The sequence below is a fragment of the Sceloporus undulatus genome, chromosome 2 (assembly GCF_019175285.1).
Source record: "Sceloporus undulatus isolate JIND9_A2432 ecotype Alabama chromosome 2, SceUnd_v1.1, whole genome shotgun sequence".
NCBI classification, from domain to species: Eukaryota; Metazoa; Chordata; class Lepidosauria; order Squamata; family Phrynosomatidae; genus Sceloporus; species Sceloporus undulatus.
The window spans coordinates 160755308-160886341 of record NC_056523.1 but is presented as its reverse complement, the minus strand read 5'-3'; the positions used below and the strand labels follow the sequence as shown (position 1 = coordinate 160886341).

Below are 131034 nucleotides of genomic sequence, written 5' to 3'. Positions count from 1 at the left end.
CAGGGAGCACACAACTTCCCTGTTGCAAGAGCTCCATTGGCTGCTAGTCTTTCTGGGCACACAGAACACTTCAGCCTACTAATAATGGGAAACACAAGGCGGGGAGAGTATAATCGTACAAGACCTATTCCCTAATCATGATTTCTCAACACCTGTTCATTTGTCTTCATGGTTTTCATTATGCACTGCTTCCATATTTACAAACATTTCTCCAATTTGAGACATTAACTTTTTCAAATCTGGTTCTCTGCAAGTGCAGCACAATTTTTTAAGCATTTACTTAGAAATAAATCATACTGCATTCAATGGGGCTTACTGCCTAGAAAGTGTGTTTAGGATTAAAGATTTAAATCAAAAAATGCAACCAGCTTTAAGTAGTAATGACATTTTAAGTTCCAATTCATTTACTAAATTATACAAACAAGCAATTCGAATTTTGTTAGAAACTGGCTCAAATGTGTATGTACTGTACACAGAGAATAGTCGGTACAATAAATGGGAACGGCTGCAACACAACTTCATAATTACAATGGAAGTTGTAAGTTCTGAATGCGTGCTGCAAACCTCATGGTTTTCCCAATTCAATTCCTCTTCGCTCTAAGGAATTTTGTGGTTCTAGTCTACAATTAGACTTTGTCCAAGTCAAAGGGAATAACTGTCAAGGTAGGATTTTGGAAAAAATTCAGTGGGCAGTCTTGATAAGCTAATTAACTTTGGGGCCATCAGTTATGAGCAAGGCAAGTGAAAGCAAGTGCTGGATAGATGCCCCCTTCATGCATCACAGTGAGACAAATGAGCCCATACAGACAGGCCAAAATAAAGCTGCTTCGGATCATTTTGGAGGTATGCTGTTTAAATGCTGCATACATCCTAAGAGGCCAGAAGCCACGCCAAAGCTATGCTCAAGTCCTAAGAACCCTATGGGCAAGTATTCCCCAATGATTCCCTATGGGGAAGTATTCCCCAATGTTTCCCTATGGGCAAGTACTGTTACATGGATTTGTAACTAGTTGACTGGCCGAACCCAAAGGGTGCTCAACAATGGCACCTTTTCATCCTGGAGAGAAGTGACCAGTGGGGTCCCACAAGGTTTTGTCCTGGGCCCAGTGCTTTTCAACATCTTTATCATTGACTTGGAGGACAGAATTGGGGGCATACTTATCAAATTTGCAGATGACACCAAACTAGGAATAGTAGTTAATACCCCAGAGGACAGGATCAAAATTCAAGATGACCTGAATAGACTAGAAAGCTGGGCCAAAGCTAACAATGGCGCTTGACAGATGGGCCCTATGGGGCGCCGTCGTCACATGTGAGGGTGGCGCTTTCAGACGCCACTTGCCCCTGATGAGGGCGTCAAAATCGTGGTGCCATGTACATATGGGTGCTGCCATTTTGATGTGATGGATGCCTAGAGTCCGCATGTCTCGGCACCTTTATGATGCTGCAAATGCGCCATTGGTGCCTTGTGGCATCACAACGGTGCTGCAAAAAGAACCTACTTTTTGCAGATTCTTTTTGCTGCGCGAGGGAGCCGCATGGTTTGTCCGCTGCGGCTCTCTTGCCCGGCAAACTAGGGCAGCGACAGACTAACCTTTTAGGCGGTCTGTATCCTGTCAAAATGAACTTCAACAGGGAGAAATGTAAGGTACTGCACTTAGGGCAGAAAAATTAAACGCACAGATATAGGATGGGGGACACCTGGCTGAACGAGACTACATGTGAAAGTGATCTGGGAGTCCAAGTAGACCACAAGTTGAATGTGAGTCAGCAGTGCGATCTGGCAGCTAAAAAGGCCAATGCGATTTTAGGTTGCATCAATAGAAGTATAGTGTCTAGATCAAGAGAAGTAATAGTGCCACTGTATTCTGCTCTGGTCAGGCCCCACCTGGAATATTGTGTCCAGTTCTGGGCACCACAATTCAAAAAGGACATTGAGAAACTGGAGCGTGTCCAAAGGAGGGCGACAAAAATGGTGAAGGGTCTGGAAACCTTGCCCTATGAGGAACGACTTAGGGAGCTGGGGATGTTTAGCCTGGAGAAGCTAAGGTTAAGAGGTGATATGATAGCCCTGTTTAAATATTTGAAAGGATGTCATATTGAAGAGGGAGCAAGCTTGTTTTCTGCTGCTCCAGAGAACAGGGCCTGGAACAATGGATGCAAGCTACAGGAAAAGAGATTCCACCTGAACATTAGGAGGAACTTCCTGACAGTAAGGGCTGTTCGACAGTGGAACAAACTCCCCCGGAGTGTAGTGGAGTCTCCTTCCTTGGAGGTCTTCAAACGGAGGCTGGACGGTCATCTATTGGGGATGCTTTGACTGGATTTCCTGCATGGCGGGGGGGGGGTGGTTCTATATTTCTGTAAGTACTGCCATTTGTTTTAGTACATCCCGCGTCAAGCTGCATCATCCCCACAGTACCGATGCGCCCTTGGAGGCAGAGGGATGGCCATTCCGGTTTCATTCAGAGGCAACTCCAGGGGATGGAGGAGCTCTGTTTTTGTGTGTTTTGTATTTGTGTGTCTTGGGCCCAAACACACTGCAGAAGTAATCCAACTTGAGACCGCTTGAACTGCCCTGGCTCAGTGCTAGGGAACCCTGGGAATTGTAGTTTATTGTGGCTCCAGAGCTCTCTCTGACAGGGAAAGCTCAATGTCTCACAAAACTACACTTCCCAGAATTCCCTAGCGTTGAGCCAGGGCAGTCCAAGCGGTCCCGAAGTGGATTATTTCCGCAGTGTGTTTGAGACTTTAATGAAACTGAACCAGAAGCGCGTGGCGTGTTCCGAAAGACCAATGGACAATGTCCCTATCCCCTCCACTCCCTTCCCAGCCTTCTCTCACCGGATCTCTTTGCGGGTGAAGAGCCCGACCCGCTCCAGCTGCTCGAGCTCCGGGATCCGGTCCTCGATGCGCTGCTCGATCCGCTCCGCCATGCCCGCCGAAAGGGGCCCTTGTCACCGGAAACACCAGGCGCACGCCAGCCCCCAACTTCCGGTTACGCCTCCCTCTTCTCGTTGGTTTCCCCGTCTCCCTAGAAGGGCCACTGCGTCCCGCTGCTGCCCCCCTGCGCCTCCCAGAGCAACTGCAACCTCCTGGAATGGAACCATTATAGCGCTGCTATTCCACTAATTGCTCTGGCTGCCTCCTCCCGTTGCATTGTGGGATTTGCTGTTTAAGGAGGGGCATTTAGAATCCTCAGCCAGAGAGCTCTTAGGCCTCACTGGACTACAAGCCCCAGAATGCAACAGGAGGCAGCCAGGGCAGTAAAAGCGGAATAGCAGCACTATAAGAGTATAATATAATATTTTAGATTGTAAGCCTGAGGGCAGGGAACCATCTAATTAAACATAATAATAAGTAAGCCACTCTGAGAGCCTTTAGGGCTGAAGGGCGGGTATAAATACCCTAAATAGCAGCACTATAAGAGGGCAGTGTGATAAAGCAGTGCTCCCCAAACTGCGCCCTTACTGAAAGATTTTGGACTTCGGCTCCCAGAAGCCTCAGCCATGTTGGCCAATAGTCTGGGATTCGGATGGCCCTCTGTCAAAGGAGGTGCTTTGAGTGAGAGTTCCTGCATGGCAGAATGGGGTTGGGCTGGAGGGCCCTTCCGGTCTCTTCCAACTCTGGGATTCCATTAAGTTGCAACTTGGCATGCATTTGCTTAGGAATAATAGGAATAATAATAGGAACTTACTTATGAGTAAACATATCTAAAAATGAGCTGTATAATTTAATTGGAAGCAGTAGAGAACACATAAAGTTGCCTAGTAATAATAAGTAAATAATAATAACAATAACAATAATAATAATAATTTAGTTAGCTTCAGTGGAGATATATTTGCAAAGCCAAAATGAAGACAATCAAAAGAGCCTTCAAAAAGAGGCTGGGGCTGCTCCAGCTGGAGATCCTACACTTAGCAGGAGGTTGGACTCAGTGGCCTTTGAAGCCCTTTTCATCTCTACAGTTCTGAAACACACTGCAGAAATAATCCAGTTTGAGACCTCTTTAACTGCCCTGGTTCCACACTAGGGAATCCTGGGAATTGTAGTTTATTGTGGCAACACAGAGAAGGCTAAATGCCTCACAAAACTACAGATCCCAGAATTCCATAACTTTGAGCTGGGGCAGTTAAAGCAGTCTCAAACTGGATTATTTCTGCAGTGTGTTTTGGACCAGTGTTAGCAGTGTGCAGACTGCATACTTTGCCAGTGTCAGTGAACACAAACAAACATCTGGGCATCTGATGGTCACCCTGTGAACAGAATGCTGGGCCAGAGAGGCCTTTGAATTGATCTAGTATGGCATCATCTGTTCTAAAATCATAGTACAGATTTGAACAACCTCAGTATCTCTTTTTGTGTTAATATGCCAAATACAACACATTTCAATTTTGCCTTTAGCTTGAAGTGAAGTAGGACGCAGATTGTTTGACTCATTTTCCTCAGAAATATGGGTATGGGTTCTGAAAGCAGGAATAGGAAAATAATTTATCATCTTCACTTGTTTCAATTTCTCTACTCTTTAATCAAAACAGCTAATCATAGACTTTTAACATGAAAGTTGTTAATACTTTGTCCACATATGAGTAAGACTGTATGGCAAAGATGGTCAATTGGCCATTAAAAGCCCTTGTTAAAAGTTATAAGGGCTTTCCAGTCTCACAACTGATACAATCATATTTCCAAAGCTGAAACCAGACCAGTCTGTATGACCCATAGCTGCTAGGCTTAACCCAGAACAAAAAGAAAGACAGCAGTGTGCAACAGAACAATGTGATTCCAAAGGTTTTCGATTTTGGATTGCTTAAAGCCATGTTGCTAAAAACGCAAGCACTGCGTAACAACCAAGATATTGAAAATGCTGAGGCAAACTCATCTGTGATGTTACGTGAGTAAAGTACAACTGTATTGTTTCTGAAAAATAGCCCCAAACAACAGCCAACAAAGTGATCCTTAGAACAATTAACATTATGGACTGTCAAAACTATTCAGACCAAAGTAATGCACGCAGCACATGGCAGGGAAGCAAAGACTGAATCTACGAGAACACTGCACAGTAGATTTGGAACGCAAATCAAAATGCAACCTGACGTTTCCTTTGTTCTTTCCTCCCTTCAGAAAATCTACTTTCAATGCTTCCCATGTGCCCCTTTTTATAAGCTCATCATCTGAGCAGATCACAGAAAAATAAGTGGGGGGAAGGATCCATTACAAATTGCTAAGATTGGGGGATTGAGGTCTCCAAAATATTACAGGGAAGTAACTAGAAGGAGACTCATAATTGTCTCTCCTGTTCTCCTGCCGCCAATTGTTTGTTCATGTTTTCATAAAAATAATTTGCTCTTGAGCAAATATATGAAGTACCATACGTGACAAGAACTTGTGCCCTGAAGATTAAAGTAAGTCACCTCAAACTATGCCGCTAGCTCCTATAAAAACATTAAACTATCATCAGAATGATCACTTTGACTAATTTAAATTCCATTTTAAACAATTTAGGACAAGGTACACTTCCTATTTTAAACAGTATTAAGCACTGAAATCTCTTTTATGAGAGCAGTGGCCATTTATTCTAAAAAATAACTATACTTACTGAAAGTGGCCTATTTTCTTTCTATTAGTGCCCCTTATTTTCCTTCTTAAAATGGGATGGGGATAGCATTAACCCCAACCATTTTTCAAAGAAAACTATATACTAATGTCTATTCAAGCAGATATATTTCTTATACTACAGTTCTTTTGCTTCTATAAAAGGAGACTGCAAAAATGTTCTGAATCACTTACCAGAGAAAACAGTGTTAGTATGTTAAAATGTCTCATATGTGAAGGAAGCTAAACTTATATTTTTGCTATCAATAGCAAAAATGCTGCAATGGGCATACATTTTATTTGCATTTGTGTATGAATGCACAACCACCAAGTTCAAACGTTGTAATGTATTCTCCATTTTGAACAGTAAAGATTTGGGAACTTCTTACCTACAACTGAATCATAATTTGAAGCTTTAACTTTTATGAGTCATAACATGATTGCCTATTACTCATTTTCAGAACAACGCTTCTTGGTTGCCTTTGGATTTGCTAATCTGTAGGAAGGCCATTTTCTGTAAGTGATGGGGTTGCCATGACTTCAGTTTTCCCCCATAAATATTAGTCAGCTATATTAAATGAATAGCTTAAATCCAGGATGCAGTCCTATGCTCACTCACCTAGGACACCACACTGAATTCAGAAGGAAGTATGAGTAGCCATGGATAGAGTTATGCTTTCAGTAGCTTACTAGCTATTACGGAATTTATTGAGGCATGTTATGCAGTCTGAAACTACTGTACTACCACCTGACAAAAGTTGCATACACATTCAGTAATTTAAATGTTGCTCCCATGTCTTTTAGTAAGGCAACCTGATTATTTAAGAGCTGCTTGCCAGCACTACACCTGTAAGTAACCAAGTCTCCAGTTTAGCACTTCCCGTTTGTCCCCAACCTCTGTCAGTAAAGAAGAAGTCACAGTCAGTTCAGAACTGCTGCTTGGTTCTGGCCAATATTTGGAAAGACCCATCACAGAGGCATATACAAGAGTCCCATATAGATGAATGAATTAAATACTGTAGTTCCTTAAGATCATATACAAATAAAAGCTACACAACATAAAGCCAAACTGGCTTCCAGAGTAAGCTATATATCTATTTATCCATGTTTATTCATCCTTTTACATCCATTAAAGACCCACAAAACACGTGCATAAATGGACCCAGTAGAGTAGAAAAATATGGCTCCCAGGATGATCTTTCCAAGGGGTGCGTCCCAACATTTTGTTTAAAATCATGCAACCACACTGCCTTGTTTATAGAATTTTATGAACAATTCAGCCTTCCCTTTGCAAATCTTCATCGCCATCTTTCTTCTTAGCCATAACATATTGGTTAAGGCCAGAAAAACAGAACAGCTGCATAATGCTTTTGGATTGGTAGCAAAAAGCATGAATGTATTTTAAAAATATTTTTATTATTATTATAAATATACAATTATGTACAAAATGTAACAACAATCAAGGAAAATAAAACAATCTCCCAACTTTGAATCATCTTCTTTTGGGGTTCTGTTCAGTGTAAGCAGTCATTTTAAAGTTCAGTGCTGTTTCTGTATAAATCTAGTCCAGAATGACTGACCAAAGGTTCAGGTGAGACAGAGGTTGTCTTCTCTCGTTTCTGTCTTTGTCCACAAAGGCAATGGGTGGGAACCATTGGATCAGGGTGACCTCCTTTTCTAGGGCATGTCCTACATTTCAACCTTGAAATTCCAGGAGGAATGTCCCCCAAAATGGGAGGACATGACCCAAGAGAAAAACTCAGCACACTCCAGGACTCATGAAAGGTCCTGATTTTGGTTGTCCTGCGTTACTTGCCATTCTGTCAGTTTGTCAAGTAACCATAGGCCCTGTACCTTTTTCCATCATGTATCTAAAGACACCTCCAGCGTGAGTGTATTTTAATAGTTTTATAGTATTGTATCTTAACTGTGGGTTTATACGTTCTTGAGTTTTGTATTTTAACGTGTCGTATCCCACCTGAGCCTTGAGGAGAAGTGAGAAAGAAATTAAAATTCATTGTTGTTGCTACTGCTGTTCTTGTTATTACTATTATCCAGATTCCTTAGCAATTCTGAAATATACCAAGCCAATTGTTTGATTTAATGCATGTTACGGAGAGCCAACGTGGCACAGTGGTTTGAGTGTGGAACTATATACAACTCTGGAGACAGGGTTCGATCCCCAATTTGGCCATGGAAACCCACTGGGGGTCTTTGGGCAAGTCACACTCTCTCAGCTTCAGGAGAAGGCTAGGACAAACCTCTCTGAACAAGTCTTGCCAAGAAAACCCCATGATAGGGTCGCCTTATGGTTGCCATGAGTCAGAAACAACTCATTACTTATTTAGTTATTGAAGGGATTTATATTCCAGCTTTCTCCCAAAAGATGTAACTAAAACACAGATTACAAAAGCTGAGTCCTGCCCAGAAGGGATCCCAAAACGCCCTTCATTGTGAGCATAACTGTAAAGCACGGATTTATATTTCTATCAGCACTTTTAGCTTTTCGTGGGCCATGTCCCCAGATTATTGTTGTTGTTGTTATTAAGCTTTACTTACAAAGCGCTGTAAATTCACACAGCAGTGTACATATACAACCGACTGAAAAAGAATAAAACCAAACCTGCCATTGGGGTACATCCTAGGCAAAACACTTAGAAGTTAGTAATATTAATACGTATAAAATTCAATATAATAAAATATAGCACATAAACAGGTTGAAATAAGAATTTCACAATTTTAATGCCCTCCGTTGTGTTGTCTTAACTCGGTTTTAAATTACGTTAGCCGCCTTGGGTCCCTATACGAGGAGGAAGGCGGGATATGAATAAAATGAAATAAACATTATATCTATTATATTATATATAGATATAAAATATGTGTACATATATTTTATATATATCTGAAATATACACTTTGATTTAATCATTGTTTAACGAATGTTAAATGTGTGACCTGACATAACGATGGTTATAATGTAATTTGAGAACATTTTAATAATGATAATAATAATAATAATAATAATAATAATAATAATAATAATTAAAAAGTAAAAGATGCGTATATGCAGAATATCCGGTGAACAAAATTATAGATGAAGAAGGCGTAGGAATAAGGAGTTGTGCTTTGTGTAAAAATAATACAAACCGCTATTAAACCAGCTTAATTGTGAATGTTGAATGCGTGAGACATATCATGACGGTGATACTACGTGAATTTGATAAGGTTTTAATAGCAATAGTAATAGTAATAATAATAATAGTAAATAATAAATCTAGAGAATATGATATCTCTGGAGAACAAAGTAATAGAGGTTTGTGACTTTGGGCATCTGTATGACCCTTAATGGACCATGGCCATGGAACGTGACACAGGGAAGGAGGGAGGGAGGGAGACCACTGCGGATGCTCTTTATTGTTATGCTTTTAATAACGCGCGCGCCAACCGCCAGTGCCTCACAAGCGCCGCCTCCCTTCAACGAAATGGGCGCGAATCTGAGGCGGCGGCGGCGTCGGCGTCGAGGGCGAGCGAGCCCCGCTCCCATCATGCACCGCGGCGTGGAGGGGGAGGGGAGGAAGGAGCCTCTCTCTCTCTCTCTCTCTCTCTCTCTTTCCCGCGAATTCAGTTCAAAGGCGAAGGGAGGGGGAGGGGGCCGCGGCGGGGGAAAGCTCCCAGAGGTGAATCGCGCGGCCCAACCAAACTCGCGCAGGGCCATTCTGACGTCACGCCGGGGCGTGGCCTCTCTCGACCAATGAGACTCCGCGGCGCCACCGCCTTAGCCAATGAGCGCTCGGTTTAGGGGGCGGGAGCCGCGGCCCTGGCGCCGTCCGGTTTGGCTGGGCCGAGAGGGCGCTTGAGGAGAAGCGAGAGGAAGAGGAGGACGCCGCCACTTCCTCCTCGCCTCTCCCCGGGTGGCTGCTCCCCTCCCCGGCTCCGTCCTTCTTCCTCTCCCGCTCCGGAAAGGCCCTCATGGCTCCTCAGAAGCACGGAGGAGGAGGAGGCGGCAGCGGCGCGGGGCCCAGCTCTGGCGCCCCGAATGGCGGCGCGGGAGGAGGCGCCGTCGCGGCCGCCAATGCCACCGCCATCGCCGCCACTGGAGGGGGGTTCGGCGGATCCACCTCTGCAGCGGCGCCGGGCGGGAAGTCTGGGGGCGCCGCCGCCGTCGCCGGAGGAGGAGGAGGAGGAGGAGGAAGCGGAGGCGGCGGCTATTCTGGCGGCGGCGGAGGAGGAGGAGGAGGGGGCTCCTCGGCGTCTTCTGCCGCTGCCGCCTCGGCCGCGGCCCTGCCTCCGGTGAAGAGGCCGAAGATGGAGCAGATCCAGGCCGACCACGAGCTCTTCCTGCAGGCCTTCGAGAGTGAGCGCGGGACCAGGGAGGGAGGGAGGGAGGGAGGCGGCGGAAACCCCAGATATACATGCACACATACAACATACATGCATATGTACACACACAGAGACAACCGACGTCTATACATATACATACAATATATATGTATGTGCACACACACACACACACACTCACAGGGCAACCGACATATATAGATACAACACACACACATAGATATGTAGGTATGAATATGTGTATGTATAAATACACAGTATGTGTGTGTGTGTATATATATATATACACACACATTTATATGTATGAATATACACGCATATATATATATATATGCGCGCACACAGGGCAACCGACATTTATACATGTACATACAACGTGAATATGCACACGTATACATGTATATGTTGGTAAGAATGAATATATAGACACACAGAGGGCAACCGACCCTCCCGCAGCCTGGTCCCCTGTTGTGGCCCTCTACCTCCGCCGGTGTCTGTGTGTGTTTGTGTGTCTTGGCGCGGAGAGAGCGGGCCTGGGGCCCTCTGGGCGGGAGGGTTGTGTTTGTGTCTGTGTGTGTGTGTGTGTGTGTGTGGCCCTTGGGAGAAGAGCGTGGCGGGAGGTCCGTGGGGTTGTGCCTGTGGCCCTGGGGAGCGGGGTGCCTCTGCCCTGGTTTTCCCTGCGTCTTTTGCGGGGAGTTGTGTGTCTGTGTCCCTGGGGAGACTAGGCTTCTGGGTCAGAAAGTCTTTGTGTTTGTGGCCCTGGAGAGGGTTCTTTCTCCCTTTGCTTTGGTTGTGTGTTTTGTGTTGTGTGTGTCGCTCTGGGAAGTGCCCTCTTATTTCTTTGGTCCTTTGGAGGAGGGGTATTCATCCCGCTTTTGTGGGGGAGGCTGTGTTTCTCCCCTTGCTCCTGGGCCCTTGGAGGGGGCTGTGGGTGTGTGTGTGTGTGTGGCCCTGGGGAGAGGGGGATGTTTCTCCCCTTTCTGGGCTCCCTAGGGAAATCCGTGCCTGGCTAATGGTTTGGTTAATGAGGTGTTGCCACATAGTGCCCACCCCAGAGAGTTTGGAGATCCTTATTGGTTCCAAGGGGCAAGGAGATTGCACACCTCTTTGGGGAGGGGAAGGTGTCTTCTTCCCACCCTTGAGAAGTCCTTCAGGGACAAAATTAAATGTCTGATTGGAAAGTTGGGTTTCATAAATGGCTTAATAATTCTGAGTGCCTTGCTCTGGAAAGCGTGACTTTAGAAATCCAGATTTTACGCACTGTAACAAAACTACTTCCTTGCTGTTTGAGGCACAGAAGGTTAAACTTATTGGCCCCAGTTTAGAGATTGAACATATTGATTAAGGTTAATAATTGTCCTTGCCTTCATGGGATTTTCAGGATCACCAAAAAGTTTTAGCTGTTTTGGTCTGGTTTGATTGACCAGTTTTTAGATTCGAAGGTCGATTCAAGCGTATTGATCAAATAAGGAAACTTGAAAGATCATCAGAGTGGTTGGCTTTACAACATTTCAATGTCCCTTGTCTGATTCACATGACAAGAACTTTCTTGTAAGATAAGGTTGTGAATGTTTGATACACCAATCAGGCAGGAGCAGAAGGAAATGGATGTCGGTTGTTTCTTGGAGGTTAGTTTTGCAAAACCTATATTGTGATGAGACTTTTTTCCAGTCACTTTGTACAGATACCATTTATGGCGGGAGGTTGGATCGATGGCCCTTGTGGCCTCTTCCAGCTCTATGATTCTATGTTTGCTGAAGCTTCCGGAACAAATGTCTGCTTTCTTTATGTTCATTCTCTCCTGCGGAGGATTGCTGGTTTGTTCTGTGTAAATACAGTATTTTGCAGAAGTAAACAATGTTGTTAATTTAAAACCTAAATAGAACATTCTGTGTGTTAGCACACAATAATGGTTTTACTAGCACCAGTAACACAAAATTAGGTTGTGACAATATTAATATTGGCTTAGGTATGTTTTTATAAAGGTATTTTAGATCCAAGTTATTTGCTTTACCCCTGTATGTTACCAGTGTTTATTTGTACTTGATAAATAGTGCCATATTTACAAATAGCATTGATGTCATGTGGTTGCACTGGTGTGTGTGGTAGTTATTATTTTATCCCCAGAAGCACCACCCGTCTCACTATGATCAAGGTTTTGTTACATTATGCAGGTGTGATAGAGTGGAGAATGTTGTATATGCAAAAGCCTATTGTATTAGTAAAAAGGCTTAGTTGAGTGTCATGATCTGCTTTGTAAAATAGTGTTCTACTTTCTCTCACAGAGCCAACACAAATATATAGATTTCTACGTACCCGCAATCTTATAGCTGTGAGTAACTATTAATTATTGCCTTGAATTTCATACGATCTTTCATGGCAACCTTCAGTTGACCTTTTTCCTTTCTATTGCAGCCAATATTCTTGCACAGAACTCTCACTTACATGTCCCACAGAAACTCCCGAACAAATATCAAAAGGTAAACTCACTCTTTAGAAAAGGCACTTTGTTTAATATGTTAAAGTCCCTTCCCCTTCCAATAAATGAGCTGATTATTATAGTAGACTGAATAGTGTGAAATTAAAATACAGTATGAATTGTATCTATCTCTGAAACTGGGAGTAAAAGTCTTGTGATGGATGTTCAGCTGGAAATATACATGACAACACAACATGCAATTATGTAAGACACTGTCCTTTTATTTGTCTTTAATTGCCACTTGGTTTGGTCTTCAGTGTGAGGTTCTTTGAAGATCTGCTTTCTTGTTTAGGAATGAACAGCACTGTGATGATAAAAAATGTTAAAAGATCACATTAGACAAATAAAAATTAACCATAGAACTGGTACAATGTGGAAGTAATTCAGTGTTTGCTAGTTACCATCATTTAATGCTTGTTTAACTTGTTGTATGTGATACTATATGATGTCATAATGCCGTTCCTCAGCTAAGTGTGGCTGATGCCTTTTAATTCTAGCTTCTCAGTATAAAACATGTATTGATAACATCTGGTAAGTTAAACAAAAGATCTGGTATTGCTAGCCCTGAACTGTTCCTGTTTGAGCAATCAGTTACTCAAAATACTAATACACTCTAAAATAATTAAAACTGCCTGTAGCTTTGCTTCCTTGTAGCTTGGCGTTATCTGAAACGATATAAAGATGAATTTTGCAACTGAACTTGAATGGAATTAGAGGTGCAAAACATTATTTAAGTCAACAAGATCCAAAATGTATGTACAGAGCAGAAAGAGCACAGAAGTAGTAAAATGTGAAACCCTGAGGGAATGGTGTATGTTTGTACAAACAGATACTGTGCAGATTTGTTCCTGAAACATATAAAGAGCTGCTGTCAACCATTAATCACAGTTTTTAAAATAAAGCAAAAGTCAACACATTTTAGTTATATATGTTATTATAGAGGTATATTAAGTTAAAATTTGTTTAGTTGTTAGACCTGGCAATAAAATAAAGTTTAGCAGGCATCTTGCTAAATCCATCATTGGATAGGTGGATTAATTAGATGGATGTGAATGTGTCATCTATTAGTAAGAAGGAATGGATCATATTCTGGTTCTGAGGTAATTTATTGAGGAAATTGTAATGATATGGTTTATTAGATGACAAAAAGTATTCCTGCCACATGTAGCTTTATTTTTCTCTTGTGCTTTTCTGTTTCCATGTATGTATATACTCGTCTATACGTCTAAACGTTTATGCCCAAACATTGACCCCAAAATCCCAGGTCGACTAATTTACTTGTCATTATGGTAATGTGATAGCAACTCTTTCAGATTTCCCCATGCAATGTGGAGAGGAGTTTATTTCTCTGGAGCCAAGCAGAAAAAGTCCTGAGTGATTGATTGATATTGCTGTTTGAGTCCCTCACTTTCCCATACATCTGGCTGAAATGAAAGCTGAAAATGAAGCAGAAAGCCTCAATGAGAGTCTCTCTTGCCATGCTCACAGATACATACACTGAAGGAGCTTCTACATTTTACCCTCGACCTATCCATGGGTCATGGCAAAATCCATAATTTTGGCCTCAAAACCTGATCTTGACTTAGACATGAGGTTGATTTGTAGTTGAGTACAGTTGGCCCTTTTTATACATGGATTCAAGCATCCACCGTTTGAAAATGTTAAAAAAAAGTATAAATTTCAAATGTCAACCTTTGATTTTCCATTTTGCATAAGGGACACCATTTTGCTATGTCATTTGTCATATGCATTCTGGTTGCAGGATGGGCTGAACAGAGGGATCGGGAGGAAGAGAGGGGAATTCTTCAGCAGCTGGCCTGCTGTTTCAATGCAAACTGCCTCTTCTCCTCTTTTCTTGGCTTTTAAATATTTATCTCCTGAAAAAACTGGTCTGTACAGCAGATTGTCTAAATGTAGTGACGAAAGATGGCATGGACATAAGTATTTTAAATTGTAGCTAACTGATAGGGAAATGGTATATTTCGTATTCCACTTTATAAAATGGCCTCAGTTCTCAGCTGTAATCTGTAAAATGTGTTTGAAAATAGTCACTCGGTTGGTACACTTGTTTGTGGTGAAGAAGAATAATGTGACATAATATGTTCTTCATGTGCTATGAACTTAAAGCTTCTGTAAATTTAGAACAATTTATTTCTTCAGTTTGTGTGCTGCAAATGATTTAGCATAGATAGGCTGTAGATTATTGGTAATTTTTTTTACAGCTCTTAACTACCTGAGATACTCATAGACTATAATACCATTAGTTCTTAAACAGTGGCTGAGATCCAGTTGCTAATCACTGCTAGATAGACCAATTAATTCATTCAGTGAGATTTATATAAGTGTTGATTTAATGTTCAATAATTGATTCACTGAGTCTCTTCTGGTTGGAACTAGCAATTTGATTTAGGCTGTAGTCATGGAAATGGAAGATTAGGTGTTACAGGGAGTACTTATGTTGCTGATGACCTGTGGCTGGTTATTTCTGTAAACTGTATTCTATAAGGAGTTAAATTACACAGTTGGTTTTCATTTGTAGTTATTTAAACTTTTTTACTCCACTGGAACATGCTCAGGATGCTTCACAATAAAATTCCAAATCATGAAATGCAAGCAAAAACCAAAATAGTAAAAAATCAACATGCAAAATCTGAACTATATTTGTATTCACCATTCAGCAGGAAATGGGAAGAGGGGGCACACACACTATAGACACACTGTTCAGCAGTTTGGACACTAGTTCAGAAGGTTCACACCCATGAGCTTTCTAACTATGCTAGATGGGAAGAAAACATAAAGGAGGCTCTCCATTGTAGAATATAGTTCCCAGGCAGGTTGATATGGGAGGAGAATATCCCTAGCTCCATACTAATTAGAACTTTGAAGATAAAGTCTAATGTTGTGAGCTGATCCCAGAAGTATGCTGTTAGCTACAGTAGATGGAAGATCTGATCTGCCCTGTGACCAGACATCCTCCTTCTCCAGGTCCTACATTTCAGCCTGCTGTCCAGGAGGAATTGTGAAATGTCTTCTATTTTGAGCATGACTAAGAATCATGAATTTACATTTATATTAGTGTTTTTAGCCTTTATTTTACAGTGCCTGACATCTTCCTTGAATGTCCTACATGTTGAAGTGCCTTGTCCTCCTTTGCAGATATGACATTTGGTCACTTTGCCTCCACCAGAGTACAGTCACCCCTCTGTTTTCGTGGGGATCCATTCCGGACACACACACCCCCATGAAAATGGAAAATAGCTGATGTTGGAGTCCCTGTTGACTTTAATGGTGGCGTGCGGCATTTTTGTGTCACTCCATTTGCCCCTCGTGTATTTTCAAGGGTCGCGGAGTCTTAAGTCCATGAAAACGGAGGGGTGACTGTGTTCTGGACTTACAGTTTCTGAACTGTCTGGAAGGGCAGCCCTACATGCTCATTCTTCAATCTAACTTGGTGGTGATCTGATCTGGGATTAAGTACCACTTCTTTGGGTACATCTGCAACTCCCCCTGTACAGTGAGGATGAATACTAGATACAGGAGCATTCCCAGGTTGCAGGTCTGTCTGGGTGGAATTGTAGTGCCGACCAAAACAGTCTATACTTTTCTTGCAGCATTGCTAGATTCCCTGACTAGCAGTAACTTTATTTTATCTAGACAAGACTTCAGTTTTTTTCACCCACTTCTAATCCAGAACTAGTTCCACAATCTCAAGAGAATGAAGGAAAAGGTGCCTTTCACATGGATAATTATTGTGCCAGAGCCTCCAGATGGTCTCCCCAGCAGTTTCATGTAGATTTTACAGTATAGGCAACAAACCTGAATTCTGTAGCACTATATAACCAAAAGCTTGAGGAATAATGGCCCAATGTCACCTGGGACCTATCCTTAGAAACACAGACAACCATAAACCTGTGTTTTAGCCAATAAGGCAGTCTGTAACTATACCTTGTTGCTAATATTGAAAGCTTCTGAGAGTATACGAGGACCAGCTGGATTGTATTTTCTCTCTTTGGCCCTATACAGACAGACCAAAATAAAGCTGCTTCAGGTCACTTTGGAGGTATGGTGTTTCAATGATACATGCATCCTAAGAGTCTGGAAGCTGCACCAAAGCTGCACTCCAGTCCTTAGGACTGGAGCATGGCTTTGGTGCAGCTTCTGGACTCTTAGGATGCGTGTATCATTTAGAGAGCATACCTCCAAAGTGACTCGAAGCAGCTTTACTTTGGCCTGTGTATCAGGCCACAGTATCCCAGCATGGACCATCTGTGGGGATTACCTTTGTAGCTTTCGTTCCAAGTCAGGCTGCAGGCCAGCCTTTCCAATAATTGCTGCTATCCAAGAAAACTTGGACCTAGTACACTACCACTTAAGTACAGTGTGCCTTCATCATACTCTGGAAGCCACACTGGAAGAAGTGGTGCTGTGCCCCAGAAAGAGTAATGGGACGCATTTGGCACCGCAAGCACAAGCCCCATTGGCTTTAATGGAGCTCCAATCAGGTAGTGACAAGGAAGCCACATCTCAGCTTCATCACTCAAATATCTCTCTTGGCTTTCAAGTCAACATCACACATATGACTTGCTATATACGAAATACAGTCCAGAGGACCTGAAACAGAGGACTGTTTGCAGTGGTTACCATGAATTCCTGATCTGTATCTTATAAGTCTGCCATTGTATGGGTGCTGAAGTTTTTAAAGGTGACAGGTTAAAGCGCTCTTCCCAGCATTACTTGTGAAATCACGTCTGTTTTTCAGGCAGGGAGAGTGTTGTGTGATAGGGTGGATAAACCTTTCAGGTATTAGTTATAGGTTAGTGTCAGGTTGTGGTTAGAGCCCCCTGGAAAGGGAGAGGAAATTCTAATAGACCAGAATGACTCCCCTTCTAAATCCCTAATTTAGATGGTTGGGATGCGGTTGGAGCTAGGCAAGGAGGGCCAGCTCCTTGCATCCAAAAACCCAACAAGGACTGCAAATCCCATCTCTGTGTGAGTAGCTTAGGAAATGTGATAGGTAGTGCATCTAGGCTTTTGTTATGTTTATCTTTTGGCTTGCCTGAAATTAACATCTTGTAACTATGCATTCTGTACCTGCAAGGCAAGGAGGCCTCGCATGAATGATACCTTATTGCTCTATTCTGTCTACTTAGAATAAATACCTTTCTTTAAAAGTATCTGCCATCGCTGTGCTCCTATGCACGTGTCTTAGCTTGGTTACTGCTTGTTCAGGTTAGCAAGGGAAGGAACGTAAGTCCTTAGCAAGTCCCAGTGTGTGCTAAGGGGAGTTCGTTGGAGATTCACTGGGTGGTGGCAGCTTGACTAGAGGATCTCAAGGGGTCTCATTCAGCTCAGCAGGGAGTGGGAACAGAGACCCAGGAGACTCTAGGGGAAATTAAAGGGATCCACTGGGTCTAAAGGCCAAGAACAGGGTGGCTGTTTGGCCACTTGGACCCCAGGGATGTCACACATTTATTCCCCAGATCCAGGCCACCGCCAAGACCTGTAGATTCTTTCTCCACAACATTGCCAAGATCCGTCCATTCCTCTCAGCCTCTACTGCCAAGACTCTGGTCCATGCCCTAGTGGTATCGCGACTAGATTATTGTAACCTTCTTGTGACAGGGCTTCCTCTTTCACTACTCCACCCTTTAATCTCTGTCCAGCATTCAGCTGCCCGTATTGTCACATCCGCTCGCCACTTTTACCATGTTTCTCCTCTCTTCTCCTCCCTTCATTGGCTTCCCTTCCGCATCCAGTACAATCTTTTTCTGCTACGGCTCCAAAAGCTTGGAATGACCTGCCAGAAGAGATTTGCCAATTATCCTCATTGGAGGCTTTTTAAAAAGCGACAAAAACCCTTCTCTTCTGGCAGGCCTTCCCTGAGTGATAACTGCCCAGAACCGATTCTACCCGTCCTTCCTACTATATCTCCTTGTCATTCACGAATTGTAAAATAAACTTGTGATATTGTACTGCATTGTTATATATTTTAATCATGTTTTATGTTAATTTTATAGTTTGGGAGGGAGGGTTAGGTCAGGGTTTTGTGAGTTTAATTGTTTTTATATTGTGTATCATAAACTCTGTTGTTACCCGCCTCAATCCCCAAACGGAAGAGGCGGGATATAAATAAATATTTTATTATTATTTATTTTATTATTGTTGTTGTTGTTGTTGCCTTTCAAAGCCCTCCATGGACTGGCTCCTCCTTACTTATCTGACCTTCTTTCTCCTTACATTCCTACTCGTACCCTCCGCTCTGGTAGTCAAGGTCTCCTGTCCCAGCGTAGGATTGCCACTGCCCCCTCCCGGATTCGTCCCTTCTCACTTGCTGCCCCTTACTCCTGGAACTTTCTTTCACCACGTGCACACCTCATCACTTCTCTACCCAGTTTTAAAATTGAGTTAGACTATATTGTTTAGCGAAGCGTTCCCAGGGGTGAGCCCCTCTCTGCCCCAGGATGCCTCGTTTTAACTATCCATTAAGAAGCCAAGCCCTCCCTCCAGTCCATCTGCCTTGGTCCAGGCATCGGAGGTAGGGAAGAACTGCTGGACCTGATCCCCTTCCCCACCACGACTCCCGTCTCCCTTTGTGCCGTGTCTTTTTAGATTGTAAGCCTGAGGGCAGGGAACTGCCTAATTAAAAGATTGTATGTACAGCGCTGTGTAAATTTACAGCGCTTTATAAATAAAGGTTAATAATAATAATAATAATAATAATAATAATAATAATAATAGAGAGCGCCCGTACAGACAGGCCAAAATAAAGCTGCTTCGGGTCACTTTGGAGATATGCTTTTTAAATTATGCATATGTCCTAAGAGGCCAGAAGCCATGCCAAAGCCACACTCCAGTCCTAAGGTCTGGACCACAGCTTCTGGCCTCTTAGGATGCATGCATCATTTAAACAGCATACCTCCAAAGTGACCCGAAGCAGCTTTATTTTGGCCTGTCTGAATGGGCCCTTAGTTGCTAGCAAAGCTACCTGATTTCCCAAGAGAAATGAGAAAAGGTCAGTGGGGGGGGGGGGGGGACTTGTCCTGGATCACTTTTACCTTACTTAGCTTGACATTTTTAGAGGGGGGGGGGAATGACTATAAAGTGTTGAAATTTCATTATATGTATTAAAAGTCTTGTACACTCTTGTGGAGGCTGAATTCCAGTGCATTTTAAAAATTCGCCATGGTCTTTCAGAAAGAAAGATTTTAATTTTTGAGTATGCTGTTCTGTATAGTTATTTTCATCTACAGTGCTATTAAAACCTTTAAGAACCTTGTGGTTTTTTTTACTTTTGTTCTTCATTTTGTAGATTGTACTTTAGCTTTATTTGAAAATACTTCTTGCTGTTTTTTTTTAAAAAACAGGTTGACAGCAGCTCCCTGAGTGTAAATAATATAAATATACCCAGATTAGAAAATATTCATATTGCTACCATCTGAGATTGAAATATTTTAACATTTTTCAAAGTGTCTAGTATGTTATGATTTCTCAGTATGTAAGAGTGAAGGTACTAATGTTCTGAAGCTTAAAAAACCTAAGTAATCTAAATCGTAAGAAACTAATTCTTACCATTCCTCATTTTTCATTGTTTTTATCAGGCCAATGCCAATTTTCTCACCTATTTCTAAATGTTTGAACCACCTACTGATGCTGGATTTTGATGCTTCTGAAGATTTTGTTCTGAACCACCAAACCTGAATGTTAATTTTAATATGAAGAATTTTTGTTGCTAATGTTCACATGAGCTCTCAAAACAAAATAATGCTGAATTCAAATTATAGAAACCTAAAACGGAGATCATAATTCACAATCTTCAAATCCATGGAATATTTATCCATGGCTTCAACCACCCACATCTTGAAAATATTCAAACAAATAACAATTCCAAAAAGTAAACGTAGATTTTGCCATTTTGTAGCAATTTTACTACCGCATTGTATATAGTGGGACTTGAGCATCAACGGATTTTGGTATCCATGGGGGGGCCTGGAACCAAACCCCAGTGGATACCAAGAGCCCACTTTACCCTTTTGTGTTTTCATGTTTTTGATGTGGGTGACAATAAAGTGCAGATAGGTACATTTTAATTATGTGTGTTCTTAAACCAAGAGTATAAATATTTAAAAACTAAATAGTTTTTTTTTAAAAATTTAAATGTTAAGGGTTGACTATTTCATAGTTAAAAACTAGGAATTCTTGTAAAATTTTGAAAGATCCCACTTTTTTGATGCCAGCGACTTTTCTAGATCTGCAAGAAAGTGTTGTTGGAAGAAATCTTTATGAAGCACAATTGTACTACATAGTGGAAATCAATGAAATTTCAGAAACCAACTTTTATTACAGGAAAACTTTCAGAGTAGACGGGATGCTGACGAAAGTAGAGAAAACAAAGGGAGAACACGACTTGCAAAGGTAACATTCATTTTGTCAAGTAATATGTTTCAGTGTTTCAGTAACAATGTTTCAACTGCAGTTGATGCATAATGGGATTAAATATATCCATGTCGATAGAATTCTTACAGAAGTGTGACAAAATAAATGTTAGGCTGAAGATAATTTATATCTGCTATAATAAAACAAACTGAATTTTCCTAGAGGGGAATGTGTGTTTCTGTTTGTTCATTCTCTGGTGAACTTATGCTTTAGCAGATTTTAACTTAATGAAACACGTTAGCGTTATCTGTAGGCAAGATGCCTACACATAAGCAGGTTTCTGAGTGTACAGTATTCACTTTCTGAATAGGAAGTAAACATTCAGATTGGAACCAATGGTTGATTTGTTTATTTTCATTTTTTTATTTTTGGAATTTCATTGATTTCCATTATATAGTCCAATCACCCTTTACTTTTAATTCTATTGAAATGAGCTTTTACTCTGCTGTTGTACTGTATTGCAAATGGGAGTGTGATTCCTCATTTACCATTTTAGGTTATGTGTTGCCACATTATATTGTTGGAAGAAGGCATTGTTGTATTGTCATGCTAGTTACTGAATGTTACAAGTTTGATGTAGTCTTTGAAATCACAGACTTTTATTTCAGGATTGCTTCTGGATCTGGTCTTAATCCTGGTTGCTCAGGTGACAGCAGAAGGGACAGTTGACTATGCTAAACCTTTGTCAGAAAGTCTTCACAGAGTTCCTGGTATCGACAGGAATATATATTTGTTGCAAAATGTCTCCGTGTATTTGAGATTCTGCAGGGGAAAATCACTGCCTGCTTTATCTCTAAGTAGTTTACAAATAGGTAACAAAACCACTAAAGCAAAATGCAGAATTATTTGAGAAACTGGTGCCTGTCTTTGGTTATCAGAGCACTTTTTTACCATACGTTTGAAGTGAAAAATTTGGTTGTTTTCACCCATAACCCCTTATTAGACAGGCATACAAAACAGAATGCTTTTAAAGAATGGCTTGGGGTACTGTATTGTTTTAATTGTATTTTAAGCATTTTTATCTTTTTAAAGTATTTGATATTTTAGCATTGGTTTTAATTATTGTAGTAGTTTAATCCTATTTTAATGTACAATTTTTGTATGTTTTTAACTATGGTGGGTTTTTTTTTAATGCTGTAAGCTGCCCTTAGTCCCAGTCCTGGGAGAAGGGCAGGATATAAATAAAACAATAATGATGACGATGACGATGATGAAGTTAGGAGGTAACTAGTACTACATTGCTTTTGTATCAACAGCTGACAGCTGTTGAAATCACAGTCTTTCGGGAGTGTTTGTGGATCTGGGATAGGTCTTGCATGCCCATGTTGGAGGTTTGCAGCAGCTACACCCAGCTCTTTAGAAGGCAGATTGGACTGTGGTGATGCTTGGTTTAGTTACATCATATTTTCAGTATGTTCACTGTGGATCTGCCTTTGAAAAGTGTTCTGAAACTTGTAAAAAAAAGGTAGTGGAGCTGTTTGTTAACTGGATTTTTGGAAGCTTATGTTACACCATTGCTGAAGCAGGTGCATTGACTCCCATTTTGGACCCAATTCAAAGTGCTAATGGTGACCCTGAAAGTACATACACAGTTTGTGGCAATGAGGTGACATGAAGCACCAGCTTTTCCAGTTTGAGCCTAGTTTGACTAAATTGATTTGGCTCTGTAACTTATACTTTGTGTTTGTGCCTGGGAAGCAAGTTGGTCTTTCATGTCATGATCTCCTTTTGCTCTAGAATTTCCTTACTTAAAATAAAGCTTTTCTTTAAGATCCTCTGCCTCTTGCACTCCTTTTTCACATTCCTTAGCTTGGCCCAGTTCTTCCTTATAATTGGCAAGGAAAGTACCAGTGCAATTCCCCAGCAACACCCTGATGTGTTGATAAGGTGGGTTAATTGAGTCGTCAAGTGGCGATAGTGAATTCTTTAGATAAAAGGTGGACTCAAGGGGTCCCATCCAGCTCAGCAAAAGAACGGCATCAGTAGAGATCCTCATGGTTAAGTAAGGCCAAAGAGAATCTTTCAGTGACTCCTTCTAGACTCAGGAATTTACTGTACCCAGGTTCTTTTCAATATTCCATGATTTTAATTTAATTTTTTTGGCCATGAAGATCTTGCTTTTAAGGACGGCTGCCATTCGTTAGTGATTTTAGTGATCTCATGTGTAACAGATTTTTACTGCTGTTATTGTGAGCTGTTTTGGGTCTCATACTGGGAGAAAAGTGAGATATGCATTAAATAAATAACAGTATATAATAATAATCGTTCCGGTTTTCTGAATATTTTTTTACTCTGCTTCATCTTTAAAATAATGTGTTACAGTTTTATTTTATCTTTATGTGCTTTTCATTCCAATTTCCTTTTCCTTGTTAGCAAGTATAATCTTTTCATAAAAGTCTAATATAAACCAGTGTTGGTCAGAGTGGTGTTCTACAGACTGGACTGCTCTATGAGCCCTCAGCTGTTGATCTATTAAGATATTTTCCAGGAAACAAACAAACCCAGTTAAGGTGCTGTCCCCCTACATCAGGTAGCTTAAAAACCCTGATACAAAGGTTTTTAACAAACTGGTTTATTTTATTTTTTTAAAAATGTTTGTTTAAAATTCTTAGCTTAACATTATCACTTTGCTGCTCTTCAATTGAATTCGTGATTTTTTTTAAAAATCGGACATGTTGCGTGAAGGTTTCTTTTACATCAAAATAAAACACTATGAATCAATGGCTATGTGCTATACTGCTTAAAGTCAAATACCTAAACATAGCACAATAGAAGTCTATTGTATAGTGTACATGATAAGTCGTGAAATTTTCTCATCATAGATATTAGTAGATTGCCAAAACCTCAGGATGAAATATGTACAGGTTGAGTCTCTCTTGTCTAAAATTAATTTGTGTTTTGTCTACACCTTGTACTCATAGCCTGAAGGTAATTTTATAAATAATACTTTTAATAATTTTGTGCATGAAACAAACCGTCAGAAAGGTTCTCAGCCACTCATGGGGATAATTTTGATTTTGGAGTACTGGTATTTTGAATTTTGGAATTCTGGATAAGGGATATTCCAGTATCTCAATACTATTACACACTTCACTTGCTTGATTTTAGGGGGAAAAAACTTTGATTAGCTTTCTGATAATGACTAAATGTCTTCACCTGCCAAATAAAGCAGGGACAGATTTCATTCAAGATCACTTAACAAAACCAACCAACCATTTGGCTAATAAGTATTATTCTTTACTTTGGAATTTACTGGGCCTGTTCAAGCAGTAGTTTGTCCCACCATAGTCTCACAGGGAGGAACAGATTATGGGTTAAGGAAAGCTTTCCTGATTCTGACTATAGGCCTCTCATAGCAGCCAGGTGGATGCTTCTAGTAAGCTACTAGATAGGTGTAAAAGCAATTACTTCTTCTTTCTCCCTCCTGCCCCAATTATGGATGCACTAGCATGCCACCTTAGAAGAGAAACTTCATGTAGCCATGGTGGCTAGTAACAATTGCTCTAACCGTGTGTCTAATTTGCCCTTTAAACTTTATCTAAAGGTTAAACTGCATCTTTACGCAAGTTATGATCCTTTAAATTAGTATCCATCGTGTCATAGGAAGATGGGAGAAACGTGTTACCACTTTTGTAGCAGTTTATAAAATGATGCATGCTATGAAAGTTGAAACAGATTTTTCCCATCTTATATGCCTGACACCAGGTTAGACAATTTATGTTGCATAAATGTTAGTGCATATGATAGCTGTTTATAAAATTAGAATGCTTTTAAAGATTTGCATGAGTATGGAAAACAGAATATTAATTTCAATAAATTCTTATTTCTAATTAAAATTCTGTGATGCAAAAATGTTGGATTACCCTACCAGATTGTGTGACAGCTGAAGTAACCCAAAGCAGCTTTATTTTCGCCTTGACCTGTCTGTTTGGGCCCTAACTTAAAACACTTCAACCAGTAAAGTAATAAATATATCTGTTTGTCTTGCTTTATTTTTAAAATGTGTCTTGTTAGCTTTTAGGAGGGAAACTGGAAAAACATTTCACAGTCAGTTGGAAGACAACATGAAATGAAATCAAGCCACTTGTAGGGAAGGGAGAACATAACATAATTTTGGTTTTCCTACAGAAAAAGCTCTGCCCTCCCTTAGAACTTACACCAAGATTATGGCTCTTTGTACCCCATTAGTAATTTTTTTTACTAATTGTTGAATTTTTGCATTACAGCATGTTTCATTGGTATTTGGAAGATTATGTGCTTAAGTCTAGCCTTTCTTCTTGGAAGATTTTTTTACACATTTGTAATTTTTAAATGCTGCAAATTGACCTTGGTACTTTTACATTGGAATGGTACAGTGTAAATAGCACTTGCTGTTATATTTCTGTTGAGGAAGGGATTCAAAGAACTCTCCACTACTGATCCAAATGTTTAAACAGATTCCTATCAAATGATCTCATACCGGGAAGGACTGCCTTTTTTAAGATGGTGTTTTCCAAGTGTCTCTTACTGTAAACGCCACAATCCTCAGGCACCATTGACTGTTGACACCTGTAAAAGGACTTGTAGCTGTCATTTCTCTTTCCGTCAAGAACTAGTGCCTGGTCTAGGAAAACCCCAAGGACTCTTAGGTCACCTTATTCTTCAGCCAGCAACATTCACTTTTTGTGTAAATTAAGCTAACAAGGAGTAATTATAGGATAAAGGTGAGGAACTGGTCAGTTATACTTCAGTTATACTTGCTGACTGTGTTAAGGACAGGAATTTAATAATTTTGCTTATTGTATTACTGTAGCAGTTAAGATGTAACTGTTTTTATTGCTGGCCCCTTCTCATTGATGTTATGTTTTTATGATGTTTTTGAGTGCTCTGTTTGTAGATGCACATAGACTCTTTTAGAAATTATTAATAAAATGTCACATACAAAATGTCATATATACAAAAAATAAATACATGTTTTATTTTGTTTCTTTAGTTTGTCTGCTCATCTACAACTCACCTTTACTGGTTTCTTCCATAAAAATGGTATGTATAGCATCCACTTTTTTTTGCAGTGCCAATTACTGACAAATGTCATTAGTTTCATAGTTAAAGTATGAGGCTAAAACAGTGTAAAAGGCAAACTTGGGTCCTATATCAGGAAACAATGATATATAAATCAAATAAATAAATAAATGAGAAAAAATTGCCTTGCCTTTTTGCTCATTACACTGGCCTGTAATAGGCAAAAAATCAAGGCAATTTTGCTCATTTATTATCTTTAGTGTTTGAAGTTAAGATGAAAGTTGATTAAATAACATATAAAATGATTTGCTTTTCTCCCAATAAATTGCATGGATCTTAGTAGTTGTTACTGGTTCAAAATCCTGTAAACACATTTAGAAAATATGGTGGCATTTTTACGGAATTAGTGGCAATCTTGTACATTCTTTTTGCATACATATGGAACATTCAGAGTTATAAGTCATAGAACATGTCCCAACTGAAGTACTAAGACAGTGATGGATTAATATGATGTTATAGAGGCGTTACAAACCGCCGCTTTGAGGCGGTTTCCCGGCGCTGCTGTTTGCTCCGTGAGGGAGTCGCCACAGCCAAACTGCACGGCTCCCTTACGGAGCAAAAAAGAAGCTCCAAAATGGAGCTTCTTCTGGCAGCGCGTCCATGACACCGCGAGGCGCCAATGGTGCACTCTTGACGTCATTAGTGCCGTGCGACGTACGGACGCACAGCGTCCGTTACGTCAAGATGGCGGCGGCCGTGTGGAATGGCTGCCGCCATTTGTTACGGACAGAGTCCATAACAGGAATAGGGGCATCTGGAAGAGATGCCCCCTTTTTAAACTGGGACGTCCTGAGGACGTCCCAAGTGGCGGTTTGTAACCCGCCATAACTGTGTCATGAAAAAAAATGTGTTCTACAGAGTGTGAGTATTCCCTCTTCATGGGAAGCTTCTAATGTCAAAACTTCTTGGGTGATGTCATTTTGAGTGCAAAGAATGTTTCAGCTACTTTGCCTTCAGTGCCTTTGCCATTTCTCCAATTACTAATTTTAGCAAGACCATCTTATCATCTGGTACCATGAAGTTTTTCTAGTTTGCAAGCAGAGGAATGCTTTCATTTTCTGTCACAGAACAACATGTCCAATTATTGTTCATTGGCTGCAATTTTGTACCAATGAAATACAACATCCTTCATAAGCTCATTTTCCATTGGACAATGATGTCATCAGGGTCAGGTTTCCAAAAGGTCTTTGTGCCCTGAGGGAATGCAATGGACACTAATAATGCTGGATCATCAATAATTAGACCTGTCTTCTTGCATGTCAGATTAGTGCTTTTTGAGCGGTTAACACCAGAAGTTAAGACTTCTGACACCACAGGTTTCTGTTGACTTTTGCTTATTTTTTCAGTCCTTTGCTGTGTCAGGTTAATCCAGTGCTTCTCAATTATTTTCTGTCATGCCCCCCCCCCCCAAAAAAGAAAACATTTTGCCCCCCCCGTGCAACTGTAAATAGTATTTGCTGAGGTCAAACGAGCCCCCCCCCTTTACTGAGCCTCGCGCCCCCCTTTACGGAGGCGCGCCCCACTATTTGAGAAGTACTGGGTTAATCTGTGCCTCCTTTGTTGCATCTTTTTTAGGAATATTGTGTATTCCTCTGGTTTATGTCACCATTGTATACAGATAGTTCAAGGTTTAGTGATTGCTTCTGGTCATTTTAGCATAAAATTTCTTGTCAGAGGTTGCACTGCCGTGAATGAATCCTGAACTGGTGAAAAGGCATGATATAAAATATAATAATAATAACAAGCCTTTTCTTTATGAAGTATATAGTAGGTTATTTTCTATGTTGGAAGTATCAAGTAGAAAGTAATGAACATAAAGTGAAGCCAGACCTTTGTTGGCAGTGTTATGCAGGCGGAGCTCATCGAGACTGAAAGATAATGAAACAGCAATGAGTGCTGTATAGTGAATGTACATCTGTTATGCCATTAAAAAAATATCCAGTTAGGTGCAATGCAGGAAACGTGTACAGAATGTAGGTGTTGTCATCTTACTTAAAGTCAGTAGCATCATTGGGGATGCGGACCACACCGGGTGACACCCCAGATAGTGGTGACACCCAGTCACCCTGGTGCTTCTTGCCACAGCCCGGTTTTCATCAGAGGAGAACTGGATCATGGCAAGGAGCCAGACGGAGAGTGTGGCAAGCAGAATGGGCAGTACATCTTCAAGGAGGTGTGGAGAGGCCAGGCTCAGCCTTGCCAAGCGCAAGCACATCCCTCCCCCTCTCCTTGCTGTGGCCTGGTTTCCCTCTGAGAAAAACCAAGCTGTGGCAAGAAGGGTCGGGGGTCCTCCCCACACCTCCTTCCAGAAGTTCCTCCCCTTCCACTTTGGAAAGCCCACCTCTTCCTCTTTGAAAACCTTGCCCTCTGCACCGGGTGACACTAGAGAAAGGTACGCCTCTGCTTATAGTGGAGATATGAAAGAAGTGTGGCTTGTCTCAAAGTTGTTGATGTCCTTACAATTCCACCTCATCTCTTTTCAGTTCCATTAGGCCATTCCTGGGCTGCCCTTATGAGATTGTAAAATAAATGTCATAGAAACATTTCTGTAACTTTGGTTTATCAGCCTATTTTGGTACTGTAAAGCTAATGGTAATTTTTGTGAAGCTGCCTACAAATATCATATAAAAACATAATTTTAATTGTACACAATAACAGTAAATGTGAACGTGAGTGGCTATTTTTCACGTTGGTACACTACTGTGTAATGTTCTGAGACCTAGGTTTTTAAATTCAGAACACATTTACATAAAGAAACATTTCACTGCACTGTTTCCTCAGTTTTAGAAGAATGATCTAGTGTCCCATTCAAATGGTACAAAGGATATGGAAGTGCCATATGTGAGGGACATCAGTAGTCCAGATACTTAACATATTTTATCTTTATCTATAAACTGGCTTTCCTTTTGTTGAGAGAAAGGGAGGAGATTATTTTGGAGAGCAGCTAGTGGAGGTCTGTTTTTCTGTTGCTTAACTACAACAGCACCAAATGGCTATTGTAGTTTGCTTATGGGCTGTACGGTCAGCACCTGTAAATTCTTTTAATTAGGACTTAGCTGAATGGTACTCCCTTTCAAAGTTTTTGTCATGTACTCTTAACTACCAATGACAGAAACTTTGTACTAGTTTATTTATACAACATTTTCTGTTATACAAAAATAAAACGAAATATATTTATTCTCTTTTTATAAGGACTTGGAAATGAGGCAGATTTAAAATTTAGAAACAAGCCTAGGTATTCTGTCCTGGTAACTGAATGTTTTTGTCAGCAGAAGTGGTGAATTGCAGGGGGCCTGGCACTAAAATCTGATCTGGGTGAAATAAAATATATAAAAGATTTTGATGAAAGATTTCACCGTTAGTGATCTAACCCCTCTAATTCAATCGGGACATCTCCAGACAGGCACCACTGCCTCTCCACTCTGTTAAATGTTATTGTACGTACATAGATGCTGTGACCACAATGAATAAATACTTATGCACAAGTGAACATATGCTGTGCGTCCTTGCTATCTGCAGAGGATCTGTTCCAGATCCCCCCGTGGATACTAAAAAATGTGGGACGTTCTTCTCAATGGGCATGAGCTCCTGCTTGCGCCACCGCATGCACATGCGCCCATTCAGAAAGCCAGTGCTTGCTGTCCACGGAAGCAAGCTCACGCTTGGTGCGGATGCAATGTAATTGCACTAGTGCACTTGCCTCTTGCTCATAAATGGAAACTGCAAGTGTGGTGCCTGGTTTGAGCAGGTCTGGGACAAGATGCCAGGACAAGAGGGATCTTTGGCCAGTTCACAAAGACTGGAAGAGCATCCCAGATCATAGTATTTCATTGTTCTCCCAGTCACAATTAATAAAATTGCTGCTTTCCTCAGTATTTTAAACCATTCCTCCCTTTTGGGGTTCTTTCAGATAAGCCATTGCAAAATTCAGAAAATGAACAAAGTTCTGTAAACCTGGAAGTACTGCTTGTAAAAGTCTGCCACAAGAAACGAAAGGTAAGTTAAATCCTAGCAAAATACAACAATTTGTGCCAAGCAAAGTTGTGATGTTAAAGAAATGTGTAGTTGAAACTGAAATGCTCTTCCATGGTAAGCTGATAACTAGTGCTATATTCTTAAGCTTTCTGTCTTTTATCTTTTGTTTAGAATTTCTTATTTAAAAGTAATCCAGAGCTGATGGTTTTGATGAAACCCAATTACCTATAAATTACAGCCTGTTACAGCTGTTCTCTTTTCATTTTGCTTTAAGAGTTTGCTCAAATTTGGCAGATTTTGGCTGAAACCCTAAAAGATGAGGGGCCACTAAAGGTGGGAGGAATGCAGGGATTCTTGCATCTTTTGGTTTTTATCCCCCCCCCATGTTCCCCCCACTTTCAAAACTGCTCTTTGTTCACAGAAGGCAGAAGTGGTGTATTTCAAGGTTTAGTATTTTTAAAGTGGTTTTTCTTTAAGGCCAAAAATTGGAAGAAGTATAACTTCAGGCAACAGTGTTCCTTGTAAGGCCAGGGATCTTCAGACACCTTCACTATGCAGCTGCCAAATTGTATTCAGTCTTCCTCCAACTTTGGAGCTGAGTTTGATGGTGGAGTTGCTTGAAAACTGCTTGGCGATCCCCACCCATCTCTGCAGAATGGAGAGGAAAGCATGATACTCAGCATATTTGACTCAGACTTGTTATAGCTTGGTTATACACCAGTTTCATTTCTAAATCAAAATTATTATTTTTTAGAAAGCAAAAGCAGATTAAATTAGTTGGGTGTATACACACACACACACACACACACACAGACACACACACCCTGTATATATTATATGTCTGTGTGTTTCCAAATGCACACATATAAATAAATGCCTTTTATTCAATAGTCATTCATCAAATAGTATTGCAGTTCTTGTTACCAATTTATGTATTGTAAAATATTTATTTAAAATATTTACAGTATGTACAACTTTTATATACATCACAAGCTTATAAATAAAATAAATTAAAAACATTTGAAAAATTAAAAACAGTACAAAATCATTTAAAACAGTTTAAAAGTATTTTTATTTATTTATTTACTGTATTTAAACCCCCGCTTTTCAGCCAATGAGGCCAAATGAGCAGCTTGCAGATAGTTAGACATTTCCCTGCCCTTCGGCTTACAATCTAAAAAAGACATGACACAAAAGGAGAAGGGAACGGCAGTGGGGAAGGGGAATATGTGCAGTGGTTCTTCTCTCCCTCCGAGGCCGGATGATGTCAGATGGCAAATAAGACCTGATGGAGGTGGCTGTCCTTTCTCTCCCTCTGAGGCTGGATGATGTCAGATGGCAAAAAAGTACATTAAAAAAGTATTTTAAACAACAACAATTTAAACAAATCCAAGCAGTTTAAAATAATGCAACGGTAATTTTTGGCAAAAGTGGTATGCCCTAAAGGCTTTTATAGCAGTTCATGCTTTAACCTGGCATCAGAATCTTGTGAGAACTGTGGGGCCGAGTTCTGAGTGGATAGATGATAGATTCTGAAAGATGATAAGAGTGGTGTGTATTATGAAGACCCAGATAAATGAGCTAGGAGGGAAGACCCGTCATAACTTTGTCCATAGAACTCTCAGTGCAGCACCAAGCTAACATTAGTTAGGTACTCTGTGTGGGAACAAGTAAGACGTTCTTGGCCCTCATAGAGTACCTACAGTAACTAATGTTAGCTTGGTGCTGCACTGAGAGTTCTGTGGACAAAGTTAAAACAGGTCTTCCCTCCTAGCTCATATATGTGGGTCTCCATAATACACACCACTCTTATCATCCATCACCATTGTCTGTGTTGGCTAAAGCTGATGAGAGTTGGAGTGAGTCATTCGGAAAATTCCATGTCCCCTACCTATTTGAAGCAGTTGGTCATTAACAGGACAGAATTCACAAGTGAGTCATGTCTCATTTCGATCTCAGATGGCACTGACATTTTCTTTGAGAGGAGGAGGGTCATCTCCCCCTTCTAGTTTGAATATAGAGTATACAATCCTAGAATTAAAGAACTGTACTGTTGCAAGACACTCAAAAGGTAATTTAGTCCTGTCACCTGACGAAAATGCTGTTACAAGGCTGGTCCCATTCTAGTATGATGTTAAGTTCCAATTTTGAGAGAAAGGCAGGATATAAATATTGGATGAATGGAACAGTTGATGAGTTGCTAATTATGTTATTCTCAAAAAAGAAAGTAGGGGAAATTCTATTATGTACTATACCAAGCTTGACTTATTTGAGTATAACTGAAAGAAATTGGCAGCATAAGCTTTTGTAGACTTCAATCTACTTCCTCAGATGCATTTAGGAAGTAGACTGAAGTCTACTAAAGGTCATCCTGCCAATTTCTTTCTTTAAGTTAGTCTCAAAAGTACTATAAGATCTTTCTACATAATTTATTCTAAAGACTAACATGGCTATATCTTTGAATTCTACCCTTATTTGAGTAGGCTACAGCTTCTAAATTCCAGTTATAACATGTTCATTATGTTTATTTTTATATTTGAAAATCATTTGGCTCTCCAGTCTCCATATATGGGGATGGACATTTTATGTGGTTTAATTACCATTGCTGCCCAGACTGTGCAGATGTCACCCAGTTAAAGAGCTGATTTAATACCTAGACCCTGGTTCTTCCCCTAGCTTTTGCCTTTGTCTAGCTCCTTGTGGTATCAGTTATCTTTCTGTTTCAGTTTATATCTATTATTTCACCTTAACTTTATTATCTTTTGGACTTTATTTAGTCTTTCTCACCATCTTATTCTAAAAAAAAACCTTTGTTTCTTCCTTTTGCTTGTTTTCAGTCTTTTGCCTTTACTTGCTCTCTTTTGGAGTTTTTTCTTGGCATGGCTTCAGTAGGAAGGTTGACCTCCAGATTGTCTTCCAAGAGGCTTTAGAACAGGGGTAGGCAACCCTTTTGAGCCGGGGGCTGGGTTGCTGTCCCTCAGACAACGGGGGGGCCGAAGCCCAAAAATAAATAATTAAATAATTTTTAAAAAAAATTAATTAAATAAATCAACCGGGACAAATGTAGGACAAAATTTTCAAATGGAGGGCGCTTTTTTAAATAAAAAATGGAGGACATGCGAAAAAATTTGCTGATTTTTAAAAAAACGTTAAGATAAATGCATGTTTCTGAGGCTTCTATAGACAATTGCCCCACCATGCCCCTTGCACAAGACGCCAAAGGTCCTGGTGGCAATCGGCGGCAGGACCGGGCTGGGGCCGGTCTCAAGGCCTCGCCGGGCCGCATCCGGCCCGCGGGCCGCAGGTTGCCTACCCCTGCTTTAGAAGATACCAGTTCATCATATTAAAATTGTAAAAGACACCTGCACAATCCTTTGAAAGCCATTTGGATCATCATAAAACCATTTCTCATTCCTCAGCAGGGAGCACCCTACTATCCCTTGAATTAGAGGTTCCAAGTAGTTAGAGGAAATTATTAATCTCAGTGCTTCTATACTCAGTTAAACCAGCATCTCTGTGGTGTTTGAGACAAATTTTGGAGATTATAGAGAAGCAGAAGGATTAGCAAAATTTGGCAGATGGAAGCATGGAGAATAAGGGGTGTGGGAGTCAGCATTGACAGTGGTGCCACAGATGCTCTGAAAACAGAGTAGTCAGGCTTCTTCCCACCTTTAAGAAAATTAATTTTAATCCATGAGGCATCTTAACACAGAGCACCAGTAGATGGATCTGTTTTTGTGTTCTCTTAGTACTGTGAAGAGGAAGATCAGCTTTCCCCCTAAGGTCTCATACCTTAATGGAAGTGAATAAAGGGAATGAGGGCAATGGGTTGCAGATATGTGTCTGTATATGCTAATGGACCTGTCTGTGAAAGAAGAGGAAGAGTGGCCGAGCTGACCTCATGAGGAAGAATCAAGCAGAAACTGCATATTCTAGTTAAATTTCACAAATATCTTCCATGTATTTCAGATGCCACCAGGGATTCCTTCACTATGGCAGTGGTAGTGGCAAGGGGATCAGTTTGGTTAGAGCAGGGGATTGGTCATATGCATTCTTGACAAAAGTTAGCCATAGTTCCCTTTTACGAATTCTTGTCTCTTTGGTGAAGGTGTTGTCAAGGTTATATAAATTGAAAAAAAGATGAAAAGAAGATCATGCTTTTGTTGTAGAGGTGGGAAGACAACCACAGCAATGTTCTTTGATTCATTCTTCCCTACAGAGGATTTTTATGTTCTCAAGACTGAAGAATTTTAAAGCCTGTTTTGTCCCATTCCCAGTTCCAATCTAGGTCTCAGGGTGGGTCATCTTATAATTCTGGTTCTGGGTCCAGTCTTCCAGAACCAAAACAAATAACTTCTGAGTAATGTGCCCTGGTGGTGCAGCAGTGGTTAAATGCCTGTATTGCAGCCACTCACTCACAAACCATAAGATTGTGAGTAATACCAGCCAGGGCTCAAACTTGACTCAGGCTTGCATCCTTCCAAGGTCGCTAAAATGAGTACCCAGCTTGTTGGTAGCAATTAACTTACGGTTGTAAACCACTTAGAAACTGCTTAGGTGGTATGAAGCGGCATATAAATGAAGCTGCTATTGCTATTCCCCTCCAGTGAGAAGCTTGACAAAAGTCTTCAATAAGTCTGTGGTTCCTAAAAGTCCAAAGTAGTGCTCCAAAGGATTCAGTCATTTCCTCAGAAAGGAGAATAATTTCATCATCCATCTCAGTGTCCTCCATAAAAAAAGGCAAATAGTTCATCAAGCCATGCAGCATCTCATAGACATGGGGTCAGTTAATCTGTTCCCCATTGACTCAGTCCATTTCTGGAGACCTACATTTACTACCAAGTGTTTTTTTGAGAGGAGCGTTCGCTTCTTATTCCTTTAGTGGTTTGCCATTTTCCAGATCAGGCAGGGTTGCATCCTTTCACCCTATCTGTTCAACTTGTATACCGAAAACATATTGCGAAGAGCAGGCTTCGACCTGGAGCAACTACTAAGAAAGATCAAAGAAGGAAGGGCAGAGGGAGGCTTACTGCTCAACATAAAGAAAACAAAAGTAATGACCATGGAAGATCTACACAGATTCAACCTAGACAATGAAGAAATTGAAATAGTAAAAGAGTTCCCTTACCTTGGTCAAAAATTGATCAGAATTAGGACTGCAGTCAAAAAATAAGAAGAAGACTAGGAATGCAGAAGGCAGTTACGAAAGAATTAGAAAATATTTGTTTTATTGTAGTCTCTGTTTTGATTAATGACCAAGCCAAGGTATGGAAATCTTTTACTATCTCATTGGCTTCATTGTCTACTTTAAAGTTATATAAATAATCTGTGATCATTATTTTTGTTAATGTTCATCTGTAACCCTGCCTTTGTACTTTCTTTCTTGACTTTCTTCCATAGCTGTTCCAAGTCTTTGCTGTTTTCTACTAGTAATATGATGTCATATGCATATATTAAATTAATGTTCTTTCCACCAATTATTTTCTTTGCGTCTAACCCAGTAAGCCTAGTCAAGTTTGACAGCATTGTCTGTTAGTATTTCCCTGGAAACCATCTTCGTGGACAACTACCTGTTTTGATCTATCAGCACTTCCTAGATGCTATTAATTGGATAAATGTGTTTCTCTGGAAGTGGCTTTCAAGAAAGGAACATTTCAGCAAGTTCTTTCAGTCGTCCCATGCAGGCTTGCGTCAGTCGGCACCCTTCTGGTGCCATATTCTAGCGTGGGTTTATCCAGTATCCTGGATGTCTCCTTTGCCTTGTTCAGAAGATGGTATGTTGAGAACTTACCATGAGTGTTCAGTCCTGTATGTCTCCACACGCACCCTCTTCAGTGGCATCTACTCAGTTATCTAGTTTGTGCCAACACTTTTGAAATCTTAGGATACCCCTTTTTTGTTCTGTTCATGTTTTCTTTAGTTTGGCTACAAGAAGTGGAAAAGTGTCAGAGTTCTAGATATTAAATCAAGCCTTTTTCAGTCATGTGTCGTTAGCCTAGCAGTGGCAGGATTTAACCCATGGGTAAATATTAACAACCAAGAAAGTGCATTCATTGTAAATTCCCAATATGAAAGTTGCATAGACAGTGCTGCTTTGATTTCATTCCAGTGTTGAAAATATTAAACATGTGTTTATTTTTTGTTTGTAGGATGTTAGTTGTCCCATAAGGCAAGTACCCACTGGTAAAAAGCAAGTACCTTTGAATCCAGATCTCAACCAAATGAAACCAGGCAACTTTCCATCACTTGCAGTTTCCAGCAATGAATTTGAACCTAGTAACAGCCATATGGTGAAGTCCTACTCATTATTATTCAGAGTAACTCGTCCAGGAAGAAGAGAATTTAATGGGATGATAAATGGTGAAACAAATGAAAACATTGGTAAGTAGTCATGAAGGCTATTCATTTACTCATTTCAAATTACAAGGAAAATCAGGATGCTGTTGGAAGAAAGACAGAAAACAAATAACTTAATGTATCACTGTCCGTTGCGTAAAAATATTAATTTACAGATTTGTTCATTCTTTTAGGGTTTGCTACCATTGTCATCAGTCAGTATGGTTTCAGAACTTACATGAAAACACTCAGGACTGAGTAACACAGAATGTCAGATTTGGGGGCTTCTATCTGGACTAGAAACCATATAGACTATAAATTTTTGCCTAAGATCCCGGGGTTAAGCAGATGGGCAGCTTGGAGCAGCCTCTGGCCCCTCCAGCTGCAATTGCCCTGCAATCTGCCGGAGACCACAACAACTGAAAACTGGCCACCAGTAAGGAGTGGACTTTCATCGCTCCTTTGTATGTGATTGCAGAATGTAATCTGAATGAAGTAGTCCAGTATTGCTGGCCTTCAACTCCCAGAATCACTGATCAGTATTGTTATGGGTATTGAGAATTTAGTCCAACAACATCTGAGGAGCCAGGACCATCTGCATTTTGTGAAGTTGAAGTCTTTCATGGCCACATACCCCGAAAAACGCACAAAAAAGGACCATCTGCATTTGTTGCTTTGACTTTTGCGGATTTCATTATTCATGGATTTGACTGATATGTGTTCTCTAGATCCTCCAACATGACTAGTATTGTCAACACCCACCAGACTTTGCACTGGAAGACCTAGAGATTGGTAGAGAAAACTTCTCTAGGCATTTGTAAGCTCTCCATCACAATTCTGTAGTCAGCCTCTTGGCAATGTTGACTATAGAGTTGCACTGGAGGGCTTAGAGAAATTTCTCAGATACAGAAATAGTGGGATTTTTGTTTGCTGGTTTTCTATTTTCATGGGGGTCCAATGTTCTTAACTCCAGGGAATGTGGAGGGCCCGCTGTACTAGAGTACATTAAAAAGCCAGTTCATGGCTCTACTCCTACAAATCTTTGTTTTGTCCCTTGGTGTTTTTTTTTATTTAGAGAGTATATCTATGCTTCTGTTGGAAGAATGGGAAAATAAAGTATGCTTTTCTCATCTTGGGTGGCATCAGTAGTGTCACTGGGGGGTGCACACTGCACTGGGTCACACCCAGAAGGGGGGTGACACCTGTTTGGCCCCCTCCCCCTTCGAGGCAGCAGGGGTACAGCTGCACCCTTGCTGCCTGCTGTGTCCAGAGCTTCCTCTCTAGGGCGAAAGCCCAGGATGGAGGAGGACCAGCCCTGGTGGACTTGGAAGGCATGGAGTGGCGGGGAGAGCCTGCCTCCCAGTCCAGCGGGGACTTGGGAGGGCATGGGGTGAGGGTGAGGGGAACCTGCCTCCGAGTCCCTGCTGGATTTGGAAGGCATGGGAGGGGGAGCCTGCCCTTTTGGTCCCCCCCCTCAACCTACACCACCAGAAGCCCTGCTCCTGCACCGAGTAAGACCTGGGCTGAGAACATCACACGGTGGCATATTACCACCTGGTTACCTAGTGTACATTTCTCTCACATTCCTCCTAAGTTTTTATTTGATAAGGGCACTTGGGTAGCTCATATCATTCTTTTGTCCCGTTTAGACAAAGTGGCCATTCATTTTGTATTTGAAATAATCACCTTTATGTTTCTGTCCCAATTTCTTGCTCTTCCCCCACCTTCTGAAACTTACATTTCCACAAGTTATTAGTGGAGTAAAAGAAGATGGTAGTACATCCCTGTGTCCTACCTGTAACATTTGCTTGATTGTTACCTGCTGGTCAGTAGTGTTATGCTTGTGAAGCCCCTGAAAAGGGTTGGCTGACCTAATAAAGTAAAGTAAAGTAGCATATTTGGTTATTGAAAGAACTAAATAGTTAATACTCCATTCAATCCTGATTTTACAAGGTGCCGGGGGTGTGTGTGTCAATGTAGCTGGTATTAAAATTTCATAACTGCTAAGAATTAGAAAGGTGTCTATGGGCCTAAGAGAAACAATGGGACAAAGAGTCATGGTAATCAGTGCACCAGGAAAGGAACTTGAGGGAATAGTAGATAGTGAAGAGCCTTGAGAAAAGAGGCAGAGGAGGTAGGAAACCAAACAAAAAGAGGATAATTGGAAAAGAGGAAAAGAACTATGTATAAATGGCATACTGTATATACTCATGTATAAGTCTAGAAATTTAGGTCAAAAAATTGACCCCAAAAACCTGAGGCAACTTATCCACGGGTCAGTGTAAGTACTGTACTTTAACTCTTATTTAAAAGAAGGAACCATCTCCTGATGAAAAGCAAAATTATAATATGTTAAATTCTGACCCCCCTCTACTCTCTCATCCATCCAGTCTTAAGAACAAGCACATAGAGTTATGTCTGCTGGAATTTTGTAAGTTCTTTGACATTATTTTGCCTTGTTTCACCCTTTAGATCCTTTGTTATATGCCCCTAAATTTTACCCTCAACTTATCCATGGATCATAGCAAAATCCATAATTTTGGCCCCAAAACTTGCCCTCGACTTATACATGAGGTCGAGTTATAGTCGAGTATATATGGGCAGTTCTTATGAGGATTGCATTTTATATGTTGGGTGATGAAGGGAGGAGTTGTCTATGACTGACGTGAAGTACACTGGCTCAGAAAGCAGGAGCTGAAGGAATTGAGTGGTGAAGACAGTAAATGGAAGAAGAGAGGAACCAAAGAGGGTAGCAAGAACATAGGGGGAAACTACATTTTGATCTTGAGTTAGGAGGGACCGAATACTAAAGGAAGTCGGCAGTCAAAGGCAAGATCAAATGCAGTGATAATCATTCTGTCTGTTGTAGCTTTTGTTTTTGCAGCTCTATCCTGGTCTGGCACTGGAGAATCAAAAAGAAGAGTGGTGTCAAAAATACTCATGTTGATTAAAAGTAGCCTTCCTGTTTTCTGGCTTTAGGATTTTAAGTGGCTTTCTATGAACTGCCTTGGGTCCCACTCCAGGATAAAGGCCTCATAATTAAATATAAATAAGCAAACAGCAGGCAAAATGTGGCCCCCAAGCTTCCCACCCACTGGAATTTGCCAAAAGGGACACAAGAAGAGCTGAGATGGAGAAGTAGAATTAGTGCTGATGTACTCTATGAGAAGGCTGTAGCATAAAACAATAAACAGCAGAGAAAATTTGACTACATACTACATTAGCAGTATGCGTCCAGTCAGCCACCTGCTTCTTGAAGTGTTTTCCCCTCTTCATCTCTATCCAGTCCCAGGCACTTCAAGTTAATGTTAGAGTGTAATAATAATAAAAACTCATGCCAAACTATGACATAAATTGAAGTTGTGGAATGGAGGAAAGACTGCATGCTGCTGGATATTCTTATTGCTTGGGGATTCATATGTTTTATCTGGTTGTAAGTGCAATGATTAACAATTAATTAGCTTTGTGTGCGTGCACATATACATGCATACGTATATTTTGTTAAGCTGGGGTAGAGAAGTCCTCCAGTCCTGATATGGACAGTTCTGGTTGGAATTGCTAACAAGGGATCAGTAAGGGACCAAGAATCAATTAAAATTATCTTTCTTGTTCAGCTATAAAATTAACAAAGAATGAAACATAAATTTCCTGTGTTGAAGCTAAAACTAACTAGTGTGAACTCATCCTAGATGGCCATTAAAAACTGGACTCATTAAATCAATTTTAGCTGCTTTTTTACTGAATTGGGGCAAGAAATTTGTGAATTTATCCCTAACAACTTGAATTTTTGATGTGTTTATATGCAGATGTTAATGAGGAGCTTCCAGCTAGACGAAAACGCAATTCTTCCAACCGTGAAGATGGAGAAAAGACTTTTGTAGCACAGATGACTGTGTTTGATAAAAACAGGTAATACGTTTTCAAGCAGGGGATTTTATGTGGGCAAAATAATAATCTTTATTTGGATTTAATTTTAATCTTTTAAATACTCTTTCATACAATTATTATTGGAGACCTATATTTCCCAAAATAAAATTCAGATGTTCTTTATCATGACAGTTTATAAGAACTGCTTGACACAGGCTTATTTCATCTTCAGTATGTTAATCATGCATGTATGTTGGCTTCAGAAAAAATCTGATTGCTTTTAGAATATAAAGGCAAGCGTTTTTATTATTTAACATTGTGACTGAATCTTGTTTCTTGTGGTGGAGCCCCTTTGTGTTCACATGTTTACTAATTTATTTTGGTTTGGAGTTGTGTTTGGTATGGTTTGGCTTTTGGCTTCTTCAGTCTTCTGTGCAGTGGGATTATAGTAATCCGATCAGATATTGTGAAGAAGTAAAGCAAAATGCATATTAGATTTCTTTGCTCCATTTAAAAGTTGTACCTGCTAGGATCCTTCCACTTCATTAAAATTTTCAAAAGAATGGAGCTCAGGCTGAGAATATGGGGAAATAATACAGAAACAGCAACAAGGTAATCTTTGGTAACGAATTGAAAGATGGCACTGGACCAGATGGAATAGAGGGCTTAAAGCAGCAGAGAGGAAGAACTTCATCTTTTCACAAGGTCCTATAATGGACCTACAATCATTTATAAGCATCCAACAATACAGTGTATCAATCTCTTGGCAACTATTTCTTATGTTTGAATTGCAACACAGAAAAATTCAACCAGAGTGCTGAAGAGTTTTTTCTCTTGAGAAAAAGAAGCTGTGGAGCTCTCACACTCTCTAGAGTGCAGATTGCCTTTCAGAACTTTTATCACACTAGTCTTCTGTCCTGCCACAATCGTGCTAGTTTAAGAATGGAAGAATACTGGTTTGACATCATTTCTTATCGCACTTTTCCGCATGATAGCATTTGGGCAATCCATGGTCGTGTGATCTGTTTTCTGCATTGCCTTACAAGAGGAAGGGGGACTACACGATCATGGCTACCACCCACCTCCCAAAGCCAGCTACCATGTGAATGTGCACATAGCAGCCAGCTTCAGGAAGGTGTTGGCTGCTGCGATTGGTGCTCCACCCTCCCCCATGAAAAGATACCTCAGAAATAGGATGTAGGAGAGAAATGTCCAGTTCATCTGGAAAAGGAAATAAGACTAGTCACTTGGCATATATCCCTGGCTGTTAATTAATTGAAGTGAAAAGTATATGTCTTACAGTGGGTTACCTTGCTAGCATAAAAAAAGAATATGTGACTTTTAAAACATTTGGATGTAGCCATCCCTTATCTACAAAATGTGTATGGCAGAGGAGCAGAAATAGGAAATTCACAGCATGTATATTAGAATTGGCAGATAAAACTGTATCTTGAACCATATTAAAATTGTCCTCTGTGTAAAGCAGAATTTTCCAGTGTGTTTTGTAGTTAGACACTGAGGGCACTCGTTGAACATCTGCTCAGAACAGATGTTCTGGTACTACAGTTTCTGGAGTGTGTCTGGCACTTAAATCTGAAAATACCTGCACACACTATATTTGGTCTGAGCTTCATGCCAAGCTGAAACAGTTGGAATGAACACTTGGGTAAGAAAAGGGAGGGGGGTTGTCAGTTGGCACTTTTGTGCATCATATACATACTACAAAAATGTAGATGAGAATTAACAGCATTCCTGAAATCAAAATATGATGCTTTGTTGAATTGGTTGATGATGCTTTTGTTATCAGCCACTTTAATACTTGAATGCTATGTTTTCTGCAAATTTGTATCAGGATCCAGTTGGATTCTTGCCCTGAGAAAAGAGGTCCATTAGTGGAACACAGGAAGTCCTCCCCCTGGAACATATATTTGGGGAGATGAAAGGCTTCCATCAGCACAGTGTCCTCATATTCATAATGGTAGAATTCAAAGATAGCCATGTTAGTCGGTAGAATCAGTACGTAGAGAGATCTTGTAACACTTTGTGACTAACTGAAAGAAAGAAATTAGCAGCATGAGCATTTGTAGACTTCAGTCTACTTCCTCAGATGCATATTCATAATGTTAGATTTTCAGAATATAAATGGTGTTTGTGTGTGTATATGTGTTTCCAAATCTAGAGATGTTGGCAGTTCACTGTCATTTAAAGTGAACCACATTTAAAATTTAACTTAAAATATTTAAGGCAGCCCTCACAGTAATTGTGAAAGAAAGCAAATGCAGATCTGAATCAGTTTATCTTCAAGATTTAAAGTTAGGAGTAAGAAAGTCATCTATTTTTCCAGTGGTCGGGGGCCCAGAACTCTGGGGCCACCATGGAGAAAGCCCCATTTCTCAGACTTGAAGGCTTAATGTCTCCTGTGTTTGGGCTGAAACATAAAAAGCCTCAAGTGCTGATCATTTAGAGATAACGGCTTGGCATTCATTGTCATCTGTATTTGTGCAAAGCATTCCTGCATAAGGAGGGGTGTATCTATTATGGTACCCAAATGTTACTGCAGACTGCCCCATAACAATCTGCATTGGCTTCAGGGGGAAGGTGTCAAAGCAGTCTGAAGTAGAACTGTGCACAGGCAGTCATCTAGATGTTGGCTATAAAATATGTAAAAAAATTCATGCAGATTATTTTGTATTAAAGTGGTATGCTTATTATACCAACTATACAACTCTCAGTAAATAAAATACTTAACTTTTTTGTCAAACAGACGACTACAGCTTCTTGATGGGGAATATGAAGTAGCCATGCAGGAGATGGACGAGTGTCCAATCAGCAAGAAAAGAGCTACATGGGAGACAATACTTGATGGGAAGGTATGAGTCACTGTTGTTTGCCAAAAGGTTCTTGAAAGGAGTGTATAAAATGATAAATTAGTTTTGTTTGCTTTGGAAGTTTAGAACACTTAGTCACTTGAACATATCAAATAAGAGATACTTCGAGGTTTTCTGAAGTGGCAGGCAACATTTTCCACTCAGTTTCTACATGAGCCAAAATGTACATTACCATCTAAACCCTTTGAAACTACCACAGTGGATTGGGTTTACCATTGGAGGATGGAACAAATAATGTGAAGAGAATTGATCTTCACAGTATTTTGTTTGAACTATCCTTTGGATCTCTTCTGGTGATAAAGATCTCTGATGTGCCTGAGTGTATGCCCCCTGAATGTTATTTCATATGAACTCTAAATATATATTAAGGCTGCAAGACACACTGCCACAAATGAGGCTATACAGCTGGGGAAGCCTTCATTTTTAATAGCTGGGCTAACTGGGAACAGGACTCATGCTTAACCTCTGCCACAGCAGTATGCTTGAGTTCATCTTTCTATTTCCCATATAATGCAATAGCAATTAGTACCTTATAAAATCAGCAACAACCTGCTGCAGTAAGGGCAAAAATCTCCTCTGTGGTCTGCACTCTGCCTGGCCTAGCTACCATAGAGATAGGTCCCACATGATCCATTTAGAAGGGAAATGTACTGTACTCCTATAGATCTTTGATGTACAAAAACAGTCTCCATACCCTTAATGCCAGGCATTTTGGTAGTGATACAGTTAACAGTGATTTATTTTTTCTATTATATTTTATTACCATTATTTAAGTCCTGTTTAGTACTTGGGTGGTTGACAGCTAATGAACACCAAGTGTTGTAGGTTATACTTAAGAGGAAGGAACTGGCAAAATCACCTCTGAGTATTACTTGTCTACGAAAGCTGTATGAAATTTGTGAGGCACCATAGGTCAACCTGAAGATACAAGGTACACACATACACCATATCTCAAAACTCATAGGTTGTTTAAAACTCCTCTTTGAAACTATCACCAAGCAACATGTTTGTTGATTTTTATTTATTTATTTCAGAGGCTGCCTCCATTTGAAACATTTTCTCAGGGACCCACGCTGCAGTTTACTCTTCGCTGGTCAGGAGAGGCAAATGATAAACCTGCAGCTCCTACTGCCAAGCCTCTTTCAACACGCAATTCAGAAAGCCTCCCTCAAGAAAACAAACCCAGTTCTGTCAAACCTACACAGACTATAGGTATGGGAATATTTGCCATGGAATAGGTTCTGCCTCACATAAGCATTGCTTCTTGTTTACTTGCCTCAGTTCTGTTCAGAAGTCTCAGATAATTACTAGGTTAAAATCAGAACAAAATATATGCATGGTATATGCCAGTTTGTAGGACTACATGTACAATACTGAAATGAATTACTCTGATGAACTATTTGTAGAGAGGTTTTGTAGCACTTTTGAGATCTCTGCAAGCAATTCTACAGATTTAACACGGCTATATCTTTGAATTTTACCTCTGAAGAACTATGTTTGGAATTCAGAATAAAAATGTGGCCTTGTGCAGGAAAGCAGATTCTCTTGAAGAGTTTCTGTTGCTCTAGTGCTGGTCTTACCTTTAAATTTATGCTTTATATTTGTTTCTTATGATTTAGATTTGTTCTTAAAACCAGCTTGAGATGCTAGTGTTTTATTGCCTTTACTTAGAGGTGGAGCCATGTTCTTGTCAAGCTCTATTCTTGTCCCATTAGTGAAGTCCATATAAATATGGGGCTGAGCTTTTTCCATTGCCTCTCCAACTTCTCTTTCTCTCTCTCCCTCATTCTCTCTCCACATATATATACTTGCCCATGATTTTTTACAACTTTCCCTGTAGTACCTTCTTCTACAATAAAATGCCCTGGTGTTGTGGCTTTTTTGTTTGTTTTTTGTTACTTTTTCTGCTGGTAATTTCACTTCAGTTTTCTATTCAGCAGCCTTAAACTTTATATATTTAATTTTTTTGCTACTTTTCTTTGCTGCCTGAAATGTTTTACATACGTTAGAAACAGTGATGTACACCTTAAAAACAAAGTTGATGGAATTCATAGATAAGTATATTAAACATCCATCATTTGAAAATATTCCAAAAAAGCAAATATTTATTTTGCCATTTTATATAAGGGATACCAGTTTACTATGCCATTGTATTTAATGGGAGTTGAGCATCCATGGATTTTGGTATCTACAGGGGTTCTGGAACCAAACCCCAACAGATACCAAGGGCCCACTGTATGTAACAGCTGCTAGCTTGTAAGTAATTGCCTATATGGTCTATTACTGTATTAAGCAACTAAGTGCGTGCTAGTATAATGTAGACGGGTTATTTTTTAAAAAGTGTAATTCTGTGTCCATATTCACTCCACTGCGTTTTGGCTCGTAGTTATCCCAGGGTACCTGATGTTCAGCTGTCAAAAATCACATAGCTTGTTGATAGGCATAAAAAAATAGATATAGAGTAGTTGTGGATGTCAAGTTTGATTCTTGGAAAAGATGTAGAAAAAGAAGCATTGTGTCTTGTAACTTCTTCTAGGAAGTAGATGCTCCTTGCTCTAGAGTAGTAATACTTACTAACGCTGCCATTGCATCTACGTAGCAGTGTTATAAGGGCTGAGAGTCACACTTTTTCTACTTCATTTGGGAAAACAGTAGAGATAATCCACAAATGGACAAAAATGGCTTGCTAAGGATGAGGAAGAATCCCAATAGTGTCTTGAAATGTTATCTCAAATACTTACTAGTCACCATTGTTTGTTTTGAGCATTAAACACTGTACACTTCTTCCTAGTCACACAAAATTTACCTAACCAAACTCACTTTTATCTTTCCAAAAAGTTGGTGGAGGTGAAATCGTCAGAATCCTATGTGTTTAATCACAGTGACAGACATATTAAAGTGTCTGAAGGATCCTTTTAAATTTTATTTTCTTCTCAGTGGACTAAAATGTTAGTTCTAGTTACAATGGATGCACTGAATCAATGAGAACAGTTATGTAACTTCCATTGATGTATTAGGCCTACTGTAGTTGAAATGAATGATTGGATTTGGATCTTTAATCCAATTATTATTGTGTCATACATATTTGTGGAAAGGAATGCTTTTCTGTTTGGAATACAGCAGTGGATTATTTCCTCTTAGGGCCAGTTGTCCATTGTACTTGCTGAGTAGCTGTGGGCAAGCCACAGTCTTTTAAACAAATTAACTTGAGATAAAAATCTCCATATAGGAAGAGCTGAATGCAAGTATAAGTGAGCCAGCATGGTATAGTGACTTGAATACTGGACTAGGACTCCAGGATTGGAATCACCAGTCAGCCACAAAAAGACATGGGCAAGCCACACGTTCTCAACCTCAGATAAGAGCAATGTCAAATCACTCCTGAAAAAATCTTGCCAAGAAATCCCAATGAGAGGGGTCACCATAAGTCAGAAATGACTTCTAGGCACACAGTAGCAATGTATGTATAAGTGTGTGTCTGCAGTATTAGCACAACTGATCACTATACCTTCAGGAGCAAATCTGTAGAGTCTGGATCAATATGGACACTTCTAAATCTAACGTTAATTGTATGATCTGTTGTCCTGTAAGTTATCTTAATTGGGGCACCTGTCTTGTGTTCTAAATATGTCAGTTCACTCTGTTGCTGCTCATTATGTGAAAGATAAATCATTATGCTCTGTTCAGTGTCATGTACAAATATTATTAAACATGTAAAGTTACTAACTTGTATGTTCACTTTCAGCTGTGAAAGAAACGTTGCCATCAGACCTACAAACAAGAAAAGACAGAGATGTTTCAAATGAGCCTCGACAAAAGCTAAGAATATTTTATCAGGTACTAGCACTTATATCCTGCTTTACAAGTGTGAGAAACACTTGTTGCTCCCCCTCCCTACTATCCTGGTGCTCTTTCTGTTCACCACTCCTCATTTCTTCTTCACCTTCTGCTCTTTTATTTTCCTGTTGGTCTTTTTTTTCCTCCTCACTGGTTTTCTCTGATATTTGTGAAACCCTTCTCTTTGCTTGAGTTCTTTCTTCAGTTCAACAGACAAGACCATTTTCTCACTCTTGATTTTAACTGTTAGAAGAAGAGTTCAGGGGTCGTACATAAGGAAGTAGCCTTGGAGCTGACTAGAGGTCATCTGAAGAAATGACTATCCTAGGCCTGACTGCAGGTTCTTTTGTATTCGTTGGGGAAGTCTAGGGATTCAAAACAGTTCTTAAGTAAAGTCGAAGGCTTTCATGGCCGGCATCCATAGTTTTTTGTGGGTTTTTTGGGCTATGTGGCCTTGTTCTAGAAGAGTTTCTTCCTGACATTTAGCCAGCATCTGTGGCTGGCATCTTCAGAGAATGCTTGCCTGGGAAGGAGTTGGGTGTGTGTGTGTGTGTGTGTGTGTGTGTGTGTGTGTGTGTGTGTGTACTGTGTGAACCTAGGAAGGCAGGAGCAACAGAACAATACACATGCAAATCACTCCTGCCTTCCCAGGTTCACACTATATATATATATATATCTCCATCCATCCATCCATCCATCCATCCTTTCCAGGCAAGCATTCTCTGAAGATGCCAGCCACAGATACTGGTGAAATGTCAGGAATAAACACTTGTAGAATATGGCCACATAGCCCAAAAAACCCATAAAAAACTATAGTTCCTAAGTAGTTTCAGTTAGCCTTTAGTTAACTAAAATTAATCCATTAAAATGTAGCTCTAAGACACACATCCTTAACATGAACTTGGTATGCCAAGTTTAGGTTTCTCTGTTTCACCATTTTGTAGTTGTGCTCAGACACATATTTTCTTTCATTAGTAAATATCTAACAGTCTAAATATTTGGTGTTTATACCAGCCTTTGGTTAATCCTGATGCTTGCAAGTATTTTTGTTTTGTTTTGTTTTTGTTTTGTATTCATATTGCAAGAAAAAGAGGAGACAATCTTTATACACATAACTTCAGGTCCATTTTCACCAAGTAGACAGTGTTGCTGCACATTAAGTGGACTGCTTCTGAAAAGTAAAATTATTTGCAATGCTATCTATGCTATAAATACTATGCTATGTATAAATTCTCTAAAAGTAACTGAGGCGAGGGGCAGACTGCCCAAACAGGGTGGCCTGCCGGCAGCCTAATTTCCTCTGGAGGGAAGCCGCAGCCGCCAAATCGTGCGGCTTTCCTACGGAGGAACAAGAACCCAGATAAAACAGGTTTTTTTGAGCTGCAGGGGTGGCATAACAAGTCAGGTCACCCAGGAGCAGAATTAAAATGGCTTCTTTTTGCAGTGGTTTTGGGCTGTGTTTCACGGCCTTAGAGCAGCTTCCGCACACTTTGGATGGGTGTGTCATATAAATGCCCACCACCAAAGTGGCCAGAAGCCGCTTCTTTTGGCCCCTGCATTTTGGGCCTGAGTGAAAGAAGTTGTAGCATAAGCTTTTGTAGATTTGGTCTTCTTCCTCAGATGGATGGAGTTGGCATTTACATGACCCCCCCCCCCCCCAAAGTGTCCGGAAGCTGCTCTGAAGCCAGGAAACACAGCCCAAAACCACTGCAAAAAGGAGCCATTTTAATCCTGCTCCTGGGCGACCTGACTTGAGACAGCAGGTGGCAGCCCATTTTGAGAATGGGCTGTGAGATTGCTGCAGTCCTGGCCCGATTGTGATTTGACTGCAGTTGCAGGCCGTTATTTGCCACACGTTTGCTTTGCCCTATAATCTCAAAGGTGCTACAAGATCCCTTTGCGTGCTGATAATTCCATACTAATACTTATCTCTCTATATAATTATCTGCTCCTAATGCTTGAGTCTTGGAGGAACATACATGCATTTGTGAAATATTTATTGGAAAAATGTTATATAGATTTCAGAAATAACTTCTAAGCCTGTATGCTTTGCATTGATACAAATTGTTTTTACCAGTTCCTTTATAACAATAACACAAGGCAGCAGACGGAAGCTAGAGATGACTTGCATTGTCCATGGTGCACACTGAATTGCCGCAAGCTTTACAGCTTACTCAAACATCTCAAGCTTTGTCACAGCCGGTTCATTTTCAATTATGTGGTAAGAATTCTTCCTTGTTAAATTTCTTGGTATAAAACTACATATTATAATGGCATTGACTAAATACAAGACTATTCTTGGTAGTATACATTTTTATGGTGAATCTAAGAGGTAAAAATGGAATAATTTTGTACATTCAAGTTAGAAGAAAGTGCAGAGTGATCATGAATAGTAATGTCTTTCATCTTTTTTAAATGTGTCTCTTTTTTCAAAATAAAATAATGGTAGTTGAAAGATGTTCTGTAATGTTTGGTTGATATTATTAGCAGTGCTTAGTTGTTTCCTTAGACTTATGCTTACGTCGCAACTTCAGTGTCCCTGGGTTTTGCTATAATGAATGATGATAATGTTTGTATTTCAGAAGCTGGGATTAGGAGGAACCCTGATTGCACTTAATATACTTTCTATGTTAAATATTTGTATATTTTTATTACAGTATCATCCAAAAGGTGCTAGGATAGATGTTTCGATCAATGAGTGTTATGATGGCTCCTATGCAGGAAATCCTCAGGATATTCATCGTCAGCCTGGGTTTGCCTTCAGTCGTAATGGACCAGTCAAAAGAACTCCAATTACTCACATCCTTGTATGCAGGTCAGTGAAAGGATTGTATTGCTCCCTAAATATATGCAAATAAAGATGGTTTTTTCCAAACCAAGTTGGTATGGTTATTCCACTAATCTCCTGATCTTCATGTTTTCTTCCATTGTAGAATTAAAAATGAAAATTAACTTCTCACTTGTTGTACAAACATGCAAATTGAAGTGAAGCCAATTATGATGATTTATATGAACACTATGTTCAGCTTTCTCGAATTAACTTAACAATCACCTCCAGGTACTCTTTTCGTACAGTATTTTGGTTAAATTGAAAGTAGAGCCTGGGCATGTCCTCCGGCATGGACACACCTAAATAAATCAGACACATAAGCCTTAGCAAAACTTGAAACTATTAACTGAAGAACTTTAATGTGATTTTCGCCTTTTAAAAACATCCCTATATTGTTAAAACATCGATAAACATATCTTTTGATCAGGAGCCCACAACATTTGGCTAAACTTGGTAGCCAAATCCAAAATTGTCCTTGCTTCACATTTGCTGCTTTGACTTCTACGCTTTCCCAAATAGTGGCTAGAGAAGGCATTAAGTTGTCTAGCTGACTGCTGTGCTTCAGGTGCCTCAGTTAAGTGGGAATCAGTGAAGCCCCCTGTGAAAAATGGCATGGAGCTTTCCTGCTTAGCCTTTGTACAGCAATGCAATAAACAAATGATGGAGAGTTTACCTTTTTTCCTTGGAATTTGGAAGGAGATAGGAATTAATGTAGCTGGGACAATCCCTGCCCATCTTAAACCTGTTCAGCCTCAAGTGACTCTGATGAAGATGAAATTAAGCTGCATGTCAGCAGCATGCTGATAGCAACCAGCTGGAAATGCATATTGCGGATTCCTGCTAGAATGTGTACACACCTACTAGAAATAATGTGTATTTCCTTTTTCAGACCAAAGCGTACAAAAGCAAGCATGTCTGAATTTCTTGAATCTGAAGATGGAGAAGTAGAACAGCAACGGACATATAGCAGTGGTCATAATCGGTTATACTTTCACAGTGATACCTGCCTACCTCTCCGCCCACAAGAAATGGAAGTTGATAGTGAAGATGAAAAGGATCCTGAATGGCTAAGGGAGAAAACTATAACGGTAACTTTGTCAGATCTTTAGAGTCTACCTGTTTTGCAATTAAGTCCTTTTGTTTCATTGAATAATATTTCTGCTTCCTGTTGGACAAAACCAAATAGCCTACCTTCTACTCAGCTGCAAGAATCTTGGTGATGTAAAATAAGGTATATTTTGGCATTGTCTTAATTGTTTAACAGAACAAGTAGATGAGAGGTGTTGAAATCTGATGTAGAGAACAGCAGCAATAATCTTGGTGATGTAAGGGATGTAAGCTTGTGGTGGTTGACATGTGGTTACAATAACATTCTCAAATATTAGAAATCATCGTATTTCATAATGATTGTTCTCTTTCACAAACATTTCACTGCCTAATTCAGGAATGGACAACTTTGCCAGGTTCAAGGGTATATATTGCTTTCCTTCAGACTTTGGTGGACTGGTGGATTTCAACACTGACCATTCAGCATTGAAAAAAATATGTGTGAAAATAGACAGTTGGACCTTGAGAAGGCTGGGGAGAGCAGTTGGCTGTTTAAATGATGCCCTCTCTCCTTTCAGGACCAGAATGTGATTGATCAGTCACAAGTTTTTAAAGGCTGCCATCAGCCTGTACATGTATTATGCTATGATTCCATTTTAACTGTCATGGTTCTGTCCTAGGGAATCCTGGGGTTTATAGGTTAGCTCATTTACAATTCTCAGCCAGAGAAATTCTCTAGTGCCTCACCAAACTACATTCCCTTGGATTCCATACAGTAGAGTCGTGGAGTCACAGTGCTATAATTGAGTGGTGTGAAAGGGCCCCTGCTTACTACTATTACAGCAAAGAAAATGTAATTTGTGTGATTAATATTAATACAGTGGTGCCTCGGGTTACGAAAGTAATTCGTTCCGCGGCCGCTTTCGTAACCCGAAAAGCCTTCGTAAGCCGAATTGCCATAGGCGCTAATGGGGAAAAGCCGCGATTCCGTGCGAAAAAGCCGAAAAAAGCACCAAAAGTTTTTTCGTAACCCGAAAAAACATTCGTAACCCGAAACAATAATTCCCTATGGGATTTTTTCGTATCCCGAAAATTTCGTAACCTGGGTATTTCGTATCCCGAGGTACCACTGTACTGGTAATGGGCTAGTGTGACAGAGCATACTGAAAGTAGGCAAGTTAAGCCTCATAGCAGTTAGCCTAAGATACATTGTTCCAACTGTGGTATTAGATTTATTGTGCAGAACAATTATGGTACAGTATCACAAAAAGAAGCCATCCCCGAATCCCACCTTTTTGGATAATTATCAGCCAGTCTCTAACATTTCATTTTTAGGCAAGGTTCTGGAGCGCTTGGTGGCCTCCTAGTTCCTGTGGTTTCTGGATTAAATCTAGGTCCATTTCAATTTGTTACAAGCCTGGTTATAGGACAGAGACAGTTTGGTTGCCTTAGTGGGATGATCTATGCTGGAACCTAAATGGGGGAGTGGGTTGCTGTTGTTTCTGCTGGATCTCTCAGCAGCTTTCAGTACCATTGACCATGGTATACACCCAGGTCATCTTGCTGGGATGGGACTTGGAGGCATATTTTTGTAGTGGCTCCGTTCCTTCTTGGAGGGGCAAGCCCAGAAGGTGGTGCTGGGGGACTCCTGTTTGACTGCTTGGCTGTTGGCTTGTGGAGTCCCTCTGGATTCAGTCGTCCATACTAAGCAACACATACGTGAAATTGCTGAGAGACATGTTTTGGGGTTGGTTCCATCAGGATGGTGATGACACCCAGCTCTATTATTTCTTTCCAAAGCCAAGGAAACTGCTTTGGTCTTAAACTGGTGCCTATTATGAGTAATGAACTGGATGAATGTGAACAAATTGAAAATTAATCCAGAGAGGTGCTTCTGGTCCATCAAAAGGCAGATCAGGGAATAGTGCTTCCCCTGATGACACAGGTTTGCAGCTTGGATTCAACTCTGAGCCTGGAAATCCTGGTCTCAGCGGTGACTAGGAGTGCATTTGAGGTTGCGCACCAGCTATGCCTTTTCCTTGAGACATCTCGAGACATCAGATCTGGTCACAGTGACCCATTACAGTAATCCTGGTTGGATTGCTGTAATGCGCTCTATAGGGGGCTGCATTTGATGAGTGTTCAGAAACTTCAATTGGTCCAAAGAGCTGCAGCCAGATTACTAATGGGTGCTGGATACAAGGAGCACACACAATTTCCTTGGTGCAACAGCTCCACTGGCTGCTGATCTGTATCTGGGCACAATTTAAATGGTTATGACATTTAAAGCCGTACATGTTTCAGGTCCAGCTTATTTGAAGGACCAGATTCTCCCTTATGAACCAGTCTGTGCTCTGAGATCTGCTAGGGAGGCCCCTCTCTCTGTAGCACCACCCTCACAGATACATCTGGTAGAAACATGGGAGAGGACCTTTTCAGTAGCTGCCCCCAAGCTCTGGAACTCACCAGCAGTTAGACTGGTACCCTTCCTGCTTTCTTTTCACAGACAAAGACTTTTCTATTCCAACTGACTTTTGATGAGTGATGATGTAAGGCTCATCTTACACAATAAACTGGATATTGCTAATTGCCATGCACATGTGTGGTTATGTATGTTTCAATATATGTTTAACTTGGTTTTAACTTTTTCTGATTATTTAATTGTTTTAACTATTGTATTTGTGGATTGCATTTTTTTAGTGGTTGTAAACTGCTTTGACTCCCAATCTGGGGAAAAGGCAGGACAGAAGAGATGATGATAATGATGACGATGGATGAGGAACTGATGGTTTACTGCATGAATAGATTGTTTAATAATAATTTTTTAATGGTTTGGTTGCAGCAAATTGAAGAGTTTTCTGATGTTAATGAAGGAGAAAAAGAAGTGATGAAATTATGGAATCTACATGTCATGAAGCATGGGTATGTTCTTGAAACTTCTTTTTGAATCAAATAAAGGGGATCAGATTATAGGTACCCTAAGATGTTTTCACAGTTTGCATTTCCTACTATTTTGATGTTCCCATTCACCATGTGAAATATTGAGCATATTTTGCAAATGCACTAATTGTAGAGTAGCAGGTAACACATGGCAGCTCATCTGAAAAAGGATATTGAAACAAACTTGCATTTTTTTCAGAATGTCTGAAATCCACACTTTGACCTTGCAGGCATGGAATAATGACTTGCTCTTTCTTCCCCTTCCCCTGCTTTATGTTTAACAGGTTTATTGCTGACAATCAAATGAATCATGCCTGTATGTTGTTTGTAGAAAATTATGGACACAAAATAATTAAGAAGAACTTGTGTCGAAACTTCATGCTCCATCTGGTCAGCATGCATGACTTTAATCTTATAAGCATAATGTCAATTGACAAAGCTGTTACTAAGCTCCGAGAAATGCAACAGAAGTTAGAAAAGGGGGAGTCCCCTACTACCACATCAGTTGAGGAGTTTTCTGAAGAACAAACTGAGACAGCTAATGGCTGCAGTGAAGCTAACACTAGGGAAAGATCTTCAGAAATGGATAGTACCTCATGCTTGACAAAACAGAATAGAAAACAGAAGATTTGAAAAGGAAGAGCAAAGGTTATTGTTTGGCCAGATACTGAAGTGACATTCAAAGAAGCATGAACTCTAAAAGGAATGGAATAAGATACACAGGTTCCTAATGGGCACTGCTGGAAACAAAGGATTTCAACAAGCATAGTGTTAATGTGGTTCCTATTGAGTTAATTATGCAAGTACTACATGTATATCAGTTCTAGTGATGTAATGACAATACTCAAAGTTTGAGCATGAAGAGCAATACAATTTTTGGGAATTTTAATTATGAATTGTACTGAATTTACATAACTTGAGTATATGTAAACCAGTTTTTATATAAAGATTTTTTGCATCTGTACTGGCTGTCTTTCCTACTGTGGAGTTAAAAATTAGGGAAGGATATGGGGACAGTTTATGCTTTGTATTTAGAAATTCTTTAGGTTAACTTTTTGTGGGAAATAATGTACCATTTAAAGCTTAACTTTATCTTCTTTTCTTTTTTTTTTAATTTGTATTAATAACAGTCAAACTACCAATTGAAATTTTTAAACACATTTTTAAACCTTCAGCTGTAACATAGCACTTCTTTGTCTCGTGCCTGTTTGGGGGGAATCGGTTGCTTTTCTCATTAAAAACTTAGGGAAGTTCTATCTTCATTGTTATAGTGACCTAGTAGAACATGTAGATAACTGATCAGCTGGTGTACTAGATCAAACCTTTAACCTTCTTAAGCAGAACTGTCTAGGGTTATATAAATGGCATACTGTGTTAACATCTACAGGCTGTGATAAGCAGTGCCTGGATCTGTGCCTATTTTTGCTTATGTACAGATTGCAAGATCAAAGCATCGACTTGGGATTTGGATGCTACTGTTGAGGGGGAAATGCACTGTAAAATTGGGCCCAAAAATGTGTTGCACTTCTTATGCAAGTATTCTGTGATGTATTGCATTCAATACAGATGCTAACTAAATAGTCTTGTGCAGTCTTGCACTGCTGTTAACACATTTAAGCATATGTTTACAGATTTTCTTTTTTCCCATGGAAAGTAGTTTCACTACTGGTACAATATCAGCACCAAGGGTTTATTTCAGCAAGCACTGTGGTTGAGTTACATCACCTCATTTTTTTATTCTTAAATAGTTCATTTTTCATATTCTTTATTTATAAAGGATCAATTCTGTAAATACCAGTATTTCTAATTTTTTATTTCATTCCAGCACCATAAGAAGGCAGTTCCTTTTTGGGGCGGGGTGTAGGAGGGGGAGAAGCTTTCTAATGGGGATGCTCAGAAATTTATAAAACTGTAAATATGACTTTGGTCCCTAAAGATGTGTTTAACTGTGAGACTATTTAACTAATTGTGTGGATGTGATTTGTCATCCAGTATTAAGTTCTTAGTCACGGATTTGTGTCAATAGGAAAGAGGGAAACTACAGCTTTCATTAGACTGCCTAATTTGCCTGCTCTGAGTTATAGCAAACTCTGAACACACCTTTGATAGCTGGTCAAGCATTTCTCTTGGGCTTTAATTTGCTAAAACTGTGCACATATGTAAAGAATATATTTTAGGAGAGACATAATAGAACTATTGCTTATGTCACTTCTTAAGCAGTTACACTCTTAATGCTTAAAAGGAGGCTAGCATTGTTTGCACAAAAAGTTGGTGACCCCCCCCCCCCAAAATAGTAATGAAATTACTTCTGTCAAGTAAACTTTGTATGTCACGTCCATTTATAATAAGAGCAGAGAATCCCTTTGTTTCTATTTATAATAAAGATGGATTTTCTATATGTACCCTTAAGACTTTGAAGAAATCATGTAAACTGGTTGAACATTTGAATGGTACAGTAGATATAAAAAGACAATTGTTTAATGGATCTTTTTGTTTTTACATTAAATGTTTATTTGAAATTGGATTTTGTACATAAAGTTCAGTAATATAAAATTTGCCAAGGTGGTGGTTATTCTTCTCTTGTACATATTGTGTAAGGTATGACTCACAGCCAGGCAGACATCAGTCTGGAAAGACTTCGTAGATGGTCTGAATTTGGACAGTCTGTTTAATCTGCAGTGACACAAAATGGATAGTCTCTACCTTCATTTCAACAGTTTCTGCTTATTTATTTGGGCTTCTTGTTTTTAATGAAAGCTAGGCTGTTAACACCCATTTTATGTAGTATCTCATATGTTCTACTCATCCAACATAGCTGCATCATCATCCAAGAACTCTAAATTTGTTCCTGGATTTGCAAACAAAGGTAATGGAATCTTTAGAAATTGAGGGAAAGTTGCTTGCTGATGGCAACAATGTTTTTAAGATCTTTGTAGTCATTTATAACTCATTAAATCTTGCTGACCTCCCACAATTCTTTAGCTGCCATCTTTTGGGGGTGCACTCTGAATAATAATAATAATAATAATAAAATTTTTATTTTTATCCCGCCTTTCCAGGGATCAGGGCGGCTTACAACAAGATTAAAATACATACAATGCAAGACAGATTAAAAAATCCATAAAATACAATAACAAATAAAAAGCCCCTATAGCCCAACCTCATGGCCACGGAAGAGGAGGGAGGCCCACAGGATATTTATTCGGGGAATGCCTGCTGGAATAGGAAGGTTTTGAGATCCTTCCTAAATTGGGCCAGGGTGGTAGATGAGCGGAGCTCAGTGGGCAGCTTATTCCAAAGGGCTGGGGCAGCTGTGGAAAATGTCCTCCGCGAGGTGGAGACTAATCTGGCCCCAGGCACCTTCAGTAATTGCTGCCCAGACGTTCTGAGGGTGCGAGGCGGAATGTACGGGGAGAGACGGTCCCTTAGGTATCCTGGGCCCAAGCCATTTAGGGCTTTATAGGTAATAACCAACGCCTTATATTGGGCTCGGAAGCGAATGGGCAGCCAATGGAGGTCCCTAAGAACAGGTGTTATATGGCTGGTCCTGAATAACAGCAAGCATTACTGCAACAGTACTTAGTGGTTAAGATGCTAGTTCTAAAGATCGGAAGGTTGGCAGTTCGAGGCCCGGGTGCTGCATTATGGGATGATGGGCACAGTGGGTGGGGAGAGGAATCTCACAAAATCAAAGTACTGCAGTCTATCATATATTGGTGGGTTTGGTGTAAAATTTGCCATGGTTGTATTCTTTTTCTACAGTCATTGTAAAGCCAGCCACAATGAAATAATTTGGCTCCTTTTGGCAAGATGTCAAACCAGTGTACGTACTGTATCCTGCTTTTTGTGGACCTCTGGTGGCACAGTGGTTAAATGCCTGTACTGCAGCCATTCACTCAAAACCACAAGGTTGCGAGTTCAAGACCAGCAAAAAGGGCCCAAGCTCAACTCAGGCTTGCATCCTTCCAAGGTCGCTAAAATGAGTACCCAGACTGTTGGGGGCAAATTAGCTTACTTGCTAATTAGCTTACTTGCTGTTCACCGCTATGATCTTTGGAATAGCGGTATATAAATAAAACAAATTAATAATTAATTAATTTATTGTTTTTCTGTTGGAAAGCTCTTTTCAAAGTGTGTTTGAAGACAATTTTTGTCTACTGTTAATCAGTTTTCCTGCAAGAAATAAGCATGTTATCCTGAAATTTAAAGAGTAAAACAGTCTCCTCTAAAGTCATGTCACTCTACAGCAGTTGTTGTTAAGAGGGACTCAGACTTCACATAATCTTCCAGTCTGGTTTCCTAGAACAAAATGGGATTTTGACTTCAAATCCACAACACTGAAACATCCTTTGTTATTCTACTCCTGCAGTAATACACAGCTCAGTTCCTAAAGGTAAGTGCTGGTGTAGCCTGAAGGAATGCATAGTAAAATTCACTCTTGAAGAATACAAGAAGGGAAGTGTACAGCAAAATGTTTGTGGACTCCAGTTCCATATAATCTTGAAGAGAACCATGTAGCGGTAAGCCTGTGTGTTTCCTTAGTAGATAAATGGGGGTGAGAGGTGTATATCACTGTTTGCTATGCTACAGTCTGGAAATAGGTTAATATAGAAACAGCACACATACTATGTTTCCCTTGGCTTAATGGCCATCACCTTAAGGATATGGCATGCTGTCAGGGGTTCAAGCAGGCTGACATTTCCCCTTGTTGCCTCCTTTCATCCAGCTGGCATTTTCAACAGGTCAAAGATCTTGAACATCCCATGCTAGGCCCATCTTGTTCTTAATGGAGCCCCTTAAAAGGTGCACGAGGAAGCTCTAATACAATCAGTATGAATAAGCAGCAGAGTAAATGGCAGATCAAATGCTTGTTTATTCCTTGAAAGTTTTTACAAATAGGTATGTTTTAACCGGTGCCTGAAAGAAATGTGTGGAGAATTAAATTTCTAACAGAAGAAAGTTCAAAAACAGGTGCCACATGGAGTAGCCCCTGGGCCTTGCTACTGTAGATAATTGCAAGAAGGGTCTCTATGGCCTGTTACAGACTGCCAAAATAAAGCTGCTTGGGGTCTCTTTGGAGGTATGCTGTTTAAATGATGCATGCATCCTAAGAATCCAGAAGCTGCACCAAAGCTGCACTCCAGTGTTTAGGACTGGAGTGTGGCTTTGGCGCGATCTCCGGACTCTTAGGACCCATGCATCATTTAAACAGCATACCTCCAAAGAGACCCGAAGCAGCTTTATTTTGGCAGTCTGTAACAGGCCCTTGTGTGGTTTTAAATCCCAGGTAGGTTGATACTGGAGGATCCTATGCTGTTAAGCATTCAGAGCCGTGTGAGGCTTCACTTTGAATCTTCAATAATAATGGTAATGGAGAAAGCTATTAGGAAGGAGATGTGTGCTGAAATTGATTCATCAGCAATGTTGCCAACCAACCTCAAAGGAAATCCCCCTGGAAATCCCCAAAACTCCTCCAAATTCCCTGGGGCATCTGGGTCAGGGGTAGGATATTGAGGTCAAGGGGCTGCAAAGCACTATGGGAAGGCAAAAGGGGGCGGGGACTTCCGGTTTGGCCAATGTTTTGGGCGGAAAAGGCATTTTCAGCTATGGGGGGGGGGGGGGGAGTGAATTCCCCATAAATTTTTTATACCCAGAAACCGGGGAATTCCCCAGAAATTGGGGACACTGTTCATCAGCCACCTGCAGCTGAAAGACTTAACTGGCAATTAATTCAGGGCCAGATTTCCATATGTTTACAGCATAGACCTTGAATATTTTTCAGAATTATTAACAAGATCCTATTTTTTGTTACCTTCCTGAATGAAAGCAGTTCTATGAATGAGGGACCTCCGAATGCCCCAGTCATCAACTGCCCTGCGCAGGTCTTTCAAGCTCAAAGCTGGAGCTTCATTAAGTCAATCCACTTATACTGCATCCTTCCTCTTTTCCTACTTCTTTCTACTTTGCCAAACATTATTGTCTTTTCTGGCGAGTCACATCTCATGTTAAGTCCAAAACAAGACAGCCTCAGGCCCGGTACAAACAGGTGATGAAATGCTGCTCCTCTACTGCACAGATGCACACTAAAAAAGGAGCCACTAACAGCTGAGACGCAGCCCTATGGCACCACTTCTGCCAAGAGGTGTCAATGCAGTGCTACAGCTGCTCAGCTGTGGCGCCCACCGTGTGGACTGGTGCACACACCTATAATGTCACTAGGGCTGGGTGCCCAGTCCTATCAAGCCCTAATATTGCTGCAATGTGCCTGTCTGTACTGGGCCTCAGTTTAGTTATTTTCACTTCGAGGGAGAGTACAGGTTTTTATCAGCTTTCTTCACTGTCTCTCTTTGACAACCATACACGGAAACTGGCCTAGATAATTTTTTATTTTCCTGCCTCTCCCAGGAAATATATAATATAAAATACAAATACAAGCATATCAATAAAAATACATAAAATTAACAATTAAAAATAGATGATTGTTGGGCCACCATATCCACTGACTGATTCAATCATCCAGGGCTTGGAAATATTTTTTAAAAACTAAATTCCTAAAAGCAAAGCTGGATTTTGCCATTTTATGCAAGGACATCATTTTACTATGCCATTGTTTTTAATGGAATATCAGCATCCATGGATTTTGGTATCCATGGGGAGGGGGTGGTCTTGGAACCAAACTCCACCCGACAAAAGGGGCCCCACTGTATGTCTTTACACTTGATCTAATCTAGTTCTTTCATGACTGTAGTCTCCATTTTAATGACTAAGTTGAAGTATAGGAAAGCTTAACTTTCAATGTTTTTATTACCTGCTTTATTATTACATTTATTTGTATCCTGCTCTTTTCCCAGGACTGGGACCAAGAGCAGCTTTAAAGTTATGTAAATAATCTTTGGTCATTATTTCTGTCTTACAATATCACTGTAACTGCTTTTAATTAATCGTTCAGAGTCTTAATCATTCCAGGTCTTTCCTATTTCTACAAGTCCTGTGGTGTCATCTGCATATCTTGTTAATGTTACTTCCCCATTTTTGCACTTGCTTCCTTGGAGTCTAATCCTTCTTTCAGATAAGGTGATAAAATGCAGTCTTGTCTGACGCCATTGCTAGTTGTAAATCACTCTGTTCATCGATACTCTCATAACTGTGGTCTCTTGTCCAGAGTATAGGTTAGGCATCAGGGCTGTCGAAATGTGACACTTTACTTTCTTTTATAGTGAACCATAATGATCTACAAAATCAAAGGCTTTGCTGTAATCTATAACACAGGTTGGTTTTCTTCTGGAATTTAGTGCATTTCCTAGAGTCTTTTAACTTTTCTGAATTCATACATTTTTTTAGTGTAAAATAAATATGCCAGTATGCAAAAGGATCTTGCAGCACCTTCAAGAATAACAAAGAAGCTGGTAGCATGAGCTTTCATAGACATGCACCTACTTCCTCAGGTGGAGTGGAAAGTCCAGAGACAAACCTATATAAGCCAGTTGTTTGTGAGAATGTCAAATGAAATACAAAACCATGTGGGTATGGAGATGAGGTAGCAAATCAATGGTGTTGGGGGACAAAGGCAGGAGGAAGGATGTTGCCCAAAGCCAAGGAGAGTGGATAATCATATGAATGAGTATTGGAATGCAAAGTGTGAACCAGAGAGGTGATGAAATGGTCAAGGGCACCCTCATGAGGCTGAGAAGGTTAAGTGTTGAAATGTGTGTAGTCTAAGCTCTTGACCATTTCATCACATCTCCTGCAACCATCTCTCCACTCCACCCCATGAATCTGAGGATGTAGGCTCAAGTTTACAAAAGCTCATACTACTAGCTTTCTTTCAATTACTCTCAAAGGTGTACAAGATTCCTTTCTACACTGAGGGCCAAAACAGATGGCTGTAAAGGGGCAGCTTAACACACACCGTGGCCCCAATCCGGTGTTTTTCTGCTCCTTTTTGGGGTGGGAAAAAGATGACCTTTCTGCTGCCGCAGCGTTTTTTCCACATTTCTGCGGTGCATGTAAATGCTGTGATGCCGCCAGCAGAGCCAGAAGCTCATGTGTTTTGCCGGTCTGCTTTGCCCCTAAGTTTCCAAACTAACATGGCTATGTCTTTGTATAAAAATGCCAGTGTGGTTATGCTGGATCCATCAGTTGTGCAAAAGGTGCCAGGGCCCTGAGTAGAATCATCAAGTAGCTCACCACCCAGGCAGTCAAAAGTGAGGTGGGATGTACCTGGATAATGACTGACTTCACTAGAAACTGCACTTACACAACCTCTGAAAAAGCATAGGAAGTTGTGCAACAATTTTTGTGTTAGTGTAGTGCTTCGTCACTATTCTGGAATTAAGGAACTAATTGATACCCAGAGAATAAGGACTCAAGGCAGGAAAATATGAAGTCTTAAATAAAATATTGCCATTATGAGGCTGGCTTGTGTAACGTTCAAATGGCTGCTTTATGATCCATGCCTCTCTATGGGTTAAAATGCAGTAAAAACAATTTTTAGAGAACTACCTCACACCTCATAAAGTCATAGAAGACTGAGGTTACAATACAGAATCTTGCCAAAGTTTTGGGTTTTGGTGGCTAATTATTTATTTCTCTAACACTATTAAGTACTACTTGGAATATACACAAAGCTTTCAACATCGTGAGGTTAAGAATAAAACAAAGTCACAAATAGGGGAAAGAAAACAGTCTCAATCTCTATCTTTACACACACATCAAACTGCAACATTAGAAAAAGATACCATAATGATCTGCATCCCCAAAGTCTTGCAGCATTGTGCCAGGACCAGGTGAATCCAAATTGAAAGACCTGCTAAGCGAGTGAACAAGTCACATTTTGGATAACCCACCATTTTGTGGAGAAGAAAGTAACAAAGTAATTATGTCACTCCAAGATCTGTGTGGGAGGATGAGATGATTTCCATGTAATAATACTAGTCAAACGGTTTAACAAATTTTATTATTAAAGTCGTGATATAAAAAGTATCTTGAGGTAAATACATACGTGGTTCATAAACATACTTCTATTTCAGCTTTGGTTTCTAATACGGACACCTCCATAACACTATGGGTAGGGTGTGAGAAAGGAGCAAGCCAGACATTTTATCAGTGGCACACTTCATGACTGGTGCCTCTGAATTTTGGTCCTTGTATCAACAGCCAGCTAAGGTTCTGAACAGCTCCTAAATTATGGTCCTTAGGTCAACTTGCTCCAACAAGCTTTTTCCTTCTCAGATGGATCAGACACCATATCAATTTTCAGTGGCATAGAATCAGAAAATACTGTCTTTTTTATGAGGGGGGGAGGGAGAAATGTCCTGTATCTCTTATTAGAAAACTACTCATGCTAAATGGGAGTAACCAAATATTTGTTACAGACCATTGACTAAGAATGGATTTTTAATGAAGTCTTTGTATTCCTTCCTCATTCAGGAAGGGGTGCTGGGCTGAGAAGTTAAGGCCCTGATTGAACTCTTTATTGGTTTCATTTAGCCCTACATACTGTACACTTGACACACAGGAGTCTACTGCATGTACAATTTTGGTTTCTCCCATTTGCCACAGGTAGAAAGCAAGGAATGAAACAAGGACTTTGCATATATACATCTGTGAGTAGCCTCTACCCATTCCTTTGGAGGTGGAGCTGCTAAGTCATTCAACAGGTGTATTCATATTCAGGAGTACAGATATATAAGCTCTGATTTACATAAACAAACTGGGAGGGCAATCCACTCTTTGCCAAAAAGCAAGGCACACCCCAGCACTAAATGTGAATTGGCCCCATTCTTACACTATTACAATTTAAACACTGGTTTTGTTTATTCTATTTCAAGTATGTAGCCACAAAGATCAATACTGAGACATAGAAAGCCCATGGGTGGGGTGGCTTGCTTTACACATTTTTATAGAGGAAACCAAACACTACCATCCACATCCTACACTAGCATAAAAATAAGGCAAATGGATGATTGCTTGGATGCAAGGGCAATCTTTTGGTATGGCTTAACGACTGGGAGAAAAATTGGTTCTGTATGGCTCAGGAAAAAAAAACATGAAGAAACCACAGTTTAAAAAACAAACCAAAAAAAAAAAAAACAGCAATTGGGCCTCAGTATACTAAGAATCACTATCCTATGTTCTGCTCTATAGATACATTCCATGACAAAATTATCTCCAGGGTTCCCAGCTGTGCTTGCCTGGAGGAAAGTTGCTTAACGCTATTGACAGGTTTCAGTACAAAGAAGAAACTAGTCCTTGCTGCAGAAACTGGGTTATCCCCTTGCACCTCCAAACCCAGAGCCCACTGGAGAAATTGCCTGGGGTGGCCAATTTCTAGTCTAGGTTAAGAGCCGCAGATAATATTCAATGGTATAGTATAGCTGCCATCAAAACTGGAAAACACGCTAGTTATTGCAATGGGCCATTTGTACAGAATGTGCTATTTTAACCAGATGCTAGATCTCTTTGATAACTGCTAAAATTACTTGTTTCCTTTGCATAGTCACATGTGCCTGAACCATGTGGGCAAGCATGTAAGCAAGGCCTTCACTGCATATGGTGTGCAAGCCCAGTTTATTATTTTCTGCCCATATGTTAACTCTCTTCAAAACACAGCAAAATATAGAAATCCATGGTGAACATATTCATATGTCCCTTTTTCTACAACAGTACCTCATTTACTGCAGAATTCTTATAGCACAGGGTCCTTTCCCAGTAAATTACTGCAAAATTGCATAGATAAGAAGGGAGACAGAAATTCTGATTCACAACCATTTTGTCTGCCACTTCATATTGGGTTCCCCAAACAGACAGTTTTATGTGGGAATGTGTGACAGGATCACAGTCAAGGCACTACCTGTGGCACTCAGCGCAATGCTTTTCTAAAGCAAAATACATACCAGTAATATAAAGTTTGACCTACATGCCAATAATTTAGTGACACTTAACTGAATGAAGTAGGGTCATAATTTAAACTTCTTCAACACCTACAATGCTGTTCAACAAAAGCTTGAGAACTAAGGCACACAGGTACTCCAGATCAAAACAAATGTTTCAAATCGGGCATCTTTGTTGAAGAGGCGAACAGCAAAAATTCCACCAGAGGTAGAAGATATCTGACAGGCCAAGCAGCATCAATGCTAAGTGGATAGCATGCCAGCTACCATTTACCATTTCAGTACCTTGCTCTAGTGATTAGGATACCATGCATGTAACTTTGGTCCATAAACCCTGAGCCAAAAGAATACCATTAGACAAAACTGGAGCTGTTGTGTAAGTATACCCATTCATAGACATGAGTGCAAAAATATTATAAATTCTAGCTTCTCCTCCTGAAGAATTCCCACACTAAAAAGACATGACATAACAGCAATCACGAAACCCTACATAATTTTCCAGGTTACTCAAAAGTGTTTCACCAGTATTTTATGTGAATCCAGTAAAAAGAACAGAGTTCAAGTAATGTTGACCAGGCTGCATTAAGGGACTCACTCTCTTACAGACCTACAACAGTGTATTAAACACATACAAAGTGTTGAGTCTCCACTAGTAAATCATTGCATCACCACGTCCAGCCACTTGAGCAACCATTTAAAATGATCACTGTTTCTGAGATCAGAGGTTAAAACACCAACACTTTCCAGCCTGGATAGGAGAATGAACATCCAAAATAAAGAGAGACACAGCACTGGTCAAGTACCCAGTCAAAGACCACTTCCCTGTTGTTGGAACTAATTGTCACTCTGAGTCTGAAGTTCCCTCCCTCATTATTGTTTGAAGGACCTATATTCACAGCTTCCATGTCAAATGTCACAGCTGAGCCCGAAGTGAATGCAGGCAACTGGTTTGTCATCTCTTTTCCATTTACAAAGACAGCCCCTGAAAAAGAACAAGGTAAGAAAATATTAGTATGCACATATAAACAAGAATATATCTGTGCAGTCATGAAATGCCCATGAAAAACCATTAAATATTAATCTGTCTTTTAAAAACCTTACAAATGAATCCTGAAAAACTACCAGTCTGTAAGAAATCTACATATTTGCATGTTTACTCTCCCTTGCTGTGTGCCTTCATGTTGTTTCTGACTTGTGGTGAACCTGCTCACGTTATGCTATTATTAACAGATTGAAAACTCTCTTAATTGTAATATATTTAATTCCTTTTAAAGGGGGGGAATTGTAATTTTATGTACAATATTGTATATGGATGTTTTAGTTGGTAGCCGCTTTGATTGTCTTGCTACAGAAAAGTGGGATAGAAATAAGAGTTTTATTTATTATTTATTTAACCTTTTCACAGGGTTTTCTTGGCAAGACTTGTTTGGAAGATGCTTACCTTTGCTTCCTTCCTTAACTAGTTCTAAATAGTTGTGGAATTTAAAACAGTATGTTGGGATAGCTGAGGTCTAAGAACCCTAAAGGCAGCAGATCCCCTCTGATCTTGGAAGCTAAGTAGGGTCAACTCTGGTTAATACTTGGACAAGAGACCGCTAATGAATACCAGACACTGTAGGAAGGAACTGGCAAAAGCAACTCTGAGTATTCCTTGCCTAAGAAAACCCTATAGAGTTCACGGAAGTCACCACAAGTTGACAGGCAACTTGAAGATACATACCCACATACATGTCAGGATACATTAGAGGTCACCACAGATCATGTGGGCTAACACTTCTATCTAAAAGGAAGAAAAAAGGTGGAAGTATAAGAAAGTTTGCATGGGGATGTACTCACCGTTTGTGCTAACGCATACCGCTTTATCTCGCTGTAAAGAATCCCAGCCATTCTGCTGCTCCACACAAACACCTATGCTGTCCCTTTTGTCTGGTTGACCAACTGTTTCAATTCTGTGAAGAAAACAAAAGACAGACTAGTCTCATTAGATGTGACCATTTCTTGCTGGTAATGGATGAGGAACAACTGATTTCAGAAGTCTCCATGCTTTCAGGACTAGCAGTGGTGCTGGATTAGCCTCAGAGCCACACCACTGCTGAGATACAGTCCATTGCACCAAAATGGGCTACTCTGACACCCTTGTTTCAGCTTGATCAGAAGTCATTTCCAGAGAAAAACTGTTAATTATATATCATTCACTTGAATGGTTGCATCTTCATCAAGTAGCTGTCTGGGACAAAAACTCAACCCAAGAGTATGGGCTTGGGACTTGTCCATTCACTTCAGTGTTGGGGCAACTTAGTGGTTTTCAGCCAATGGACTCTCCAAATGCACACTAAAACTACTGAATTGAGGGCAGCTTTAATTAAAGGGGTGCTGCTATTATGCCATTTTGAGGATAGCTACTCCAAGGAAAGTGAACAATCACATCAATTCAGAGTGCTAAGCCTGGGATGCTGAACCTCTGTATAGGAAAAAGATCCAAAAACAAAAAACAAACAGCTTCATTTATATACCACTTCATACCAACTAGCAGTATCTAAGCAGTTTACAACTGTAAGCTAACTGCCCCCAACAATCTGGGTACTCATTTTAGCAACCTCAGAAAGATGCAAGCCTGAGTCAAGCTTGAGCCCTTTTGCTCGTATTGAACTTGCAACCTTATAGTTTTGAGTGAGTGGCTGCAGTACAGGCATTTAACCACTGAGCCACCAGGGTTCCTCTATCCTTGCTCAAGTAGCAGGGCTCCATTATCCTTGCTCATATTCTATTAGTATGTTATTTTAGGTTTACAGTGAAATATTATGAAAGAAAGTACCTGCAGATCTGATCTCTACAGGATGAGAAGCCAATATGCTCCAAATGTTTAAGGAGTTGCCTCCTTCTAGTCATCATATTAGTGTCTTCAGGTTCAAGAAATAAATGGGCACAGTTGTTGTCGTTTTTAAAATATATGTGATAATGTCTTGTAGTCTGTAGTGAGAATAACAGGTTGTGGAATGTGTGCTCAGACATAAATAAATTTTAAGCAAAATGTTTTAAGTGCAGGAAAATAGTTTTGGCTTTGCTTATTTTTTTTTTAAAATGGTAGGCTGGGCAATAATGGTTTAATGGAGATTATCGTACGAGTCCCGCCTCACTTTTGCTGCAATCAAGTGACTTAAAAAACCCACAAACAAACCTCTTTTGGAACTTTTAATACTGCACTTCTCTTCAATAGGGTGATGGGACTTTTTGCACTATCAAGGGTCCCTACACACCCTCTTCCTCATTCTCCTTTAACCCTGCCTCCCTGTCTTCGTCACTTCTCCCCCTCCCTCCTACCAAAGAAGCAATGGCTGCCTCCTCATAAGTAAACAGCCATTCCTTCTTTGGCAGGCTGCAGGGGAGCACAGAGAAGCCTACTTCTTTTGTTCTCAGTACTGGAAGTAGAATGTCTATGGTTGTTCAGGGACAGAGGGGTAAAAAAGGGAGTAATGGCCACACACACCACTTGGGACCATCAGTCTCTGAAGTACCCTGGAATGACCTATTGCATATACCTCAATAAGGTAAACAGCTTAAAGAGCTATGCACAGGATTTTCCAATTCATTAAAAGTTGAGGCATAAGCATGGATTGGCTACATGATAGCTACTGCCCAGCCACGAGATCGTGCAGTAGGATCTTGCTATTACAGTTAAAATCCTGCTTCTATTCCACTATTTAAGAACAGTATGATAATCTCCAATGTTTCATGCTATAATTCAAAACTAGAACCATATTGTGCTGCTAATACTCTGAAGGAGAGGCGGATAAACACATATTTCAACAAGAGCAAAGTAGGAGACAGACTTTAAGTGCTGATAGATGGTTCCTTTAAAAGCCCAATATGTTTTGAACTTTATTTAAATTGGCCTTCTTCAGGAGCTACACGATAAAATACAACTAAAATTCCATTAAATATATTAACCCAAACAACACAAAATCAGTTATACTCTCTACAAACAAATAAAATACATTGTTCAATGTGCCAAAGTGTGCATACATACCTTGAAACAGAAATCTGTTTCTGATAGAGACTGGAACATGTTGGGTTATTTAAAAACAATAATAAGAAAATAAAGAAGTGGCCATCTATCAGCACGTGGAGCTTGTCTCCTATTTTGTTTTTCTGTTAATTCTCTAGCCAGCATTCTTGTTCTCCAGGAAACTTCACAGATAGCTGAAGGATTGCTTTACAATATCAAGGCAGGAGGAATCTATATCCCTTACATCAGGGAGCAATCTATAGTTTAGAATCTTTCTTAATGTTTTATCAGTGTGTACCATTTAAAAAAAATATTGTTCCGAACTTATGCACTTAGAAGTGAACAGCTCATTTGTCTCTCAAAGCCAATGTGTTTGCCTTACAGCAGCAGTAGTCCCTTAGGGTTTACTTAATGCCACAAGTCCATTTTTGTACAAAAATAGTAAGAACTGCCTTACAGGATACAACCATCATGTCTAATGTTTGGTTTACAAAGGTAACTGACCACTGTGGGAAAACTCCTAAGCAGGGCAGAAAGGAAACATCACTTCTTTAAGGCAATAACTTTGTATTCCACTGAGTTCTTATAGTTGAGGTTTGCTCTGATCCATCTATATTTTGCAGGTATGGTGGGTGGGGGAAAGATGCAAAATAAAATGTTTTGTCACCCTGCTTTGTAAAGCAAGAACAAGTCATCATTTTCATGTCTGGACAAAACAGCAAATTATGAGGTGCCTGAGTAACAATTAGAATTACCATTGAGGCTCAAGGATCATGCTGGCTCATTTTAATTATAGCCAAATGCACTGTGACCACTTTGTGAACCTCCCTGGGGAGGGGATCAAACAGCCTAGGTGTAACAGTCTAATAGACCTAGGCTCACATCTCCACCCAAATAGCCATAGAAAGCCAGAAAATCCAAAGCATGGCCTCCACTGATGACTTATGACAGCCATATGGAGCTTGTTAGAGCAGTTAGGAAAGCCTATTAAGGAAGAACCACTCAAGCTAGGTGACAGTGTAATCAGAGAGTGAGTCTCTTACTTTAATAATTACAACTGGCACCAGAGCATTCCCACAGAGGCCTTCCCATCGCCAAGACAGCATTATCTTGGGGGGAAGCAGCTCTGTTAAGATTTTTAATTGCATTATATTGAATTAGAAATCTTAATTCTGAAAGCAAACATAGCCCAAGCAGCCTTTTCCCACAGGGAATGTCCACCACAGCCAGCCCTCCCAAGTTCATCAGAACTATAATTAAGTGGGAGGTAGCAAAAGCTGGATACAAATGGATCTGTACTGTCAATGTGGAAGGAGAAGTAACTGTTATAAGAGCTCCAGGGGGAAAAAAGCGAGCTTCTCTATGAAGAAAAATGACTAGTTAAGGGATCAGTCAGAATAATATTGGGTAAACGGGTTGGAAAAGATCTTTGAATTAAGACACCCAAAAATAATTAGCAAGTCCTGGAAGCTAGCAAAGAGAAATGCGAAGAAAATATTTCCGTTTCTCATTCAGCCTATAGAAGAATATTTGTAATGTACATTTATAGCAATCCCATGACATATAGTAAAGAATCTCCTTGGATAAAACAAGGGACACTACTTGATTTATGTAGCATTACTTACCGGAAGGTCAATGTCTGACCACAGTAGTAGGTTGGAGCCTTGGAGTACAGCACTCCACCTGCTTGTGAATCATTTCGAAGGGCTATGTTTCTTCGGCTGCTCAGGCTGTAGCCTTCAAAGCCAGGCGTCCACTCTATCAAAGGAAGCATAAATGGTAGCTAAATACACAAACTGACCATCATCTAAAGAGGCTATAAAACACTATTTTGTATTCTAGATTGCTGGCACCACTAGTTTATCCTTGGAGAAATATATCCCATATTCCTTTGGTGTGAATATATTTGTATGCATTTCAAAATGGGAAGCCTCTGCTATTCAGAGGTAGGAAAAAACTCTTCAAGGCCCATACACTTTAAAATTTTCATAGTTACACTAATGATCCTAAGCCTATAACCTGACAAAAAGATAAGTATTCAAGGACCAATTGCATCTTCATAAAAATGTTCAGGATTACAGTCTCACTTGGATGTCAATGGCCCGTTACAGACAGGCTCTTGAGGCGCCCCCCATCACATGCTAGGGGTTGGCCGGGGACCTAGCGTCCACACCGGCCTCACCTCTAGCACGTGACGGGGGCGTAATAATGGTGGCGCCCTATACACACAGGTGCCGCCATTATTATGTGTCGGACGCATAGTGTCCGCACGTCGTGTGGCGCTTATGACGTCGCGAGTGCGCCATTGGGGCTTTTTCTTTGCTACATGCAGGAGCCGCGCGGTTTGGCTGGTATGGCTCCCTCACGGAGCAACCAGCAGCGCCGGCAGACCACTGTTTTTAGGCGGTCTGTAACGCGCCAATGTAATTTAAAATAAGTGTCTCTGTGATTGAGAATGCAAAATCCATTTAAAACTAAGTATTTTACCTTGAGCAACATTAGCATCTAAGGAACAAATTGCCTATTAAAAAAAGGTCAAGCTTGAATTCTGTCTGCTGGAACAAAGCATGAGAAGTGATAGGCCGGGGAGGGGACAGAAGAGGGAGGGAATTAATATTATGGGAAGAGAGAGACTGAAATATTTGGGTGATATCATATAATGTCTGACATCAACATTTAATTAACACAAAATAAAAACAGCAACCAATACCATGAGGCACTAATGTGGAACGGCCAATTTGAGAAACACTCCATGGACTCCATTCCTGACGGCCATCTCCTCGCGCACAAACTCTGAACTGGTAATCAACATTGGGATCAATATGCAGTACTATGAATTCTGTGTCTGAGCCAACATACACATCTTCAAAGTGACTACCAGTACTCTTTCGATACTGAAGCCTGTAGTCTTGTGGGATGAAGTCTTCATCAACCTAAATAGAGTAATTTATAGTATTTACACCCACTCTTTCAACATCTTTTAAATGTAATCTATCAAGGCAATACAGTGGATCCTCGGTATACGCGGGGGATCTGTTCTGGACCCCCCCACGTATACCAAAATCCGTGTATGCTCAAAGTACTATTCTGTCCAATGGCGGTGCGCATGCACGTGCGCCGCCATTGGACAGTAAAGTCCCCTTCCTCTTTCCCTAACTTCCCTCCCTAAAACTAACCTACCTTCCCTCCCTCCCTCCCTCCCTCCTTACCTGGGTCGCCGCGCCGCCGCCGCCGCATCTTCGCTGCTGCCGCCGCCACCGCTATAAGTGGCCGGGATGCAGCCTGGAGGTCTCTTGGCCTCCAGGAGCAGCAGCCGGCCATTTTGCGGCCTTGGCCTCCGCCGCCACAAAATGGCTGGGTGCTGCTCCTGGAGGCCAAGAGATCTCCAGGCTGCATCCCGGCCACTTACAGCGGCGGCGGCGGCAGCAGCGAGGACGTGGCGGTGGCGGCACAGCGACCCAGGTAAGGAGGGAGGGAGGGAGGGTAGGTTAGTTTTAGGTAGGGAGGTAGGGAGGGAGGGAAGGAAGTTAGGAAGGAGGGGGAAAGAGGAGAGGAGGAGAGAGACTTTGTTCCTAATGGCGGCATGCATGCATGCGCGCCGCCATTAGGAACAACTTCCGGGTTTGCCATGCACGTATGCTCAAATCCGCGTATGGCAAATCCGCGTATAGGGAGGTTCGACTGTATTGTAAAGTAGTGGTCACACACATCCTTGCAGGTCTAGACAAATGGCTGACAGGAAGTCATAAAACTCCTTTTCTGTCCCTGAAGAAGGAAGTTTGATAGTGAACAAAGAGGTCCACCTTGAAAAGTTTCCGATGTCAGAAAAGTAAAGGCTGCTGCTGCAATTTGTTTGCCATTAGAAATTCAACAGAAAAGCAAAAAAATAAAGAAAATAAAAATAAAAATTAAAATTAAAATTAAAATTAAAAAATTAAAAAGAGGTATTCCAGTGGCAGGCTTGGATGAAAAGTTATCCAAAAAATCCAAACCATTCCCATCTTCATGGCACACACCCAAGAATAGATGGTAAACTATACGACTGGAGCTGGCATAGTTTGTGTTCCGCTGGAGGCAATGAGAATTTTTTTTTTAAGAAACCCATCCAGAAAAGGCGGGGGGGGGGGGGGGAGGTCAAATACACACTTCTCTTGGGTCCTGTCAGCAAAAGCCCAGAAGGGCATAGGAAGTGGCACAGATCCACTCTTCCAAAATCCTCCTGAATTGCTCTATTAACCACAACCAAAAGGAGAAAGTGTCTATTATAATGGATCTTGGAAGTACTCCGTTACCCACCTTGCTCCACCGTACCAGGATACCTCCAGGCTTCTCAATCAGTTCTTCTATCTGTACTGGCGGTCGAGATGCAACTGTACCATGGCTGAAGATCTGACTTTTCACGACTGTAAGGAGAGAATCATCCAACTGGGCGGATAAACAAGGCACATCAACCAGTGATGGCACTTCAGGTAAACTAAAGAAAGAAAACATTGACCTAACTGGTAAGATAAGTTTTTCATCCAAATCATTAAAAAAATCATTAAGATTTTGGAGCTCTTGACCAGGGATCAGAGAAAGAGGGCGAAGCAGATACAGCAAATGTATTTGCTTATTCATCACCCACACTCTCAAATCTATTTGCTAGATTATCATCAAAAGTGTTATAGGTTTTTTAAGCCTCAGTTATAAAAATGATTTATGATTAGCTGAAGTTTAGCCTAATTACACTACTTCTTCCTCTGGTGTTCTGTTCGAAAATGAAGTTTTTTCTGAGAATTAAAATGAGACTGTATTTGAAGGGGAAATAAATCCCAGTCCCGCTGGTTCATTATCTGAGCAACCCAAGAAAATCTAAACTTACCTTTATAATAGGTAAGAGTCCTCCTTATTCAGATCAATTGTCCTAAGTGGCAAAAGGCAGATATAACCTTTTATTTGTTTATGTAGAGATAAGACCATATCTCATTATATGAACATGCCAGAACCCCAAAATCTTCAGGGAAAGGCTTTCTTGTGGTCTCACAACATCATAGGCTCATTTGGTGAGGACATGAGAGAAGCCTTCTCGGTGACTGCTCCCACCCTCTGGAACTCTCTCCTGTGAGATGCTAGGCTGGTTCCCCTCTCTGCTCTTCTTTCACTGGCAGGCAAACTTTTCTTTTCAAGCAGGCATTTAATACATAATTGTGCCCAGGGAGGCTTCTTATTGGGGTGTTTGTTTAGTACAGTGGGATCTCCTTATCCGCAAATTTGCCATTCACAGATTTGAGCATTTGCAGATGGCAAGCCTGTATTGCCATTGGGCACAAAAGTCCTTCCCCCTCCTTCTCTTCCTTCTCCCATCCTCCTTCCTTGCTTCCGCCAAGGCTTCTGCCCTGGCTTGGCTTTCAGGGTGGACTCTGCTGCTCAATCAACTGGGGCCAGGGTCAGCGCTGAGGCTTGAGTCTCTGAGCCCCTGCCCCCCAGGCCCAGCACCTGGGATGGAGCACATGGGCTCTGAAAGCCAAGCCTTGGCCCCAGCTCCGGCCCTGGCTGACTGGGCAACAGATTCCACCACCATAGCCAAGCTGGGGCAGATGCCTCGGAAGAAGCAAGGAAAGAGATAAGGAAGGAAGAAGGAAGGGAAGGAGAGAGGGGGGAATTCCAGTCACATTCTCCCTAATGGCGGTGCAGCCAGGTGGCTGCGCTGCCATTAACAATAGAATTTGTGGATTTTGGTATCCGCAGTGGGGGGGTGTCCATAATGGATCCCCACAGAAACCAAGGGCCCACTAGATTTTTTAATGGTTTTATATTTTTACCTTAGTAATTTTTAAAGGATTGTTCATTTTTATTTGTTATAGTAATATTGATTGAGAGTTCCTGCATGGTCTTTTCCAACTCTATCATTCTATTATTATTATTATTTTATGGTGTTTTAATTGTGTTTCAAAACTGTACTGTTTTATTGTTGTTTTTAAGCTTTTGTGAACCACCTTGGGTCCAAGACGGAAGAAAGGCAGCAATATAAATGAATAAATAAATAAATAACCCTACAGTTTATCACTCATTCCTTCCAGTGTCAAATGTCATTTTGAATTCTGATTTTACTCTACCTAATTTGATTACATCTGCAAATGTATGTCTCTTACCTATCCAGCTGAATATGCAGTGCCTTTTTGGTAAAGCTGCAAAGCTTGTCATTGTTCTCCCCTGTAACATCATGAATAGCACTTTCTCCTGGAATGAAAAAACGTAAGATATTCCTGTTGAGAAAAAATAAGTTCCCTTCACATCTCAGTAGGGATCTCAGTAGGGATGGAGAAAAACCTGGCTCTCCAGATGTTGTTGGGTTGCTATCTCCCATCACACCTTGCTACTTACTGACAACAGTTGATGGGAGTTGTAATCTAACACTATTGAGACATTGTCTGGATTTTATATATCAAGATATGATTTATCATTCTCTGCCTGAACACAACTCCTTAACATCTTCTTTTACATTAGGATGGACACTGTGTGGCCTCCCAGATGCTATTATGGCAGCTAAAAATGTGATACTAAGTTGCATCAATAGAAATATAGTATCTAGTGATGTGGTGGAAATTCCTTTTTGAAATATAAAAACTATAGAAAGATGGAGTCACCTTTGTCAGCCAGAGAGATAGTTTTGAAATAAAGGCTTGGAGTTACTAGAGCAAAGGAATAACTAGTGCATCTTGACCTAGATGGAAGCTGGCACCAGTAGAAAGACATAACATAAACTACTGAGATAAGGACATCCAGAAGCAAGGTTAGAAGGAAGGCTAAAGGAGGGGGTAAGGAGTGATGATGCAGTTTTAATGTATGCATGTATTTCTGTTCTGATTGTAAGAATTCTATATGTTTAAATTGTAATTAGCCAATCAGGTGTATTGAAGAAGCTTCTTTGTCTTGAATAATATAAAAAGAGCCATTTTGTCTTGTTCGGGGTTCTCAGCTTTTGGAACTTGAATTCCACTGAGTTCAATGTTTTCCTTTGTCGACAACTGGAAATAAACTTATGGATTTTCAATTATTAGGTCCTCTTGTGAATTCCTTGCTCTGCAAAATCCTAGAAATCTAAGTTTCCTGAAATTTCTATTACAGTGAAGTAATAGTGCCACTCTATTCTGCTTTGGTCAGGCCTCATCTGACCCACATAAAACTTGAGGTTTGTAAAGACCTTTAGATCCTTTTTTCATGTGCTGTTGTCATCCATTTTTGAACTCTTATTGAAATTCATTCTGTTAGTTTTTGCCCAGTTTCCCAATCTACTACAGTCATTTTGAATTCTGATTTTATTCTACCTAACTTGATGATATCTGCAAATTTAATAAGCATGCCATTTATTTCGACTTTCAAGTCATTAGTAAATATGTTCCACTAGTAACTTCTCTTAAAATGAAAAGGAACCACCGACAAGTGCTATTTGGGTTCGATCCTTCAACTAGTTACAATTCTATCTAACAGTAGAACTGTCCAGCCCTTATTTGAACAGCTTGTCTGTAAGAATATAATGAGAAACCTTATCAAAAGCTTTAGTGAAATCAAGATGTACTACATCCAAGGCAGTCCCCTGAATGAAGGCCATCATAAAGCATAAGCTCTAGCAGACTATTAAATTATGTTTATTGCTGATACAAATCACTCCTTTTCCCACTGCCATCAACATGTGCTGTTCACTCACTCTTCAAATATCCCAGATTGTTTATGTTAGAAAAAGAGACTGTGGAATAATGTGTTTTTAGACGACATTGTTCCACTGCAATTATTGAAGTGCAGAACTAACTACAAAAATAAGCTGATAGTTCAAAAAGTGACACGTTCTTAATATGAAAGACTTTAAGTGCCTCTGAACACATGCAGATTATTCTTCTGAGCTACCGAATAACTGCATCCTCTGTCTTCCCATTCTTGCATAGCCTCCAATGATCCATGTTACAGCACATGTTTTGCAGAAATTAGATTAGAGTCCCAAATTCAATCTGTGCAAATTCTCCAGTTTCTAACAACCCCTGTTTTCAATCACTCTCTTCCTCTTGCGACCATGCTTCAGCAACTAACAAGGCAAAGCCACTTATTTACTGCATCATCAGAACAGTTAATCCTGTTAACCAGCAAATTTGCTTTCTAAGCCTTGTTGGGGAATAAGAGTAATGTATTTTTCAAATACCTACTTAAATTTAACTAGCCATTTCCAAGCTCTGAGTGCCTACTAATCCACAAATTGATCTGTTAAGATTCGTTGGGTAAAGGGAATAACTAATTAGCTCTGACACCAATATTCTGAGTCAATAGAGAGCAGTTTTGTAGTTAAGATAGAAGATTTAGGAGTCTCAATTGAAGATATCAGAGGGTTGAACCTGGACTTTCTGCATGCAAACTATGTGCTCTACTACTAAGCTGTGGCCCTTCCTCATATTTCCTGTGAAACAAGAGACACAAAATTTCCCTACCCCAAACAGGTGCAAGCCAAAGCTGTTTTTATGTGAGTAATGCAGCTTGTTATGATCTAATTCTAAAATATTTCACATTCTAACATGAATTGCACAATCAGCCTAATCATGGTATTGTGTTTGGCACAGCAAATGAAATTAAAGAAATGGTAAGGAACACAAAAAACATATAAAACATATTGGATTCTATTTGGGACAGAAGAGAAAGCTACTCTGATGGCTCATCCTGCCCAACCTTAGACAAAGAAAAGGAGAGAGACCTTAAGGTTTATGGAAGAGCAAATATTAGCAAGTTTGAAACCACCACTTCAGTCCTTAGGATCTCAAATTAAAGCATATCCACAGTATCAAATATGCAACATATTTGCAGAAGACATATGGCTACTGCTTATTCACATCTGCATGGTAACACAGTTAAATAAGATACATGACACAATCTTATGCTCCACATTTTCCTTGCCCCACTACGGCCTACCACATGTGGAGCAGGGAGGTCAGGGAACAGCTAAATCAAATAATGTCAAGTACTGGGTTTAAGCCACAGAAGACGTGGGTCTGGGGCAGACAGCCACAAGTCTACTCTCAAAAGCAACCAACAGGAGTTGGGTACCCTGGGCTAGACAGTCCAACATGTTAATACTCCAACATTAGGCTGGCTCTGTTTCGAGCAGCTCCTGATATCATTGTGCATACAGTTCAATAAAAACAATTCCAGAGAGACATTCTGATCTTCATTTGGGAATTACAATGTTCACTGACTTCTGAATTATCAGATTGGCTGTAGCTGTGGTCTGTCCCCATGCATTTAGCATGAGAAGTAGCACAGTAGAAGCATAGGGGCAAAGTCAGAAGGGCAGGGTTCCTTATGCCACATCCCCTTCTAAGGATCTACAACCTTATAAAAGTATATATTAACAATACTCAGTGACTGAGGGTTTTGGCAAACTTGAGGCTTGAGAGTTACTCTTTGTGTTTTGTTTCATTTATTTTTTTCCTGTTAAAACCCCAAGGTCTACCCAGAAAAAACAGAGTAAAAGCAGTTGCTGAGATGAGTGAGGGGAACACTCTTGAACTAGGGCACCTCCTGGCACATGCTCAGCACAGACCAAGGATTTCTTTATACAGAAATGAATTCAGAATCCTTTCACAAATAACCCATCCCCTTTCTTCTCTGTAACTGGTAAATTTGGTAGGGAGGGTGGACTTTTCTGTTGTTGGTGCCAGAAATGTGTGCCAAAATACCAACTCAGCCAGAGACATCTTAGGAGTCTAATCTTGTTCCTGGCCAACCAACCAGAAAAGAGGTTGGGTAAAAAGTGTTCACAAGAGGACTAATGCCCTCAACTGGGAAGACAAGAAGGAGGAGACAAATACTTCTACTGCAGCTGCTGAAAAGGAGGGAACCACCACCAATGCAATACAAGTAAGAGATGCCTGAGGAAAAAGGTTGCAACAAGGAAGTCCCTCCTGGCTGACCTTGAGCATCTGCATCTTAAGACATCCAGCATATTTATGTTGCCAACTCTGAGGCCTGGAAACATACATATAGAGTACAGAGTATAAGATATAATGCAGAAAGCAGCCTGGAGAAGAGAAGGTTAGAGGTGATATGATAGCCCTTTTTAAATACTTGAAGGGAAGGAGCTAGCTTGTTTTTTGCTGCTCCAGAGACTAGGACCCGGAGCAATGGATGCAAGCTACAGGAAAAGAAATTCCACCTCAACATTAGGAGGAACTTCCTGACAGTCAGGGCTGTTCGACAGTGGAACAAACTCCCTCGGAGTGTAGTGGAATCTCCTTCCTTAGAGGTTTTTAAACAGAGGCTGGATGGCCATCTGTCGGGGATTCTTTGATTTAGATTTCCTGCATGGCAGGGGGTTGGACTGGATGGCCCTTGTGGTCTCTTCCAACTCTATGAGTCTATGTGTATTAGAATATTGTGTTACTAGGAACAAAGAGGATAATGTAAGATAGAACCCCTATTCAAAGGTCAACAAAGAGATGAGACATCTGCATTTCTATCAACATTGAGATATGAGCAGATTTGACCACTAATAAACCTTGCAGGTGCAATAGCTGATGTAATCTGATGGAAGGCAGCCAAAAACCAAGATCCAGCTCTACATGGTTTATTTCTTTTAGCTTCAACAGGATCCAAAATGCTGTCACATTTAAGATTTCTGTTTTAATTGGATGACATAAACACCTTTATTTTGACAGGACAACTGACAGCAATCAGACTGTTTTGCCAATCTCCATCATATGAAGAGAGGGATACAACATAGCCTAGAAGCTATGCTGCTCCTGATAACGTGCAAGCTGCCTAGACAAGGTGATGCTGGCAAGATAATCTTTACTCTCATCTAGGCTTTGCCAAAATACATTTACAGTGGACCCTTGGTATCTGCTGTGGTTTTGTTCCAGGACCTGTGGATACCAAAATCTGTAGATGGTCAAGTCCTATTATATACAATGGCATAGTTAAATAGTGTCCCTTCTAGAAAATGGCAATATCAAGGTTTGCTTTTTGAATTTTATGTCTTCTCGTGTTATTTTCAAGTTGTGATTGAATGACTGAATCCATGCATAAAAAATCTGTGGATATGGAGGGCAGACTGTATATCCCATTATGATTGTAATGGATGCCTGTTAAGATGCTTTGGAGCTGAAACCGATGGGCCCAATAAAGCGGTCCATGGCCACTGTGGTGCAATTTGCACCGGGGCCAGGGCAATCCCGATCAGGGCAGCTGCCACAGTTTTGAACCGAGCTGGCAAAAAGAGCAGTCATATACTTTTTTACCACTCCTTTTTGGTCCAGTTCTTTGTAAAAGATGCGGCCTTGGTGCCATTTCCAACAGCTCTCGGGGTGTGCATCATCTAAACCAGTGGTTTCCAACCTGTGGGTCGGGACCCCTTTAGGGGTCGAATGACCCTTTCATGAGGGTCGCCTAAGGCCATTGGAAAACACCTATTTAATTACAGTTATGAAGTAGCAATGAAAATAATTTCATGTGTTTGGGTCACCACAACATGAGGAACTGTATTAAAGGGTCACGGCATTAGGAAGGTTGGGAATCACTGATCTAAATGCTTTGTCCTGGATGCGACTAGAAACCATTTTATTTGGCCTGTTTGTTTCAGGCATATGGATACATAATATATGCTGTTAAATTTAACAATGCTCGATGAGATTTAACAGTGCTCGAGTAGCCTGTGTGTTCACAGATGTCTATTTAGAGATGTTCTGCTCAACAGATGAGATGGTATTTCTTAATGGAGAAAGGGCTGAGCTAGATTGTTTAAAAATGTACTTCTATGTGATCTTCATAGAAAAGCCTGCTAGAGAGATGCAGAGAGAGATTCAGTCCCTATGAGGGTGTAACATCTTATTTGCCATATACTGTAACATAATCAATGTATGATGCTTTATATGCAATATAATGTGATGAAAGAACAGTGCCAAGCCTTAGGGTCCCCCCAAGTGGTTTAAGTGGTATATATCTAAGAGGACTGTATATATGTCTGTATATTTCATATAATAAATAATTTAAAAGATTCCCAAAGAGGCTGGTCATTTCCTCATATAAATATCCTACACTTCCAAGATTTAAAGATGCTTAAGGGAAGTGTTGATGGTAAAAATCAGACAGACACAGTTAACATCATTATTTAGATGCCCAGGTGGCCAGGAAGTAGTAATGGGACCACAGACAGAATCCAGATACCATAAGTGACAAATAGCAAAGGACCCTCATTCTAAAGAGATAAGGCTGGGAAACCATGCCTGTTTCACAGAACTACTCTCCTCTTCCCACTCAAATGGAGCTGAATCACCTTCACCTTGGCAAGATCATGAAGCCTTTTCCATGGGAACAGCCCATACAGAAACCAGGATAGATGAATAAGGAACTTTCAACTGAGCTAACTTTTAAACAGAACATGTATAAGAAATGGAAAAATGGGGAAATCATCAAAGAGGAAGGAAGGATCTATACAACTATGTTGGTACACATGTAGGGCCAGTTACTACCTGGTTCAAAGGGAGTGACATCAACCAAGGGATGAGACTAGTTGATGCAGCCCCTTCGTACATGCTCTCAGTGTACACAGTAGTTTGTGCAGAACACATACAATCTAAAAGAAAAAAAATTAAGACATCCTATTACCTTCCCGGAGGAGCTTATCAGCAGTACCAACTCCATGTTCTATTAGCTTTTGGCACTCATCCAATGGTTTGATGCTTTCCTGTTCTATGGCATTCACTTCCTGCAGCAAGGACACCAGTCGTTCATCCAGCAGCTTCCTCAAGGTCCCTTTTAAGTCATTAAAATGCTGTTCAAGTACATCCCTTGTCAATGCAGCACTATCTTTGATCTATATGGAAACAAGAGACGTAAGTGCAGCCTTCAGAAATGATGGACCAAAACCAGCAGCTCTTGCCATTCTTAATGTGGTCACCAGCAGCATGTCAGACCAACATTCACATAATCATGTTCAGACACATTTAACTTAAGTCAAGCATGACAGAAAAGGACCCAGCACAGAGAGCAGAAAGACACATAAAAACTTTAGATCCTTCAGAGGGAGGGATCAGGCAGACCCAGCAACATCAGGGACTGCCTGAAGGAAGAGGCCCCTCCCTCCTTAACTGTCATCTCGGCCTCAGAGGGAGCGATCAGACAGACCCAGCAACATCAGGGACTGCCTGAAAGACGAGACTTCTCCCTCCTTTAACTGTCACCTTTTGTATTGTATTCAATTTTTACTGTACACCGCTATGATCATTGCGGAATAGTGGTCTATAAATAAAATGTATTATTATTATTATTAGTGCCCCTCCCCAAAACCCACATCAACAGAATTTACATACAGGTTTCTACCCAATCCAATTCAGAAGATCTATTATCATCTAATTACCTCCCACCCCCATTCTTGCCTTTTATAACCCTATCTAAGGAAATAAAGGATAACAATGCAAATTAAGGAAAGATTTTGGGGGGAAGGCTTTCTCTCTGTCCCACCACCATCACAGGCATGTCTGGTGAGGACACAGGAGAGAGTTTTCCCAGTGACTGCTTCCAGGTTGTGGAATTCCCTTCTGTGGGAAGTTCAGTATACAACACCTTCTCTGCCTTCCTTTCACCAGCAGCCAAAAACCTTTTTATTCAGATAGGCCTTTGGTTTAAAATCAATGTAATAAAGTGTCTGTGATGGGGTTGTGTTTTTAATTTATTTATTATGTTATGTGCTCTTATATTGCTTTAATTTTCTGCTTTTAACTTAATAGCTATTTAATTTTTTCCTCAAAAAACTTTTGTATAAATAATATTTTAATTATACCCCTTTTTCTAAATGCTGTATGCCAGCTTGGATCTTGCATAGTGAGAATGGTGGTATATACAGTGGACCCTTGTTATACGTTGGTGTTTGGTTTCCAGATCCCCCGTGGATAACAAAATCCGTGTATGCTCAAGTCCCATTAAATATAATGACATAGCAAAATGGTGTCCCTTATAAAAAATGGAAAATAAAGGTTTGTTATTTGAAATTTATACTTTTTTGGAATATTTTCAAACCGTGGATGGTTGAATCCGTGTATAAGAAATCCGTGTATAAGAAGGGGCGACTGTAAATCAAATAAAGAATATCTGTAAACATATGGCAATATAGCAGAATTTCAAAACAGATGTCCCAACAACAATAGTTATCAAGATGTCTGAAAAGTTTTTCAATGGAAGAAGACTGATCCTTTCATGAGTTCCAGGTTCTTGCACATCCATTCCTCTCCAGCAGAGAAAAAATAAGAAACTGGATTTGTACGAGATTTATCTGAAGGTGGGACAACATAGTTCAGCTTTTACTTTCTTCCCATAAGGAGAGAGTGTGATGCCCAGACATTCAAAACTAAGGTTGAGGCTACTCCCCAATTGAAAAGACATCATTACAGAAAGAATAAAGCTTGCAAATCCATAAAGTACTGAATAGGAGAGAAATCAATCATGAGTGAACCAGATGGGAAAGTAAAACAGACTCATATACAAAAAAGGCTGCAGAGATATTAGCCAGATGTAACTTCTTGATCTTTAGAGGTACCGAGAAACAACACAGGATGCTCTACTACGGTTATGTAAAGCTGACTTCCTGTTTAAGCTGCATTCAAAGGGCTTTGTAGTCCTCCTGCAATTCAGCCTTCTTCACATGTTATTTCAGGACTTCAAGGGGTGGGGGGTGGGGGAGGAAGTGTGTGACTACATACATAAACCAGAAGAAGCAGGAGAGGAAACAGGAAGAACTTCCTCAATTTTTAATGTACTGTATCTTCGCCTTAGGGCCTCCATACATCGGAAATAACTTGAAGGCACATCACCACCACCACCACCAAGTCAACTGTTTGGTTATGCAAAGTAAAAAGCATATAGGCCCAGGATCAGATGCAAAGGCTTTCCATTAATCAAGTCTCTTATGCAGTGGTTGTCAACCTTTGGGCCTCCAAATGCTTCAATTTCAGTTTCCGTAAATTATAATCATTACATCTCATGGTGACGGAACTACTTGGCCACTGCTATTAGCTTAAAGTATAAACAGAATAATGAAACAGTAGTACACAGCAGTCCAAGAAGTTTGCTTTTGTTTTCCAAGGATATTTCCTGGCACTTTCTTTATGGTGGAGAAAGCAAATCATTGATCTAAGTCCTATTTAGTGCTAACCCACGAACTCCATTCAACATTTGTTTCAGTAGGTCTATTCTAGTTGGAAACTAAACAATTGGAGTCAGGCCAAGCTTTACAACTGTTCACATGTGGAACTGGAGCCTCATTATGAATAACATACACCTAAATATCACACTGGTATATACAGGTATACACTGGTTAAGGAAGTCAATGGGTTCCAGAGCATCAATCTTTCACAGAAAAAAAATGGTACTAAAGGGGGAAATACCATAGAATGAATAGGGATAGATTCCTGCACCACAAAAAAGAACAATTCAGTGTGTTTCAGCAACCTTTTTACTGTTCACACTTCCTCAGGAGTTCTAGCAGCAACAGCAGTAGCTTACTTTGCCCATTGTAGGCAGGCACACATGGCTACAGCAAGATTGGCTAGAGTAAAATCCCATTCTTTCCCAAATTTCCTTGTATTATATACTGCAGACATACTGCTGCAACCTAACATTATAACTTTCCTTTCCCCCCCCCCCCAGCCCCTCCTTCACATATTTCCAAAACTGACCGTTTGAAAAACAACTACTCAGAGGATAAGGAGGAAAAGCAGGGCTGGGAGCCTTGAAAGGACTTTGTTAAGGAGCTTCTTTGTCAGATGCTTTAACTAAAACATGCCTGTAATTTGAATTACTAAGTACTTCCAGACTTTTATGAAGCTAAAGAAACACACAAGAACACCACTATGTTTTTTATTGGGTGGGCACCTTAACATATTAGGCTGATACCTACAGACTAAGATCAAAATCCTATTGATAGCCTCCACCAAAACTGTCACATTTTATTAACTGTTGAATTATGAGTAAACCCTTAAGTAAAGTCAAATGATTTATAGAGCCTTCTCTAGCTGGGACTAAGAGGATTCTTAAATATATCTTTGAAACTAGCAAATTTTTAAAAGTGGCTTTAAGTACTTTTTTCAACATGTTGGACTCTTTCAGATATATAAGTACCGTATTTTCCGCCGTATTAGACGACTTTTTAACCCCTAAAATCTTTTTGTAAGTTGGGGGGTCGTCTAATACGCTGGGAAGGCTCCGCTGCCGGCACGAGAGCCGCCGGCCTTGCCCTCCTCCCAGGCCCCGCGGGGCCCGGGAAAGAGCACCGCAGCCTGGCGCGAGGGCCGGCGGCCTTCTCCTCCTCCCAGGCCCCGCGGAGCCCAGGAAGGAGCGCCGTGGCCTTGCCCTCCTCCCAGGCCTCGCGGAGCCCGGGAAGGAGCGCCCTGGCCTGGTGCGAGGGCCGCCGGCCTTGCCCTCCTCCCAGGCCCCGCGGAGCCGGGAAGGAGCGCCCTGGTCTGGCGCGAGGGCCGCCAGCCTTGCCCTCATCCCAGGCCCCGCGGAGCCCGGGAAGGAGCGCCCTGGCCTGGCGCGAGGGCCGCCGGCCTTGCCCTCCTTGGATTTTAAGGAGGGGGTCTTATAGGGCGAGTATATCCTAAATGCTTTATTTTAACTGGAAAAGTTGGGGGTCGTCTTATACGCCCAGTCGTCTTATACTCCGGAAAATACGGTACTTTTGGCAAATTCTCAGCCATGCAGCAATAGTTCCCCAGCCCCATTAAATATTGCTTCTCAGGATTATTATTATTATTATTAACCTTTATTTATGAAGCACTGCAAATTTACACAGTGCTGTACAGTGGTACCCCGGGATACGAAATCACCGCCTTACGAAATTTCCGGGTTACGAAAAAAATCCATTAGAAAAAACTGTTTCGGGTCACGAAAAATTTTTTTGGTGCTTTTCGGCGCTTTTTCCACGGAATCGCGGCTTCCAGCGCTAGCGCCTATGGCAATTTCGGCTTGCGAAAGATTTCGGGTTACGAAGGGCTCCGCGGAACGGATTACTTTGTAACCCGGGGTACCACTGTACATGCAAACTTTTTAGTTAGACAGTTCCCTGTCCCTCAGGCTTACAATCTAAAAAGACATGACACAGAGGAGAGTGGAGGGAAAGGGTAAGAGGTCCAGCAGTTCCTCTCTACCTCCAAGGCCTGGACCAAGGTAGATGGACTGGAGGGAGGGCTTGGCTTCATAATGGATAGTTAATCTTCTTCCAGGGAAAATACATACTCTCAAGTAGGATAATACATATACCGTACATAGCAATACAGGAAATGGTTTGATAAACAGGCACCAAAAGAACATCAAATAGTAAGCGACAATTATGCAATGCCTGGGAAGGCTTCTCTGAACAGGATGGTTTTCAACTCCGTTTTGAAGCTGGTTAAAGAAGTGATGGCTCTTGTTTGTGGGGGAAGAAGGATGCCTTTAAAAGCAGACAATTAAGAACTAACTAGTATGGTCATCAGAACATATCACAATATCACAGATATGCATCCACTACCCAACAACTTTGGATTTTTTCCAAAAAGAAACACATCCGGTTTTATGCAATACCACCTGGTCTGCTATTATTTTTATCATTATTTAAATATGGTTTTTTAGTTGTTGTTAACCACCCTCAAAACACTCATGACCCATGGCAACCCTGTGGATGAGACATCTCCAAGACCCCTTGTCTTCCACTGCACTGCCTAGTTCCTGCAAATCTATATTTGTGACCTTAATAGAATCCAGCCAGCCAGCCTTCCTCTCTTTCTACTTCCCCCCAGCTTTCCCAGCATTATTTTTTCCAGTGAGTTGCGACTTCTCATGATGTGTCCAAAGTACAACAGCCTCAATTATATATGGTTACCATTATGAAAATATAAAGCTACCCACATTTGGTAACTTTAGAGACATGAGCACACAGAATTGGAAAACAAGAGTTAAAGTTTCTTTTAAGAAAAGACAGTGACCACTGAATCCTGTCTGTATGTTTCTGGGTTGTTTCTACTGGATGGATGGGGAAGCCAACATCCATCAGCTATTAAATGTACTTTTGTCCACTGCTGAATGGGAAAAGAATTTAGAAGGAACAGCATTGAACACTTTTAGACCCAACAACCTCTCTCCTTGCTTCCCTTTAATGATACATATATCTACATATGTACAGGTCCTGGTAACATTTCACTAAATCAATGAAGTATGCATAACCTACCATGGCATTACTTTCCACATGGTGGGATTACTTGTGTCTGGGAGGCAAGAGGTTATGCTCATGGAAGCAGTAATGCTAGTCAGGAAGGCTTTTGTGGAGGAGTCAGCATTAAGTGTATGTTATTTAAATGTATACCAAACAGCTACTGGACAGCCGCAATAGTAGGGGGTTACACTGGTGGAGGATATCAGATTCGGTCCAAATTGGATGCTACAATTAATACAATGTCAGTGGATGTTACCTTGGCTCCTACTGGTCCAGTGTTAATGGATACTTTTCAACTTGTGCAGCCTGATGATGTGGACAGAATCCTTGGAAAGATAAGAGCCACCACATGTGTCTTGGACCCTTGTCCTTCTTGGCTTATTAAACAGGCCAGAGGGGGACTGACTGAGTGGGTAAAGGAAGTAATCAATGCCTCCCTACAACAAGGCAGAATTCCATCCTGCCTAAAGGAGGCTGTTGTGAGGCCTCTGTTAAAAAAGTCATCATTGGATCCCACAATAATGAATAACTATCGGCCAGTGTCTAACCTACCATTTCTGGGCAAGGTTCTGGAACATGTGGTGGCTTCCCAACTCCAGCAGTTTCTGGATGAAACGGATTATCTAGATCCATTTCAATCTGGTTTCAGACCTGGTTATGGAACAGAGACAGCCTTGATTGCCTTGGTGGATGAGCTATGCAGGGAACTGGACAGAGGGAGTATGTCCCTGTTGGTTCTTCTGGACCTCATACCATTGATCATGGTATCCTTCTAGACCGCCTCTCTGGGATGGGGCTTGGAGGTACTGTTCTACAGTGGCTCTGTTCCTTCCTGGAGGGGCGAACTCAGAAGGTGGTACTGGGGGACTCCTGTTCGATCCCCTGGCCATTGACCTGTGGGGTCCCTCAAGGTTCTGTGTTGTCCCCTATGCTGTTTAACATATACATGAAACCGCTGGGAGAGGTTTTGGGGTGCGATGTCATCAATATGCAGATGACACTAAACTCTACTACTCCTTTCCACCTCAATCCAAGGAGGCAGTCCTAGTTCTAAACCACTGCCTGTCTTCAGTAATGGACTGGATGAGAGCAAACAAGTTGAAACTTAATCCAGACAAGACAGAGGTGCTCCTGGTCAGTCGGAAGGCAGATCAGGGAATAGGGATCCAGCCTGTGTTAGATGGGGTCACACTCCCCCTGAAGACACAGGTTCGCAGTTTGGGGGTAATCTTGGACTCAGCTTTAAACTTGGAGGCCCAGGTCTCTGCTGTGACCAGGAGTGCCTTTGCACGTTTAAAATTTGTGCGCCAACTGCGCCCGTTCCTTGAGAAGCCAGATCTGGCCACGGTGGTACATGCCTTGGTTACATCCCGTTTGGACTCCTGTAATGGGCTCTACATAGGACTGCCTTTGAAAAGTGTTCGGAAAATTCAACTGGTTCAAAGAGCTGCTGCCAGGCTGTTAACAGGCGCCGATTACAGAGCCCATACAACTCTCCTGTTGAAACAGCTTCATTGGCTGCCAGTTCGTTCCCGGGCACAATTCAAGGTACTGGTTATATCCTACAAAGCCCTACATGGCTCAGGTCCACACTATTTGGCAGACCGTTTCTCCTGGTATGAACCTGCCCAAACTCTGAGATCCTCTGGAGAAGCCCTTCTCTCCATCCCAACACCTTCACAAACACGGTTGGTGGGGACATGAGAGAGGGCCTTCTCAGCGGCTGCCCCTAGACTCTGGAACTCCCTGCCCAGGGAGATAAGAACGGCTCCCTCCTTGATGGCTTTCCAACGGCAGGTGAAGACCTACCTGTTCAAACAGGCATTTAAGGAATCACTATAAGAACAGGCAGGAATGTTGGACTAGTTTAATCATTCTGTTTAATGCATGTCATTTATCTATTTATTTTTAAAATGTTTTAATTGTACTTTTTGTTTGTTTGTTTTTTAATTGCTGTGAAGCCACTCTGAGTCCCAGTACTGGGAAAAGAGCGGGAAATAAATAAATAAATATCTCAGGAACAGCAGCGGTGGCACCATAGCTAACACTTGTTCATACTGCACAGAAGGAGACATGATAAAACCCTTCTGAATTATTTTTTAGAAAGAAAACCTTATGATGAGACAATCCAAGATGAAACAAGAGGTAGTGCCAGAAGTTGGAACTCCCAAGTCAAATAACACACAATGAGTTACTGCAGCAGAAGATAGCTACAAATAGTACTGTGGCTAATGACAGAACTGGTCTCAAGCCAAAAGGATGTTCTCCTATTGATATGCTCAGAGGTAAAAGGAAAGTCTGAAGCTGCACAACATATATTGTAGGAACATGGAATGTGAGAAGAATGAATCAGGGGACATAGTAAAAACATGACATAGTAAAAACAAGAAAAACAAACATTGCAATATTGGCATGAGGAAAGTGAAATGACCAGGAACAGGACATTTTGAGTCAGACAGTTACATAGTTTTACATTAAGAAAAAAACTGATAATTTATATAACTTTCAAGTAGATGACAAAGACACATTGGCGGTTTACAGACCGCCCTTTTGGGGCGGCCTGTTCCTGCCCCTTTCCCCGCTGGATCAGGGCCTCAGCTGCCACAGCGGCAGCCTCTGAGGCCCCGATCCGCCACTTTCCAGGCTGTGGGGAAGCGGCAAAAGGCCAACAGCGGCGGGGACAAAGAGAAAGGGGCCCCTCAGCCCCTTTCTCTTTTGTGACGCTGGTGCAGCCGTGTAAAGGCTGCACCCAGCAACACAAACCTGGAAGGAGCTCCGTTTCGGAGCTCCTTCCAGCGCTGCGGAAAGGGTGCCCCAGGCGCCCTTGCGCAGTGCCAGGACATCACTTACACGCCACTCTGTTTGGAGGCAGCACGGTCGTGACGTCCCAATGGCGGCGCCCATGTAGAATGGGCACCGCCATTTTGTACATACTAGGTACATACTAGGGTTAGGGTGTCCGGAAAGGACGCCCTTACCTAACCCTAGTAGTATTTTTTGCGTGTCTGTAATGCACCATAGTTAAAGATTTTCCATACCTTGACTCCTCATGAATCAGAATAAAGACTATAATCAAGAAATCAGAAGAAGATGTACTTTTAAGGCCTTAAGGACAGATTTAATCAAGATAAGAGAAATGCAGCTATACATGGTGGAGAAAATTTTTTATTTAGTGTTGTGTAGAGATCATGAGCACATATTTTAAAAAGTGTATAAATGGCTTTTGAAATTAAAGACAGAAGATGAGCTGGTAAAAGAGTACATGACAAAGTGGGCCCAAAATTTTGGGCACAATGTCTATATGGATGCAGTGGCATCAGTAGGGGAGTATGGGGGGGTGAGGGCTGCACTGGGTGAGACCCCAAAAGAGGGATGATACCTGGTAGAGCCTTCTTACCGCTGCGGGTGTCACACTGCTTCTGCCAGTGCCCACAACTACTTCTTCGCTTCTGTGGCTCCCTCCTTGAGGAAGCCAAGGCAGCAAAAAAAGAGGAAGGGTGAGCATGCCCCTCTTGGCTTCACCTCCATGCAAGGCAAGGGAGGGCAAGCCTGGTCCTCGTGGTTTCACCTCTGTGCAGCTCTCTCTTCATGAGGAAGACAAATGGAGGCAAAGGAGGAACCAGCTCGGCCTTTCTAGCTTTGCCTTCATGTGGCTTCCTCGTGAGGAGGGGGGCATGTGGAGACTTTTTGGGGGCGGGTTGAGACCAGCCCTCCTGGCTTTGCCTCCATAGGGCTTCCTTGTGAGAAGTGAGCCTTGTGGAGGGGGGGACAAGTCCAGCCCTCCTGGCTTCGCTTTTGTGCAGCTTCCTCAAGAGGAAGGAGCCACATGCTTTGCACTGATTTAAAAGGAAACCAGTATAAGGGCTAATCCACACTGCAGAAATAAAGCACTTTCACACCACTTAACTATCACAGCTTCATCCTGGCGAATCCTGGAATTTGTAATTTGGTCAGGTATTCAGCCGGGTTTGTCAGAGAGCTCTGGTGCCTAGACAAACTACAAATCCCAGGATTCTGTAGGATAGGGACATAGCAGTTAAAGTGGTTTCAAAATCCTTTATAGTTGCAGATAACCTTTAAGATAATGTATAGATGGTATCTAACCCCAAATAAACTGTCAAAACGTCTCAGAATGTTTCAAATCAATGTTGGGGATGTCAAGATATGGAAGGCTCTATTTTTCATATGTGGTGGACTTGTAAGAAGATGAAAAATTACTGGTCTTTGATTTATATGTCAATCCAAAACATTTTAAAGGTATTTTTTTTAATGTAAAGTCGAAGGCTTTCATGGACGGCATCCATAGTTTTTTGTGGGTTTTTCAGGCTATGTGGCCATGTTCTAGAAGAGTTTCTTTCTGATGTTTCACCAGCATCTGTGGCTGGCATCTTCAGAGAATGCTTTGCCAGGAAAAAGTTGGGTGTATATATACTGTGTGAGCCTGGGAATGTTTCTTGACAAGTTTCTTCAGAGGGGGTTTGCCATTGCCATTTGCTGAGGTTGAGAGAGTGTGACTTGGACTAGGTCATCCAGTGGATCTTTATGCTCGAGAAATGGAACCTTGCTCTGCAGAGTCTTAAGTCTGATGCTCAAACCACTCTGTTATTCCTTTATTGTTGTTGTTGTGTGCCTTCAAGTTGTCTTCTGACTTATGGTAACCCTAAGGCAAACCTATCACAGGGTTTTCTTGGCAAGTTTCTTCAGAGGGGGTTTGTCATTGCCTTCCTCTTCAGCTGAGAGTGTGTGACTTGCCCAGTATTGCCAATTGGGTTTCCATGGCTGAGCCAATATTCAAAATCATTTCTCCAGAGTCCTAGTCCAACAATCAAACCACTACACCCAGCTGGCTCTCTCTGCTACTCCTCGCACACCAGTAAACAATCTGACATTCTGGTTTATGACAGACTGGGAATGTGTTGTTGATGTGTGCCTCCGACGTCTTTTCCAACTTATGGGGACCCTATCATGTGGTTTTCTTGGCAAGATTTGTTCAGAGGATGTTTGCCTTGGCCTTTGTCTGAGGCTGAGAGAGTGTGACTTGCCCAAGGCCACCCAGTGGGTTTCCATGTGAAAGCGGTGATTCGAATCCTGGTCTCCAGAGCCACAGTCCAACACTCAGCATCACCACACTGCCTCAGGGCCAGACTGAGAGGACTTCCACCAAACGCCACTCACACACTCCCAGCATGGATGGACATGGCACATCCACACTGCAGGAATAACGCAGTTCGACACCCCTTTTGGTGCTGCAGCTCCATCCTATGCAACCCCTTGGATCTGTAGCTTTATCGGGTCTTTTAAGCCTCCTCTGCCAAAGAGGGCTGGTGCCTCACCCAACTACACTTCCCAGGATTCCATGGGATGGAGCCAGGGCAGTTAAAGCATATCACAGCTGCGTTATTTCTGTGTGTAGATGCACCTTGAGTGAGGAGGGACAGAGCTTGGTGGAGAGAAGAATACATATACATATACACACACATATATATAGTATAATACATAATTTATATTATGTTTCATATATATATATATATATATATAGAGAGAGAGAGAGAGAATATACATTGATATATATATATATATATATATATATATATATATATATATATAAGCACTCCCACTGCTGTGCATGGTCCTTTCCTGTGCAATTCCCCTCCCTGCCACTTCAGGGCAGAACTAATCCACTTTCAGACCGCTTTAACTGCCTCAACTCAATAGCTAGGGAATTGTGGGGATTTGTAGTTTTCTAAGACACTCTGCCTTCTCTGTTGAGTGCTCTGAGGCCACAACAAACTACAGGTCCCAGGATTCCTCAGCACGGAGCCGTGGCTGTTTTAAAGCGGTGTGAAACCGGGTTATTTCTGCAGTGCGGCTGCAGCCGGAGTCCCACCCGACCCGAGATACCTGCTGTCGGGCCAAGTGGAGGCCCCTGAGGCGCTGCTGGAGCTCGCGGCGGTAGCTCCGCGCGGCCTCGATGCTCTCGCGGGCCTCCTGCAGGAGCGCCTCCGTCTCCAGCTCCATTCCCTCCTCGCAGGCCCCACTCCTGGCAGCGGCCTCACACCCGGAAGCCAGCGCATCCGGGGATCTCGTCGGCGCGAGAGGAAAGGGGCGGGCCTTCGCCTCCCTCCCTCCCGCTGCTTTTTATAATGGCGGACAGAGGGGTCCGTCCACAGCAGTGGGTCCCTTAGGTCTTTTGGACTTCAACTCCCAGAAGCCCCAGCTAGCTTGGTCAATCGCAAGGAATCCTGGGAGATGAAGTCCAAATAAAAAACCAACAACATCTGAAGGACCAAAGTTTGGGAACCAGCGCCCTCTAAACTGTGGGAATAAAGTACACTTGTCCCTCCATATTCGTTAGGGTTAGGGGCAGAAGACCACTGTGAATTTGGAAAAACCGCAAATAACAAAAGCACTACGTTTTTACCTGAGAGGACACCTCTCTAGGAATCTCTGGGTCCTATAGTGAAACGTCCGACAGACGCTGACCATAGAACTGCACTGGAGGAGCTACAAAGGCCTAGTAGAGCATTCTCTCTAGGAATCTCTAGGTCCTTCAGTGCTACTTTTAGTTAAAGTTGACCACAGAGTAGCACTAGAGGAGCTAGATATTCCTAGAGAGAACATATTAATCAAATCCTTGAATAATCAAATCTCCAAATATCAAACCTGCAAATATGGAGGAATGAGTGTAGAACTGGGATGTCCTTAGCAGCCAAGGAGGGCAAGGCACCATCAAATGGCAAAAAGGCCAAGCAAAAGTTAAAAACACTCCTGGAAATATACATTCATGCTCCCTAGTCCTGCTCAAAATGGAGGACAGCTTTGGAATTCCTCCTCCTGGACAGCAGAAGCCTGAAATGGAGGACAGGTCCTGGGAAAGGAGGATGGCTGGTCATCGTGTTGCTCAGTTTTATCAATCTCAATCTGGGATTTGCAGTTTTACAGGGTCTTTTTGAGCCTTCTCTGTTGAAGAGGGCTGGCACCTCACAAAACTGCAAATCCCAGAATCCCATAGGATGGGGCCATGGCAGTTAAAGCGGCGTCAAAGTGTGTTACTGTATTTCTTCATGGCGTAGTGGTTCGGGTGTTAGACTACCCATCTGGAGACCAGGGTTCAATTCCTTTCTCTAGTATAAAAACCCATTGGGTGACCTTGGGCAAGCCACACTCTCTCAGCCTCAGAGGATGGCAATAGCAATAGCCCTCTGAAGAAACTTGCCAAGAAAACCCTATGATAGGTTCGCCTTAGAGTCACCATGTCAAAAATGATTTGGAGGTGTACAACATATATGTTGCCCACGTTTGTGTCTCTGTGTTGTGTGCCTTCAAGCAGTTTCTGACTTGTGGCAATCCTATCAAATCCCAGGAAACGAATGGGTCTTCAGACAAATTAAGCCTGAACTCTTGTTGGAAGCCAAGATGGCTAAACTGATGCCATCCCACTTTCTTTCTACCATGAGATGGCATGACTTCTTGGGGGGGAATGGGACAACGCTTGGCAAAGTGGAAGGCAATAGGAAAAGAGGATGATGATGGCATTCAAGTTACTTAATAATAATAATAATAAATTTAATTTTTATCCCGCCTCTCCCTCGGGATTGAGGCGGTTTACAGCAGGGATAAAACACAATGTAAAATACATCACTAAAATACTGTACCTATTGTTCCCTCCCTCCCAAAACAACCCATAATAAAATCAAACATCATTAAAACAATCAAGGAATCAACAAATAAACAATAAATAAATTTGAGCCGCCTTTTAGGAGAAAAAAGAAAGAAAAGAAATAAATTTATTTATTTATTTCATTCCCACCCAACCTCCCAAAATGCCGCCTTTCTCCCAAGACAGAGGCGGCTCACAAAAAAACAACAAAGCAAGTGTAGCGCCCCGCTCTTTGGAGAAGAGAGCCGCCAAGAAACAGCGAAAGCAAAGCAAGCTAGGGGCGGGCTTTATGACCGAGAGAGAGAGAGAGAGAGAGAGACCGTTCTTCTCGGGGAGGCTGGTCACGTGACAAGGGCGGGAAGAGTCGAGGGGCGGGGCCTCGCTCTGGGCGCCCCTGTCACATGCTCCTCCAGAGAGGCACGCCCCGCCTTCCGGGAGCTGGGGATTCGTTCTCTGCGCGCGCTTTTCAGCTTCTTCGCCCGACGGCGGGGTGGCCTCGCGCGCCTCTTCCACTGACAGCGGCCTCAAAGCCAATCACTCAGTCCTGAGGGAAGGAGGAGAGGGGCGCCTGCATTCGGGCGGCCTTTGAAGGGGAAAATGGCGGCGGCTGCTGCTGCTGCTGCTTCCCCCGCAGACGGGGACGTTCAGGTGAGAGACCTCCTTTCCGCGTGGCGAGGCATCTTTCCCCATCTGTCACTTAATTTAAGCCAGTTAGTCTGTCAGCTAGTGCAAAATGGCTCCCAAGAAAGGAGCGTAATAATAAATAACAACAACAACAACAACAATAATAATAACAATCTTCGTGGCCAGCCTTTCATTCAGCCTGAAGTGCCTCTAATTTAGGTCCAAACACACACACACACACACTGCGGAAATAACCCACTCTGAGGCCGCTTTAACTGCCCTGGCTCAGTGCTAGGGAATCCTGGGAATTGTAGTTCTGGCTCCAGAGCGCTCTCTCTCTCTCGACAGAGAAGGCCCAGTGTCTCACAGAACTACAGTTCCCAGAACTCCCTAGCACTGAGCCAAGGCTTAAGCTAAGGCGGTCTTAAACTGGACTGTTTCTGCCGTGCGTTTATCCTTTTGCCCCGTGTTCTGTGTCAAGAGCTGTTCAGGGGTGCTTCCATGACTGTAAGCAAATGCAGCGCCTCTTCTCCCTGCGGAATGAATGGCCTTCTGGAAGAGGTTTGGCAGCTGAAGACTCTCTGAATCTAAAAGAGCAGCAGAGTCCACATGTCTTGGGCCAGGCTTTTCCAGACGATATTTAAGTTGTGGATGTTAAATGATGAATTCCTGGTGTGGCTTCCAGGCACAGGAAGAAACTCTTCCAGAACACGGCCACAGAGCCCCCCAAAACACACAGAAAGCTCAGGTGTGGGTTGTTTTAACATCTGTATACTGTACGTTATTTGCCCTTTTAAGCCGATGTGTGTTTTAACTGACGTTGTTTATCTGTTCATGGTTGTTGTTCCCACCTCAGTCTATGGGGAGAGGCGGATAAGAAATAAGGATGATGAGTATGATTTTACTTAACTGCGCATGTCGCTTTGTCCTTCAGGCACAGATTCCTTCTGCCTGCCTTAGGAAACAGAGGGACTGAGTTGGGAGGCAAGACATGGGGTCCAAGAGTGCATCCACACTGCAGACATCATGCAGTTTGACATGGCTCAACTCTGTGGAAATCTGGGATCTGTAGTTTTGTCAGATATTTAGCTTCCTCTGTCAGAGAGCTCTGGTGCCATATCAAACTACACATTCCAAGATTCTGTAAGATGGAGCCATGGCAGTTAAAGCCATGTCAAACGGCATTATTTCTGCAGTGCAGACGCAGGCCAATGATTCAAATTTCAGACAAGAACAAAAAGTACAAGGTAAATATTCAATCTGTTTGCCAAATCCAAACTCAGTCTCTTCTTCCTTGGTTTGATCCTTATGCAAACTTAAAGCTGAGGCCACTGGTGTCTAGGAAACACATGTTGACTAGTTTGACAGAACAGTGTGTTGGTGTGCTGTCGCGTTTGCTTTCTAATGTCGTTTTAAAAGCCTGGCTAAGTTTAAAACAGCTACAGTATTTTCATACTAGAACCGTGACAGTATAATTAAAGCCTCGCAAAGTGCAGCAGTCAGAATATCTGGTCTCAGTTTCTAAAAGATATGTGGAAGTGTTTTAGCTGATCTAAATGGGTTTAAATGCAATCTGTTGTAGTGTCCAAGAGCTTATAATAAATTCTGATCTGCTGACCTTCACTCATTATTCTAACACTATATTGTTTTCATCTTTTACCCCATCATGACATAAGATTTGTACTTCTGGCTATACTGTACAAATTTAAATTTAAACTGTATTATGCAGAAGTAAATAAATAAAAGTAAAGGGTAACCATGGATGATGTTGTGATGCACTAGTAGTACCTAACGTAAAGGGCTGTTGTGTTTTATTCTTAATGATACTCCATTTTAGTATCTCTGAAGACTCACACCTTAAGACTACAATCCTGTTTAGATGTATCTAACTGAACTTTATTAAAACCCATGGGAGTAGTTCCTGGAATTTAAATATTTTAAATGAAACATACCATTACTCACTGGAATTTATCTACACTTAGAGATGTTTTCTTTAAAGGTTTTGGCAGCTCTTCCATCTCTTTCCCCAATGAAAATTTAGCAATTCATCACTTTCAAGGTATCACAGTGGTAGAAAGTGGTGTTCCTTGTTCTAGGGCTTCCACATTCCATTCCACGCTTTCTATACTAGCTAAGCTTGCATCTACACTGCACAATGAATCCAGATTGACAACACTCTAACTGTCATGACTCACTGCTATGGAATCCTGAGGTGTGTAGTTTTGTCTTTATTTAGACTCCATTTAGTCTTCTCTATCTAAATACCACAACAGACAACAGAACCTAGGATTCCATAACAACCATGACAGTTAAAGTAATGTCCAACAGCATTATTTCTGCATTGTGCCAGCATTGTAAGTTTATATGCAGCAGAGATGAGACATTTCTTTCATCTCTTCAGATAATAACAGAAAAGTCTGGTAACACCTTAAAAACTAATAGACATAGTGGTTTTCATGAACTAGGGACTGCTTCATCATTTAGTTCATGAGCAGTTAAAACTAGCTGTGCCCGTTCCTTGAGACATCTGACCTGGCTATGGTGACACCCATTTGGACTACTTAACAAACTATGTGGGGCTGCCTTTGGAAACTGTTCAGAAATTTCAGTGGAGCCAGAATGCTGACCAGGGCCAGTTATAGGAAGCATAGAACTCGCTTGTTCAAACAGCTTCACTGGCTACCGGTTCATTTCCGGGCACAGTTCACAGTAATCGTTGTGAGCTATAAAGCCCTATACAGTTTAGGTCCAGAATATTTGAATAACCGCATCTCCCCATATGAACCTGCCAGAGCTGTAAGATCATCAGAAGAAGGCTTTCCCTCGGTCCTGCCACTATCGCAGGCTTGCCTGGTGAGGACACGAGAGAGAGCCTTCTCAGTGGCTGCTCTCACTCTCTGGAACTCCCTTCCATGAGAGGCTAGGCTGGCTCCGTCCCTGCTTGCCTTTCACTAGCAGGCAAAGACGTTTTTATTCAAGCATGCTTTTAATGGTTAGGAAGAGAAAGTTCTTATTTAAATGTATGTTTTATCTGTTTTAAACTTTTGTATGATTTTAAATCAGTTTTATAATGTTTTAATGTGGTGGTTTTAAATTGGTTTTAAAACTTTTTATAAATGTTTTTAATTTGTTCTGTAAGCTGCCTTGGTTCCTGTCCTGGGAGAAAGGCAGGACATAAATAAAGTTAAATAAATAAATAACGTCTTAATGACCCCTTTAAAGTTGGAATATAAAGCACTTTTTTGTTAAAAGCATAACAAGCATGTTAAGCAATTGGGGTTTTGAATAAGGAAGAAGATATATGAGCAAGGTAAAGATGTGCACATTTCTAAAGTATATAGATAGAGCATTTCTAAAGATATAGCTGTTCTATTATTGTTCTGTTATGCAAACAATTCTCTTTTTCCTTCTCTTTATAGCCATGTAAAAAACGAAAAGAAGATGATCCTTCTATTAAAGCAATTACAAAATATTTTTCTCCTTTAGAAAAAAATGTTGATAGAGTGGCGTCACCTCCAAAGCCTAACAATATAATGGACTATTTTAAAAAAACATCTCTTACAAACGAGAAGATTGTTTCACCTGTAACAGAGAAAGAAAGCAAAACAACCAGTTTATCTTTGGAAAATTCTTCAAAATCTTCAACAAGGCTTAAGCGAAGGGGAAAGAGATGCAATTTAACCAATACGTTAAAAGATGTGAAAACACTTGACGTAGTGATAGAAATTAATAGCGATGATAGTAGAGAAATATTGAGTCCAGAGGAAAAAGATCCTAAAGCTAGTTCCATTAGTCCCAATGTTTCTACATTGCTTGGCCCCACAACTGTAGAAGAAACGTTAAATGCTTGCAGCAAGAACCCTGTCAGCATTGTTGGCTTCAAAAATCAAGAAGAAAAAATTAAGATGGAGGGAGATAAAATAAAGGCTAATGTAAAAAGATCAAAGAAAAGGAAGCATAAAGATGAGAGTGACTTGTCTGAAAGTTTTGTCATTGAAACCCAACACAAGGATCTGTATAAAGTGGTTGATGAGAAGCAAGTTGTTAATGAATATGAGAATAAAAACTCAGTAAACATTCAAGATAATGACACTAGTGCTCATGAGACACCACAAGTAAATGACAATACTGTGACTATATCATTTGAGGACTTTCTAAAAAGTCAAGGAGAAAATAAAGTTGATCACATTCCAAAAGCACAAACATTGGATAATTGCATTGCATGTGATGAATCAGACAAATGTGAAGAGATTCAGCAGTTACCACTTAAGAAAGTCACTGTCCTTGCACAAATCCATTCTGTCCCCCCAAAATCTTCTTCTCAGAAAATAGCCTCAATTTTTTTAAAGCAGAAACCCAAGAAAGTTAAAAGACAAAGCAGTCCATCAGCCTCAGAGGCGGAAGTTACTGAACACATGACTCAGAAAAGAAAATCTAATGTGGTGATAGCAGAAGAAGAGTTAGAACTGGCTATATTGGAAACTTCAGGTTCAGAGGCTGCGAAGTCTAAGTGCACTGAAGAAGAAAGGTACCAGTTTATGAAAGCTTTTAAACAACCAGAATCTGAAACCTTGAAGACTGCAGCTAAAAGGGGGTCTGGTAAGCAAAAGGAAGCAGGAGGAAAATCTTTAAAACACAATCTGGAAATGGAAGAAAGTGAGGATGTTTCTAATGAAAAGCTAGAAAATGAAGTATCAACTGTTAATACTAACAGCAGTTCCCATGATAAAGATAGCAAAAATGACAGCGGCAGAGTAAGAAGTGACAAGCTCAAGAGGAAAAAGAAGATACCGAAAACAAATGAGAAAGATTTAAATATAAATACCAACCAGAAAGGTGAAGTTAATGATGAAATTAAAGCAGGGACATCAAATGAGATTCGCAACAAACTAACTCAGAAAAATAAGGGATTGAGGAGAAGTCCACGACAAAAAAAAGACAAAGATATGATACAGTGTACACCAGAAAAAGCAGAGATTACTGAGGCTGTTACAGAAAGCACACCACCTGCTATCCCTCTGCAGGCTTCAACTCCAAAAACAAACAACAGGATGCTTAGTAAAAGTAATCTGTATAAAGCTGAGATGATTATTGAATCTTTGGATTCAAAGAGCCCAATAAGGTAAAATTGTATTTAAATTCTTTCTAGAGTACAAGAATCTTTTGTTCTAGTGCAGTGCTGCTCAGACCTGGACCAGTGCCAGTCCCTGAGCTATTGCTGATCCTTGGTAAATTTCCAGCAAAGAAAAATCATTGTAGACAATGGGCACAAATATGGTGCCATTCTGTGACATATTGGAAGAAAATAATTGCCAGTCTTCCATATCAGATAGTTTGCAAAACAGTGTTTCTAATACATAATTTTTATCTAGAAATGTCAGCTCTAAATGTATGCAACTAGGATATTTTTAAAAATGGTATTAAGTGGGATCTTTTTTTTTTCTTATTCAGGATGAAATTTACCAGAATTAGTATAGCTGAGCGATTTATGAAACAGAATATAAAGGTATTGTATTGAATTAATCTGACTAAACTTCATGTTGAAAAATACATTGATGCAGTTGAATTAAATATTCCTTGGTGAAGTTGCAAAATTTGAATGGGGTGTAGGGTACCTGTTTTGTGCACCAAAGAGGCTATTTAAATGAGGTTGTTCCTCCCCTTCAAGCCCAGACATTTTTATACAATGCTTATGAATGCCCTTGTTCTACCCTTTTCATTGCAAGTAGAATGTTACACTTGAATTGGGAAGTACCATCTTCGTGACCCCTTGATCCAAATTCTGCTTTGAAATAACTGCAGAACTGCACAGCTGTTATGTTTACACATATAAATGGGATGTATGAGGAGGACAAAAGTATAGCCTTTCTAGTCTTTCCATGATTAGAAATATTGAGTGAAAACTATTGTCTGTAAAGGCTTGCCATAGGTGAACTACTGGAGTATTTTTAGAAGTAATATACAATAGTTCTTTGATGAAGTTTTTTTTTAAAAAAAAAGCCTATATCTTCTCACATTTTCTAATTTCAAGATTTTTCTGGATTTAGAAATTAAAATATGAGTCAAAGCCTTATGACATGACCAGCTAGGAACCCTGATTTATGTACTTCTGCTTGCATCAGGAACAGCTAAACAAACCATTGTTTTTCTGCCATATGAATACAGGTGGCTATCCTTTGATTTGTTGTAAAAGAGGCAAAAAAGCAAAAAGCAAATCCTTATATCATTCTTCTGGCTTTTGGAAATGAACAAAACATAAAAGGGTTTTTTGTCCACATATATAAGAGGATAAGTGACCTATGGAACAAAATTCCGTGGTTTTCTGACTTATGTCATATGAATTTGCTTAAGGTATCACGACAGCATATCACACAGATCTCCAGATATGGTTGGATTACAACTCCTAGCAGTGTTTCAGATCCAAAGGTGTCCTACTTGTGCGGAAAGCGCTTTGTTCATGTACTGTAGGGTGCCTCACTTTTTGCCAATTCTCCCTACATGCTGTAACCCCCTTCGTCATATCCCATACTATTCCAGATGGTCTCCCACCTCTCCGAATCAATGGGAGGGTAACTACTCCAGTTAGAGGGAACTGGAAAAAATTACACCGGGTGGGCAAAGTAACTTCTGCAGAGCCACAATTTGTCTTTGCAGTACTTATGACCAATTAATTATTAATTTTAATTTTATGGTAGGTGAACACCAACTCTAACAACATGTCCAAAGCAAAGAAATTAGTTGAGAAAGCTAAGGTTCTACAACATAACCGAAAAACCAGGATTGTTGAAGATACATTACATACACCTTTGAGACGTTCATCTAGACAGCAGGCAATCGCTGATAGGAAAAGGTCACAGAACATGGAAGTAAGTTTGTAAAATCTAGGCTATATATGAAATCCTTTTTGGCTTTGTAACTGATGTGCCCTAAATAGTCTTCTGTCTTGTAGTATCAGACTGTTTAAACAGATTTGTAGTGTTAGAGCATAAATATTACAGTGAATTATTTAAAAATGGGTGAATATCAACACTATTGGGTAAAGGCTGACAGTCTCAGACTAATTTTATGAATAATACCAAGTAGACACATTTTAAGTGACTGTCATTGATGTTCTCAAGCATCCATAGAATTTGGGCTTGTCTGATGTATATCAGTGTGAATATTTGTCGTAAAATTGTATGTAAAATTTCTTTACACCCTGAATTTGAATGATTTTAAATCAAGGTTAAGCAAAAATTTTGAAGCAATGATTACTGAATTTTTCAGTAAAAATAAAGTAGGCTTTCTAGGAAGGATTGCATTATTACTAACTATTTCTGGAGCAGTTTAATACTCAGAGTAACTTCCAGTCCACATTGTGCTTGCCTAGGAAGCTAGGCTGCCAAGCTACCTTTTTTCTGTATGGGTTGTTGAGGGTAAGGACAAATGCTTGTTCAGGACTGCCAAATGAATTTATGGGTGGCAAGGAATTTTGCTCATGTCACCAGTATTCCGAAAATGTGCATACTCATTCTATAGGAGGGATCAGCTTCAGCTAATTATAGGAAGATGTTTGTCTGAAAAAATGTTCAATTAAAATTTAATAACAAAAAAATAGGCACATTACAGTGCTATCCAAATGTGTGCTGGGCTCTAATGTCATCACAGGTACAAGGGAGCATGTGTTTTCTCTTTCATGTTCTTTTTGGGGAAACCTCCATGACTGCACTGAGGTCAAGGGTATTAGTGTTTATTCAGTAGTTAAGTGAATGGCAAATGCCCTTTCCATATAGGGCTTCACACGCATACTAAAATTGCATCAAGGTATAAAACTATAATAATTTGTAAGAGAAACTTTACATTAGGAAGTATTATGTGATTTCTTTTACAAATCTGAGAAAAAAATTATCAAGAGAAAAATATGTGTATGCAAGTGCTAGGGAATAGGTGATTAAATGTTTTTACTGCAGGTTGAGTCTCCATTTTCAGAATTCCAAAATAAAAAATATTCCAAAAAAACCCCAAAACTTTTTCATGGGTGGCTGAGAGAGTGACACCTTTCCTTTCTGATGGTTCAGTGTATATAGAGTTTGTTTCATACACAAAATTATTAAAATATTGTATAAAATTACTACCTTCAGGTTATGTGTATAAGGTATATATGAAACATAAATGAATGCTGTGTTTAGACTTCCATTTTCAAGATAATCTCATTATGTACATATATTCAAATATGCAAATATATATGCTAATTCCAAAATCCAAAACAATCTGAAATCCAGAATATTTCTGGTCTCAATCATTTCAGATGAGAGACTCAGGGGTGAAACAGATGGTCAAAAAAAGCCGGCTTCCTAGCTGACTGTGGGTGTGGCATTCAGATAGTAGCACAGCCCAAATCTGCCGGGAAGCCAAACAGCTGACTGCACATGGGGAGTATCCATGGCATTTCAGCAGCACAGCGTTTACATATGGTGCACCGAAGAAACACTCAAAAAATGCTATAGCAAAAAGCACCCTTTCCCCAGTGCAAAAAGAAGCCGCTTTCTGCCTGTGTTGAGGACATGGCATGTGGTTGCTGCGGCCTCAACCCAGCAAGCAAAGGAGTGGCGGGAAGCCGCCCCTTACCAGCTGTCTGTTTCATCCCTCAGTCTGTAGTGTAAAAAGTCTGCAACTTTTTCTGTCAGTAATAAAGTATTTATTCCATTTACGTTCAGGATTCAGTAATTATTTTGGATTCATGCACAAGCAATATCGCTACTGCTGTAGGAAGTGTGGACAAACAAAGGAAACTCCAAAATCTGAATGATGTATTGGGGAAAAAGGCTGGAAATGTGAAGGCAACAAAGAAATCAAATGGTATATAATTTTACCTAATTACAGAGTATTAACTACCCACCCCTCGGATTTCTGTTTCTTCTACTGAGCAATTAACAGGAATGTCCATAGCTCCTTTCCCTATGTAAATGGAACACCAAGTGTAGAAGGACATATTTCAAAGCCAACAATTTTACTTTAAGATTGGTATCATAATCTCATTAAGTGTTTATATTTTTATCTTTATCTCCTGTTTAGGCACAGGTTCTTGTAAAAGTATAAGAAATGCAGAATTTTTATAACTGAGCACAAAATTCACGGATTGTTGTATCTATTTAGTAGCTACTTCTGTGTTATTTCTTTTAGTTTTATCTTGTTTTGACAATTCGTACAGTTTGAGTCTCTCTTACCCAGAATTCTGAAATCTGTAGTATTCAAAAAAAACAACCAAACATTTTTTTCGTTGCTGGCTGAGATAATGACACTTTTGGTTTCTGATGGTTCAGTGTTGTTGCTCAAAATTCTTTAAAATATTGTATAGAATTACTTTCAGTCTATGTGTATACAGTGAATATGAAATCCAAGTTTTGTGTATAGATTTGGATCCCAACTACAAGAGATCTACTTATGTACGTCTATGCAAGCACAGGTATCCTGAAATCCAAAATTCAAAACACTTCTTTTTTCCAAGTATTTCAGATAGGGGAGACCCAGCCTGTACAAGCATTTCTCCTGTAATGTGTGCAAACTTGAGGACAGATTTCCAAGTTAACATGAGAAAACACACAACATGTTTAATAATCTATGAACCTACTATCATAAGTGGGATAGCAGGTTTTTCGGGCACACTACACATTGGAAATCAGATATCAGAATTCCTGTCTACATTTTTCAAAAATTTGCTTGGGGATGAATTCTTTTTTTATATATATAATATATTTTTATTTAATTTATATACAAACAGTATTACAAAATCAAAGATGGCTTTAAAGTAATTGCATTTTTCAGTCACAATTCACCTTTGCCTTCTTTACTTCCAAATTAGTCATCTAACCACATAAAAGATTATTATCCTTAGTGAATGTTATCCTCTATTGCATGTTATCATTTCCCCTTTCAGTTACACATTACATTGTGTTCTTATTTATCTTATTCATTTTTATATGTAGAAATGAATCTTTACCTATTGATATGAATATTAAATTATATCTGTAAATAATCACAAAACAAGTTGTGTGTGTGTGTGTTTGCCTTGTGCCTTCTCTTCTAACCTAGATTATATTTAGTAATTTCCACCAAATTAATATTTTTCTTTACTGCTGTTTGTGTTTATCTCTACTGTTGAATAAATGTATTTAGTATCTTGGGGAGCAATTCTGATAAATCTTTCCCCTGTGCTGTTTTTTGATAGAAGTTTCCAATTTCTTTGTCCTGTATGTGTGATCTTGAACCATTGAAACATGTTTAATTATAAACTAAAAATACTGTACTGTTGTTGCACTATGAAGGGAATGAAATCGTGTACTTCAAAAATTAATTGTTAAGAATATAAAAGGTTAATGTTTATGTGGCTAACTGCATGTATCTTTGTTCCTTCTGCTGTTTCATGTTGTAATACAGTTATGCTGTAGTGACATCTGCTAATCCAGAAATATGTTATGTTTAAAGGGAAAGAAAACATATCTTCCTTACAAAGGAAAAAAATCAAGAAGCCTACAGAGGAAGAAGCGATTACCATATTACATGAAAACAGGTAAGTCCACTATAGAACAATGGGAAGATTAAATATTTATGGGAATCAATAATTTCTAATTATACACTGAAAATGAAAATGAAATTTGCTGCTACAAGTTTATCCCTCTGGTCAGGGATAGTCTCACCCCTCAACTTTCATGTGCTACATAGAGTTGAGCCTGTGGAGGGAATTGGTATTTGTGGAAACACCCTTGTGCCTGAAGAACTGTCACCAGCACACACACAAAAAGGTGGGAATGTAGGTGAGGGGAGCTTAATTGGGATCCTGTGACCACTCAGGTTTCATTCCCATTCCTTGTGACAGTGCAAACATATGTCTGCAAAAAAAATGTTAAAAATAAAAGCGTCCTGTTGGAATAAGTGCGAAGTCCTTGCTGCTTTGCTCCATCTGCCAGTGCAGATGAGTAACTCAAAAGCAATCATGATACAGCCACATAATAAAGCCAGATAATATAGAACACAGGTAGCTATCTTACTCATCCTATGTCTGAGGAGCTATAAACTTTATGGTTAATAGTTGAACTGTTTTAGTGGGAAAAACTAGGTTTAAAACCATGTTCAGACATAAAGTTCACTGGATAAACCTACTCCTTGGAAGAAAGGCATGGTGATATTATAACATAAATATGATTAGTATAAAAATGGAAATTTTGTGAAGGGTGCAATAAATCAAGCAATTGTATTGCACAAAGTAAAGAGTGGAAGATTCTGCTTGCTATTACCACCTAAATGTTGCTATTGATCAACCAGACACTTATGGGAGAGGCAATGCTGGCTAAAATGATGTGGGCCAGGCACAATGATAGTCATTCTGAGGCTGATCATTGCCAGTTCTTCTCTGACAGTTGAGCTGCACAACTGTTTTTCCTACAACTTGAGCATAAATGAAATTGTTAATATATTCCACTGTCATTAGCACTGCATTGTGGCTGTCAGTATAATGGAACTGTAAAATCACACTGTAAATAATTCACACTAGTTTTGATTAAGTGTTCATTGCCATTATTTTAAAATAATTATTTGTACTCTCAAAATGAAAGGAAAATTTTAGACCTGGACTAGCAATATGTGTGTATACAAAAATGTATCTGTCTCAAAAGGAAGAAATTATCAGGGATTGTTTCACCTGTGCTTGTTTAACAATAAATATGGAAAGCCAGTTTCATAAGCAACTCCAGACAACAATAATATGTAAATCGTGGGGATTCTATTACTCCATTATATCAGTAGTTCTCACAAATTTCTTTCGTCAAAGAAACAGTTCCATGTTCACTATTTTACTGGGGGAAAAAATGGTAATATAAAAAATTGTGTTTCACAAGTACACAGTCAGTTCTTGTGGCCTTAGTTCTGTCTGATCTCATAACTGTCCCTCCGCAAATGAGAACATACTCTCATTTACCCATTATTACATTATGGCCAGATGTTACAGGTGAAATTGGTACTTAAAGGCAAGTGGTCTTTTGGAAAAGCTTGCTTTACATTTCTGATCTCCTCACTGAGAGGTGTAGTAAAACTCAAGATGTTCTTAAATGTAGCTTGAAAACCATTGTGGAAAGTAACATATAACCTTACCGTACTATAAACTGAAATATAAATACTTCTGGTTGTCATTTGCATTAGTGAAGATGATTCTGAAAATTCTCAAGATGATAAGCAATTCAGAGCAAAACGTGAATTTTTAATGAGTGGTTTGCCAGAGTCTTTAAAAAGGCAAATTACAAAGAAGGCAGCAGCACTGGAAGCATATTCCTTAGCTAATTCCTGTTTTCGGACAGTTGTTCATGTGCAGCAGAAGGATGAGGGTGAGTACTGACCTACTGAAATTATTAAAGCCTTTGCCTTAAGAGGAAGCTTATTGCCGTTTTTTTCATTTTAGGAGCAAAACAGATGTTTTTTGGTGCTTCAAACTTAAAAAGTTTATTGACTGTCACTAAACAGGAGCCAGGTTCCAACTGTACCAAAAGGTTGTGAGAAAGATGTCTGATTCCTTTTTTTAATAGACACCTCCTCCTTCATCCCCACACCAAGATACTGCATAAATATGCCAGGTGAAAATTTTCCTTTGCCAGCATTATCTTGGATCTTGGCCACTATAAATAGTTTTCTTGACTTAGTTAACCTTTCTCAATCTTTTTAATCTGGAGAAACCCTTAAAATTATTTTAAGGTCTCCAGAAAGATATTATCTACAATAATTTCTTGATTATGTCGCTCAGCTAAAATGTGCATTTAAAAAAATCACAATCTGTTGCAGAACCCTAATTGGAAGACCCTGGCTTAGAGGATGATTGATTGCTCTCGCTTGGAGAGAACAGAGGAAACCCTCCCCTCCCCTGCAAAAATGGAAATTCGCAAACATTCAAGACCCATTCGCTTGAACAGCCTCATGCTCCAGGGCACGTGTGACATTTTAACCCTCCCTGCTTGCCCGTTCACAAAGGACCGAGATCACAGACTCAAAATCCGTGAAAATGGAGGGATAACTGTACATATACCTAAGGAAATATGCACTTTTGTGTGGAAGGTGTTAAGGAAGCAAAGTAAACTGTAATCCATTCCTTCCTCTGTATGCCTCAGCTCAGCTATGGCACCCCCCACCCCCCCCGGCTTGGATGACAAAAACTGTGGGACCTTAACTCCTGGAGTATGTAATGGTGACACATTCATGTACTGTCACTCTCCCAGGGCTATGTGCACACATGGCCATTGAAATCGATGCAACCTGCTATCTCCGGATGCTCAAATCCATGGATTGCAAGCCATGGTTGGGCCAGGTGCACTGTATGCACATTCTTTTATAAAAAGTGTTGGGTGTAGGAACTAACATCTATGCTCTGTTGGCGGCATATTACATCAGGAAATTTATAAGCAGGGTAGGAGTCCTATAAAAGATTATAGATTAAGTACAGTTGCATAAGAACAGCTTAGAAATGAAAATATACCATATTTTTAAAAGCAAAAAGTATACTTTTTAAACACAGCACAAAAGGGATTGCATAGTACCAACAGTACACTAATTTTGCACCAAGATTAGAGGATCAATGGTTTCTTGTTCAGAGTACCAGACCTGATAGGTTCTGTTATTCAAGTATTGTATATACTTATCTATAAATTGAAAAAATTATGGCCCAAATTTGATGCCAAAATCCCTGGTTGACTAATTTATGGGTCAGTATGGTAATATGATAGCAGCTCTTTCAGATTTCTGTCCTGAGCAAAGCAGAAAGAGTCCTGGGTGATTGCTGTTTGTTTAAGAGTCCATCTCCTTGACTTATACATGAAGTCGACTTACAGTCGAGTATATACAGTATATCCCATGAGTCTGAATGCATCTTTTTTTACAGTACTGTTTCAACATTCTTCACAACTAGCCTGGCTAATTACAGAAAATATGTTACAAGTAGGTGGATAATCCCCCATCGTTTAATTCTTCTGTAAAGCTATATAGCAATATCTTTCTAAAGCTCATTTTAACTGATTTTTTTACATTCCTTCATAGGATGTTTGATGTGGAGGTTGATGTTGCCTTCATGCCCTCTCTTAACTAACTTAAGAGAAGTGGATTTGGATGTAACTGATGTCGCAAAACTCACTTTTTCACTTGGTGAATTTTCAGTTTTAAATGCACAGCCTCACAACACTGATTCTCAAATGACTGTGGTTAGTACTTTGCACATTTGTATTGTCATTGCTTTTCAGTATCTGCTGTTCTAGAATTTTGAAAATCATGTTGGCACACAAGTTTGACTTCTCTCACCAGAGGAAGCGGCTTCAGTAATGAGTAGTTTGTCAGCCAATGGCTAAGGGACCAGCATGAATCCAGGGGTCACCACTTTATGTAACCTGTTGCTTCCATAATGTGTAAGCCAGGAACCTCTGAAATGCTGACTTATTTGCTAATTACAGTATTTGCATCAAGAATGCATTTCCCCTATCACTTTTTATTGCAACCTGAATCCTACCTACTTAAATTGTTTTGACATTGACTGATTTCTATTAGATTTCCTCTGTGCATTATTTGTTTTTCTTAGGTTTTTTTTTCATACAGAAAGTTTTACTAATGCATACATTTTTTTTCCTGTTTGCAGCCATCTGGATGGCGACCTGCATTTTCTGATGCACAAAAGAACTGTTTGTTGGAGGAGATTCAGTGTTGCAACATGCATTTTCCTGTGAAACAATTTTTTGATTTAATCATGAAAAAACAAGCTGCTCCTGAAAAAAATAAACAAGGTTAGTGGTACATCTAAGATTAAAGTATAGGTATATAAGTAATTTGTAAACTTTTACAATGCAATCCTGTGCATATTTATTCAGAAATCTTTGTGTTAAAAACTATTCTCAAAGAAATATGCATTGATTTCCAAGGTAGCTGGCTTAAAAGGCCTTAAGCTTGAATCCAGACATTCAGTATGTTTCTGCAGACATACAATGGTGCCTGGAATTTTGCTGATTTTTCTTTTTCTGGTAGTAGCCTCTCTCCCTCATGGACTGCTGCTTCAGAAAGTTCCCCGACTTTTTAAAAGCACAGTTTGGGAATACAGGAGATTACCAGGAAGGAGGGAAAAGTCCACATGTACACTTGGAACACTGCACAGAGTACTATAGCCTTCAACTCTTGAGATTAAGGCCTTTATCACACAAAGCTCTTTTCCTAAATCGCAATATTTGTAAAACACTATCCTGTCACACATTAGGAACCATTCCAGGTTTTCAATCTTCATTTGTGCTAAAAGCTCATCACACAGGGCATTTGGGACTGCCACCCAGTATTAACTAGTACCTCCTCCAAGACATTACACCCACCTTTTTCCCAATTTGACATGCATGCATGCATACACACAGATACCCCTCCCAACACAGAAATATAAATAAAAACTATCTTATGTTTTAAAAAGGCCTTTTTTCCTTCTAGGGAGAGGAAGCTTTTGGATTGGGATAGATAAGATGTCTAGCTTCAGGCAACTAATCACTGTCAGATGAAGGCCAGCAGCTACTGATCAATCTGTCTGATCTGTAGCAATGCTGGCTTTCATCTACCAGCAATAAGTTACGTCTAAAGCTAGAACAAAGAGCAAGAAAGAGGTTGAGGAATAATAAAATAAATACACTTTTCAAACTGTAAGATTCATTTCCACTTATCTTTCTAGGCATGTGTTTATGGGAAATGGGGGAAGAGCGAGAAATATACTCCCGAAAGGGGCTACAAGGTGTTGGCACTGAGCAATGTTTTGGTTTCTCTAGCAAATCCCAGTTGAGAAGTGGGTGATCATTTACCAATGAATTTTTTTTTCTGTAGAGAAAAAAAGTTTGAAAATCTCTCTGTTACTTTGCCAGTTGAAAAGAATTCAAATTGAAGCTTCTGCCCCTTCTCACTTTACCATCAGGGCACCTAAGCTACGTCCAAACACTGAAAGCATTCCAATGGCCACCCTCTGATAACTCAAAAAAGGTATTAAAGGGCAATTCAACTTTTGCTTTGGAAATCATGGCAGGACAGTAGCAGGAAAATGTACTGTAAATGAAGCTTGTGAAAACAAAAATGATAGGATTGTACTCAAAGCAGAGATAAATCCCTTGTCATGGATAGAAATGAGATATTTGGACAACTCAGAAAATGGCTTACTCCATAAAGGAACAATTCAAAAAGACAATCTATCAAATAAAATTGACCCTATAAATACCAATGTTAGCTGTACCTACCCAATTGTGGAAGCCATTGAGGGAATAGCCACTAGACCTGAGGATTTACATCCAGTCCTAGAGATCCCTTCTCATGTTGCAAAGATGAATTTATGACCTCAGGTAAAGCCTCACTCAAAAATACAAAAAATATTAAAATTTCTATCTTGGAATATTACTGGTTGGAGAAGGAATGTTGGAGACCTTTCCTTTGTAGAGTTTCTTGGCTTTGATATAATACTTCTTCAGGAGACTTGGTTGAGGGAAAAGATAGTCTTAAATGTTTTATAGCACACTCCATTGAAGCATCTATGTCTGTCAAAGGTGGCTGTCCTAGAGGTGGCTTGTCTATTTTGGTCTCTACTAGAATCAAATATGTTTATTCTTTTGTTTCTCCCTTGACAGATTTGGCCAACACCTTGCTGGCTAAACTCAAAGATATCTGTCTACTAATTATGAATGTTTATATCCCTCCTTTACAATACAAGAATATGTTAAGAGATGCATGGTAGCAGGAAAGGAGGTCATTAATGGATTTTTTTTTAGTTAATAAAAACACTTTCAGATGGTCTCCCACAGGAAAACAACAGAAGAGGAATGGCATCATGTGATAAACCCAACCGTAGTAATTATTATTCTGGTGTAATTGGCTCAATTTAGACGGGCCTTTGCAGCGCCCCCGTCACGTGCTAGGGGTTGGCCGAGGACACACCGTCCATATTGGCCTTACCCCTAGCACGTGACGGAGGTGTCAAAATGGTGCGCCCTGTACACACAGGCACCGCCATTTTGATGTGACGGACGCATAGCGTCCGCAAGTCACATCGCGCTTGTGACATTACAAGTGCACCATTTGCGCACTCGGGCGTCGCAAGCATGACACAAAAAGAACCCGCTTTTTGCGGGTTCTTTTTCTGCCGCCGGGAAGCCTCGCTGTTTGACGGCTGAGGCTTCCCGCCGGCGGAAATGGAGGGGGTGGCAGACCACCCTTTTTGGGTGGTCTGTATTCCGCCATTGTGCTTTACCTGCCTCATATGCCTGCACTTCACTATTCATCATTGATAGTAACAATGAGGTGCTAGGATCTTGACATGACATTGCATATTTTGTTTTTCTCTGGTCTAGTAAGCATATGTGAAGTTGTAAATCCTGAAACAAGCAAAAAAACTGATAATCGGAAAAAAGCCAAAAGAAAACGGCAAACTGAAGATCACAAATCCAGAAGAAGGAAGCCAATGGAGAACACAGAGATTGACTTGCTAAATAAAGTTTCCAAAGTATTGAATGTAAAGCAGGCTGGCATGGAAAATACAAGCCACATAATAGATACGCATGAGATAGAAGAGTCGGAAACTCTAACAATAGAAGACTCTGACCTTGGATCAGAAGTTAGTGCTGTGTCTGGTAAGTTGCACATTATTGTACAGCAGTTCAAAATCAAGTAGCTTCATTAACTAGATTTAAAACAGTCCTATAGTCTGGAATGACCCCTGCTGACATTTCTATATAGGATTCTACTGAAATTCTTAGTCTTTACAGTCTACAGTTGGCCGTGCAAATTAATGGGGTTCAGATTTGTGGTTTTGACTATTCATGAGTTTGTAGCTGCTGCTTAACAAGATCAGCCTCTTCACCCCACTACTCCTCACCCTTCTTCCCAGCCAGCCAAAACCAACACTGTACATTCCCCTGCTTTTCCAAACTTCCTTTCCAAAGACCACCCCTTTCAATCTCATGTTTGCAGCCATCCTTGGGAGGATCTAATTTTTCTCCCCTCCTCGCTCCCCCCCCCCACACTTTCCTGACCAGACAACATACTTTCCCTTACATCAGGTTCAGACTGGAAAGCGTTTGGAAATGAGGAGAATGCAAAGTTTGAAAAAGTGAGGAAGATACAGTGTTGCTTTTCTGTGGGCGGGAGGAAGGGGAAGTAGAAGAGAGAAGACGGATTATTTGCAGCACTATCTGCTAACATTAGATTGAAAGTGAAAACAATTTGGGGAGGCTGTATGTTGCAAAGAGAGTTACAGGTGGTGCTTTTGGTGGAAGAGGACTGTTTATCATTCATGTTTTGGGAGGGTAACATATTCATGGTTTTTCCACTTTTTGCAGGGCTCTTTAGCCCCTAATCCCCACAAATGTGGAGGGGTGACTGTATAAATATTCTATTCACAGTAAAAGTCACCAGAGCAAAAACAAAAAAAACATCTTGACCTAAATGGGTTTAATACATTGTGTGTACTAAAAATTCTGGCTAAAATCATGGTCGCTTGTATGCAGAGATTCTACTGAATGAACAGAAGGCGTATCCATGTGTGCAAGAATTAAAGACAAGAGAGATTTCACCACTTTCTTCCATAATTCCTTAAAAACTGAGGTTGACTAGGTCTTCCAAATCCCTGGAACCAAGGAGTAGAGGGAAGAGTGTAGAGTACTGCAAACAGGAAAAGTTTTTGGTGACAAAGACATGCACACGCCTTGGCTTGCACGGTAGAATTGTTGAATGTAGATTTATTACTTTTAGTGGTATATTTTTGTTACAATTCAGGCCTTTGTTAATGCAGTTCTATGTCCAATTTCACTAGTTAGATTTTCACAAAGTACAGTTTTCAACCAGTTTATCTTCAATTCTGCCCTGAAAATAATAGAATTATTTCAGAGTAAGTAGTTGGAACATTTTCCTTGGATTTCATTTTTTTCCAAACAGGAAATTAATCTAAATCTGACTTCCAGTTCAGTTGAGTGAGATCTTAGACTTCTAATTTGCCAGTTTTTGTTGTTGAAAATACAGTATGTCAAAGAGGGTTAAAGCCAAGATGTTCAATAATAATTCTATATTTTTTGTAATGAGTGAAGGTAACTGAAGGTTATTAAAGTATAGTGTAATTACAGAATGGGGCAGTCCCATTTTAGCTATGCTTGGCTGTCACTGCTGTATCATAATTCAACATGACAAGAATAAACTGCAGTGAGATTTAAATTTAAGCAGTTCCCCATCCTCTGGCAGTGCTTGAAATAAAGTTGGAGATTTTTGCTTCCGCTTTAGATTAGCTGTGCCTTGTCTTGTCTTCCAAATCCAACAGACTGATTAATTTTAATTATACAGTCAGCCCTTCTTATACACTGATTTTTTTACACACGGATTCAAACATACACGGTTTGAAAAAGTTCAAAAAAAGTATAAGTTTAAAAAACCAAACCTTGTTTTTCCATTTTTATAAGGGACATCATTTTGCTATGTCATTATAGTTAATAGGACTTGAGCATACACGGATTTTGTTATACATGAGGGATCTTGGAACCAAAACCCCATCATATAACAAGGGTCCTCTGTAGTTTATAGGTTTTTTTTTAACAACGCCAACCACAGATTATAAAACAGGCATGGGTCAGGGCGTTATCAGTATGCGGATGACACCCAAATATATTTCTCCATGTCCCCATCAGCAGCTATGACAACAGATGGCATTTCTCCCCTCAATCAGTGTCTTGAAGCAGTAATGGGCTGGATGAGGAAAAACAAGCTCAGGCTGAATCCAGACAAAACGGAGGTACTTACAGTAGGGGCCCTCAAACCAGGTATAGGGTTGCAACCTCCAATCCTAGATGGGGTCACGCGCTCCACAAAGGACCGTGTTTGCAGTCTGGCGGTGCTCCTAGATCCGTTGCTTCACATGAGAAATCAGGTGAATGCGACGATCAGGAGCTCCTGTTATTAGCTTCAGCTGATATGCCAACTGTGCCCTTTCCTATAAGTAAAGGACCTAGAAACTGTTGTACATTCACTGGTATCTTCACGACTTGATTTCTGTAATGCGCTCTACATGGGGCTACCCTTGTGCCTAGTTCAGAAACTTCAACTAGTGCAAAATATGGCAGCCAGGCTGGTCACTGGAAAAACTGGGAGTGACCGAATAACACCCATCTTAAAATCTCTTCACTGGCTGCCTATTAGTTTCTGGGCACAGTACAAGGTGTTGGTTATAACCTTTAAAGCCCTACATGGCTTGGGCCCAACCTATTTGAGGGATCGCCTGCTCCCACATAATCCGCCCCGCACCCTCAGGTCCTCTGGGAAGAATCTATTGCAGCCTTTAAAAACCAGACTAACTGCTACCTCCCAGAGGGCCTTTTCTGCAATTGCTCTCAAACTGGAACGGCCTGTCAGACGAGATCTGTCAAATTGCCAGCTTAGACAGCTTTTAAAAAGCTGTCAAGACAAATCTCTTCTGGGAGGCCTTTCCTGAATAAAAGTGCCCGGCCACAGAATGACTGCCCCCCACATCATGTATTTGCTCACTGCTCTGTCCTCGTTGTATTTTTTAATTGTGTTTTTCATAGATATTTTAATTGTAATATGTTTAATCCTGTTTTAAGGGGAGGGGAATTTGAGACATGATTTTGTAAATGTGGATTTTAATGTGTTGTGAGCCGCTTTGATTGTCTCATCACAGAAAAGCGGAATACAAATAAAAGTTTTATTTATGTTATTTATTATTTAAGCTGTCCTATTTAAATAAACCATAGTTAACATTAATCACAATTTAGGGTAAGGATCACTCACCAAAGGGTCCCGTTCTTTATATAGTCTGCCAAAAGAAAAGATCCCAGAAAATGGATATTCGAAGTACTAGATAAAAAAGAGAACAATCCTGAAGACTGCAAAAGGCAATATCCCAGAGTCTTTACTTAACCAATGTTAACATCAATATGCCATTGCATACTAAGACACCACAAAGTTTTCTTATAAATTTTGATCAAAACTGATCCCGATTTTCTTTATGTAGCTCAGACTTTTATTTGGCCTAAATACACTTCCCAAAATTGTGCTAATCTTCACATTGTTTTGCTTATTTGCATTGGGTAGTTCTTAAGTAGTTTCTGTGTTCATGCCTGCAGATTTTACACATGAAGACATCCTCTGGACAGAAAAATACCAGCCACAGAACTCCAGTGAACTTATAGGCAACACTATAGCAATTAAAAAGCTACACAGGTCAGAGATAATTGAAATTCTTTACTTTGTCTTTTTTAAAAGCTATTTGTTGTAATATTTGCACTTTCTCCAGATTTATATGATAATCTTTTCTGCTAGTTTTTAAGCCATACCTCTGGTTAATACACTGTAGTTTATTGTGACAAGAGGTGCATGAGAAGATGGCCAGCTCCCCAACACATAATTTTGGTTAAGAGTTGGATAGAGCTGAATGTACATCGGTTAAACAAACAGCTATGATTTTCTTTTTTGAATATTAACTATGTATCTTTCGCATATCAGTGCCTGCCCATAGACTTTGGAAGGCCCCCTTGCTGTCCTCTAGTTAGCATGCAAAGACTTTTTATTCAGACAGGCTTTTAAAATTGAAGGCTTTTAACAAAAGGACTATAAGTGCTGTATTGTTTTTAAATTGCAATGTTGTTAAAATCTGTTTTTATAGTGTGTGTTATTAATATGCTTAACAGTTACATTTGGTTTTAAAGTTGACTTTTTGTATATTTTTAATTGTTACCTTGTAATGTGTAAGCTGCCTTGAGTCCCTTGGAGAAAAGATAGTATATACTGTAAATAAAGGAGGTCATGGTGGTGGTGGTGGTGGTGATGATGATGATGATGATGATGATGATATCCTCCATATGTTCAGTTGTATGTTAAAATTTCTTTTGTAGTCAATAGATTTGAAATGCAACAAAAAAGGTATTACATCTGTATTTTTAGATGGCTCTGTGAATGGAAAAGAAGAGCTGATTGGGAAGAAAAGAGAAATCAAAAAGAAGAGAGTGACAATCCACAGGGTATCTATGACTTTAGCCCTTTTGTAGTTTGTAAAATATAGTGTTTTCAAAATACCGTAATAAATTATTTGAGTTTTACTTTCATTATCAAGTGCAGGTTGACAAGTGGATAAGAGATTTTAGAATAAAATAAGATTATTTATAAATAAAGTAACATTAGGTTTTTAAGATTTGTAAACTACTTTAATACTGATTTTTTAGGTAGGAAGGATATAAATATTCTGATGAATAAAAATATTTAATAAAGGTTGCCGTATGCAAAAATTGCTCTGTGTCCACATACTCCTTGTTCTCATTTCCAATATGTTTATTTTGATATAACTTACTAGAATCCTCGGACAGCATGGATTTCCAAGATGACAAATCGGACAGTGAGGATGAAACTATGCTATGTAATACTATGCTACTTATTGGTCCCCCAGGCATAGGCAAAACTGCTGCAGTTTATGCTTGTGCGCAGGAGCTCGGCTTCAAGGTTTGTAGAAGATAACTATTTGTCTAATAAATGTAAGCCTGCGAGTAATTTTGGTATCAACAAATTCAATATTTATAATATTCCTACAGATATTTGAAGTTAATGCATCTTGCCAGCGCAGCGGGAGACAAATTCTGTCTCATCTGAAGGAAGCTACTCAGTCTCATCAGGTGGACAAACAAGGTGTACATGCTCATAAGCCATCCTTCTTTAACAGCTATAGTAGCAGTAAATCACCAAGTGAGTAAGATGCTTCTTTCTTTTATCTATGGAGTTATAAAAACCAATTGCCCTGTTCATGACAGAAAAAAGCCTACACATTCTATAATACACACCATATATACTTGTGTATAAGTCGAGGGCAGGTTTTTGGGGCAAAATCATTGATTTTGATATGACTTGTTGATAAGTCAAGGGTCAAATTCAGGGGCATGTAACAAAGGATCTAAACCAGGGGTAGGCAACCTGCGGCCCGCGGGCCGGATGTGGCCCGGCCCCAGCCCGGTCCTGCCGCCGATTGCCGCTGGGGCCTTTGGCGTCTCGCGCAGGGGGCATGGTGGGGCAATTGTCTATAGAAGCTTCAGAAACATGCATTTATCTTAACATTTTTTAAAAATCAGCAAATTTTTTCGTGTGTCTTCACTTTTTTATTTAAAAAGTGCCCTCCATTTGAAAATTTTGTCCTACATTTGTCCCGGTTTATTTATTTATTTAATTTTTTTAAAAATAATTAATATATATATTTTTTTTTTTTGCTTCGCCCCCCCAGTTGTCTGAGGGACAGCAACCCGGCCCCCAGCTCAAAAGGGTTGCCTACCCCTGATCTAAACATAAGGGAGGGAAACACCACTTCACTCCTTCCTTCTCTCTCTCCCAAGGGTCACGGTCTGGGCATGCAAAATGTGGACACAGACCTCCAATTTTCCTCCCTTCCCCACAAATTTCCCCAGCTGATGGCTTGCAAAAGGGGGGGGGCACAGACCTCTCATTTCTCTCCTCCCTATCCTCCCTCCCTTCTCCACAGCTTTCCCAAGGTTCACGGAGAAATATTATCGTATTGACCTGTATATACATCTACCTAGGATTTTGGAGCCCTTTAAATTTTTCGACTTGTAGACAAGTATATATGGTACCTTGATTTTCCATTGCCACCTGATAATAATGGTAACAATGTGGTATTCCTTGTCAGGGCTACCCTTTGCTTTCTTACACCTTGGTAGTATTAGTGACAGTGCTGACCAGGATTATGGAGTATTACTTCCAGTACCACTTTGCCACATGAGTACTTGAGGTTGTACATGCTGTCTGGAGGTACAGAGGGGGCACTGCATCTGAGCAAGGTTCTCTAAGTAAGAGAATCTAAAACTAACATTTTCTGTTTTTTATAATGATAGTTTGGTTTAGAAATTGTGGTACAACACTTAGTTTAGTTCAGAAATTGTGGTACTACACTTAAGAAATTATGGTGTATGCAGCCACACAGAGTTTAGGCATGTTGCTGGAACTTCTAGCATGTCCCAGGGATAAAGAAGCTGTGCTGCCATCCCCACTGCTTCCTTAAGATTGCCTCTCCTTTGCCTAAAGCCATTGTCAGGGACTCTTTGCACTTTCTCATTTCTTCAGGCAAACAATCGCTAAGATTGTGAAGTTGAAGGCTTTCTTGGCTGGTACCCATGGTTTTTGGGAAGTTTTCGGGCTATGTGGCTGTGTTGTGGAAGAGTTTATTCTTGATGATTCATCAGCATCTGTGGCTGGCATCTTCAGAGAAATTGCTAGGATTGTAGAGGCTAGTTCCTTAGAACTTGTCCTAAACTGTGTTATGAAAGTGCTTAAGTCTTGTAATAGGATGTTTTTCTTTTTGTAAGCTTATAAGCTAAAGAAAAATTATTATTTCAGAAAAAAATTCTCCCAGAACAGACTGGTCTCCAAGGAAATCTCCAGTTTCACCCAGGAAAGTTGGATTAAAACAAGGTTTGGCTCCCAGAACACTAGCAAACTATTTCAAAATTTCTTCCAAGCCTCCAAATAAGGAAGAAAATGCACAAGGAAGCAACAAAGGTAGGTTTTAACATCAGATCTGTATGTTTTTCCTTTAAAGATGGCAACGGGGCCATAGTGTGTTTAAGAAATGAAATCCAGAGATTCAAGCACAAAAAGTGATCCGTCATCTACCGCAGTTTTGCATAAAATTGTTGGGGAAAGTTGCCCATTCTGCTTACCTTGCCCGCTACAGAAAAGCTGCTTATGGTGACAAATCCCACCTACCTCATCCCCATGTATTATCCTTTTCTCTCTTCTTTAACTGATACCCCCAACAACGTGGATCCTATACTAAGCATAGTGCTTCTTCATGTTCTCTGTGACTCACATGTGGGCTATTCTGTGCCTGTGAAGAAATTTTTGAAAGTTTCTAGTGTTATGTTTTGGTGATAATCCCATACCCTTACCTACTAACATAAAATGTGAACATCTAGAGTGGCTGAACGTCTTTGGAGAAAGTCCAAAGAGTGGGCTGATTTTATCCATTTCAAATTTGTTCTTTCTTCCTTCTCACGCGCCCTCTCTATGGTTAAACAGAATTATTACAAATCATTGATCTCCGCCAATGAGAGGAGCCCGCAGCGTTTGTTCTCCACCTTCAACACTTTGCTTAAACCTCCCTCTCCTCCTGTCTCTTCATCATTCTCTCCTAATGACTTTGCTAATTATTTCATCTCTAAGATTTCCACTATTCGCTCTGAGATAGTCCCCCCTGATTCTTCTTCTGCTCTTAATCTTCTGTCACCCTCGCCTAACAAATTTTCTGTGTTTCCTCCTGCCTCTTTGGATGAACTCTCTTCACTTCTGAACTCTTCCAAACCTGCAACTTGCTCTCTTGATCCAATTCCTACTCGTCTTCTAATCTCTATAGCTCCCTCCTTTCTGCCCTCGCTTCTCCATATCTTCAGTCTCTCTCTCTCTACAGGCTCCTTCCCCTCGGACTTCAAACATGCTCTCATTTCCCCAATTCTGAAAAAAACTTCCCTTGACCCCTCCTCTTTGTCTAGCTATCGTCCGATTTCTCTTCTCCCCTTTCTTTCTAAGGTTTTGGAACGGGTTGTTTATTCGCGCTGTCTTGAGTTTCTTGAAGCCAATTCCATCCTCGATCCCTTTCAGTCTGGCTTCCACCCAAGGCATTCTACAGAGACAGCTCTCGCCAAGATCTCGAATGACCTTTTACAGGCCAAAGCTAATGGCCTTTACTCTGTTCTCATCCTTCTTGATTTGTCTGCAGCCTTTGACACCGTTGATCACTGTCTTCTAGTTGATATACTCTCTGACCTTGGGTTCTCAGACTCTGTTCTCGACTGGTTTAGATCTTACTTGTCTGGCAGATCTTTTGCAGTAGTTGCAGGAGGTCAGACTTCTTCTCCTGTTCCCTTATCTGTTGGAGTTCCCCAGGGCTCTGTTCTGGGTCCCCTTCTGTTTTCTCTCTACACACTGTCCTTAGGAAAACTCATCAGCTCTTTTGGCTTTTCCTACCATCTTTATGCCAATGACACCCAGCTGTATCTTTCCGCCCCTGACCTTTCTCCAAGGCTTGAACAGCAAGTTTCGTCTTGCCTCACAGCTGTCTCGCAGTGGATGTGCCATCGGCGTTTGAAGCTCAACATGTCCAAGACAGAGCTTCTTGTCTTTCCTCCTAAGCCCACCCTTCAACACTCCTTTTCTGTCTCTGTGGACAACATTTCTATTCAACCAGTCCAGCATGCCCGCAGTCTTGGTTTTATCTTTGACTCTTCTCTGTCTTGTATCCCTCAGATCCAGACCACAGCCAAGGCTTGTAGATTCTTTTTGTACAATATTGCCAAAATCCGACCATATCTCTCCCCCTCTACTGGCAAGATCCTGGTCCATGCCCTAGTGGTCTCATGACTTGATTACTGTAATGTCCTCCTGGCTGGGCTTCCTCTTTCTCACCTCCGTCCTTTAATCTCTGTTCAGCATTCAGCTGCACGCATTATCACTTCCACCCACCGCTCTGACCACATCTCTCCTGTGTTGGCATCCCTTCACTGGCTCACCCTCCCTTTCCGCATTCAGTATAAGCTCCTGCTGTCCACGTTTAAAGCCCTCCATGGACTGGCCCCTCCCTACTTATCAGACCTTCTTTCTCCTCACCTTCCCACCAGGGCCCTCCGTTCTGGTAGTCAAGGTCTGCTGTCTCAGCCCAGGATTTCCTCTGCCCCATCCCGGATTCGCCCCTTTTCACTCGCTGCCCCTCACTCCTGAAACCTCCTTCCCCCACAAGCAAGAGCCATCACTTCTTTAACCAGCTTCAAAACAGAGTTGAAAACCATCCTGTTCAGAGAAGCCTTCCCAGCCATTGCATAATTGTCGCTTACTATTTGATGTTCTTGTGGTCCCTGTTTATTGAACCATTTCCTGTATTGCTATGTAGTGTATATGCATTATCCTACTTGAGAGTATGTATTTTCCCTGGAAAATGATTAACCATCCATTATGAAGCCTCGCCCTACCTCCAGTCCATCTGCCTTGGTCCAGGGTTGGAGGTAGAGAGGAACTGCTGGACCTCTTACCCTTTCCCTCCACCACTCCCTTCTCCTTCTGTGTCATGTCTTTTTAGATTGTAAGCCCGAGGGCAGGGAATCGTCTAACTAAAAGATTGTATGTACAGCGCTGTGTAAATTTACAGCGCTTCATAAATAAAGGTTAATAATAATAATAATAATAATAATAACAACAACAACAACAACAACATCATGTGTTTTTTCCAAAACCCAGTTTCTTTTTGTCTGCCAATGCTATATGATTGTTAGCAACTTTCAGCGTTTCACCATCTGTCAGTTCCTTTTCTTTCTCTGGGAGCTTTTGGCTTCAGAGATTTTCTTCAAGAAGTGTCTAGGCTGTACGGCAAAGCTCTCTTATTTTGATGGTTATGCATATTGCCTCCCCTGTTTAGGCAAGGACCACACAGTTGTCTCATGCCTGTACTGCTAGATCTTTATGCAACAAGCAAAGTGTAATAGAATTTTTGTCATAAAGCTCTTCAGTAGGAAAGGCCCTCCAAACTGTGGCCCTTGCAGCCCAGAATAAGCTTCTTTATACAGTTTTTTGTGGGTTTTTCAGGCTATGAGGCTGTATTCTAGAAGAGTTTATTCTTCTTTATACAGTTTTTGTGACTATTTGCTCATACATTCAGTGAGCCAGACTCCTTCAGCCCTGTTCAAGCATCTCTAGAAGACAAATCCATGCTATCAGACCTGACATCCAGGGAGGCTCCTAAGAAATCTTCCAGGGCTTCAGAACACACAAAAGCATCACCCATCATTATCCTCACCTCTCCAGTGTCTTCACATTACCCACCTAGCCCAATTCTGGAGAGAGGCACAAGTTTCTGTATAGAATCACTAGAGGTAGATGCGCAGTCAAACAAACCCATGCTGTCATTTGACCGTCACTTCTTCTGAAGACAGCTTGCCTTGTCACCATAACCTGTGCTTGTAAAGCCAGTGAATTGGCAGCACTTAAGATGGTCCTACTTGTCTGTTCATAGAAATAAGATGGTCTTCTTCCCTCCCTACGGTGGTTTCCACTTCTATCTTAATCAGCTGCTCGTACTTCCCACTTTCCTGTCATCCCCATCTCCACACCATTCATACCCTAGATGCTAAATAGGCACTTCTCTCAGGGAAAGCAATTTCAGAGTCTCCCCTGTTCTTTGCCTATAGTATGCATAAGAAGTAGGACGATCCCATTTTAACATTTCTCTCAGTGAGTGGTGAACAGTTTCTGCCTTTCCCAATCATTTGCTGGGAAACTTCTACAAGAGGTCAAAGCTCATTCAACTTTTGTTGGCATATGTCAGAGGAATTCCTTTCCCAGAACTTTGCTGCAAGCTACATGGTTGTAACTGCCAGCATTCCTGTTTCATTACAGACTGGATGCTTGGTCCCAAGCCGTTGTGTCTTTTAGTAGGGCGGTTCTGTCGTCAGTCATGCATGACCGATTGTTCTTAGTGAGTTTAGCTTATTCTCCCATATATGTGAGTCGCAGATCATGAAGAACAGATTGCTATTTTGTAACTGTGGTTCTTCGAGTGGTCATCTGTGAGCTCACATAAGCTGCCCTCCTCCCCTCTTTATGCCATCCCTTTCTCCAGGTCTCCTGATGGTAGACTTGCAACTGGGTTTTGGCAGGAACACAAGGCTTATATGCACCTGGGTGAGATCATTGCCAAAACACAGCTCTAAATATTTCCGAAGATCTCCATACAGGTGCAGAATGACCCATATGTGTGAGCTCATAGCTGACCACTCAAAGAACTACACTTACTATTCATCCAAAAGCAACGTAAAAAAATTATTTTCTTAGGTATTCTTGACTCTGGAGCTAAAAACATTTACTTATTTCAGTGTTGCCCTTTTCTAGTTACAAACTGATAAACGTGGATCCACCAAAGTTTGTTATTTCAGAAATGATTCACAGGACTCATGCACAGCCTCCATGGTTTAGCCCTGCATTGGACCATCATTATGAAAGCCACACACAGAGGGCCTGTAAAGACAGCATGAGGTGTGTGCAAGTGGCATTTTCTACAGCAAGCGGAACATGCCTCACTATTGCTATAGCTGACAGGATAAGTGTTAATTTCTAGAGGTTGAAAATGAAGGATCTTGAGAATTCTTGAAAATGAGCAATGTATTGTGCTAGACCTCCAATTATACTTCCAAATACTAAAAGCCTGTGTCCCTTGGTGAATGGTTCCCCAAAATGTGTAATTATTAGAAAATAAAAAGAGCCTAAGCAAACCATAAATATTTTAGGTATTTGTTGATTGACTTACTAATACCAAGATGTTAGTGATATCACCAACCCTTTCAGAATAGGCATCATTAAACTTTAAAATAATTCTCATTCTATTTAATTTACTCCTGATCTTAGTTTTCAATTCCCTCCCCCTTCCCTCTACATCTTAGAATAAATATTTCATGCTACAGTAGACTGTTCCAAATACTTTTTTAGTTTTCTTTTTCCTAGATATTAAACCATTGTAAAATTAGACATTTAAAATTGTGATCTCAAGCATTTTTGTTGTGTCCATGGTATGCATGTTAAAATGGATTTTATGGGCCCTTTAAAGTTTGATGTATATGGCGGCCATTTCTCTAATAGTATGAGTTATGCTGTATTTATTGTCCATGCAGAAAATAAGGAAACCTTATCTGGAGAAAATACACAGACAAAATCAGTAAAGGGGGAAATCAAAGAAGATGAATCAAGTAAAAAATGTGCAACTTCTCTTATCCTCTTTGAAGAGGTAAGGCATATAAATCAGAGATGGGCAACTGTGCAGGGGGCAGGAGCCTGTTTCCCCAACACCCACCAGGCAGACTGTGTCACCATTTTGGCTGATTTTCAACTAATTGAAAATTAGTTGTGTTACTGCTGGCCACCATTTTGGCTGATTTTCAACTAATTTTCTTTAATTGGAGATTTTGGCGGGGTGGGGGGCTTTGTTGGCTCTGCGTGGTTAAGGAAAGCAAACTGTTCCAGGTTTGGGCATTTTGGCAGCTTTTGGGTGGATTCTGTAAAAACTTTTGCCCCAAAATCATCCTAGGAGGGGGGATTTAAATCTTGTGGTCTGGAGGGCTTCACTTAGGAGTCCCAGGGACCACATTCTGGTAGCATCCTACCAAAGCATGAGTTAGATTCCTCACATGGAATATAAACATGTTATTTGTTTTGTCTTTGCTGAACTGATGACAGAGCAAAACAGAGTACTACTTCAGAGTATGTGTTCAACAGAAGATGTATTAGTAGACTTTCTGGTTCCATCCAGAACAAATAATGGATTCTGAGCCCATGAAACCAATGTCACTAAGGTCTCCTTTGTTCAGCCTTCTGTTTTCTGTCTACTTGCTTTCTTTCATTTGTATACTATCATAAATGTTTACAAACACCATTGGAAGATCACCAGTGACACATACATACAGTATTTTAAATCAGTTTATAAATAGGTGAGAACTCATTCAGTTATGAAGATATTTGGAAACCAGAAAGAGTCTTCTTGGTGCTCTCAAAACATAGTAAAGTAAAGTGAAAAATATAGCCATTCATAGTTCTTCATATTTATAAACAGATAGATTTATGTGCTAATCTGTCCTCCAAATAAATTTTGTATTTGTTGTAATGGTTTTGTTTTAACTGTTTTCAAATGTTATAATGGTTTAATTGCTTTTTCACTTTTATAAGCTCTGAATTTTTAACTGTTATAAGCTGCCTTTACCTGTTGTAAACTGGGGGAAAGACAGGACAGTAATAACAACAACAACATAACAACAACAACAACAACAATTCTTCATAGTATAATTTGATCTAGAACACACATCCAACTTATTATTATATTAATGTTAGTGTTAATATTAGCTTAAAATATTTTAACCTCATACATTGGAAGGGCTTATGTTGCTATTTCTATGCTAATTTGCAAAGTAGAAAGCAAAGACAAGAACTGCACAGTAACTAAGCACTTTTAACTTTTCATAGGTTGATATAATCTTTGATGAAGATGTTGGTTTTCTAAATGCAATAAAGACATTTATGACAACTACCAAGAGGCCTGTAATTCTTACTACTAATGGTGAGCATTATTTTTAAGTGTCTGAGTAGTTTGTGAAATGTCTTAAAATTATATTGAACTCGCATTTGAAAAAGGCTTGGGGATTTAATTGATTTAACTTAATCTTTTATATTCAAGAGGCTATTTCAGGAAATGTAAACATAGGGCCTGAACAGACAGGCCAAAATAAAGCTGCTTCGGGTCACTTTGGAGATATCCTGTTTAAATGATGCTGGAGGCCAGAAGCTGCGCCAAAGCCACACTCCAGTTCTAAGGACTGGAGCGCAGCTTTGGCACAGCTTCTGGTCTCTTAAGATGCATGTGTCATTTAAATATAATACCTCCAAAGTGACCCGAAACAGCCTTATTTTGGCCTGTCTGTTCAGGCCCCTAGTTACCGTACTCTTTTCTCCAGTTCAGTAACCCTTTTGTAGCTAAGTTAATGAATGTGAATTTTGGACTGTATATATTTGCAACTGAATTCCTTTCTTGCTTGTCTGTTTCTTCTCTCTTATAGACCATCTTATTTTCTGATACTATTTCTTGTATTTCTCTTTGTATCTTGGCAGCACTTGTTCCATTATTCATTTAAGAGATGTTTTCTCACATAGTAATTTGGACTTTGTGTAGGATCATAGGTCATGGGAGGAGAGAAATACAGAGAGCCCTTGGTATCAGCTGGAGTTTGGTTATATCAAAATCTATGGAGTGTCAAGTCCCATTATATACAATAGAGTAGTAAAATTGTGTTTCTTATAAAATGGCAAAACCAAGGCTTGCTTTTTGGACTTTAGATTATTGAATATTTTCAAGCCGTGGATGGTGGAATCTGTGGATAAAGAATCCATGGATACAGAGGACTTAGGATATTGGAAGAGAAACAATGCTTTTGTAACAAACAATTGTTGTTATGTGAGCCATTAATTATACCAAAAGTCAGAGTTCAGTAATGCCTTTATTAGACCCACTAAAATATAAGTCTTGATAATGCTACTAGATTCTTCCCCATCCCTTTTCTTTTTTATGGCAAATCCAAAGATATTTTTCTACCTGGAGCCTGCATTCACTGCTATTACTGGTATTACCACTCCATGAAAGAATAATCTGTAGTAACTGGGTTCCACATAACAGCCAATCAAATGTACCACGCTGCAAGTCTGAAAAGAACATCCCTCTTATATAAAATCATAGAAGCATGGAATCATAGAGTTGGAAGAGACCGTAAGGGCCATCCAGTCCAACCCCCTGCCATGCAGGAAATCTAAATCAAAGCACCCTGACAGATGGCCATCCAGCCTCTGTTTAAAAACCTCTAAAGAAGGAGATTCCACTACAGCCCAAGGGAGTTTGTTCCACTGTCGAATAGCCTTTACTGTCAGGAAGTTCCTCCTAATGCTGAGGTGGAATCTCTTTTCCTGTAGCTTGCATCCATTGCTCCGTGTCCTAGTCTCTGGAGGAGCAGAAAACAAGTTAGCTCCCTCCTCAGTATGACATCCCTTCAAGTATTTAAACAGGGCTATCATATCACCTCTTAACCTTTTCTTTTCCAGGCTAAACATCCCCAGCTCCCTAAGTCGTTCTTCATAGGACATGGTTTCCAGGCCCTTCACCATTTTGGTTGCCCTCTTTTGGACACGCTCCAGTTTCTCAACATCCTTTTTAAATTGTGGTGCCCAGAACTGGACACAATATTCCAGATGGGGCCTGACCAGAGCACAGTAGAGTGGGAATATTACTTCCCTTGATCTAGACACTATACTTCTATTGATGCAGCCTAAAATCGCATTGGCTTTGTTAGCTGCCACATCGCACTGTTGACTCATGTTCAATTTGTGGTCTACTCGGACTCCCAGATCCCTTTCACACGTAGTCTCATTCAGCCAGGTGTCACCCATCCTATATCTGTTCATTTAATTTTTCCGCCCTAAACGCAGTACCTTACATTTCTCTGTGTTGACATTCATTGTTAGCTTTGGCCCAGCCTTCTAATCTATTAAGGTCATTCTGAAGTTTGATCCTGTCCTCAGGAGTATTAGCTACTCCTCCTAATTTGGTGTTGTCTGCAAATTTGATAAGTATACCCCCAATTCTGTCATCTAAGTCATTGATAAAGATGTTGAACAGCACTGGGCCTAGGAAAGAACCCTGTGGGACCCCACTGGTCACTTCTCTCTAGGATGAAAAGGAGCCATTATTGAGCACCCTTTGGGTTTAGCCAGTCAACCAGTTACAAATCCATGTACCAGTTACATTGTCTAGCCCACATTTCCCTAGCTTGTTTGCAAGAATGTCATGGGGAACCCTGTCAAAAACCTTACTAAAATCAAGATATACTATATCCACAGCATTTCCACTGTTGCTCTGATGAAAACCTCTCTGTTGGAGCCTCCCCCAGGCTCTTAAAAGCCCAAAGTTATTTCACGAGGTGGCCCTGTTCTTCTTCTTTGTGGTCTCTGCGAATCACACAAATGGGTTAGTCTGTGCCTATGCAAAGAGCTTCAGAACCTTCTGGAACCACTAGGGAAGACTTTTTGGTGGTACCCCACCCATCTGTATACAGTGCGCCCACGTCATACACTGAAAGCCGCGCATTGAGAATGGGCGGCGTGTCCTGTAGGGACGAATGAGGCATGCGCGAGCCGCCACACCACCACATGCACAAGCCCCATTCATTTAAATGGGCCTTGAGCATAGGCGGTATTTGTTTTACGCTGGGGACTCCGGAATAGATCCCCCATGTAAAGAAAGGGCGAACTGTATATATTCCTAGCATTCCCACTCTTTCCCCAGTTTCCTTCAGTCCGCCACATGAGCAGCTAGAAGAAACCTTTGCTGGAAATCGCTATATTCTCTAATGTTTGTTTTTTTTTTTACCTCGGATTGGATCTCATTACTGTATTCGGATTTGGATTGGATTTATTCACTGAGGTACCCAGGCTCTGCCCATTTTGCGCCACTGTGACTATTCAGGAATCATGTTCTCTTACTCCTTTAAGAAATGCACCCAGTGCAGTGGTAAAAATCTGGGCCAGGACGGACACTCTCACTGTCTGCTCTATTTGGGGGAAAGCCGTAACATCTTGGCCTGCGCTCATTGTAAGGCATTTACTCCTCAAGCCTGCAAGAACAGGGAAATCTGACTTAAATCAGTTCTCTGTTCTCAAATCCTGAACCCCACTACTTCCACTGGGGGATCCAAGAAGTCTTCTGCCATGGATTCTGTTCACAAAAAGCCCCAGGAAAAAGACTCTCCCCATGAGCCAAAATCTAAGCGTTCTTCAAAGTGCAAACAACATCAGGAGGACCACGATTCTGAAGGTCCCCAAAATGAAGATGATCTATGTAGGGCTCTCAGGGTTCTGAGAAGAAGCATAAAACCCCTTCCACCAAACATGGCACTGACAAGGATGAGGTGCGTCAGACTGACCAAAAAGGCCTGAGCCTCAAACCAGAGTGTCGAACCCGACACGACCAATAAACCGAAGAAATCCATCCCAATGGCTTGAGCTGAGGACAACATCCTGGAAGAACTCGATCAGAATACCCTTCCCAGGGAGGAAACACCTGCACGGGTTTAGCAGTTGCCTACCCCATCCCTCAATGTTACTGGGTCGACGTGAGATCTGTGTCACAGGGTGAGATCCATGACACCCCCCTCAAAACACTTGATCTCGTGGCCCTTCCAGCCGGGAACTTCGACTAGGACGCGGGAGTGACTATCTGCCTCCCAGGATATTTTTCATGTAGAGGAAGAAGAGGAAGCTGATATTCACAATTACACTGATCCTTCATCCCATGATCTCATTTTTGATTATTACATAGATCTATATTATATGCCACTTGACCTTGCAGATATCTGCAATGGTTGATTCCTCTGGGACTACTGGGCAGGGAGGAGCCATTTCCCTGCCTCAGCTTCTGTTCATGTCACCACTACAGCAACTCAAGACCAACCAGCTACGACCACATCCCAGACTGCAGCCAGGATGTTCGAGCAGGATCCTCTTAAAGTTCTCCCTAAGGAGTGCTCAGCGCATTACAAGCCTCTACTGAAGACCCCTTCTGATACTTCCTTGGCATCTGCCAAATCCGACTCAGCTTTTTACGATCACACCCGGCCGTGCTTTCCTGCTCAGATGTTGGTCATCCATGACTTGGCCTCCCCAACGGACATTGGCCAAAGCTTGTCAGTCTAACCCATTTGTGTGATTCACAGAGACAACAAAGAAGAACAGGTTGCTTATCTGTAACTGGTTCTTTGAGTGGTCATCAGTGAATTCACACAAATCCCTCCCATCCTCCTCTCTAGTTTTGTCCTGCTCATAATTCTTATGCATGCTACTTTGTGGCATTTTTAGAAACTGAGGAAAGAGCGGGAGTGCTAGGAATATATATACAGATGGGCAGGGTTACTACCAAAAAGTCTTCCCTAGTGATTCTAGAAGGTTCCGAAGCTTTCTGCACAGGTGCAGAATAACCCATTTGTGTCAATTCACAAATGACCACTCGAAGAACCACAGTTACAGGTAATTAACCTGTCCTTTTTCTTCTTGAGAAATCATCTGTCTACTTCTCTGTACTGCTCCCTGGAGAAACAAATTATTCGGTTGGTTTACTTCAAAGCAGCATGTTGAACTTGCTTCTTCCTGCAGCCTCATCCATTGTGCTCTCTTCCTTTCTCTCTCTCCCCTCCTCCATTGCCAACCTCACAAATTTGCCTGCTCTTCATCTCACTTTATCATCTTTCTTTCCAGTGTTGAACTATACCCAGTAACTCGCTGACTGATTTTTTTTCCCCACTAGCACTTGTTCAAATGTTTGTAGAGCAGTTCTAGAAGCTGTCTTCCTATTCAGCAACTATTTAGGTATAAATAGCTTCTCTTCCCTTCTTTCTCAGCTTG

At 40.6% G+C, this 131034-nt stretch overlaps 4 protein-coding genes across 5 annotated transcripts in view; 2 read left to right on the top strand and 2 right to left on the bottom strand.

Annotated features, from left to right (window-relative positions):
• UTP6 (UTP6 small subunit processome component) overlaps positions 1-2936 on the bottom strand; it is a 22991-nt gene extending 20055 nt beyond the window's left edge. Inside the window, exon 1 of the mRNA XM_042447573.1 lies at positions 2845-2936. Coding sequence (XP_042303507.1) covers positions 2845-2936 — 92 coding nt within the window. The remainder of the gene's footprint in view (positions 1-2844) is intronic.
• A 6451-nt stretch (positions 2937-9387) lies between these two features.
• On the top strand, positions 9388-56178 carry SUZ12 (SUZ12 polycomb repressive complex 2 subunit). Of its 2 annotated transcripts, XM_042453645.1 has the most exons (16): positions 9388-9946; positions 12216-12262; positions 12346-12410; positions 20753-20821; positions 25815-25864; positions 29814-29899; positions 36028-36259; positions 40021-40123; positions 42846-42951; positions 44004-44181; positions 46715-46806; positions 48884-49027; positions 49464-49621; positions 50526-50724; positions 53526-53605; positions 53908-56178. In XM_042453645.1, the coding sequence occupies exons 1-16, from the start codon at positions 9562-9564 to the stop codon at positions 54254-54256; spliced, it is 2343 nt and encodes a 780-aa protein (XP_042309579.1). In that variant the 5' UTR covers positions 9388-9561; the 3' UTR covers positions 54257-56178. The 2 variants fall into 2 exon arrangements, with proteins under 2 accessions (XP_042309579.1, XP_042309580.1); XM_042453646.1 differs by lacking the exon at positions 20753-20821.
• Positions 56179-62044: 5866 nt separating this feature from the next.
• CRLF3 (cytokine receptor like factor 3) lies at positions 62045-92845 on the bottom strand. Its single transcript, XM_042453662.1, has 8 exons — positions 92625-92845; positions 81146-81353; positions 74653-74740; positions 72818-72995; positions 71232-71454; positions 70147-70279; positions 66352-66464; positions 62045-65497 (listed from the first exon to the last, which is right to left on the bottom strand). The coding sequence occupies exons 1-8, from the start codon at positions 92739-92741 to the stop codon at positions 65241-65243; spliced, it is 1317 nt and encodes a 438-aa protein (XP_042309596.1). The 5' UTR covers positions 92742-92845; the 3' UTR covers positions 62045-65240.
• Positions 92846-94826: 1981 nt separating this feature from the next.
• The window catches only part of ATAD5 (ATPase family AAA domain containing 5), a 52799-nt gene continuing 16591 nt past the window's right edge, over positions 94827-131034 (top strand). The window contains exons 1-17 of the mRNA XM_042453644.1: positions 94827-95031; positions 98427-100129; positions 100459-100513; positions 101703-101873; positions 103704-103845; positions 105472-105556; positions 107182-107363; positions 109060-109220; positions 109649-109793; positions 112368-112646; positions 116142-116238; positions 116959-117035; positions 117365-117510; positions 117600-117750; positions 119407-119568; positions 124719-124831; positions 126061-126154. Coding sequence (XP_042309578.1) covers positions 94981-95031; positions 98427-100129; positions 100459-100513; positions 101703-101873; positions 103704-103845; positions 105472-105556; positions 107182-107363; positions 109060-109220; positions 109649-109793; positions 112368-112646; positions 116142-116238; positions 116959-117035; positions 117365-117510; positions 117600-117750; positions 119407-119568; positions 124719-124831; positions 126061-126154 — 3814 coding nt within the window. The 5' untranslated portion in view covers positions 94827-94980. The remainder of the gene's footprint in view (positions 95032-98426; positions 100130-100458; positions 100514-101702; positions 101874-103703; positions 103846-105471; positions 105557-107181; positions 107364-109059; positions 109221-109648; positions 109794-112367; positions 112647-116141; positions 116239-116958; positions 117036-117364; positions 117511-117599; positions 117751-119406; positions 119569-124718; positions 124832-126060; positions 126155-131034) is intronic.

Coding starts and splice junctions, on each gene's coding strand:
- SUZ12 (XM_042453645.1), top strand. CDS start 9,562: ATGGCTCCTCAGAAGCACGGAGGAGGAGGAGGCGGCAGCGGCGCGGGG. Junction 40,124..42,845: donor ACTGTGTTTGATAAAAACAG/GTAATACGTTTT, acceptor TTTGTCAAACAG/ACGACTACAGCTTCTTGATG. Junction 50,725..53,525: donor TAAGGGAGAAAACTATAACG/GTAACTTTGTCA, acceptor GTTTGGTTGCAG/CAAATTGAAGAGTTTTCTGA.
- CRLF3 (XM_042453662.1), bottom strand. CDS start 92,741: ATGGAGCTGGAGACGGAGGCGCTCCTGCAGGAGGCCCGCGAGAGCATC. Junction 81,354..92,624: donor TCCACTTGGCCCGACAGCAG/GTATCTCGGGTC, acceptor GTTTCCATATAG/ATCAAAGATAGTGCTGCATT. Junction 74,741..81,145: donor TGATAAGCTCCTCCGGGAAG/GTAATAGGATGT, acceptor TTTTCATTCCAG/GAGAAAGTGCTATTCATGAT.